General features: G+C 39.7%; 1 protein-coding gene across 2 annotated transcripts; it reads right to left on the bottom strand.

Annotated features, from left to right (window-relative positions):
* Window positions 1-1,557: 1,557 nt before the first annotated feature.
* On the bottom strand, window positions 1,558-104,120 carry SPTBN5 (spectrin beta, non-erythrocytic 5). 2 transcript variants are annotated; one of them, XM_048064958.2, is made up of 71 exons: window positions 103,973-104,120; window positions 101,937-101,982; window positions 100,184-100,360; window positions 99,107-99,187; window positions 97,991-98,107; window positions 94,850-95,017; window positions 93,645-93,761; window positions 92,656-92,813; window positions 91,297-91,525; window positions 87,796-88,427; window positions 87,034-87,172; window positions 85,396-85,628; window positions 84,783-84,936; window positions 83,779-83,979; window positions 82,501-82,707; window positions 81,456-81,647; window positions 80,705-80,857; window positions 80,008-80,138; window positions 78,071-78,322; window positions 77,081-77,368; window positions 76,192-76,438; window positions 75,282-75,421; window positions 73,876-73,975; window positions 72,440-72,610; window positions 72,172-72,336; window positions 71,161-71,387; window positions 70,131-70,317; window positions 69,110-69,310; window positions 67,683-67,799; window positions 66,841-67,004; window positions 65,082-65,214; window positions 64,103-64,248; window positions 63,020-63,134; window positions 60,910-61,020; window positions 59,609-59,788; window positions 55,854-56,057; window positions 54,519-54,668; window positions 42,324-42,428; window positions 41,116-41,301; window positions 36,710-36,865; window positions 35,926-36,117; window positions 35,186-35,281; window positions 32,816-32,934; window positions 31,907-32,021; window positions 31,148-31,261; window positions 29,517-29,638; window positions 28,726-28,888; window positions 26,642-26,830; window positions 25,562-25,639; window positions 23,940-24,112; window positions 22,736-22,826; window positions 21,964-22,110; window positions 20,473-20,610; window positions 19,671-19,927; window positions 19,318-19,504; window positions 16,191-16,403; window positions 15,616-15,812; window positions 14,807-15,011; window positions 13,871-14,065; window positions 12,637-12,792; window positions 11,844-12,061; window positions 10,405-10,594; window positions 9,725-9,901; window positions 8,738-8,842; window positions 6,793-7,410; window positions 5,523-5,594; window positions 4,053-4,139; window positions 3,576-3,667; window positions 3,294-3,379; window positions 2,655-2,790; window positions 1,558-1,878 (listed from the first exon to the last, which is right to left on the bottom strand). In XM_048064958.2, the coding sequence occupies exons 5-71, from the start codon at window positions 98,099-98,101 to the stop codon at window positions 1,725-1,727; spliced, it is 11,652 nt and encodes a 3,883-aa protein (XP_047920915.1). In that variant the 5' UTR covers window positions 98,102-98,107; window positions 99,107-99,187; window positions 100,184-100,360; window positions 101,937-101,982; window positions 103,973-104,120; the 3' UTR covers window positions 1,558-1,724. The 2 variants fall into 2 exon arrangements, with proteins under 2 accessions (XP_047920915.1, XP_047920914.1); XM_048064957.2 differs by lacking the exons at window positions 101,937-101,982; window positions 103,973-104,120 and adding an exon at window positions 100,977-101,049.
* Window positions 104,121-105,614: the final 1,494 nt, after the last annotated feature.

Genomic DNA, 105,614 nt, shown 5'->3' with positions numbered 1-105,614 from the left:
TGCTGAAGTACTTCATATCTATTTATTTATTTATGATGATGCCAGTCACCCTCAATCACCCTCACCACAGCCCCTGGTAAGATGCAGCAAGTCCTCCTGGACTTCATTCCAAGGACATGGAAGAGAAGAAGGCAATTGGACACACTCAGAGCAGCTTTCCTAAGGGGAGAGCTAGGTGTAATATATTCAACTTTTAGTAAGGCTTTTCCCCTGTCTCTTTGAGCATTCTCATTTGGAAACCTTGGAGTTCTTGTGATGATGGAGATCTTGTGATGAACAGACTGTTAGGTGGGTTGAAAAGTGGCTGAGCTGCCTTCTACAGTGTCAACAATTAATAGCTCAACTTCTAGACGTTTGATGATTACAAATGGAGTAGCCTGGGGCCAATACTGACTAACGTTCTACAAATTCATCAGTGATGGGCACAATGTAAGTGCACATCCTCAGTACACTTGTGGACAATATTAAAAGACCCAGGGAGTGGTGAATGTGACAAATGGCAGATCTTCAATCCAGAAGGACTTTCAGAAAACTTGAGGGCTGGACCAACAGAAATCTCATGTAGTTGAACGAAGAGAAGTGCAAAACAGGTGCAGAATGTGCCCCTGACCTGATCTAGTGTTCACATTGATCAGCATTGACTAAGACATTGCACTACGGACCTCCAGAGGTCCCGTCCCACTGACACTTCTTTTAGTCCAAGGAGCAGCGTCTTTCCAAAGCATTATACTACTTGCTAAAAAGAACAGACTTGCTGATGTGGTCACCTGACTTTATGACACTACTGCTGCAGCTGTGCTATGCTGGGACTTAACTGCATGCACAGTAGGGATAAACATTTGGTAATTTGCGTACATCTGACATACTGTTCACTTGCAAGAATTTAAGAAGAGTAAAAAAGGCCAATAATGTAATGAGAACAAGGTAAGACTTCATACAGATAATGTACTATAGCACAATTTTGTCCTTCACCCACATTTCCCCAAAAGACTACCTTATACACTTCCTACTCAATCCAGCTTCCCAGTGGTAAATGTAAAATTAACGTTGTTTTTCGTCTTTTTTGAGAGCAGTGGTTGGGGGCTCTAGACTTCCTCCTTGCTATCCCCCCTTTTCCTCTCCTTTCATAAGGAAAGGCTAATTGTTCATGCATGATTTTAGTTTGATGAGTAACTACAGAATTATTTTCTAATAATTTAATTCCCTAAATATTAAAAATATTTAGGGAATAGTTATGGTTGGTACTGGAAAATGAAAGATTGTGGAGACTACGAAACACTGTAAGAATTATATAAAAAAGCATTCCCTTTAAGACTTCAGCTTCTGTGATGTACAGACCATAAAAACAGCTTAAATCTTTTCCATTGGTATCTCCAAAGCTACCTGCAGGTGGCTGCTGTTCATGCACAGCATTGCCTTCTTGCAGAGTCACTTTGTGTGAGCTGTCTGACTTAAACCTCCCTCTGCTTTTCCGTTAGGTAGCTTGGAGAAGGTTTCACTTAGGTGACATGGTAAGTGACAGAGTTGTCGTATCCACAAAAGTATACCAGATGCGGCTGTGTTTAATTATGTTTAATGGCTTGACCAGATTTAATACATAATTAAAGTAAGTTCCAAGTGTAGTGATTAAATTAAAACTTATGAATACATTTCCAGAAGTTACGATATAATGGTGAAGGGTTTGGTATTCATTGAGGCAAATGTCATTTTTCTCTTCCAGGTTCTCATAAAGTTGGAGGCTGCTTTGTTTTATTACCACTTTGTTCTAGGCTCAGGGTGGTTGTGGAGGCTTGTGTCGCAGCAGTTCCATCTTCCTTCAAATCTCTGAAAAATTCTGCAGACTCTTTTTCCCGTTTGATTTTGAAAGAAGGCGTTCTCCTATGAACAACAAATATCACCAGAAAATCAGGGACAATCTGTATGAGTTTCAGTCTCTGTGAATATCTTAAGAACTTGTTAGGCACTTATCTCAGCAGCCAAAATCAACCTGGCAGAGGGACCTGGGTTTCATATTATAACCTGGAAGATTTTTACCGACTCCAAATGCAACAGAAACTGATTTATACCACAGGCCAAATTTCCTAATTTGGCTGTTACTGTGTTTTCAGTGCCTGTGTTTGGATTCTCAAAAAGGCCTCTGAGGAAAGTATTCAAACAGTGTAACTTTAGGCAACTGATTTGGTTCCTTAATGTAGGAGTCTGGGTTTCTTTCAGACCCTGCTGGAGAGAATATTCAGAGGAGAAAACCACGGCACCTCTTTCAGGTTCTTGCTCTGATTCCCTCATCTATTGGAACAAGTTTCTCTCCACGGAGCATATATGTAATGTAATCTTCAGATCAGACACTCCATTTCAGTAACTTTGGTGCCTTCAGTAAGTGATAAAAAAAATTCCTCTGGGTTTCCCAATTTTAAGTTGTCAATCACAGACAGGATACAGCTGACTTTACTGAAGCCCAGTTTTGAAAACTGGCTGTAGCACATCATAAATGACAAAAATGAATTGAGGCAGGGTCATACTCAAGAACACTTTATTCTACTGGGTTAATGACAGAGGAGCATGACTTTTTGAACACGGGGTACTCTCTCCTCTATGGGCTACCTAAGTACAAACAGCGATGATGTCTGTTCAGCCTTTCAGCACAGAGCCCCTACCTCAGGAGTGCACTTTTGCTGATTAGGCTTTCAGCAGAGTCTCTGTCTGGAAGGTTCCACAGTCTTGTCTGGGAGGTCTCTGTGCTTGGAGCAAAAGGCCTTACCATCACTGTGGAGTCTGGTCTGTTTCTGTGTCCTACACAGTCAAATAACAGAGATAAAAACATTTCAAAGTAGTGTTAGAGGCAGAGTTTTGGGTCCATAACTATTTCTGGGTCCATACCAGTTATCTCCAAAAACCATTCCAATTGTGGTGACCTGGCTTCCTTTACACTATGCCATTGCCTAGTGAGGTGTCCAGAAAAAGAGCTAGCTTCAGAGGAAAAGCTGTTGATCAAGATCCAAAGCATCCTTTGTTTAAAGGATGAATGGAGGTGTTGGGCAATACCCCGCTCCGGGAATAACCTGACGCTGGCTGCAGTACAGCTGACAGGCTGCTTTGCAAGACACCCTGGGCATTCTCCAAGTCATCCACCAAGTCATTGCATCGCAAGGTGGCAGTTGACTTGTGTCCTGCTGTCTAACAGAGGCAAAACGTAAGGCTCAAAATGCCCCACATTAAGGACACCTTCTCATTCTCTTTCTCTCAGAATCACTTGCTAAAAACATGGTTCAATCTTGAGGACAATGAGAACATACCTATATTATTCTGTAGTGACTGCAGCCAGTTTTCCATCAGCATCTGAGAAGGTGCTGCAATGTAATACTCTGCCCCATCTCTCAGCCTGTAAAAAAGGATAGGAGAAGGGATGTTCCAGTTAGTCCTGCCTTTTACCTTCTGTCCTTGTGACTGAGGCAAGCATTGTAAGATGCAGCATTGATGTCTTCTAGCAACATACAGTGTTAGGTGACTGTAGGCAGATGTAACCAGACAGGATAGCTGTGTAGATTTTTATTGGTGCACATCTCCATAAGACTTACCGTAACATGAAGGTGTTCTCTTTCCTGATGTAATTCGTCAGCCTCTCACATTTGGCACCAGCAATGCTGAGGGACTGGAGCGCTGATATATTCTGAAGGAGGATGAAATCATAACAAAATATGTTCTGTGTCTTTTCTCCTATGATTCAACTCTATACCAACTCGCATGCTGACTACAGACCCTACTATCTTTTCCTGCTTCTAACTTCATGGTCAGGCTTGCTGAATAGGAAGAACCACAGAGGAACAATGGACTATTGCTTTATATCTTGAAGGCAGATACTTGAATGAGATACTTCATTGAAAGAATTTTTGAAAACTTCTGAAAGCTTATTATTCAGTCTTGTTGTTGATATCCATTGAACAATTGTAGGATTTGACCCAACCGACATTTTAAAGAGAACCGGTTACCCCTAGTCTCAAAATGGAGCAAATGTAATGCACACTTTATTAGAAAGATTCAAAAAAATAAATTACCTTAGATGCTTCTTCTTCATCATTATAGAAATCAAGCTTTAGTCCATCAAGTTTTGCATAGAAGGATTTCCAAGACCTTGAGCCTGGCTACAAGAATAAAAATGATAAAACCCAATGATTAGCTATATATTGAATTGCAGTAGTGAAATCTTTTGTGTGAAACTTTCACAGTAGGCCAGGAGGTGCCCAGATTATGATCACAGAAGCTCTCTTAGTCACGATTATCTCCTAGAAAAATGAAGTCTGTTGTAGTTTCTGATGTGAGTGATTCAGTAAGGGGCTCTTTGTGAGTCAGGACTGAACAAATGATGTAACATGGTGCAAGCATGCTCTACACCATGCTGTGGCCAGCAATAACTTAGAGGAAGTGCTATCAAAGCTGTTTCTATTTCTGGCCACTGTCTAGTTTTGGTAAGTGTGTGGTTTCACTCTGACATGGTTGCCAAATTTTTCTTCATCTCCTAAACTATCCCCTGTGGAATGCTACTGAACACTGTGCAAAAGCAACTATTTCCTACCCCACCTGTGTACCAGTGTCACATCGGTCTAGTGTCTTGAGACCTTTTGGGATTAAAGATCTATTACTCATGTATATTCTTAGTTTGTTTTGCCAGTAAATCAAGTTGAATAATTTGGTGATTCAGAGGAAATGAAAGAAAACATGCTGAGGAAGATATGTCATAGTTTTTAGATAAGATGGAAGTTCAGTATCACAGCAGACTAAATTCAGTGCATCCAAAGGGTCAGAATAACAAAATTTCTCTTCCAGATGATGTAATCCATACCACCTTCAATTTTTCAAAAAGGCCTTTCAAGTTTAAGGCTTCCTAGGAAATATTCTACGGGACAAACAATCCAAGACAACCCGCTTACATATTATACTTCAGCAAACATTCAGATGTCTATAGGCTGGTGTTGAATATTAGAATTCCTGTCCTGTTATGACCATTTTCTTACTGACCTGGTATTTTTACTCCAGGATAAGAATTCAGATTTCAGTCTCACTCAACCCTGGGTTAAACAAAGCATGTCTTCCAAAGGTGAGCCTTAATTCTCTTCTAGTACAGTTAGAAGTTTCAACCACTGAAAGCATGGGAGTGGGGACTTCCTTTGCCAACAAACCTTCCTTTGCCAAGGGTCTTGGAACTTGTTGAAGGGGGACATAATTAACATGTTTGTACAGCCAAAGTTCTGGTTTATAAATCCATCACGTGTAGACAGACCCTGTTCTGTATGATTCCTATGACAGGCAAAAAATTCATTCTCTCTTTCTGTTAAGGACTTTGTCAGGTACTGCTGAAGTCACTGATCAGTCCACTGCTGAAGTGAACACTTCTTGAGTAGTAACTGAATTAAACCTGCAGTCCTGCTCTCCTCTTCAGCATGGGTTTATCCTGAAGAAGTCTGATCAGATCTGGACTGTAACTCAAGCAAAGGTGAATTAACCCAGAGTGAGGGCATTGTTTCTACCTGTTGTCTTCCTGGAAGAAGCTGGTCTCTCTTTTCTAGGAATCCCTCCATGTGCTGGAGACTTGTAGAAACCTGAGACACACAAGAACATTGCTGTTAAACATTTAAAAAGCCCTTAAACATGTTAACAATTTTTGAAGCTCTTTCTAGGTAAATTCCACACTGAGAAACTGAACTCTAATGCCTCTAGCCTTAATGTTTGTGGCCTCGCTAGAAATCCTCTCTAGTTTGCAGTCGCATCTCTGACTTAGTACCTAAATGAAGAGAATTCATATCCCTCTTAAACAATTTACTCTGCATATGGAATTTAGTCTATCACAGTGTATTAATTAAAGGTTCCTCTTGAAATCCAATCACTCACTTACCTTGAACACTATTCCATTTGGAGGTGTAAATTAGCATTGTTGTTATTCAGAATAAAGGGTATTTTCATATTGTTTACAAGGGACAGATACGACATTATTACAATACAACTGCTCTATTTGCCATCCAAATGTTATGTGATCAAGAGCCATTCAAGGGTTTGACTGTGATAGCATGATTTAAAAAAAGCCATTACAGAAAAGTAAATTTTCTTACCTTTGAATATTATTTGTATATTATTAAACACAATTTACAACTTAAATTGCCAAAGTATTCATTATACCCCTGCAATAATGCTGAGCTATCCCAATGCATAGTGTTGTACTGGTACACTCAGGTATGTGACAAACACATTTTTTTAAAGGGAAATTTTTACTTGTCTATGAGCTAACAGTGCATTTCCTGCCTGGATGAGCAAACAAATAGGAGCTACTGGTTCTAGACTTGCTCTAGGTGATCAGCTTTTCGCAAGGATGCCACTAAGTTCTACCTTTCTCTGACTTCTAAACTCAGTGGACACTAAGCACCACATGGAGAGGCAAGACGTCAGGGGTAAACCAGCAGTTTTGCCTCTTTGTGATGCAGCATCTCCTGCCTCTTTTTAAGTGTTCTGCTAAGTGTCCTCTAATTTGGGGAAGAAAACCAGAAACCATTACAGATGTCAGGTCCTAGGCTATAAAGCTGAGCAAATTAAAAATGCTTTTAAGCTGTATGTATCTGCTTAAGTCAACTATATTTTTGGAAAGAGTACTGACTGCAATGGCACATAAAATGTCTCTTTATGTTTGGATCCATGAGTGAATCCACTGAAATGCTCACTATATAGTGCGTTTTGTGACTTCCTTGCAGAACTTTCTGTATTTCTTTAACTAGCACAGGTTAGCAGTCAAGAATCACTAGGACTTACCGAAGATGCAGTCTCTGTCTCCCAGGAGGACCTAGACAGCAGTAAGTTTGGTGATTTGTCTAGTGACGTTTGGTCAGGTTTAGGTGGCGTTGCCACTAATTTTGTTTGCAGGCTGGAGAAGGAGGAGCCTTTAGCACTCTTTTCTTGAGGTGACAAAAGGCCTGTGGCATACGATTCTGACAGACTACTGCTGCGTTGCTGGCTTATGCGAGTAGGAGATAAAGGAGAGGTTAAAGAACTGTAACTTTCCCAAGATGTAGCTTGTGGGACCACCATCTTTGGTGTAGGTGGAGTGATAATCTCACTGAGTCTCCTCTCAGGTTTCACTTCTGTTTTGTTGCTGCTCAGCACATCAGGGACTCCCCCAGCAGTGAATTGTTGGAATGCCCCTGGAGGCTTTTCAACTGGGGAAAAAATAGTTTCAAGTGGAGCCCTCCAGGACTGGACTGGTAAGGGCACAGGTTGCAGTTGCTTTGTGCTCCTTATCTCTATCACTTTTGGTGGTGGATTCTTTTTGTCAGATGATTTCCTCTTCAGAGAGGGAACCCGTACAATTTTGCTTTTATCTTTCTGCTCACTCTCTTCTGTATCCGTTTGTTTCAGAAGATTCATCTCCCTCTGTAGGACACAAGTATTCCATTTTTGAAATTACCTGTATAAGTGCACTCATGGGTACTTACCTAAGAAGCTTTTATTTTAAGCAAGAATAGTTTTCAAATACACTCTCTCCCGGCACTAAATTTTAAGGACTGTCAATTGGCATTCTTAGCATGAGAACTGAATTTAATTGCTATGCCCTGAGCATTATTTTGTTCCCTAAACTGTGAATGCTTATGGTAGTTAATCTCAAAACCAGAGAATCCCTGTCCTTGCTAAGTTGTCTAGAGGTTATGACTTTAATAACATCTAGAGAAATCGTGACTCTCTTCTGTGCCACTGCTTTAAACTTACTGTAGAAGCAACAAGTATCCAGGGGTATTCTCATGGAAGATTTTAGAGAGGCAGACCATTCAGCCAATCTGCAAAAGTACTGAGCAAAAGGCAGACTCAGCTAAGCACATTTTTAGCCTAATGCCAAACATGAAAGCTGTGCTTTGCTGGTTATTTCAGGAAAATGATTTAAAAATCCACTGAGATAGAATCTGGAATGTTGACTGAATATTTTTGTTACCTAACACAATCCATTGTAGAACTCTAATGCCAGAAGGAAAAAGGCCTGTCTTTGCCTCTGTCTCCTTTTATTTTCAGCCCTTAGTTTTCCTCCACCACTGCCAGGTGATTGCAGCTCTCTACTGAAATTCTGAGTGAATCAAAATCTCCATCTTTGTTGTGTGAGAAACCCTATTTTTCATACAGAAACATGCTGTCACTGTCATGTCAGAAACATGACTCCAGTCACCACCTGGAGTACTGCATCCATGTCTGGGGCCTCCAGCACAAGAAAGGTGTGGAGCTGTGGCCCTAAGGAGGGCCATGAGGATGATCAGAGGGCTGGAGCACCTATCCTAGACAGAAAGGCTGAGACAGTTGAGGATATTCAGCCTGAAGAAGCAAAGGCTCTGGGGAGACTTTATTCTGGCCTTTCGGTAATTAAAGGGGGTTATAAAGAAAGGTGCAGAACAACTTCTTGTATGGGCAGACAGTGATAGTACAAGGGGGCACAGTTTTAAACTAAAAGAGGCGAGATTTAGGTTTGATGTTAGGAGGAAATTCTGGATGGTGAGGCACTGGAACAGGCTGCCCAGAGAGGTTGTGGATGCCCCTTCCAGGTTGGAAGGCACGTTGAGCAACCTGGTCTTGTGGAAGGTGTCCCTGCCCACAGCAAGGGGGATAGAACTAGATGATCTTTAACGTCTCTTCTAACCCAAGCCATTCTGTGATTCTAACATCTAAGGACCCAGATCATCCTGTCTCATATACAGCTCATCAGCCTTCGACTTCTCACCTTAGTTTTCCTGCTGAGCTGAGCAAATTTCTCCTCCTGAGCTGCAAGCATCTTCTCAAAATCATGGTGTTTCTTCAATAGTTCCTCTACTTCAGACACAGAATCCTGAGTGGAGAAAAATCAACAGATACAGAAGTTCAAAATCAAGTCCATCAGAAAGATTAAACCTGAGATTTTCAGATTTACCCATTCCATTTAGCCAAATGATAATTCTAAAATTATTTCAATTGAACATCTGAAGTCCTGATAGTGTGTGAAAAATCATAATTTACACAAAAAAAAGGCTTGTAGCTTGCAGTCTGCTGTACATGAAAAAAAGAATTCAAAAAGCAGCCCTCTTCTTTTTCCATTGAAGCCATGTTTACATGCAGATTAAGTACTTAGATTCCAGCTTGAACTAGACACACAGCTTATTCCTACCCTAACAACAACATGTGCCTTAAAACTCTGCCTTGCTCTGTCCTTGTGTTCCGATATCTGATTTTATGACAGTGTTTTCCTATCTTCAAAACCATCATAAGATAATCAATAGAAATAGAAAAAAAAGAAAACATATGGATGCTGGTCTGTAGAATTCTATATATTCTACAGAATAGAAACTTACAAGCTAACCGTCAAGCCGTCTGTGCAAAACATTCTACAGGAGGTTGGGGGAAAAAAAACCACACTATTTCCTTTCAAAGCAGATTCTCACACCACAACAGAGAAGGAGGAACCATCTGCAAGATCTCTTATTATGTGAAGAAATGGGATGGAATTCTCCTCAGTCTTCTACCAGTCCCTGGAAGCCACCACCTCCTTAAGCCTACCACCATGTAAACTGCAGCATCTGTCCAAGGCTCACTTCTGTAAAAGGACCAAGCTCCTGTCCCCCGTAATCTCAAGGCTGCATTACTGTTTAATTATGATTAATTTCAGACCTGAGATAACACATGCTCCAAACAGTCTGTAGGTCCATTTCAGTAGCGTTGTGCTGTCCTTACTCACCCCATAGCTAGGATCTGAAAGAAAGCTCTCCTTGGCAGTCAGCCATGCTTCTGCTTGTTCTAGCTCTCTGCGAAGCAATTGAATCTCCCAGTTTTCTTCATACAACTCTTTCCTCATGTTCCAGCTCTCCTTTACCTTCTTCATCAGCTCTGACAGCTCTAGCAGTTTTTCTTCAATCTAGAAAAATAACATTGGAAATTCCAGGAGGCAAAGGATCCAATCAGACTTTTGTTTGACAGTCAACTAGCGTGTAATCTGTCCTTGTGATTCAGAAGATAACCTCTAGATAACTTTGTACTCAGAGACCTCACTCCACGCTACAGTTGATGGCATTATGATGTATTTTATCCTAGTTTTTGCGTAGCTAGACACTAAAATCTTATTTATGTGGCTTATCTTTTCTGTGGAATAGCAATACCTCCCTACTCCCCCCACATAGTCAGTGATTATTGTTTTATGGTTAGCTTCAAAATCAGTTTTTGGAGGAACGAGGAAGAATTTTATAAGGTGCTTTACTTTTCCACATATCACATGAAGTCCACAACGTTTGTAAGAGAAATGCATATGATTGTCCCACTTAGTTTTTTTTTTTTTTTCCAAAACAAAGCTGCAAATCCTGCCTATTTAATATGCCTTCTTTGTTCACTCTCATTTGTAAAACATTTAACTCATCAACACACCTCCACAGACATGAAATGTCCATTCTTCATCAGGTCATCTCCTGCCCGCTGCATTTCTTCATATTTTAGCCACTGCTTCTCTATCTCACGCTTGTATTCCTCATGACGCTTGATAAGCAGTTCAGCTCCCAGGACATCATTTGCTAGTTCCTCAGATATTACTAATGCATGCATCTCATTGGCCCAAGCCCTACAAAACAGATTCAAAAGGGTAGAAATGGAAGAAATATGAGTCTGTTGGATACTCAGGAGTGCACACATCCCATGACTCTGGACACAAATACACAGACTTATTTGCTTAAGAAAGACATGAATATGTAAATGTATTGATGTAGGTTTGCTCACACATTTATGGATTTTTATAACCTTTTATAATAATTCCAGTACTGTTTCAATACATAGCCTGTTACACAGGCAGCTGCAGCATCTATACATACTGGAGTGCTGAACATTCAAACGCTTAGAAGGAACTCCTGCAACTGCAGATGCCTAGGCTGTACACATTCACAGTACTTCTATACGTGGTACAGGGACAGAGACTTTCGGATGCCCATGTATCCTTATTGCCATGCATGAAAGTACTTCATATGCATACAGAGTACTCATGCAAAGAAGCATATTGATAGGTATTTTTTTAAGGAAAAATTTCTGCTCTTGGAGATGAGCTTCAACTAGCATAAATAAATGCATCTTGATTTACCTAAGCGCTGGATCCATCCCTTATCACAGTAAATGGTCAATAGTTCACTGCCTTTGAATTTAAACACAGCGAGACATTTAACTCATTTTTTTTAAAGGTACTTTTTGTAGATGCTTTTAACATTTGGTGTTTCATTCTAATCCAGATTAAAAAAAAAAAAAGATCATGGAATTTCCCAGCAAATGAATTCTTGCAAAAAAACTGACACCTCACGAGAATGGGCAGGAGAGTATACATGTACGGGCAATAAGGTTAAATAAATGTGTACAAAACAATTCCAGCATCTGAGCAAGTGCTAACCTGTTTTAGAAGGTTACCTTTAATGTAGTTGCTTTGACTCTAAGAAAAGTGCTCACTGGTGTCTCTACAGGTGTATAAACTACTTGAATATCTAGCAGACTCCCCCATAGTCCTACAAAATCAAAAGTGTTTCTTTAATTGGAATTAAAACTATGCAGAGCAACTGAATTCTCCAAGACTGTCTAAGAAACGTACTACAGATGTGGGTTTGTCACACACACTGTGCTGAAGTGGAGTGGCACAGTCACCTCTGATGTGTGGTGAATTCCGTGAAGTGCTGTTGAGAAGATGCTATGTATTATTATTCCAAGAAATTTGCAAGCAAGCTGTAGAACACCTGGGACAGGAATCAAATAACCAAAAGGTGTAATTTAGAAAATCCCACAAAAGAAAGACCAGAAATAAGGCCCACAGCCAAACTCAAAGAGCCAACACATACATCAGCTCCCTGCAGTCACTGAAGTACAGCTGGACTTGTTCTGCCTGGCTCAGTCTTGCCTTTCTCTCCAGAAACTTCTTGTCCAGGTTTTCCCAGCACTCATCCACTTCTGTGAGTCTCTCCATAATGTTTTCCTTGAGTTGAGGGTACGTTCGGCTGAGGTGCCAAGCCTCTCCCCGAATCCGTTCCAGCTCTTTCATGATGGCTCCTAGATCTCTCTGGAACAGAGAAAGAATGAATTGTAAGACCAAGTCCCTAATTACATCTATCAAAAGCAGATTTTCAGGATAGTGCCTATCTTTTCTATCCACTGGCAACAGAGAGGCTGGAAGCATGCCTTCATCCAGATTTTTCCTCTCAGTATCCTCCTAGTACCTTTCAACATTCCTCATCAAACATCAAAAAAAGCTACTTTAGATGTGACAGACACACTGCTTATTTTGTTAAGTGTGGAGCTGAAGTGTCTTCTTGCAGTTCAAATGACACCTTTGCAATTATGATAACAATTTGGAATATGCTTTAAGAAAGAAGCTTATCCTGAGAAGCAAAAGTAGTAACATCACAATGGTAAAAACAGGAGGAAAAGGGCCCCTTCTTTGAAGCAAAAAGAATACTTCAAGATGGAATAAATTTATCTTTTGCTGGCTTGCCAACAAGATAGATGAGAAGATTTCAAATCAGGCATCAATCTCCTGGTTTTCCTTTTTTTTTCTTTTCTTCTCTTTTCTTTTTGTTTCATTTCTTGTAATTTATTTACACTTTTCTTCTACTGCTTCATAACACATCCCCTTACCTCGACTCCCTCAAGCTGGCTGAGAAGTGTTTGTACACCTGGAAGATCATATCCATAATCATCTATGTCCACCACTGCCTCCTTCTCCTGCATCCAGCCTTTTACTTCATCTACATCGTGATCATACTGGTGAACTTGCTGGGCTGCTCTTAGATGCTGAAATGAAGAAAAACTTTAATTGCAATAAAATATATCATGTCTGCAGTGCAAGAATAGGCAACCCTGATATCATGCCCTAATGCAGTACAGACTGAGCAGGAGCAGGAGTGAAACACCTTCCCGTTAAGTCATATAATTTCCCCAAGTTCTCTGTGTCAGTGAAAAGAAACAGAGGTATCCAAAGAGCAATTTATCCCCATGTAAGATGAATGACCAAGACAGAGAACACGAATTGCCCTCTAAAAGGTACCTTTCTCAACTATAGAAAGTGTCCTAGAAAACTGGATTTAAATAGAGACCCACACTCCAGTGAAATAAGGAGAGTTGGGTGAAAATTAGTTTTTCTGAAATGAGATTTATTCTAAAACTATTTTAAATTTAAACTTTATATTAACAATTGTCATGCATTAACTGCTGATAGCAGACAATAGTGGGCATGAACTATTTCATATTTGAAATAGGTACATAACAGTAGTGGAAAGACTTGAAGACATCTGACATTTATGTTCTCCTTGAACCAAATTAAAATGTTGAATTCAATTTCTGCTTTTCTACATACATCTGTGACTGCAGTTTCACAAGATGGAGTGAGCTGATTTAACAGCTATCTGCTGCCAAAAGGTAAGGGTTTTGGCTCTGGGTTCTCCATCACCTTCTCTCCCATTTCCATTCTTTGACTTTAATTCACTAACCCAGAAAAAATATATTGGCAGTTTTCCTCTCATTTAATGAGCTGAAGTAGTTCAAAAAAAAAAAAAGAGTCCAATGAGTGCCAGAGCTAGCTTCCTGTAAGTGGTGGTAAACCACTAGGCTGCCTTAGTTTTTAAGGAAACTGGAGCTAGTAGTGAATTTGGGAAAACGGAATGTCTCTAGGCTGATAAGTATCTTTCATGTATAAGCCTTGCCAGGAACAGTAGGGTAAGCAGTGGCTATAAATGGAAATGGATCAAGAAGGAAGCAAACAGGATACACCCATTACTCTTACCCTTGTGTTTCAACATTGGCAATGGAAACAGAAGAAGGACATGTGAAAATGGAGGGAAATCAATGCCCCAGCTTTTCATGCATTTCCTACCTCTGTCCTTGTCTGGATGGCATGGCATAGTTTCTCCCACATCTCATTGATTTGCTTTGTTCTCTTCTGTATGATGTCTGTCTTGCTGTGGCCATCCTTCTCTAATTTAGATGCTAAATCATTTAAGGAGAGAACTTTGGAATGTCCCAGAGGTTTCACCTCATTTACAAAATCTTTAAACTTCTTCTCCAGCACCTATAGGATAAATGGGGACAAAGATTTAGATACAAGAATTTCTTCCTACCTCTGTTAAAGAGGCAGAAGAAATCACTTTCTTTGTACTGTGTAACACAAACGCTATGCATTGCAGACTGTAAGTGCAAATCACTTGATAAACCCAGATGATTTGGAGTCAGAAGAAAGCACCATTTGTCTTGATCGTTTAACATCTTATGTGGCAGAGAAAAATCACCCTCATCCTGACAGATGTTCCCCAAATCAAAAAGCTAGGAAACAATCTCTTTAGCCTGTCCACATATGAAACAGCTGTTGAAAGCATTAATTCAGTGAACTCAGGAGAGGACACTATAAAGTATATCCCTCTGTACCATGTGCCCTGAGGAGAAATTCATCCTTGAAATCAGGAACTAGAGGTGTGAATGCTCCATCCCAGGATTTTCCACTGAAATTGTTGCAAGCTATGGCCAAATTATTAGGCCCTGACAAATTTAAAACAGGGCCAGAAGTGAAGTGTGCCATCTGCCCCTTATCCCACGAAAAAGCCAACTTTCTGATGCACCTATTTTTTCCATTGGAGGATGTTACCACCCTTCATAAGCAGACACAAACCAGTCTGAGTTCTTACTGCAGAGAACACTGGTTTGCTTAGTTTTTGTCACTGTAACATGTTTCATGTTCAGTAGCTACACAACAATTTTAGCAAATATATTCCTGCTTTGCCACACAACGCATACAACACCTTTTACTTTCTTTTACCTCAACACCATCTAAATCCTGCCCATAGTCATCGGACTCTGCTATAGTCTGTTTACTGGAAAGCCAGGCATCCACCAGCTGGAATTCTCTTTCAAACTGATACAGCTGGAATTGTTCTTGCAGGCATTTTCTCTGGGTCTCAGCCTTCTGTAGGAGAGACTGATAGTCTGCTAGGATCCTCTGGAGCTTTGAAAGTATGGCTGGACTGCAAAAAACAAGAATCAGAAGGTATGTCTTTGTTTTACTGCTCTTTTTGAACACTGTCTTTTCTGATAGGTTGGATTTGCAATACTTTCAAAATACAGAAGAGATCAGATACTGTCATGGAGTGAGTTACACCAACACATGAAAACCAACTAGTTAAGGAAATTAAAATATCTCACATGAATTGCTGCTCTTTTCCTTCTCCCCAGACACAAAAGCAAATTGGCAATGAAAAACAATGAACTGTCAAGAATGTTCATTTCCTTTCTCAAGTACAGTGCTTATTAAACCTTTATGGTTACACATAATCAGAGTTCAGCTGAGAACTGGATGACAGTTCCTCAGAATAGACAGTGGACAAAGATGGTGATCAGCACTAATTGGCCTGATGTTGAAAAAACAACAGTTACGAAAATATTAAAAGGATCATCAAGCTTTTTGGGGGGTTGACGGTATATGATGGTGGTGAAGGAGGGATTGATGTCCCCTTAAATTGTATTTCTGAATAAGCCAAACAGCTACTAAAGGCTGAACTTTTCCATATTGGTCTTCTGTGAGGAAATTTTTGTTAGACCTGGAGCAGAAGCCTGTGTTTGCATTCCTACCTCTCTGGGTTGTCTCTGTTTATTAAGCTAGCACCTGTCTCCTGCACTTTCTCAATCCGGGGCCTGAAACCCTCCATGTCTAGCTTGGTGGCTTCAAGTTTACGAAGTAAAGCTTGGGTGGATTCTTCATTCTTTCCATAATCAGAGGTCTCCAGAATGAAGCTCCTCTCTGCCAGCCAGGCCTCCACCTCCAGTAGCTGTAAAAAAAATACAGGGATGAGCTTATGCGCAACTGAAATTTATGTAAAGACAAAGAAAACTGGAAAGCATTGGTGCCCAAAGAGACACATCAGTCAAAACGGAAAGCAGCTTAGGTGCCTTCCAATCTAGCAGATGTTATTTCAAAAAATACGTAACCAGAACCCAGTACTTATGGTTACTTTTTTATTCATCATTGCAGTTACTTGGCAAAAGCAACTGTTAGTTTTCTATCGTACCCACATTTACCAGATATGAAAAATGAGAACAGTGTGAATTCTGCTCCTATCTCAGCACTTGCAGCCACTCAGCAATACAGGTATCTCTCTTTTTAAGCAAACAAAGACCAAAATAAGTTTCTCATGAACCATCCCTACCTCAGTCAGGAACCGATGAGCCTCATATGACTGCATGAGCCGTTGTCTCCTCTCTCGAGCCTCTGCCTTCAAGTTTTCTACAGAAGTCTCAAGCTCCTTCATATGCTCCATAATCTTGTGAGAGGCTGAGTGGCCTCCCCTCACCAGATTCTGCCCTGTACTGAGCACTGCTTTGGTCAAAGCATCCCGACTGCTTATCTCATTCTCTAAATTCTGGAAAGAGTAAAGAGTAAAATGACAGACCAAAAATGAGAGCCATGGAGATTTTTCTATCAGATAATGTAATTGTGTAATTCCATTATAAATCTTGTTTTCTACACACAAAGAAGGGTCAAAGGTGCAAAGTCTGAGTGAATACTCTGAGTGGGAGTGGAAGAGTTTTTTTGGGTGAAGGAGCAATAACAGAAAGCAAATTTAGCCACAAAATTTGGACCTTGTCATGTACCCACCTCAGAGTGGGAAGGGAAGTGATTCTAACTACAAACCTCTTACCTGTAGATTCCGCTGAAATATACCCACTTTCACTCACATTACACCACATTTCTTGAATTAAAACACGTCTAAAGAACAAACAATTTATGTGCTGAGCAGTATACATCATTTCCCAGGACCTTTCTAGAAGATGCAGCTTTACCTAACAGCCATTGTAAGCACTACTGAAATGCATACTAGCGGACAGCCAAGAAAGAGGACAAGGAAAGAAGAAGAAAAATTACCTGAACCAGCTCTCAAAGACTATTTGAAATTAATGTTTGAAGACTAGTAGATTTTCAAAACCATATGTATACTTCTGTATACCCCTTCATATGATCTTTGGTGGGCAAGGACCATGCCTTCAATTTGTCTGTGAAAGGACGTTCATTCTATGGCTAACAAAGCAAACCCCAGCATTTTATAATTGTTCTATTGATTTTCTCAGCTATAAAGCAGGTGGTTTCAGAGTTAGAGTGCAGTGTTGTGGTAATGTAGAAGAGATGTCCTTTGGGGAGAGGAGCTGCTCTTTCAACTTAAGTATCAGGCTTGGCTGCAAAGTAGCTCTGATTCTAATCTTGCCTTTAACTTCCCCCTATTAATTTCAAGACAGCCACTATGTTGTTGAAAAGTGACACCATATTTGACCCCAGCAGAACAGAATCCAGTGGCAAACATTATAAAACATCTTGTACTGTGTGTTAATAATAAGCTAGCAGTGTGAAGAACAACTTTGCAGTTGATCATTTAGGAATATGTATTCGCAGTACTTCATTTATATCAAAAGGAATTTTTAAGAAGGGGTGGTGGGGAAGTGAGTGGAAACTTTGTTCTTCCAAACCAAGCAGCTATGTTATGCATGTTATATTTGTGTGCAAATGCACACAGGACAGTAATTTTTTTTACATTGGTACATTTCATGCACTATCACTTTTTTGGTAACTAACCAACGACTGATGATACAAATCAAGCTCAATAAGACAAACAATAGAGGGTGGAACTAATAGCACATTCAATTTTTGACTAATATGTTATCTCTGACATTTGTTTGCCTGTAAACCAACGATAAAAAAAAATCTTTAGAGACTAACTACTAAAAGATTTAGATTTAAAGCTTAGATTTTAATCTTGCTTCCAGGAGAATACGAAGCAAAATGGACTTTTATTATACACTGGTATTATGATCTGTATCTCTCATTCTCAAGGTTTATTGAAATATTTTGAGACCTGGCTAATTAACAAAAAGAATTGCAGCCTGAAGCATAACCTCCACTGTTCCCTCAGTTATCCCCAGTATTTTCTCAGACTAATAAAGCTCAAACATTCCTTCCTTCCATAAACCTAGTCTACTTCCCTACCAGGTAAATCAGCCCATAATTTTCAGGAGTAATTACACACATAGCAACATGCATACTTGTAATCATGACGAAACAAGCCTTTGTTCTTACTGTCTTACTTACTGAATTGTAGAGTCACCAATTGCATCTCACTTAAATGCAAAATTTTTACAAATATGAAAACTTACATCGAATACTAGGAAGGTGCAAGCATTCAGAATATACCCATGGGTCTTAGTCAGGAATGTTCTGGCAGACACACTTAAAACATTTTACAGTTCTTCATTAAACTGTGAGTACACCTAAGATAAATCTACTTTTTAAGAGACTTCATCCTTGCCCTAGTATGCCACCTGTACCAGTCTTGACCTTTTACCCTGGGGACATTCCAATTATTTTTTTTTAAAGTTCAGAGTTTTATTTCTAGACATGCAGATTGCACCAAACGCCTGTGCCTTCAGTATTTATTTATACGTACAAGTACACTCCCTCCTTGTAAGATCTTCTGTCTTCCCCAGTGCTATTGCAGATTTTCCCCACAGGCACTTGACCTGGCACTTAAATGAGCTGTCATTTGCTAACATTAAATACCAATAACTGCTGGAAACTTTTAGCAGTTTTTTTTTCCTCCACCTCATGTTTGCAAGAGACAGTGCTCCTTACTCAAAAACGATTAGAAAGGCAGTTGCTGGTTTATCAGTATTTGAGATGACAGTGTTCCAGGCACTGCTGTCTCTGATGGCCCATCTAAACATTGTGAAATAACTCAGCAGCTATCTTGAAAGTTACCACTGGAATGAAGGTCAGCTAAGGATCTTAACATCCTGTTAACTCCCTCCCTCCACAGGAGAAGGAGTTGGGGGGTGGTGGTGGGGAGGAGATGTTTTTCTAAGAGCTCATCCTCAGACATCTGAGCAATGAGTTTGCCTGGATGTACTTAACAAGTTTCATAGCATATTTATTAGGACATCTGTTACTCAAAGAAGCTATGCCAGCATACACAACAGTTCACAAAATCTAGTTTACATGTAATGGCCAGGTTTTGAACTCAGTTTGCAGAAAGAGCCAATGTGTCCACAGAAAAGCATACGGTACGGTCCCTACAGCACTGCAATGATAAGCATGGAATCCCACATGCTGCTGTGTCGTAGACATATCCTTCAAAAAAATATTGCTATTACCAGCCAAGGATAGAAGTTATCCCTAGCATCATGAATCCTGCTAGTCAAAGCACAGCAGATGAAGTTTGTCAGAGGCAAACCAAATTCCACATTCTCTCTTTGCTTCTAAAGATTGAGCGTGGTTCTTTTTTATGTTACCTGGTGCTTTTCCTGTAGACTCTGAACAGTTGCTAGGGATTGGCCATAATCCTTGGAGGATGCCATGGGGAGTTTCTCATGAACCCAAGCTAACTCCTCATCAACATCTCGGAAGAACTGGTATTGTAGTCTGCTTGCCTCCAAATTGCCACGTCTCTCCTGCAGAGGATCACGTAGACTTTTGTATCTGCAGATTTTAAAGAGAACCTAATGAGGACTGCAGAGTAGTACAGGACGAATGCAAAAGGTTCTTTTCAGAATGATATAGACAAAGAAAAAAAAAGATGCACGGAAGAAGAAGGCTGAGAAAAATAGGTAAACGATAGCAGGAGACAGGCCAGGCACTAACACACCTCTGCACCAGCAAATCCACTCTATTTTCTAGCTCATCAGCAAGGAAATGCTTCTGCTGCTGGAACTCCTGAGCTGTGTCCACAAGTTCTTGCAGTCGGTCCCTATGGCCAGCAATGTCTTCCTCCAGTTCCTCTTGTTTCTTCAGATGACTGTTCAGAACCACCAGATCATTGCTACTATATGGTGCTTTCAACTCATTTTCCACATCTTCCAACCATTTTTCCACATCCTCTACACTCCGCTGAAAATGAAGGGCCTGGGGACAAGCAGGACAAAGTCCAATTTAACTGTTAGGATATATAATACAATATACAATTTCAACCCCTCTCGATAAGAATCACATATAAATGCAGAAAAACTTCCCAGTGCACAGTGACCTCTTCCCAGATATGATGGTAGTCCAAATAAAGAGGATTCAGTCAGAGTGAATACAAGAATGGAGGCAGAGAACACCAAGAGCTAATCTTACTTGTGTTGTGTTGCACAAATACAGATGATGGACACAGTACCTTAAAAGTGTGCCATTTCACAGAATCAGTGATCTAAATCCTGGTCTAAACTGGCAGCAGAAAGCAGAAAGCAACACAGCCTACAAATCCTTTCCCCTCACAAGAGATCCCCAATTCTTCCCCCGGTTCCATTCGTTCAGTCCACACTTGGTAGTTTCTTTGCTCTGATGGTCTTGATGAATCAAGTCTGATTATCTCAAGGGACACAGTCGTATGTAAGACTGTGCGGCAAGGCAGCCATGCTACTTCCAGAAATGACACAAAGACCCAACCAATGGCACCCCTGCATTACCTTGTATGTATCCTGCAGCTTGGCCCGTTTCTCTTGGCAGCTCGCTAGCAGTTCCTCCCATAGCTCTTCCATTTCTTGTAACCTAGACTGAATAGCCTCAGGGGCATAGTGCTTCTCACGGAGCATCTTCTCCCCTTCCTACAGCAGAGAGAACAAAGTTTTCTTCCTTTGCTGAATGCATCAGAATGTATCACCTTTGCCTCAATAAACAAAGTCTACTGGCACAGCTATGTAAAAGGACAGCTGCAGCCATTGCTTTCAGATATAAGGAGGCTGCAGAGATGAAGAAAAAGACATAAAGGCAAAATACTTACTGCAAGTAGGGCAGAAGCTGATTTTCTTGTCTTTTTAACCTCTAAAATGATTTGAAATGCTAGAAGAATATTAAAAGACATCTAAAGGGTAAAGAGAATTTTCATTATGCAACAGCTACGTTGCTTAAAAGCTGGCAGGGATCCTAGTTTGCAACCATGATGTTTTTTTTCTATGATGTGCCATATTCCATGACCATTGCTTGAGATTGCCCAGCCACCTAGCCCTTTCTTCTCCCTTTCTTGCAAGCTGAAAGAGTGAACCATCTCATACTAGTGAACATGAGGTAGTAAAATCTCTAGTTTAGAGGGATGCAGTTTCACCCTTTCGTCCCCCTGTCATGTCTGTGTTGTGTCTAAATATAAAGGGTTCTGCAATACTGGACACAGGTGAGTATGAAGAGAAACTCTACCTTTAATGCTTAGTTTTCTCTTGCAAAATACAGCTGGTAAGTACTGTGCTGAGAATAAGGTTAATAAACATGTAACAGTCTGTCCTTCCAAACTTATCATCTGATCGCAGCTTCTGCCAAGTATCTGACAAAGCTTGTCAGACTTCCCTCATATCTCTCCTACTAGCATGCCTCTGCAAAGGCAACACTTGAAAACTTGTCTTGATCTTTTCTGTTGGATACAACTTATCTGACTTGTTGAAGTTGTGCATCCAATCATCTAGGTTCCTTGCTGGAAAGAAACAGATATACCTCCAAAGTGTGATTCACACCAGAGAGAAGTGTCTAAAGTCAGTGGAATGAATCACTCTTGAGAGCACCTATCTCCTTCCGTTGCATGCACAGTGAATATAGATAACAAGCCCACGTTAAACACTAACAGATAAGTTGAAAGAACCCTGTGGGCACACAAATTTCTTGGCAGACCAAAAGAACAAGCTTCCCAATCTCCTCAAAGACAGAGTGAACAACATCAGTGAGAGGACAGTGATTTCCCCTTGCTTGTTCGAGGTCTCTGTAACTCAGTCTGCTTATAGTCTCTTACACCAGTTGCCCAGCCTTGCCATCAACCAGCTTCTGGAGGTCACCATCCCTGGAGGTCTTCAAGAAACGTGTAGATTTAGAACTTAGTAGCATGGTTTAGTGGTGGACTTTAGTACTAGGTTAAAGGTTGGACTAGATGATCTTAGAGGTCTTTTCCAACCTGCATGATTCTACGATTCACTCACAGATTTGATGGAGTCCAGGCGATTCCTATTGGCCATGATCTCTGCTTGGAAAGCCTGGTGCTTCTGAAGTTTGGTCTGTAGATTGCTTGGATCCTTCCAGCTATCATCCTGGGCAATGCTGTTCTTCTCATTGATCCAGGCAGCCACCTTTGGGGAGGAAAGTACAGAAATAGTAAAGAACTTCAGTATTTGTTCAATTCCAACCTGCCAGGCGCTCCTCTAGCATGTATAAAACATATGATTAGCGAGTGGGGACACAAATGAGTTGTCCTTTTGTGATTCTGCTTCCCTAAGCTCCTCACATCTTTCATGATGAGGTTACCCCTACACCTCTGTTTACCAGCACTGTCATCTGGAAATGGATCTGCCTCCATGAAATATTTCCTATAGAGTGAGGAAGAGTGTGGGCACAGGTGTGCATACACACACACGTGCATGCAGAAGAAAGGGCAATTACCTCCCTATTTCTACCCTACCATCCATATCTCACAAGAAAAGGACTAGTATGTCTCTTCCCATGAATTATGATGTGGTGGCACATTTCCTTTTAAGCACCTATTTCTTACAGATTTTGCTGTGGTCCAAACGGAGGGAAGCTGTGACTTGAAAAGTGAAAAATATTCCTTCACCCTTATCCTCATATTTTCCAATATAATCTAATTCCAGACTTGGTTCCTTGATTTTTCTCTCAGTAAATCCCTTCAGGGATTCAGACCTATGCAGCAGAGTATGTTTTAAGAAACAGAATACCGTGAATCCTGTGTAATTGTACCTCATAGGAATTCTTCAGCAACTTCTGCAGAAGCCTTGATTCCTCTAGCAGATGTCTGCGAGCAGCAGCATTCTCCAGCAATTTCTCTTTTCTGAAAGGAAGACAGATGTGTGAGGAAAAAGCCACGGAGTGATTTAGATAGTATACTGGCTTTTGATTTTCGTCTCTAAAAAACACATGACCTAACACTTGGTGTCTAAGAGAGTTCTGCATAATATGCAGCCTTCCATGATTCACACTGTCAGAGAAGATGCTCATGACACTATAGGAATTTGATTACTAGCAGATAAATATATTTAAAGTATGCACAAATTCTGTGTGTATGATACCTGCATCTAGGAATCACATTACTGCCTTTCAGGGGACAACTGAACATAAGGTCAGCTGGTTTTTATATATATATATATATATATATATATGTATATATAGTTTTTATATATACCTATGGGTATAATGGTATTTGTCACTGATAATATCTGACAAGCCAAAGCTACAACATCCTTTCATCTTTCTCCAAATGTGGACCTGCAGCACTTTATTCATGTTAAGACAGGCAGGCATGAAATAGTTTGATCATATTAATAATTTTGTATGTTTGCTTTCATTGTAAGGGATTTCTAATTTCTTTTTGTAAATTTTACATACATCTCTTCATCTACCATAGAAACGAACATAACCACTTCTAATGCTAGTATTTGTTTAAGATGAACACTACACAACATGCTAGGAAAAATAAAGCAATTCACACAAAAGGCCAAGATCTAATCAGAAAGAACTGCAAAATGCCCTAAAAGATAATTTGAGCAGGGCTTTAAGATCAACCCACTAGAGCAGTGAAAAAGCAGTTGTGTATGAAATGACCTTTCTTGATGGTATTTAATGACAATGAAATATTTAATGGCACAGCAGGCCTCTGTGTGTTGTCTGCAGCACTGTCCCTATGGCCAGGCCAGGGTACAGAATTACAGGAATAAGGCCTTTTTCTGAATCTCAACCCCCTCTGCTTAACTGTATTTTGGAATCCTCCTACTAAATATTAATTAGTCTCAAGCCAATTTTGCAAGATCACAGATTGCAGTGGAAAGTCAAGTAAATGCAAACCAGTTTATGGTTCTCTTACAACATTTGGATATATTAGAGTGACATTGGAAGAATCTCATTGCAAAAGAGAAGGGTGGCAGACATGAGGAGGGTTTGACTTCACCTCCTCAGAACGGCCTGGCATCTGTTGGTGATGTTGTCTGAGTCATAATGCTTGTTCTGAATTAGCTGCTGAGCAAACGAAGCCATCTCATCAATTTTCTCCATCTGAGCTTCCAGGGATTTTTCAAACTGCATGTGTTTCCGCTGTAGGCTCTCCACACTAGACAATGAGTCCTGGAAGGAATTCAACAAAGGGAAGCTGCTTTCAGTCAGAGTTATTCCATCTACCACACTGATAATCCAGAAGCTAAATGGCATTTACCCCACATTTGCAAGCTGTCAAGAAAATTTATTGGCCTTTGAAATTTGTTGGCATTGAATCTGAGACTTGGGGCCTAAATGTTCCATGCGTGGTCTGAGACCGATAATTCAGGGTCAAAACTGAACAAAATGCTGGATGCTTTGCTGCTTCTGCTTACTGCTGCGCTACATAGAGCATCTCACACTTCTCAGGAGATAAAGCTGATCACCTACTCATAAATCAATCTTGTGACGGATGCTATTTTTGACAGCAAATATGGGATGCCAAACTGACATCAAAGTTATGTGAACAAATATGTCACAGAAAGAGATTGAAATTAGAGCTTCGGTTTCAGCCCATGGAATTTGGAAGAGTTCGGATCCAGATTTGAATCTGAAGACTGGTGCCTGCCATTACAGTTAATCTAGAGAAAAACACATTCTAACTTCCAGTGAATTTGTGAATCCATTTGTGAATCCAAAGCTTTAAGAGCTCTCTTTTTAGCACCCCCTTGCACTTTTAATTTTAGAATCAGTGTCAAAATGTTGTTACTTTAATAAACTCTGCTTTCTCACTATTCTAGAGGAAGCTATAAAGCTCCTGAAGAAATGTATCGTCTCAAAAGGTCACATCAAATGGGTCAGAAAAACATCTAAACTTCTGGGTGCTTACATGAGTCATTGGAAGAGAAATTACTGAGTGCTTTCTTTGCATTGCTGAGCTAAATATGACCGGAAAATGGGTGGCTCCTTCTAAGTCTCTTATACTTCCATGGAGGGACTGTAAATACATACCTCCAGGCTGAAACTTACAGAGACAGACACCAGCCAATAGCATTACATGTTTTTCTTACCATTTGTACCCATTATGTCTACACTGAACTCTGAGATGTAATTGTAGCTTCTGCACAGACAGCTGATTTGGTACCTATAGAAGGTACTGAGTAAAGCATCATTGTTTATACCCAGCATCCTGCATGGTTTTTGTACGCCATGTCTTAGTCTGTAGTTCCAGTTACTGGAACTGCACTGTTACTGGTACCTGAAGAATCTAATTTAGAGCTACACTAGGTATGTCAGCAGTGACAGGGGTGACAACCTGCGCAATGCTAGTAAATTTATTTGGGCCAGATATATTCAGTAAGAGAAACGCAGTCTATTTTCCTGCCATAATAGGAGAAATCAGACTGTTTAATTAATCCTGGGGCTGAGCAACCCATCCTGTGTAAAGTATTGAGGAAGGAAATCTGATCCCAGATCATCAGCAAGACAAAACAGTAACTTCAGAAGAAGATGGAAGGTTCTGAGCACATCATCATACTTCACAGCTCCCAGTTCTCCAGACTGATACCTGAGAACGTTATCATTTCTTGGAGCACCTACCCCTAAGTCTTCATTGGCTAGGAAAGCCTCTTTGCTGCTGAGCCAGCTCTCAGTCTGTTCCACATAGCCATAGAATTTCTGTATAGGAAAAAAAAAAGCAGTCGTAAACATGGTGTAAAGTAGACTTGGGCCGAGTATACTGAAAAAAAACCCTAAACTGCTAGGGCAATTGCAAAAATTAATCACACAGCACTGGATGGCAATAAGCATTAGATGCTGCCAAAACCATGTGCGTAACAACTATTATTGTAGCCTTCTCTTTTATAATATGACTATTTGTCTAAGACATTGGATACAATACAAGTAATTGTAGCATGTTTGCTAATACTGTAGAGAAAGTGCTGTGTAAGGTAACTGACCAGTAAACAGGACTGTAACATGGCCTGAAGTAACTAGAAGGTAATACACAAAGAAGCTTAAAAGCAGCCCTTACCATATGGTTTGAGTTCTCATATATATGAAGCTTTTTAGATGGGACTAGTAGGACAAGCTGTTATTTAAGGTACTCAACATTACCCCTTGTAAGATCTCTGTTTCAGTTATTTCTAACTTTTGCCAACAAGTTATTTGGGCAGAAATTTTGTAAAGTGAGATGATTGTTTCAGGGATGTGTTTCTGGAAAACTGCAGCCAGGACAGTTCTTATATTAGAAAAAAAGCCAGGGAAAAATACATTATTTTGTTCATGCTATACTTTTCTTTGAATAATTCTTTAAAAATACATGCCTCCAGCCATGTTTTGGGGGAGGGTATTGAATTTAGTAGGGTAGTGACATTCTATTTTTAGTACATGCCTTTTGTCAACTACATAAATGTTTGACCTAATTTTGCCAAGTTTTATAACTTTTGAAAAGCAGATGAGCACATGTTCCATAGAAATTGCTTTGATTTGTAAAGATGGAATTTAAAAATACAATAAAAATCCAGTGCCCTCAGTAGCCTTCCAGAAACCAGTGTAAAACACTAGGTATTACCATTTCATCCCCAATAGGTGGTAATCCCATGTTATAAAATGTGTTGTTTATACCAAGGGAAGTTGTCACTGGGATGTGCATTCCCTGTAGAATGTCATTTTACTCACCTGTAAATCTTGTGCCTGAAACAGTTTTATATGTTGCTCCTGCCATGCTTTGATCAGTTCAGACCAGGCTTGCTGTAGTCTGGAAAGGGACTGGTGAATCTCAGGGGTTGCATAGTGATCAGAATTGGCAAGTTGTTGACCATAGTTACTGAGAGAGTTGAATCTTTCCACTCGTGCTTCAATCTCCTCCTAAAATATATTACTAAGGTTGACGTCAAGGGTTTATGGAAAGCCAACTATTCAGAATACAGGCCTTAAGGGGAAGAATATAGACTGTAACTTTCCAACACTAATATTTGTATGGAAAATCATTCATGTTTGAGCTATGTTACTGAAAGAGCACAGATTGCCTAAGAGAAAATAAATGTGGACAATAAATGACTTTATTGCTCTAGGAACAACTGGTCTCCTACAAATCAAAATTGGGATTAAATTTGAAACAGATTGGAAAATACTCATATAAATGAAAACAGTTTTGAACACCCATCATACTGTATACCCCACTGAGTCTTCCTATATAAAGGTGGTTCTGAGACAAACAGTACCTAGAATTTTTCCCCTCCTGCCAAATAAATTGGCATCAGATTATTACATTAAAGACACTGTTCTACTTCATTTCATGGTGTTAAAATGAAATACTTAACTTTTTCACCTGGTCTGAGGAATGAGTTATGCCTGTATACTGAATCCCCCAGGTGAAAGCATTAAAAGCAACTATGAGACCTTCAAATTGAGTGTGGAATTCCTGATGGAAACCATTTGAAAATAAAAATAACCATGTACTGAAATAATACTGTACATTAACTCGTAAGCCATCTTAAAAATTATGGCATGGACTACTAAATGCCTGAAATTAGAACAGTTCCTTTTAGGTATTTTTTCTGAGGGTGGTGATGGTGCCCAGTCTTTGATAACACAGCTGTAACATACCATTTTATTTATTTATTTTTAATTTAGATTAGTACATTGTGTTTAACTACAATCTCCCCTAAGGACTATAGTCTGAGCCACTAATCTGAATAAAAAATAAATCCATTTTTCTTGTCATGCCTATAATTTTAGTTTAGTCAACCCTGTGCAAAAGAATACATTCCCTGGATTCTGCCTTTTACTGTGTGGCTATCTCTTTAGAAACAAAGGGTTCCTTTACTAACAGATATTAAAGACCTAGATCTTGCTCCTACCTAAATTTAGAATACATTGCATCAGTGCTTTTTTTTTTTTTTTTCAAGTGTTTTCTATTGTTTCTAAAATTGCTGAGTCTGTGACATGAGAAACAATTGTTAATAAAAAGAAGACTGAAAGAAGAGGGGGCATCAAGTATTTGATACTAAATTCAGGTTTGAAAAATGAAATAGAATCTACAAACTAATTATGCTAGTGATGGGACCCACAAAGCACTGGATTTTCATCATTAATATTAGTCATGATTCTGGGAACATGCCTTTTAGAAAAGGTAACATAACTGCAAAGAAAAGATAACACAAAAACTGAAAGATAGCAATGATGCTTGTGAAAAAGTAAAGTAACATTTTTTCTAAGGTTAATTAACAATAGCACTCCCTTTAGAAAATCCACCAAAAATTTTAGCCAAATCAGTCTGCAAACGATTGTGTGGTAATTTGTACTGGGATATGAAGTGTTTCAGAACTGAAAATGTAGTACAATCCAATGGTAATTTACTGCCCCATGTGAGTCAATGCTGGTTTTATTTTCCTCTGAGGCAAACGGAGTTTGCATCACAAAATCTAGCTCAAAGCTAGATTGCAATTAACTTTTTAGTAACCTGAGTAAAGAGATCAGCACTGAGACTGAATCAGCTTTTAACCTGCAGGACTGGACAGCAGAAGAGGTGAGAGGGAATGTAGCTTTTTGGGACTTTTTGCAGAAACATGAGCTGTTAAATAGCTCACAGGATAGAGTTCTATTAGTTCTTAGGTGACTTTTGTCACTAACCTGTTACTGAAAACAGTCTTACGATATATTTGACAGACGCATGCAGTAGAATCCTGCTGTCTGCAGCCTGTAATTCCTGTAAGGAAGGATTCCCAGTATATTCAATTGAAAGCAAGGATGATACTCGCCTTTCTCTGCTGATGCTCCTCAATCATGCTTTCAACATCATTTAGACTTTTAGGGAGTCCCCCTGCTTCCATTAAACCTCTGATGTTTTGGACCCAATCTAGCATTTCCTTCATCTCAAAGTTAAACTTCTGCAGTTGATACGAGGCCGCCAGCTTCTCCTTCCTGCAATGCAATGTGCATTAGCCAACAGAGTTGTCTAGTTCCCATCCCCTCCCCATTTGCAGAGCAAGGTATCCTATGAGAAACCAACTCAAGTGAATTCAAGCCTTCTAGCTTTCCCTTGCAGCTCCTTTCTTCGTGCTAAACCAAAACTACAGGTGATGAATGCTGCGTTGGAGACAAGAAGTTTACCTTATTTTCTGCCTCAGTTCATTAGGACAAGAAAAGTGAAAACCTGCATAATTGTTGTTTCCAGAAAGAATTCCAACTCAGGCCTGAGCTTTTCTTGTTTTGGAAAGATTCAGGAAAAAAATCTTCTAGAATCATCCAAAAATAAGTCTTCCACAAAGGCTTCATGACAGATTTAATCTGATAGTCCGGAGGCATTTTAGTAACATTATTTTAGTGGAATAAGCTAGGAACTCATTGGACCAGCTTTCCCAAAGTCACATCTGTGGAACTTCTGTTGTACAAAGTCATCCTTGTTCCAATGCAGGTGTCTTAGCTGCCTGTATATGCTTTGTAATGGACCCTCAAAAACTTTTGGAAAAGTCCCTGGAAAGTAGAATTGTGAGCACAGGGAATAGTTTTGTTCCTGCTAAGAGATATTCGGACCCCTAGAAGTCTTTACCTTTGTCTGGCCTGTCCCTGGAGTCGCAGCCAGTTGTTTTTCATCTCCTGTTGCTTCATAGTCAGTTTGTCATTTATGGATGGATTCCTTGTAGAAAGGCGGAAAGATTCCAATTCCAATGGCTGGGAAGAGATTTATAGTGGGGTGAATTTATGCCAAAAAGCTTATGTTTGTTCCTGAGATTGCCTTTCAGGACAAGTAGTTCATTTTAAAATCCCAGTTTTCAAAAGTGGTACTTAGATTACAATAACAAAATATACGAAGAGACTTCTTATATGCAGAAAAAAAATACATACAAATTTCCAAGCAATCATCCAAGTAAGGAAAGGTAAGTGTATGTTGCTTCACACCCACTTTACAATTAAGAAAGCAGTTTTACAGAATGGTGATAAACATAGAGGAAAATGAAGTGCTAGTCATAACCTCTAGTAGCCTAATGTAAGATAGGTAACTGGAGCCATGAAGACAGAGTACACAGAAGCAACCAGATTTGCCTTTCAGCAGAGGACTCAAAAATCCCTTGTATCTATTTCAGCTAACAGCTGCATCAAAACACCACTTTCAGTGTGGACTTCTGGTTGATGCTGTTTTCATTAACACAGCCTGACAAACAGTATAGAACACTCACCGAACCAGGTTTAAAGTTATCTTTCTTCTTCATTTTCATCAATTTGATGGTGTTATAGAATTTTAATTAGGCAGAAAGGAGAATATGCCAGGCTGTTTTTAATCCACAAGAAAAGCACAGATATACTTTGTAAATCTGTAAATTTGTGGCAGCATTTAAAAACTTCCTCATCTTTCTGTGTTTCCATGCAGAACTCCCCCCTACAGCTTTAGTGATGCTATCTGTGGAATGCTGACTGGTAATCACGCACATTTCATATGAGAATTAGCTAAGAAAGTCACAATGTGTGAAGGTATCACACGTATTGTCACCACTTGCATACTATAGTGAAGGAAAGATTTAGTGAAATTTTGCAAAAATATGTTTCTTATGAAAAGCCTTACTACTCTAGCCAATAGTGAAAATGGTGAGGTGTTGTTATATTATTTCTGAAAACATTTTTTTTTTTAATATGTCATTATATAGGAACTCAGACCCGTATTTAATGCTCGGATTAGTCCTAAACCATGCAAAGTGGGTGCTTTTCAAAAGCAAGAGCTGATTATAGAGGGAATTATAGCCTAAGATGCTTGGGTTTGACAGCTATATCAGAAAACTGTGTGCACTGTAGTTTTGCATTTTAGTTTTAAACAAAACCAGAGTTAGGATTTTGGTTCAAGTCAGTCCAGAAACTGGGAGAAAGATGGAGAGCTAAATTTGGATTCCATGCTTTCCAAAAGACGATCCAATCTGGCTTGCAGAGGAGAGTTGGAGAATCAACTAATATGTTAAAAAGGGACTTCTCTTCTTAGATTTGGTCGATCAGAAAGAATGGCATCTCATACAATATAAAGTACAATTAATTGGCACAGTGTTTTACACTGAGAATAAATGTGTGCTCTGCCATATGTACTGTTTGCTCATACTGATGGATCTGAACAATCACATCGATGCTTGCACTCTATTCCCAAGAAGAAAAAGTGAACTTTTTTTGTAGTATCCTCTGTACTTTTCCACTTCTTACCTCCATTTTGGACTTAATAACGTTGATTTCCCTCTCCATCTCTTCATGTCTTCGAATAAGGTTTTCCACACTTTCTACATCTTTCCCATAATCCAGTGCTTGTATCAGTACACTCTGGAGGGGCAGGGGGATGTGTAAATGGTAAAGATGACACAAAGCAAAAGGGTCATATTTTAATTATTTCAAATTGTTTCCTTCTTCCCTTCTTTTTATTGTCATCTGAATGTTCTTATTGTCTTTTTAAATATTAACAGAGCACTTTATGTCTGCACTCATTAAAGAGATGGAACAAGAACTTTGAATAGTCTCAATCCTGCTACTGGGCATTCACATGTAAAACAAAGACAGGAATGCTTCCCTGTATTTCTTAATCGTTATTTTATTTTTTTTTCCCATAGATGAAAATAACCCAATAGTTCCCATTAAGTTGTGGCATACAAATTTGCATGACTGTGCATTTCATGAAATATGGAAAAAAATTAATTCTCAGAACCCTAGCAGAAATGAAATCCCAGACAATGAAGTAATATATTTGTAGAAGTTGTTATAAAAATTTCAAACCAATGGTCTTGTAACTTGAAGTGGTCATATTACATATTTGGCTACTGACTTACAGTTCAATAAACAGCTTTAGTTACATCCATGAAATCATTAGTTTTTATATAGCCATTTTCTTCTATTAATCTCAAAATTACAATCCAGACTAGGCATTTTTACCTCCATTTTCCCATGTCAATTAATGTAAATCTGAGAACTCACCTTCTCAGTAATTCTCTCTGTGATATCATCAATTTCTCTGATTAAGGCATGAATCTCTAGGGCTCCCTCTAACTTCTTCCTGTATGCATTCAGGTTACCACGGAAACTGTCCCACCTTTTATCGGAAAGAATATTTTAGGGGTGTATTTCACAGGTGAGAATTTGCACAACTGAGTTTCATGAAGCTCAGATCTAAGCAAAAAGACTAGATTTCTGAGCTACATTGTGACTGAACCCCAGGTTCTCACAATAGGGGACATAGCCTAGAGATAAAGCATTAGTCTGATCAAGCTATTTGGTTATATTTGTTCCAAGTTTTCAGGATGGGATGTAGGTTAAAAGCTAAAAAGTCCTGATACAGTTTCCTTAAACTCTCAATAATCTTACAGCCCCTACCTTCATGCTTTTGGTTCTTAGCTAGTGGACTGTGAAGTAGCAGAATCATAGAATGGTTTGGATTGGAAGGGACTTTACAGTTATCATCTAATTCTAAGCCTCTTGCCATGGCCTGTTTCCATATTCTAGTTCCATATTCCATATTTCTAGTGGAAGCCAACCTTCCACTAGATCAGGTTGCTCAAGAAGTAATATGCTTCTTCACCAGGGCAACATCTGTACGAACAGATGGAAGTGTTTTAGCTTCATGGACGTAGTCTGTAAAGTACTGTGAAATAGCACGTCTGTCTCCAAGGCTAGACACATGACTTTGGCTCTGCTGGATTAGAAATCCTTCTGGCTAACTGCTCCTAGAGTCTTGAAAGGCAGCTTCAGTGCCTGAAGTTTGGTAGTCACGACATTAAAGAAAATACATATTGCAATTCCTTCACTTATCTCAGCCCAGCCCGCCTAAGATACCTCATCTTCCCTTTCTGTTATTGCTTTACACAGAAGATTTAAAAGCATACTCACTTTTCATTGAGCTGCTTCCGGCGCTGATATATTGTCCTTGTCTCTTCCTTGTTTTGTCTCTCCAGTTTCATGGCCAGGGCATTGATAGCCTTGATGTGAGCATCATCTACTGTTGTCTCCTTCAAAGCGAGAAAAGGAACCAAGGTATGTGTTCAAAATGTTTGTGACTGAGTCTGACACATGTAAAACAACAATAACAGCAACAAGCAAGATTTATACCTTGCTACCAGAAATTTCAGACAGCTCTACTATCATGTTGCTGTTATCAGTCCCAAGTGAGCAGACAGTGCAGGCAAGAAAGAACGCTAATAATGATACACTGCGTAATGATGATACATAGAATCAGCAATGATCTAGGTCTAGATAAGAACTCTCAGAGCTTCATTTCTAAGCCAGGCATTCTAGCAGGGGCTCATCTGTTGAGGAAACACAGCTGCAGCTGCTAGTTACATAGGTGGCTGCCATGAAACAGCTGATGTGTGGCAGATTGTTCCTCTGTCAAAAAGGTAAGTGGCTTGTAGCTCTTCACTTTTTTTCTAGATAGGCTTCTTCAGAAGTTCCTTAAAATCTATACAGCCCTGAGAAACCCAGACGACCCATAAATTGTAAGTAAGGTGTGTCATTGCTTTTTATTCTAAAGCAACATCACTGTATTTTAAAAGGTATGTTAAACCTTTCAGGCAACTTGCTTCCCATGTAGCATATGCACGACAGAAAGGATAATATTTGCACAGATACTCTGTACTATAGTGGATAATTCTTCTGGTGCATGATGGATGGCCAACACTGAACACTGCTCCAGGATTCAGAAACATTCTTTATTTTTGTAAGACCAGTAAATCACAGGCTTAGTGGGGAGACATTAATCACTGGTGTAGTAGAAGCACAGCTGCCACATACCAGCAAATTTTTATTGAAGTATTTACTCCATTTGTATTTTATTTATGCTATATCCATACCAACATGCACATTTCCACATGTATTTCAGTATTATACACAGCCACAAAGTAAACAAGAGAAACCAGAGGACAGATATATATTACTTTTTCAGAAACCTTGCAGTCTCCTCTTCTGGGAGCTAGCAGCATAATATGTCGGAATATGAGTAGAAAATCTGGGAGCCATCAACACGGGATAGTTGATCCCCACCCTGCTCTCAGCCTTGTCTAGTTGGGAAACCTAGACTGGATGGATGTACACACTGTGCCAGGACCAGCCTGCTTCTCTTCGTGTCACCCTATAAAGCATGGTATAATCAAGCATCAGCTATGATGGTATCAGTCTCAGCCTTTTCCTGTAAGAATCACATTTAAAGTGGTACAGGAGCAGTGGCTACCAGCTGGCAGAAGCTCTGTCTTAATCAATGGAAAGATTTATTTTTTCAGTCTTATGCTGACTAGGGCACCATGCTGTTTCTGTCTCTTTCACCATCCTTCTTTTTGACTGGTACAACCTGTGGCACAACCCTTGCTCCCTCCCCTAGCTCACGGTTCAGCTGGTGAGGACTGAAGGGCCAATGAAGGTCCCTTTACTCCCCTGATTCTGCGGTACTGAATTTTGAGTATTTTGGCTTTCTGCCCAGATCTGGTACTGACTCACTGCCACAGGAAATCCTGTCAGGCTCTGGAGAGAGGAGCTCAAGGTTTTCTCCCAGGTGCCAGGCATATCTATGCTTTTATTTTGTGCAGAAGAGGATTGCCGTCTTCTGCTATTAGGCAACAGAAAGAGAAGATGGGAGCTGTCATTACATAACTGGCAACTAGGATAACAGGCAAATAGGATAAAGAGCATATTAAGAGAGAACATTAGAGTAAACCTCACTCATGAAGTCCTAACAGGCCTCTTTCCATACCTTCCTCAGAGTTTTCAGACTAGCAAGGAGGGGAAAGGAGAAATAAAGGAGGGAAATGGTGAAAGTGGTCAATTTACTTTAAAGGTCTCGTTCACAGAAGGCTTATGCCAGATTTCAGATTCAAACAAACATTGCTGAAACAACTATTTTTAATCCACCTTTGGGTGGAACTGACTATGGCTTGCAGACCACTTGAAGCAAACTGGAAATTTGCTCAAAACTTAATTCAGACTCACACAGACAGCTTTTCAGCAATGTAATGCAATCCAAAATTTTAGGTTGCATCACAAGCACCTGATGGCTCTGTTTAGACATCATCAAAGCAGAAGGCACAATGATGGAAACCAGTATCCATTTCAATAGCTTACAAAGTGGCAATGCTTCCTACCTCCCTGATCTTTCATCTCCTCAGGGTACTGGAACTGTATTTACTACCTGGATATGTTGCTGGGCTGAAAAACTAACTGTTGCTTTCAGCCGTACAAGGAATATGGAAACAGGCATGGAAAACCTCTTACCCCTGATGTCGCTCCACGGAACTCATTCAGCTTTTTCATGAGCTGAAGGCAGTGCTCATAGTCATTTCCCACATCACCTATGTTAATCATGACTTCCTGGGGAAAGAAGCAGTAGACAGGCAAACATTCAGGCTAAGAATACAAGAACACAATACATGCCAGTACTTATGCTGATGCAGTTAAGTTCTGTGATGTTCTCTACAAATCACTGACCTATAACTTCTGAAGTAGTCTCTTCTGATTTTTAGATAATCATGAGACTTATTCTCAACTTCTTTTCCAATCTATTACTGATTATTAAACAGCCTATGAATGAAAACTTAGTGGATAAAGTGACTTCCTTCACTGCTACAAAGAGGAACTTTCAGATTTGATACACAATGAAACTGAATGCCAGTTGCCAAATGCTTCAAGTCCCTTCTATTTTAAGTGTGCTTTTAGACCTCCATTTTGACAGAGACACACAAGACCACCACTGACAATATCAATTTCTTTGTGTGTACATTTTACATGAGAAGATGTGCTAATACTGTCCAACCAACTCTGGCACAGAAACACTCCAGAAAGTTTTTAGAAGCTTTTGGATTATTCCTTCCATATTGTCTGTAGAGCACATCACAATTCTCTCATGCAAAAGGCACTAAGAAAATGTCCTGGAAGATGAGACATTTATCACACGTTCGTTGCAAGATAGCAAGACTCTAGTGCACTGCTTGGGTTAAATACTGGAGTTCATTTACCTTCTCCCTGATCCAGGCTTCCACCTGGTTCACTTTCTGGAGAAATTCCAGGAAATCCCGGCTATCCTCCAGCATCTTTCCACGGGCAGCAACAGCTCTCTTTAACTTCTCCCAGCGCTCCTGAAGCATGCGGACTTGGTGACGGATCTCCCCTGATTTTGGGTGGCCTTTTGATACCAGGGCTTCTCCTTTCTTCACATTCAGGAGAGGGGATTAGAAATGATGGTTACTACTGGTTACTACTAATTTTTAATACAATTACCACATTACGTGTCTTTTCTAGAAGGACTCTCACTTTCCTAACCTGCACAATAAATTACTAATGTAATTTCTCAGGTCTCAAATAATAATGCTCAATAATGCCTTATGTCTAGAGGGAATCAAGAACAATAGATTTAAATATTTGCCTGCCAAAGAGAGCTATTACAGATGATTGTGCCCTTCAACTGTATGATTTCCCCAGTATCAATGAGTATGTTCAGCTACTGGGCATGAAATCCTATTTACCTTTTGTAGGAGTAATCACCCCAGGCAAGGAAGAAGTTGGTGATATCTTTCTATTCGGACCGTAAGGAAAGATGGAAGTCCCTAAGTCCCTTGGAGAGAAATTAAGAAACCCCTCTGTTGTAAATTAATGGCATTCTATTTCCATGGCATAGAAACTGGGTTCTTCTCACACATAGAAAAATTGATAACAAGCTGGTGAACAAGTTACCCTTCTTTCTCATTCCATCTTAGATAACCTGCAGTAATCTATAAAACACTAGCAGAGTGTGAGAGTTACCTTATTAACAGCTGTGATGATTTCTTCATTTGCTAGAATCTCTGCCTCAAAGACTTGATGTTTCTGCAGCAGCTTCATTTTGTCCTGCAGATTGCTGGGGTCTTGTATGGAAGGATCCTCTAGTTTCTGCATGCGCTCATTGATCCAGTTTTCTGCCTGCAGCAGTGTGAAACACCTGAGTTAGCATGACAACTACATGCCATCCTGGGGCCTCCTCCCAAGACATGTCATTATTCAATGCAACTGCCTGTGTCTGGGCTAGGTAGATTGAGCTGGGAGCTGACAGACATGATAGCTTTCTAGTTTCTGAACTATTCTACTTGACAGGAAATAAAAGCAGGTAGGAATGAAAATCATTTTTATCTGACCACAAGAATAATGAAAAAATTCCTTGCAAAATTTTATCACAAGCCATGAATATATTAGTCAATATTCTAGATTAGGCATAGAGGATCCTTGAGAAGATATGCAATCTTAACATGGTAGACATATTTAAAATGAGCTTGTGATAACTGGGTCTTGGATTTAGGGCTCTGAGTTTCATCTCCTATCTTTGTCATTGACCTACCTGTAAACTAGGTTAAGATTCTTGTAAATTCTGTGCCTTGCCTATAAAACAGTGCTAAAATTCCCTCGATTTCAGAGATGTTCTGAGACCTAAATGGAAAATGTGATGCAATAAAGCCTTACCGATGTGCCGAAGCACTAGTTAGTTTGTTTGAAAGCAAATACAAGTCTATTTGTTTTTACACTTCATAAAATTCAAAATATCCTAGTCAGGAACATCAGATTCAGACCATCATGTGAAGCACGAGGACTAATAATGCACAGGTTACATGCTTCTCTTAGGAATTCTTTCTTAGGGGATTTAAATGTATGCAGAATAAAATGGACAACAGGGTAGTGACCTTACTGCATTTTTTTTAAAGTTAGCTAAACTTCAGCACTTAGCACTGACAGAAATATTTTCTATCCATCAAAGCACACAGCTGAACACTTGACATACACTGTAACTGATCCCACTGTCCTCAGACCACTGAAGTACCCAAATGTTTTGACTACAGAAGAACAGCAAATTGAAGCCAGCTTCATCAGTTTCAAAGTGTCTTGGCTGTCCTTGTGGAACTGCTCTACACACACACGCAAGAACTGAAAACTGGAAGATTTTCTCAGTTAATTAATGATTTGAAGTGTTGTTTCAGCTGCTGAAATTCTATAAACAATAACAGAAATAGCTTTCACTAGCAGCACACTCTCCAGAAACTATTTCCCTCCAAAGTACGTTTAGAGATTCACACAGAAGCCCTACGCCTTATGTCAAGGTTGCCCGGGACAGCAAACTGTCATCTGCTGTTTTCATTTCTGACACCCTCCCCACAAGCTAGGGCCTTCTCCCATTACCCAGCCACACATTAACACTTTAAGGTCAATTTAACTGACTTCTCATTTAAATGGGAGAGGCTCATCCATGCAGTTAGGCTGAGAAACCAGTGGATCCCCTGTACATTGCCACTCAAAGGGAGATTTCTCTCCTACTTTTTTTTTTTTTTTTTTTTTGTAATAAGTAAGGGCTTAATGGCAGACCGAACAAAACTTTAAAAATCACATTTGCAATCTTAGTGACTTGATTTGTTCTCAGGCTTACTTAGGATGGCTCTAGAGAGTGAGAGATCTTTCTCCTAGCTCCATGTCCATATTCAGATATAAAGCAAGGCTGATCTGTTTTTCTAAGCTCTTTCTATGGAATGCCTTATGGTTGAATGGACAAACATTTTCACTTCATTGAAGACAAGGACAGTGAGACCAGTGTAATACTCAGTGTAGGTACATGGGAACAGTCTTATTTCTATGGGACTCAAAAAAGTGTGCCCACTATCAATTTAGAAACTTACATTTTCAGAGTATTAGTTAGTGTAATCTCAAAAGGACAAACTGCTTGTAAATTACACTGATTTTCAATAACAGAAATATTCAAAATATATACAGAGCTGTGCACATTCCAAGCATTTACAATTCTCTCTCACTCCTCTGAAACAAATAAGTAAATGTTATTTATTCTCTTGTATAGAGGGCAAAAGGGAAAGCAATTTAAGTGCCACTAATATGATGAGCAAGTTTCAGAGTCAGCATTAAAACTCAGAGATGACTTTAGAAGTCAAGACTTTCAACTTTATGATCTTTCCTCTGCAGCAACTTAAATAAATACATATATTTCTAAGTAGCAACCTGCTCATTTGCCTTCTACATTAAGACTGAGGTGTATAGGATTGACTGTCCTATTGTCTAGGACAGTCTAGGATAGTCTAGAAGTCTAACTTCTGTGGGACTAGAAGAGTGACAGTTTCTAGGAGAGCGTGTCCTACCCTGTGAGCTGCAAGCACATGATATCCTGAGCAAGTCATTGCAGGTTTTGTCTAGAAACGAAGTACTGTGTGCTGAAAGTGGTACAAACTGCAGCAGCTAGTTTAGCTTTCTAAGTAGACCGTATGACATCGGGCTCTATTCTGGCATCAACAATCATGGACTATGTTGTCCTGGTATTTGATGTGTGTAGCTGTCTGCGTAATTCCTTCTAGAAATTAACTAGGAGACTTTTAACCATGACAACGATCATTACTTTCTGCTGACAGAAAAAAAAATAAAAAATTGTTTGATCAATAGAAATTACTTACGATGACTGCAGGAGGGAGAATTTCCTGGGGAGTGGGATCTGAGCTATGGGACTTTTTCTCCCAAAAAGTAAGAGTAAGCAATGACCTCAATGATTTCACAACTAAATTCAAACTCTTTTCTGCAATTTAACTTTCCTTTGGGGACTATGCTCATAAATGAACCCATACACACCCAGAACATCATTACAATCAAGTTAAACATTCCATTCTACTCACCAAAGAGGAAGGGAGATATTACCACAAAAATTTTTTTAATTCCTTGGTGGCATTCACATTCTACAGTGGTAGGCAATGAATTTAGACTGGCGGACTAAACAAGTAGCTTGAGAGCAAAAAATCCCTACAGAACTCTTGGCTGAATTAATGTGGAGAAATTGGCTGAGAAAAGGGAAATATTCCTCACTATACAAGACAGACGCTGTGCTAGCATGTGATTCGAGAAAACTGAATGAAGGAGGACCCCAGCCCAAGCACTGCTGACAATTACAGAGAGATGGGAAGCAATGAAGAAGTATTCCTAGCCAAGGGGTTGATTGTATCTCTAGGAGGGCAGTCACAGTTTGCAGTTATGGGACCTTTCCTTCAGAGGTACATTGCTCTTTTAAAAATATTAGCATTCTGCAATGCACTGTCCAGTCCATCCTCTCCCCTCTGCTAATCCACAAGGTGGACCAGCTGTCATTGGTGGGCTGGTTCATGTGATAGGAAAGGTATGACCAAATAATACAGGTTAATATTTGACTGTGTAAATAATTCCTGATAAAGTTTGTTTTAAAAAGCGGAGTGCAACTCTGGCTCTTTAGTGTAGCCAAAGAAGAGGGTATTTAAATATTTTATTATTATGGTTGGAGTTCCAAATCTATTGTGCTATGAATGGAATTTAGCAGCCATTTATTCCTTAGATTACTTTTTTATTTGTTTGTTTTTAATTTGGTTGTCAGCAGCAACTGTGTTAAAAGCCTTTGGAAACAATCCTAATTTGAACTGTCAGGACATGTGCCTTTTTTGTGGGCTGGGAGGTGACAAGTACCTGCAGTTTTTCTTTAAAACATGCAGGATGTTCCAAAAGATACAGCAGCAGAAGGGGTGTTTACCAGACCATCAAGAGTGTTTGTAAGTGTCCCTCCGGGTCTGTGTGCTGTTGTTTATGCCAGCACACTGGATGCTAGCACATTTTTCAGTCACACACATTGTGCTGCCCTTTGAAAGACTGATCTGTTATGTTTTTCCAACAGTGGTGCCAGGAACTGAGCTACTTGGTTACAGCACTAAGGCCAGAACAGAAGACAGAGACTAACATGTTCTGCAGACTAGCCTACAGTAGCTGAAGAGCCATGTTCACTTACAGCACTGTTTTGAAGGCCTTCAGTGAGCATGCACTAATAAAGGTTGGTGCCCTTGCCATGTTGGTTTCTACTTTGTATTTACTCTGACATCCCTTTTTTTCCCACCAAAGGAAACATAAGCTGGCAGTTACCTTTCCATGAGCTTTATTTCAGCAAAGCTCCTGATGTGTAAAGTAGCTCTAACGGGCACAATGCCACGATAATGGTATAATAGCAGCAATGTTATTGGCTCACCTACCCCTTTGCGTGAAAGCACGGCAGTACAGGAGTTGCCATACCAGAGCAGATTATCAATTCATCTAATCTCTGGCAAGAACAAACACTTCATTCAACAGAGGTAGGCAGTTCCCCTCCCTTCCATCCTCATACCAGTCTAAATCCCTCTCACCTCTGCCAAGTTCTGGTAGAAAAGTGCTAGAAGAAGAGCAGTCTGCAGCTTGTCTCTCCTGCTCTGGGAGAGATCCTTGATCTGCTGCTTCCTCACAAGAATGGTGTTTAGTTTGTGCCGTATCTGTAGCCCATCCAGTCCACCATCCTTTTCTAGCCTGCTTGCCTGTTCTTGAAGAGACATAATCTGAGAAAGCAACAAATCTGAAGTCACATTTATGCTTTCACATGGTTTGAAACAAACAAACAAACAGAACAAAAAAACAGGCTCCTTTCCATACCTAAGACTGTCTTTTTTGCTGGAAAGATCCAAGAATGTTAGGGACAGGCTTACCAGCATTCCCCTCAACCTCCCCCAGTACTATGACACATCTACAACCTCCTTGTTATTAGTCTCTGTAACACATCATGGCTACTTAGACGAAAAAAAGCTGTTGCTACAGGAGTCCTTATCCCATTAATCATATGGTGCAAGGAGTGATGGAGCAAGCCTGACCCTCATGGATGCTCAGGTTTTATTACTTTGTGGAAATCAGGTGTTGGGAGATAGCTCTCAACATGAACAATCAGCCTAGCAGGGAGCTGGCACAGGGCTGGGAGCTCATTCCATCTGGGGAAGCCAGGCATAGCCCCAGGTTTGAGAGTTTAGCCTTAGCATGGATGAATTACAGCTGCTGGCCAACTGCCATGCAGATTCTTTTATATATGGGTGAACGATTCAGCATCTTTTCCATAGATGCAAAGAGGGTAGACAATTTGGTACAGACATTATATAAAAAATATATATGTGAATAATGAGTCAAACCATCCAGTTTGAAATACTGTATTTTACTTGCTTTAAAAGCCACTGTTTTTCTGTGAAAAAATGCAGAAACTTCTGGTATCCACAACACGCAGTATGGTCTGCTTAAAATATCTGCTCTGGTACATCCCAGTATTTGATTTACTAAGTGGTTTTCCTGTCTACTTCAAGACAATATAGAGAGGATTTGGGCATGGATAGTTTAATACTTTTTTCCACTCCTCTGCCTCTCATTTCAGTAAGATCCCACATTTTTTCTCTGGCTCGAGTATATCAGGCATATCACACCTGTTCAGCGATTTAACCTGTTGCCATACTAAAAAAAACCACCACCACCACCACCAAAAAAACCTACACAATTATTTCAGCTCTTTGATTGGTAGAATATTCATGTTTGGTTACCATACCTTCTCATCCTGTGATGCCAGTAGCTTCTCGAAAGCCTCATGTTTTCTAATCAGTTGCTCTACTTCATCTACAGAGCTTCCAAGGTCACTGCTTTTCAGATAAACCTACAAAAAACATTTAATATTTTTCTCAGTGGATTAAATATCACACTCAGTTCACAAATGTGAGAGGAGATATTAGCTCTACAGTTGATAATTGGAAATGAAGTAGTAGAGCTCCATGATCTTGAGCAAGAAATACAATAGCAAGCCGAACTAAGTAAAGCTACCAGTCACTGCTTACCATGATCACTAAACCACAAGGCTGGCAGTGAATTCAAGATGTCTAAGCCATTCTTGTAATCCAAAGCATGTCTGATAGATGTCTGTATGGTTTCTTCTTAGGAGACATCCAACAGCAGAGACTTTGCAGTCTCCCTTGGCAATTTATTCCACTGCTTCACTATATTTCCTCTTAACAAGATTTTCCAAATATCTAACCTGAAAATTCACTGCTAACACTTCACCTCATTACATGCTGCCCTCTTCATCACAGAAAGGAAATGAGTCCTTTTACATTTGCTTCAGTCTTGCACATACTTGTAGGCTCTTTGAATACTTGGATTTCTATCTTCTGTAGTATAAAGCTACCCTGATCAGATCAGTCGTTCCACAGAGGCTGTGTCTTCTTGACTTCTGATTATTCTCATTGTTCTCCTCTGGGTTTTCTCCATTTCCACTTATTCTGAAATGTTGTTCCTACAACTTTATGCAATACTTGGCTGAGGCTGCCATAGTGAAGGCAGAAGAGAACTGCTGGTGCCTTTCAAGCTGTAATCATCCTCATGCATCTGTGTATGGTGCTTATCCTTTACTCAATACCTTGAACTCAAGTTCACCCTGTAATCTATTATAAGTTTCCAGAACCTTTTCAGAAGAACTGCTATCAGACCAGCTTGTCTCCATCCTGTATTTATTCAGCTGGTTATTCATGAAAAATATCATAACTTGCACCTCTACCAAGTGCATTACATTCGTTATTTTTTCAGGACTTTTTTCCAACTTGCCTGCACTAATTTTATTTGCTGTCTATCCTGTCACATTCTAACCTAAGAAGACCTAAGTATAAAATATGAAAGGCAGCTTTAAAGAAACTGACCTCTGCTCTATTCACTTTTAACACTATTAGGACATTTTATATTAATCCATGTACATCTCTAATGCACCACGGTGTTTGTTAACTCCTTCTTGGTGCTAAGAAAATTGATTACACAATTGCTACCATGCATTCTGTCACTAGTTAATGTTTTCTCAGATGCAAAAGAAAAAACAACGTAGTTATGTATTGGCAACAAAAAAGAAGATATTCTGCAGGTTAGTAAGCATTTATGCTTTTCCTGTGGATTTAATTGCCCACAATCACTTCCCTTATTTAGTTGTGAGATAATGGCAAGAAAAATCAAACAAACAAACAAACAAAAAACCACAACTGTATGCTCTGATAAGACATAAAAATTACTTGTGGACAAGATTTACAGTGTAGTGAACACAAATGAACAGAATTTTGAAATTCAGTCTCCTACAAGGGACTGCATTTTTCAGCTTGGACATGGCACTATGTGATCAATTCTGTGAGCTAATGGAATTATAAATGTTTGGAAAAGGATGAGAAATTCCAACCAAAAACTACCTGGGTAAAGTGCAGAGATGGAAGAAAGATTTGAGATCAGTGATGTAGTGTGAAAAAATTAAGCTGCACGGAAAGAAACAGAACAGAATGAGCAAAACAACACAACAGCTAATATTTTCAAAAGCGGACTGTTAAAGAACTCAGGCAAATCTGTGACTCAAAGCACAGAGGAACCCTCTGGATGTCCCCCTGCTCCCACCTGAGGGCCCCACTGAAGCTCAGCCCTGGCCCCAGCCCTGCCAGAGCTGCACTGAAGGGAGGCCTGAGCCTGGCCCTCGTGGATGGCCCAGACTGCTCTCGTTACCTTGCTTTGTCACTGTGATCTCCAGCTGGTTGATGGACCTTGTTATCGTCACCACCACTTCACTCTCCTTGGCAACTGTGGCTTAGAGAACTGACAGCTAGACTTGGCCTGACTTCCTGGTTCATTTTTGGGACTTAATGAGAGGCATATTTTGCACATACAGAAAAATGTGCAGAAGGATATCACGCCTGACCAGATGTTCAAACTACTCTGTACTAGTCCACTTGAAGTATCAGAAGACAGGTGAGCAAATCCCATAACAGTAATCACGGCCGGGAAGAGTGGAAGGCCACTTAAAACTGGCCTACATTTTTAATAAGTCTGGTCCATAAATCACCAGGATGCATAAAGAAATACATTATCAATAATACTTCTTCTCTATTACATACAAATCCCACCAGAAGACAGATATTTTGTTATTCAAACTTTAATCCTTTGATCTATCCTACTCATCAAGTGTAGGAAATTGTGACAGATTTTTTTAGAGTGTTTTTAAGGTTTGTTTTGCTCTTGTGGAAGAAAAACCCCACACATGCAGGCTCTAGGTAAGTTTGTTCTACTGCTGTATTAAGCCACTTATAATTAACATCCATTTTTCACATATAATTAACATCCACTTTTACACTAAGAAAAAAAAAAGCTATCTGTGGAATCTACTTATTCCTGTTTTCTGTATATAAGCATAGAGGCACATACTACATCTCTACATTTGTGTTTTAAAAGCTAAAGGCACTGTAGTCTCCCTATCAGATTTTGTGAATTATCAATCATTTTTTGTCAAAAAAAAAGATTTACCTGAAGAAAAAGAAAATTCTCTTAATTTTCCACATATCACTTCAGGACCTTTATTTAGTAACTGTTAGCAGAAACTGCAAACTTTGTGATACATGAAGAAACAGTCATTAGTTTTCCTGCTTTTATAATCTGTGGTGGGAAAAAAAGACAAGGGACATCTACTGATAAAGATGGTTACTTTCCTTGGAAAGGAGAATGGAGGCATTTGAGATCAGGGGTGTGGGACAGTGAGTCATAATCAGCTGCCACTGGAGTGCTCAGTGCCTTGCTCCTACCGCAAATCACTGTACACAAATAATACTGAGCATTCAAAGCCCCATTCCCTGAGCTGTTTCAACAGTGGAAAAAATGCTTCTGTCTTCTGAAAACTTCATAACAGGCCCCTACAGTAGAAGCTCATGCAAATGATCCCGAGAGCCCAGGTTTTAATACTGAAAAACACTGCGAAAGAAACGTGGCTGTGCGCATTGCAGGAGAGGCTACGGCAATGTGCTTAGAGGAAACCAACCCCAGCAGCACAAGCACTGCTACCTGGAGAGCTCATGAGATAAAATGCTTCCATTTGTCCTTTAAACAGAAATCTTACTCTAGCAATTGCTGGAATCAGAACTGCAATACTTTTCATTTAAGCATTTGTTATACCAATCTGAAAGCAGCATGAAAACTGGCTCCCACACCATGATGTTGGCTCTTGGCCAATTACATCACTTTTTGGCACAGGGAATAGCCTGAGACAGGTCCCCAAACTCCTGCTTTGAAGGTGATGTGTTAATTTCAAACACAAAAACACCGCATAGTTCTCCTCAGGTAACCTATCAGGGTCTCCCACAGTACACAGCAGGTATAAACTTTCTTTCAAGTTTGTTTCCATTATGAATCATAGCCCATCATCGGGAATTTAACTGTCAGCCACAAAAAGCACCAAAGACTTGTCCACTTGCTATATAATGGACTCATTTTTAAGTGAAGACTTGCAAAGACACTTAAAACCACAAAACGGACTTGGCTGTTTCTGAGATTTGAAACAGAACATACAACAAGTAGCCAAGTTATTAACAGTGTGAAGGACAGAAATGGAGGTTTTAACTCTATTTCAAATGGAGTTTTTCACTATTTCTGAGCTAACTGCAGAGATTCAGCCATGCTGTCACAATAAGACCTCTTCTGCATAAGTTAACACAGAACTAAATGCAAAGTGCATCTCAAAACAGATGTTCCTTTTAAATAAAATAGCATTATGTACACACTTATGTGACAGCACAGGTCTGCTCTACCTTTTGGAGAAATACTAAATGAAACATTTTAGTCATTAGGACAACTCTGCACTCTGGATGGCACAACTTCACATTCATACAGACACACTGGAAGCTGACACGGTCCTGTAAGATATCTGTCTTCCAAGAAATGTCATTTTTACATCTCTAGAAGAAAAAACTATTTTAAGTATTTGCGTGAATCCACTCCCTTCTCCTGCTTCTGCTCTTCACAGTATAACAAGCTTAACATATTTTGCTCCCCACTGCCTGCCCTGGGCTTGCTGCTGAGGTTGCTGGAACTCCACTGAAAATTTTTCATCTCTAAGCATGCACTAAAGGCCAGAATTACTCCCAGACATAAATGCCTTCACTTCAAGTGTGTAATCAAGTCCAAACTCTCTGCCCAGACACATGACAACAACAAGGTTTGATTTGATCTTCTTCTGATAAAAGTAAATACAAAACAAAAAGAAAAAAATAATTACATTTGTTTTAGCAAAGTAAATATATGTACTTAATACCGAGATAACATATAGCTCATGACTAAGTTATGCTATGCTTTGTTCCAGGAAAAGTTATGGTTATAGTATGATACTTTGCTATAAGTGAAACAAAACACACCAAGTTGTTTATAAAAAATACATGCACCTTTTCTATCATACTGACATCACTGTTTTGTTGGCCTCTCATTTCACAGTACAAATGCAAAATTCTAATTTTAAATGTATTAAAATTTGTCTTCCCCCCTTCCCACCACATGCTATCTATTCAGCATAAGAATATGATTATCTGGTATTGGAAAAGTATACGGGAGAAATACAGAGACTAATCAGTGTTTGTTTTCCCTTAAGTGTTACAGTTACATCCTCTGACCTATCCCATGCATCAAAATTCCCAAGCTCTGCCCCTATCCTGTAAGTGGTAGGTGTTAGACCAGAATCCTATGCCCTTACAACATTGTCATTAAAATATTTACTTACAATACATTTATCCAAAGGCAGATTAAATTCCTCTTAAAATCCCCTTAGTTTCACCACTAGAGACTTTGCTGGGACGTCCAAATTTGACAAGCAATGGAAATTAAATTCCCCTCTTTTCCCTCAGGAAAGGGCGGTATCTCTCTTTTTCAAAGGGAAAAATTGATTTCTTCCTGCACACTTAAATATACTGGCTTTTAAAAACAAGGATTACATTAAAAGTTTACAAACCCAGGAATTAACCATTTAGAAATACAGCACAATATGACAAATGAGAAAATAAAAACAGTGTAACAGAATAATGTAAGCAAAACTATACTGAGGATTTGTCCCAGGTCCTAGACTGACCAGCAGAGAGGAAAACCAGTTCTTGGCTCTAAAGTCTTGAACCTTCAAAGTGTTGGGCACTACAGCCCAATTATGCAAAACCTGTAAGTACATGCACAGCATTGTGCATGTCAACTTGACAGCAGTACACAAATGGTTAAAAGGGAACACTTGTTAAGTGCTGGATCTGATCAGAGCACTCAGCTTCATTTAGGATGGACCAAGCAGCAACTGCAGCCTCGGTGACAGCAGAACAGGAGTAGCTTTCTGATTGCCCCTTAAGTCATCTTATAGGTAGTAGGAACAGGGCAGGAAGCATACAAGAAGGAATCCAAACGGCTTGATTAAAAGGCTTGATGTTTGCAAATGTTCCTAGAATGGAATGGAAATCTTCACCACTCTCCTCCCAGATCCAAAGGACGCAATGTTGACAGCGATAGATGGACACCATGAACCCTCTGTGTGTCTGTGAGCTGAGGACGCTGTGTGAGTTGGTATGTTTGTCAAAAGGTCATCAGGGCATACACTTTTTAGGGTGCACGTTTCCTGGGAAGGCCTCAAACCAGATCTTGCCCAGTGCTGATGAGTGGAAAGCAATCCTGAACAGCAAACTGGATTCACTGATAGAGAGAGGTCAGCTCCAATCCCCACAGGGTGAAGAGGTGGACCAGCTATATCGGAATCATGTGTTCTGATGAAGATTGTTGGACTCGGGCTTCTTCTAAATTCTCTTACCACCTGGATAGGCACTGCAGTCCAAGGGGTGGCAAGTATCAGGGTGATTTTGGAAACCTTGTGGTGAGCAGGTGTTAGCCCATCACATGGCGTCTTCCCAAACTCTGGCCTTGATGAAGGGTGGTTCTGAAAGACAATCAGCTCTGGATCTAAATCGTTGCTTGTGACCTCATTCCCATGAGCTGGATTTTCTCTTCCAGTCAGCGCAGCAGGGGACAGCCAGATATCTCTGGAGACAGACTCCTGGGGAAAGCCAGGATACTTAGAGGAAGTCACATGAAACCTCGTGATTTGAAGGGCTGGAGACCCACCTGAAGGGAAGCCTGGTTTTGGTTTCTGGGATCCTGTTGGGAGACCAGCCGGTGTTTCAGGCACCTTCTCTAACTGTGGCATGAGAAGACTTGAATGAACATGATTGCTTCCACGGGAATCTGCTCGAAAAGGCTTTACCGTCAAGCTGCAAGTTGAAATGTAAAGCTTCATTGAAGCATGGAGGTCTGGCATTTGGACATTACACTGACTACAGCCTTGTTGAAGTGGGAGAGAATCACAAGGTTCCAAGGATGCATGCCGATTTTTGCTGTGGACTGTTGAAACAGCTGGAATAGCAGACAGATCAACATCTAGGCGTGATGTCCAGCTGGGTGGAGCTTTGCAGGAAAGAACATCAGAGGGCAAAGATACAGCAAGCTTCAAGGGATTGTTTTTTTCGGGAGAAACATGATGAACGCTTCTATCTCTTTCTGAATATTGCTTGTAAGATGCAGGTGTTGACCAAGTGCCAGAACCCCCATATCCACAGCCCTGAGGGTCTCTGGGAGGACTGGAAAACCTGGATATCTTATCAGAAGGATCAACACCGTGAGTGGTGTTCCCAAAACCTTTCCTCCGGTCTGCGTGTGCCAGGACGACATCTAGCCTTGAACAATAAGCTCCAGAAGATGCACTGCTTGGTGATGACGCACTGCTTGGTGATGAGCTGGCACTTCCTGGAGCCATCTCTGCAACTGATTGACCAGTGGGAGGATGCCAAGCTGATGCTGGCATCTTTTGGAAAGGCCTGTCCCGCACAGCAGATTCAAAAGGAGGAGGTGGGGTCATTTTGCTGGAAGACAGAATCACTTCTGCAGTGGAGACATAGACGTGTGCAGATGAAAGTTTGCAGTCCCTGCATGACATTCTGCAGCTTAGTCCTAAATGATGCAAAACCAAAGCCACAAAAGCTTGCTTTTTCCCCTGTTTTTAAAAGAAACTCCTAATCCTTTTTCCTTTGGTACTGGAAATTTCCATTCTTCGTCTGAAGCAAAGGAATGAGAGCTTAATAAACATTCTCCAGGAAAAAAATGATTAAAAAAAATCCACATTCAAAATAAAACCACATAGCTCTTCTAGTACTGCTACCACCACCTATCACGTCTGCAAAGTGATATGAGAGTGGGATGGGCAGAAAGATAAATTACGGAGCATGAGGCTCTGCTCCCTGAGTGTTCTGACAGTGAGACTGCAGACAGAGTAGGAGGGAGCCAAAAATGCTTGCCAGAGACAGCCTGTGAATTTGCTGTTATTTCATCCATGAAAAAAAGGAAAGCAGCTAACCTGAGCAATGCATCTGCTGCTGTGAAAAGATTAGAAAGGCACAGAACGTACAGGACGCTGCTTCTGCTCAAAGCAAAAATGATTTTTTTCTTCCTTCTCTTTTTCAGCTGTTGCTTGTCTGAACTCCGAATGGCAAGATCTCAGTTTGCAGGTCTTAGGAGAGTTTCCTACAACAGTTCCATGCAATGGCACAACTGAATTAATAATAAAAATAAATAAAAAAAGATAGATGTTTGCCTAATTTTCTCCACATGTGCTCTATTTTCTTTAGCATAGAACAATCTTAGACTAAATTCTGCCGAAATCCTTCGAAGGTTTAAGTAACTTGGATGTAATATAAGATGCTGGCATGAAGTCAAACCTGTCACACTGGCACAGACAGCGAATGAGAGAGCAGTTCTCGGTAGCAGTTCTTAAACACTCCTCTGTTGCCTTCTTTCTTCCCCTGTTCCTTGCTGCTGGGAGAGACTTGGTCTAAGGCACATGAAGTTCTGGGAAAACAGGATCCAATAATTATGGGATGACAGGAGCTGCTCTATACACACATTTTGCAGATGTCCAACAGCAAAATGCATGTGACTTGACATGAGCGTTGCCTTGAACACAGAAGTCAGAAGAAACACAAGGGGTGGAGAGATTACTTACATTTCTTTGCCTGATGGGAATTCTTTTTGAATGCATGTTTGCTTCTGTCCATTCTCAAAGCAGCAAATGACAAAATTCCCATTGGGAAAGTGGTTTGGGAGTTTTCAATTGATGTCTTGGCTGAATGCTTTTTGAAACCACATTTGAAAGGGCTCCTTTCCTACCCTCCTGCCTATCTCCCTAGGGAGCAAGTCTGCGTCACTATGCAGCCATAATTTAACTCCATATAGTAGTAACAGAGCTCCATCCAAACATAATAGATTCCCCTTTCAATTGTTTTTCAAATGCAGAGAAGTAAAATACAAAAAGTGAACTGAGAAACCTCAGTTCACTGTCCGATTGTATTTATTGATCCATAAGGCAGATGGCAGCACCTGCAAAAGCTTTGTAGTTCTTGATATTCCTCCCTCATTCAGATGGGAGTTTGGCAGCTCGGGAATAACCTGTTTGAAGAATTATGACACAGAGAGACAAGAGAACAAAAGAAATACAGGAATTCCAGCTGTAGATGAATCAAAATAGCATTGGCATTTCATTTCAGGGCCAGGCTAATGCACTGCATATTAAGGTAGGAGTAGAAGGAGTAGAATCCAGAAGGCAATTCCTTTCTGTTCCTCCATGAATAACAGAAAATGGTCCTCTTCTTGCAATAATTTTCTTTACTGGTTCCATTCCATAAATTCTTCAAAAGATACAGTTTAATTTGTATGCAAACTAGTAGTCTCTGGCTTTTCATCAGTGCAATAGCCTATGCTTGCATCCCTCTGTATTTACACTCAATGTGGACTGACACTACCCTGGACTTTGAGGTGATCACCAACATTTCCAGGTCTCAAAGCAGTAAAAGTGACTTAAAGTCAGCAAAATGTGGTTCAAAATGAACAGGGAGCAGTGGAATTTGTGAAGTATGGTTTAGATGTGCTTTCACTAATACTCCCTGGTTTGGAGGCAAGCTGATGTTCCTGGGCAGCTGCCTAAAAAAACCAAGATGGCAAGAATGGACATGAGAGGAATGAGTCATCATGATGGAAGAAAATAATTCCTGAAAGGAAAGCTGTTCACAATATTGGCCTAATTAGTGCATCCAGGAGTAGTGTGTGTTGAAACTCATCCTGAATGCTCACAGCTCATTGAGGATCTCTTCGTTTGAATCTCTGGAGATGAACAAATCCACCTAAGAGCACTTACACATTTTCTGGGCTAAATCTAAACACCAAACCGTAAGTCTCTTCTAGACATTGCGATAGCTTGGTGATAGTAGGGACAGTGTCAGTGAAGGAGACATATGGCTGACTATGATACCCAGATTACCAATTTAGAAATCCACAGTGTTCTGAAATTCCCCTGGTAGACTTCAGGTAGATATTTGGCCACTAATTTCAATTTCAGAGACATTTGTCTATATGGTGCATGCCACTGTGACTTACTTTTCTATTTTAAACCAGTAACTCTGTCAGCATAAAACTGTAATTCTTGTCATGCACATACCTCTCACAAAAGCAATAGTTCTTCAATCTCCAGAGGATTAGATATAAACAGAAATGAGAAACAAAAACGTTTATGAGACTTCTTTCCATAGCTGGCGTGTTCTTTCCAACCTCAGCATTCTTTTTTAATTTTTGTTATTATTTTTTAAATTGGTTGCAGAGAGCAGTGAAAGGAACATAAGGAGCACACAAGGATTGTGGCTCCCTTATTCTCTACACCTGCACAGACGAGACCAGTTTGTCATCATGCCTCTCTGTTTATTTTCTTGTCATTCTCCATGACCATAAAATGCTGTCTGTGCAAAGGGATGCTGGGAGGGACAGCGCATCCACACCTTACTGCTCTACTTTTTGAGCATTTACCCACAATGAGAACAACTGAGTACCCAGATCCTTGGAATTTCTTAGAGAAAATGCTACTAGAGAAAGATTCTGAGAACAGAGCTGCCCATTATGTTTCTCAAAGTCACAGTCTTCATTCTCAAGCTTTGCTTTGGCTGAAGAAACTTGTGGTAGAGGCAGACACTGTGGCTGACCCCACCATGAGAATTTACCCAGTCTATGATGAAAACCCTTTTTTTTGTCAGTCTACCTCACAGCATGCAGCAACAGTAAATTCACCTGAACAAAAAAGTAATGTGAACTGCAGTTTACCTGTACAGAATATGCTGGGAGCATACTGAAATTGCCAGGTGCAACCCTTTTCATGTAAGTGTAATATAGTCTTTCACAATCAGGACTCTTGACTGAGGGCGAGAAGAAACACTAGCCCATAGCAGCTATTGTATATATTTACCTCTGAGGTATGTACAGAAAAGCAGATGCCATAGTCACAGTGCCTCTGCATGCTGGCTGATCATGTTTCACGATAAGAGAAAGAATGCAGTTGCCAAAATTTTGTGGAGTTTACATTTTCCCTGAGGATGCTGCCCATGTAGGAGTTTAGCAATGTCATGTCACTGCTTGGAAGGGAATTGAGAGAGATATAATACAAATAGTGCCATTTGTTAATTAAGTAACAACTAAACATTTTTAATTGGTAGAACTATGTATTATTTTATTTCAGGAACTTGAAGCTAGATTAAATTCTCTTGGTTTCATGTCTCAGCACAAACTCAGAATGCAGAATGTATTTGCCAAATATACCCCTTGTAGGAAATCACAAAGATACGCAGTTCGTACAAGCAAGAAGAAACAGAAGAAGGCTCAAAGCTCACATGCCCCAAAGGGTTAAAAATGGGCATGGCACAGTTCAGTGCCACTTTTCCAAAAGGTTTAGTGTCAGTGGCAAAGCACTGGTGGGAATCAGAGAAAATTCAGCACAAACAGAAAAACACTATTTTATGCTGCCAGTGGTCTTGGAGAACTAAGAATGATTTGTCCTGAATAAGAAATGACGTTGAGATTCAAACTCCTTCAGCTTTGCTTCAACCCTTCAGTTTGGCAACCTTCATCACATCAATATGATTTGTAAGCCAAGTTTCAGCACAGTTACAGCAATCTATCAACTCATGAATTTGCACAGAGTGACTGGAAAGGACACTTGATTTCTGCGCTCCCAGTTTTGTAACAACGAATGTCAGAACTCTAGCTGAAACTATTTAGATAGTTCCCATGAAGCCAGGGAAGTTCAAGAAAGAGGAAAGACACTTTAATATTGGTGAGAAATATACTTCACTTCAAGAGCTGCAAAATGATCATACAAAGAACACCTTGCTGGCTTTGCATTAACTATATCAACCCTCTCTTTTCGAGGGAGGCCTTTTCCCACTAGTTCATCTTTCTCTACTACATCAAACAAACTACTATTCCTCATGGTCAAATTCTTTCACAGTTGTTCTCCTCACTGTTATCAACTCCTTTGCAGACTGAGAAGTCAGTTCCTTCCTGTTCCTGGATTAACTCTGACTGTCAACATCCATTTTGCATTAGTTACATTTCCCCAGCACTTTCAGCCTGAGAGGAGGTTTCCAGCAACACCTGCAAAGCAATCTTTTTGTCCATTTTCAGACCCTCTTTACAATTCCCCTTTTTTTTCTGCAGCCTACAAAACAATCTGCCAGTGATTAAGCAGTTGGTACGCTAAGATCTCTCCAAAGCTGACTAATACTGGACTGTTGTCTCCCTCTTCTGTCTTATATGTTAGCTCTGACATTTATTTGCAATTAGTTAGCTTTGTGGCAAGGACTATCTTTTTGTTTCTATTCCCCACCCCATAAGAAAGGGAGTTCTTGGTAAATTGCTAGTCTCCAGATACCATAATGCAAGTAAAAATAAAGAGTGTCTTGTCTATACACAGACCCATGAATTTTAAGTGGTAGCTGCACAGTAATGTCCCTTTTAGTATGGAAGAGTTTGAAAGCCAAGAGTCTAACTTCTTGTTTCAAGTTTGTAATTCACATACCTCTTGTGAGTTCAGAAGCTTGTCCAGGTGATTCCAATCCTTGTAGAACATTTGTTCTTGATGTACTTTCTCCAGCCACTTCTTCTTCTGTTTCCACTCACTGTATACATTCTCCTTCTCTTCCAACAGAGACTGTAGTTTCTGCTGAATCTGAAAACAATTTCCAAAGAAAGACTCATGTTGGTCTTTATACCCCATGGACGAGGGTAAAATGGTAGGAAAAGGATCAAGTGGAGCGTTGGATAAACTCCTAAAATTGCACCAAAATTATCAAACAAAGAAAAGTTGAACAAGTTCCAGCACTTGTATTTGGGCAGAGAGATAATCAGAGAGGTGCCTCATCTCAGGAACAGAGGAATGACTGTTACAGCATACATAGTAGTACAAGCCAAGAACAAATAAAGGTAACTGTTTCTCCAGTGTACCTTCTGGAATCAAATCCTACTTCTCCATTATCTTTAGTCATAACAGTGCAATTATAGCACTTCAGATTGGGATAGGACAGATACTTAAATAAATTGTTAATGTAGCATACTATGCTATATTCTGCTAATATATATCTTAATCTTAGATTTTTCAGCTTTCAAAGTCTGTATATCCACAGATCTTCTATAAATGATTATCTCTGCATTTTGTCTACAGGCAAACTAGATTCCTAGTTACTAGTTATACATTGCAGCATTCGATGAATTTTCAGGATTAGTCAGATGGAAGAATAATTTGCATGAACTCCACAGTCTTCTGAAGATATTCAAGTGATGTTATTGAATTGCTGGAGAGAAGTAATCTAGTAGAAACAATACTATGAAAATTTTAGAAGCTGTCTGTAATGAGTAAACAAGCATTTTCATTTCCATCTTTCATGTCTTGGGAGTTAATACACCAGCATAAATGCTACTACAGAAAATATTCCAACTGTTTTAAACTCTCTGATGTGCTTGTTTTCATTTTTTGGTTGATAGGTCTTTGTCTAGTCTGTCTGGTATGGTTTTAGAACTGTGATATGAAACAGTATTTGTGTGAAAACCCAGTTTGGGAAGCGTGTAGATTTATCTCCACTGCTCGGAACATACCAAGCTTCTCCAATAAGCCCAGCTTTGCTGTGATGGGCCCTCAGGAGATGTTAGCACTCATCTACTGGTAAGGTAGGAAATGGAACAGGTGTTTCTTTGCCCAACCTAATTAACACACTATGGCAAATGTAGGTCATGCATATTAATATGAGTGCATATATGCATTTGTTTGCTTACAGTACTGTATAGTACAGAATGATAGTTACAATTGTGTTGAGCAGCTGAATGTGTTTGACTTTGAACTCAAAGGAGTTTCAATTACCTCTTTTGATCCTATTTCCTCATCCTGCAAGAGTGACTGTCCTAGCTGTACAACATGATTATACTTCTCTTCTCGTGCTTCAATCTCTGACAGTAGCTGTTGATGCTGGGTGAGTCTCAGGCTGCTAGTAGATAGGTCCCGAATAGTCTCCTTGGCTCTCATTTCCCTTATTATTTCTGCTGTCCATGAGAAATAGTCCCACACCTGGAATCCAAGAAAATGTGAAAGTTGAGGTTAGATCCCAAGCTTGGGTTATCAGACAGGAAAATCATAGACTGATGTTCAACTTTAAGTGAATAAAATGTAATAAAATTACAGAAATGAAAGAAAATATTTAATTAGGACTTCTAGCACTGCTATGAACTTCAGCAAGGGAGGATAAAATGACTACAGTAATTTCTATGTACCATATTAAAAGAAATCATACATGATTTGTAATGTCATAATCATACTGTGTCGTATCACATCAGTGACATTATAACATTTATTGCCCTTTAGTCCATCATTCCTTAAGCATTTCTCGCAGTTACTCCTTCACATATGATTAAACAATATATCACCCTACATTTCTGTGCATTAGTTTTGGCTAAACTGAGTCCACTCAAAACTCAGATAGTAAACATATTCAAAAATAAAAGAGAGAAATAGAATTTTCAGGTGAAAAACAAACGGAGCACACTAATAAAGGTGGAAAAAAAGTTCAGAAAAAAATGTTTAAGCGTATCAGGTATGCAGATTTAGCTCCTGGCTTGTGGAACTATGACAGATTCACATAGAAACACAATTCTGGAAGGAAAAAGGATGTAGTGCTAGCTTACATTCAAAATCTGACGAACCAATAAACACATTTACAGTATCTTAAAATATCTGAACTATTCAGCTGAAGCAATTATGACCAAGAAAATTCTTTAACAAACCTCTGAGAACTATATTTGGATTGCAACTGACAAAACTTGTGCAAGTAAAAATAATTGGCCATTTTTGGTGAGCTTTTTTTCTGTACTTGATTTATAGCACCTTCATCAGCCCATTTTCTTTTGGTATCCCATTTGACTCTGCAACAGGTGCTGTGCCTTTATGTATCACTTCATTAAAAAAAAAAACAGGAATGCAAGGAGCTGTACGGTAGATTGTATGGAATGATTAAGTTTAATTAAGTTTCATTCTAGTTTGTGTTTGGATTAGTTGATTTGATTCTTAGGTGGTGAATGGTCTTTTAGTTTCTTAGTGTATTTTAGAAGACTGTTACAGAAGACTGTAAGTGCTGAAGGCAAACGCTCTTTTAGTGCAGAGAGAGAAAAATTTCTCCTGTGAATAGTTGCTGGCTTTTCCACTGAAGTAAAATACATAATGGAAATAGCTTCTTGCCTATTCCATTTTACCAATGGATTCTATCTCTATCATTAAAATCTGGTACAGCTCAAAGCTGGTGGGGAACCAGCCAGACAGGAAGGAAATAGTTTCAGAAAAGGACCACAAAATTGAACTTGGCCAATTTGGAGATTCTGAGAGTTTAGGCTTTAAGCCAAGATACTTCTTTTCCTATAGCCAGGGAACATCAATACTCAATGACTTCCTGGTGACTACCTTTCGTTCAAAGGGGCCCACATAGTGCACATGTTGGTGTCATTTTGACTTACAGAACTGTAATTCATGCACAGCTCAGTGTCACTGAACACACTGACAGTGCACTTGGCACAGTGCAAATGTCTAAGACTCATTGAGATTTAAGCTAAGCATTTTGAAAAAAAAATCCATACATCTCAGAATACTTAATGCAAATGAACTAGTCAAGAGCCAACAAGACATTATTGGACTGGCAATGCCAATGATAGACTCAGCGTCATTCAGAAACACTTCAAGTCTACAACTGAATTCCAATTCCTTGACAGAGTTTCATGTAAGATTTGGTGCCCTCCTGCTGTTACTGTGTGCTGTCAGTTAGGGCCAGCTTTGCTCTTTAATCAGAGCAAGATCATACTTGATGGGATGCAAGGAGGTACACTAGATGATTATGCAGAATTCTTACTTCATGGAAAAACTTGATTTATTATCTGCTTTTTAATCTATGTACAACTTCATAAAGAAAAAAGTCCCATGGACTGTGTGTGAAATATATCAATGAAAAAAAAAAATCAATGAAAAAAACTGGCCAGCTGTCCCTAACATTATCAAAGCTTGTGGACCTCTTGGCACAGCTGGAAGAGGAAAGGGACCAAAGATGCCTCTGTGTGCTCAGTGATTTGGGGAACTGTTCTACAGTAAAGCTGCACTAACCTACCCTTATTGCTGCTGTGATTCTTAGAGCTATTAGAAATGGCTACATGATCCTGCCTTGTCACATCTAGACAGAAGGATGAGACCATCAAATTTGCCAAACCAGCTCTTCACTTCTTCAGGAATTATTGCTGGGAAAGGTGAAAATTGAGAGCATCAGGAGTACTTCTACCAGCAGACTGACAACAAAGAGACAGGGAGATACGTGAGGCATAACTCTATCTAGGCATGTCACTAGGAGTGCAGTCACCTGTTTTTTTCATTTTGTAGCCTTTCCTGTTAAACACTGATGGATTTGTGTATTTTTTTTAATGTACTCACTGATAAAAGGTTAACAATGCATGATGAAAGGACCCACTTTGCCAGAGTAAGAAATGGGTTATAGGTTTGCCATTCAGATAGGATTCATGGCAGATTTCTGACAAAATTCATATCAAAGGTGTTTGTATTTTGTGTGGTTCCAGCAAAAAAGAGCATCCCTAACAACAGAACTTTGTATTGGAAGTCAATAACTAAATTTATGGCATCAATTATGAAAGAAATCAATACCAAAGTGAACTCTGAGTAACTCTATTTTAATGAATAAATCCATCAAGGTCCATCTCCTGATCAGGAGATGCATATTATATTCTGCATATCTCAGAATGCATATTAGAAGCTTGCCTTGTTCTTACTATCTTCCCTAGGTCACTGTCAGAAAAAGGATGCTGGACAAATAAGCCTTTCACCTACACCTGTAGAGCTACTGTAATTTTTCTTAAGTCATATTCTTACTCATTTTATCTCCTCCTTGACAGTTCTGCACAGGAAAATGAAGTCTTAACAGTTAAAAAAAAAAAACAAGAAAACAAACCGTTAAAAAAAAAAAGAGTTCCAAAAAGAGCATCCTTTACCTCTAAGCCTCTAACCACACAACGTATCTGTGGATGAAATAAGACACATAATGCTGATTTTCAATGCTTTTAAGAGATTTAAAGTGGATTAGCCTTGTGTACAGAAACCTCTTGTGCTAACACAAAAGCATCATGTCCAATCTTATAGTGGTCTTAATTTCAGCTCACAATCTTAAAATGAATTTATGTGAAGTGTTATCAAGGTGAACTTATCCAGGTTATTCTCTGCTTTCCAGCAAACATGGAAACAGGATACAAACTACCAGAGGCAGCTTTAATTGACATCAATGTTACACCTGGAATGGTTCAAGAATATGGGGAAAGCAAAAGTATTCTAGAAATCCACATCAGCAATTACTTCACCTCCATATGAAGCACAGGAAAAGAATAGCCAGCATTAATATGAAAAAGGATTGGCTTTCTTCCCCATATCATATATGGTATTTAATAAAAGAGGACACCCTTGCTGTTTTGGTACTTGGCACTGTAGTACTTGTACCAACAACTTACTAGTATACCCATGATTGACACGCATTGAGGGCAGCCTTCCCCGTGTACGAAGTGACAAAAGGTAGAAGTGCTTACTAGTGCCTGAAATTGGTAAAGCTTGTGTGCTTTTTCCAGAAGTTTCTTACGCAGTTCCACTTTAGATTTCAGAGCCTTCCAGTTGGTCACTATTGCCTGCTGCTTTGCCTTCAGGTCTGCTACCTGCTTCTTTGAGCAACGGGTCAGCACATGATCTGCAGAATGGATCAGCTCCTGCAGCTATACAGAGAGAAGAAAGAAGAGGGTAGGAAAGAGAGTTATAGAGATTCAGCTAATATTAGGAAAATTGTGATAAGGGCTTTGTTAATTATACATCAAATTACAATTCAAGCCACATTCTCTGACCTAAATTTTCTCATGTTGAACAGAAGTATCCCTAGTTTCAGTTCTATGGAACAACAGTGACATCCAGTGTTTGCTATGGCTCATCACAACTGTGATTTTTCAATTAGACAGATACATTTACTCTTTTTTTTTTTCAAATCATAGTTAATATATAAGCAATGCAAATAATAGGTACCTATACCTTGTTTTCCCGAATGACAGTATAGATTAACTGTAACTACATTCTGTTCATGCTCATCTCATCCTCTTTTACCTTTAAAAGAAAGAAGCAGCTGGTGGTATCAATTTTAGCATTATCTGCAGTAAGGCCAAGAGATGTGGCCACTGATAAGTGATGCTGGGATAGCTACTTCAATAATCTCAGTATAACACACATTGTGTTAACTATAGCACTACATTTGCAAAACAAAGGGATAAAAAGTCTCCTAGACATGAGGAAGCTTTCTAAGCAACAGCTGTTTTCATGAGCTGAAACTTCATAAATTTGTGTAACAAGCTTTATCCTTCTTTTCTTTCTCACATTCCAATTCCCAACCCACTAAACTTGGTGAAATTTCCAGACTGTTGCCCCATCCTTCTTTCTGTAATCCTCTATAGTCAATTAACACGTTTTGTGTTCAATCAGTCTCTCTACTTATTAAACAGATTCTGGATTTTTCCTTGTAATCACCTGGAATGCTTTGAACAAGGTGGTACACATCATAAAGCTTGGCATAATCATACATTTCAAATAGCATCAAAAACATCCTTGTGAATCACTTCAATAATCAGCACTCACTATAATTTGTCCCTTATTTGTAAGGTTTTAAATGACCTACTTTATCGTTGCCCACAGACCTTGAACACATTAAAATAGCAGGAGGCTCTGAGAAAGAGCCTTAAGGTTTACCAGGCTTTTATAGATAAGTTCATAAATGTAAGTAATTGTCATGTTATGATTGTCTTGGAAACCTTGATTTTGGGTACACATTAAAGACCACAAATCACTTTCTTACCTGCTGTTCATTCCCAAGGAGCTCATGCTCCAGTGCCACATGGTTCCGAAGCTGGGTTTGCACACCCCTCATGTCCTTTGCAATACCATCTGGAATACTTTTGGACTTCTCCTAGCAAGGGTTAAAATCAAAGCAAGCTTTGTTAGTTACTACTTATAAGTAAAACACATTAGAGGTCTACTTCAGTCACTCTGTGTATGCACACTGCATGGATAAGGACTACCATTCTGGGTTATCCAACGAGAACTGTAAAAGGAAGCCATTAGGGTTCTGTCCTAGCATATCTGTCCTAGTAACTCGCTGGTAAGCATCTCAGTGATTATGCTACTCAGCTTCACTGTGAGAGATGAAGGTTCAAGTGTTTCCTTGGTCAAACAATACAAGAGAATGTCTTATAGGCTTGGGGCTGTGAATCAATCTTCAATAGCCACTGCAGAGACATATAGTGAATTCTTAAAGTAGCACTGACAGATGGTAGTTTCAGGCCATTCTTTGGGACACAGGTGGTCTATCTGTGAATCATCTTCAGATAAAAATTTAGTTATACTCATCCAGGAAAGATAAGTTAAAAATGGAATACATGCAAAGAAGGATTATTGTAAAGATGAAACTGAGTGATCATCACACAAGAGGAGACTTAAGCATCTCTTTAGCTTAACAAAGGTTCTCGGGGAAGATTTAGTTGTTACACAGACGTGCACTGGAAATGCTTCAAGCAAAGAAAAAAAAGCATTTCAGCTGCAGGACAACGCTGTCACTAGACTGAAATGGTTGGAAACTTGCTCCAGGTACATTTAGATGAAAATTAGAAGAACATTTCAAACCACTGGAGAAGTGCATTTCTGTAACAAAATCACAGGCTTGTTTGGGGTACCAGCAATGTGTCTTGGTGCTGTAAAAGGAGATGCATATTGTAGTTGCCTATTTACAGCACGGCAGTTGGTCACCTAAGAGAGATCTACTACTATATTCCTACAAGAAAAGGCATTCCCTGCTAGACATCTGAGCAGGGAACATAGGAATGGATGGGCATAATGACTGAATTTTTCTCCCACTCAGCAATGAAGTTTATTAACAGGATATGATGCAAGAAGTGCACACTGTTTACCTGGGCCAAATCCAGCATAGGCATAAACCAGGAGTTGGTTTGTGGAGTGTTTCTGAACTGTCACTTGTCACAGCTACAGAATTAATTACTTCATTATTACAGTTAAATATGTGCCAGGTTCTGAAAACCTCAGCTGGTATATAGCGGAATACATTATATTTGATTTTCCATTCATAACAGGGAAAGAAAACAGGAATAACATTATTGAATAGGGTAGCCTTTGCCAGTACAAGCAAGTGGAAAATCTACTGCACTTCACCCAGCAAAGCTCTGTTGCCTTGCAAACAGTGGAAGCTCTGTTGGATTGCCCCCTCCTACACACACCCACATTAGGGAAACCATACCTCTCAGTACAGCAAGGATGTGGTTTCTCTCCAGAAATTCAGATAAAACAGAGAGAAGTCTGAAGATTTTCACTGGGACTTTGCCCGCCCCCCCCCACCCCCTCCTGGGAGTCCCCCTACTGGGAGTCTAAAATTATTACCAATACTGGCCACTGGAACAAGAATAAAAGAACTCATTTTTGGCCTATCTTTGCGTTGTCACATGACTGCCTGACACCCTTCCAAGTTAATGGTTGCTGTAAACCAGACCAATGCCTTTTCCACTGGAGAGTTCTTTCTTCAGCACATAAAGCTACAATGGTGTACAAAGAGGAACAGTGAGGCAGTAAACAGTTTCTTAGTCAGGCTTGATGACTGAAAACAATATTACTATATGCATTGCAATGTGAGACAACTTAGTTCAAGCCCTGGTCTTCTTGGCTTCTCCCACAGATCTGCAACTCTAGCTGTACTCAATTTCACCAGTGTTTCTCCTGAGGTGACCAGTCAGGTGTTTAAAAATTACCCAAGAATTATTTTTGAGCACTTTGAGTAATCAGTTTTCTTACAGAGATTTTTTAGAAGGCAGCAGTAAGCACGCTGAGAATCTTAAGAATACTCCACAAACTAAGCTGAAATGTATGTTCTCATTATGAGAGACTTTCCCAATATTTTTTACCTCAATATGGGCCAGAGCATCTGTCAGATCTTGGTAACACTTGTGAATCACCTCGGCATCTTTCAGCCGCTCACCTCGTAATCTGGTAATTTCCAACAGCTCCTCCCAGGAGTTCCTAGGAAGGAATGAGGGGAAAAAGAACACATGTAAGACATGCAAACTAGAAATAAAGGAGATTAATGGTCTGAAGAAAGACTAAGAACAAGTTCTCCTCTTATTTTTTCAGTCCTGCTATTAAATTCTGTTGAAGTGATTCTCTGAGGGGCAGCACATCTCTCATCCTACTCTGCCCATGTCCTCTTGTCTGCTCCAGGCACTTAAATTGATGCCTACATAAGGGCACCCCTCTCCAATATGCTCTTCGGGTTTTATATGCTACAGCCTTTGGCAGCTATATGGGAGAAAGGGAGGAAGATAGTGGGAAGAAAAACTCCTGAATGAAGCACATGCATGAAGCTCTAAAGATGCATACAACAGCTCCTCAACTACATGAAGCTGTCCCCCTAAAACTTCCGCACCAACATGGACACCAAATGGATGACCGAATCAGGTTCTCTTCTGATTGGGCTCAGTACTGCCAGGGCTCAGTACCATGCTTAGTTCTACAACTGACACAGCAGGATTTGGAGGACTGAATCAGACCCAACTACTTGTTCATCTTTTTCTTTTGGGCCAGCTTGGACCAATGTCAAACATAAGGGGTTCAGAACATCTTAGCAGCTGCAGAGCAGTTATGGGATTCAAGCTCAAAAGTTAAAAGCAATAAAGATTCAACTGAACACCCAGCCCTACAGTTAGGTGATTCTGTTTCAAAAGGCAAAGGAAGTTCACTCACCCCTTGTTTGCAAAGCACCTCCAGTGCAGTTTGCAAGAAGGCAAATCAGCAAATAGATAATGTCTGCATTATAGTAGCTTATTTTTAAATGAGGCCTGGCAACTGCCCTCTGTCAAGTGAGCAAACTACGTATTTTACAATTAGAGAACTGGGTGGATGTACCTTACCTTTTTCTTATTTCTTCCCACTTCCTTTTCAAGAGTGAACTGAAAGGACAAAGCATGATAGAGCCAACACAAGTCTCCTACCTTAGTTCTTTCTGCTTCTGACGGATTTCACGGGACTCAGAATGCCCAGAGTTTAGCAAGCTTTCTGCCAGCTGCTGGCAAGTCACAACTCTTTTCCCAGCTGCTTCCAATTGGTGTTGGAATGTGTTATATTTGGCACAAAGTTGCTTTTGAAGAAAACAACAACAAAGGTATTTTGAGAGTTGCTTTTTCCAAAACATATCTGCTCAGCTGTCAGAGAAACAAGTAGCAAGCTGACCATATTCAGAGATAGAGAAACTACAGAGGAGGGTATCAATGACTGGATTTTACCTCCAAAGACCATGAGGAGCTACAGATTGTTAGCAAAACATGAAGTCTGTGATGCAGATAGAAGGCAGAAACATGATTACCAGGGATAGCAACAAATGTTTATTTTCAATGTACAATGAATTTTAATAAATAATACATTTTTACTTCATGAATGCAAAAGCTTATTTAATACTTTAAGTGAATACTATAGTCCAAGTTTAAGATTTAGGACACAACATATTTTGAAATAAATGTTAAAAATGAGGATTCCAAATGGCTATCAACTTCTAATGGGCTGACTTTATACTAGTTTCTGTGCCATATAAAAAGGTATAGCTGTAGATATATCTGTTCATTAGTATTTGTGATGAAAAAATCCTTAATGTACACCACATTTAAATATCTGGCTATTAAAAATAGGTTTCTCTTTGAATCTCTGAAGGCTTAGGCATTTTACTGTGCAGTTGTTTCATGCAGTTCAGGTCCCACAGTAACAAGATGCAAGTATCTAGCAGTGCTGCCTGCCTGTCATAACCAGTCAGTCTTTCCCGCTCACCCTTCAACCTTTTCTTTTCCTTTCCTGTCTCCTAGTGATTTATACTTAATTCTTTCTTTATCTTTTGAGTTTTAAAGGACAGCCTTAGAATCTTTTTACAGTCTGACTGCATATAGTTTGCTTGTTTTTAAGATTGTTGCTCAAAAAACTCACCAAGACATGCTCATAATCATTTCCATAGTCTTCAGAGCTTGCTGCTTGTTTCTGCTGAGTGATCCAGTCCTGCAGATCTTCGTATTCCCGTAGGAACTCATGCAAGGCAAGAGTCTCATCCAGCTTCTTCCCTCTGTTGGGGGAACGAGACAAGGACAAGACAACACAATTAGATGGTGGGAATAAAAGTGCAGGGCAATGAATAACTTTCTTCCCACTGATCCCCAAAGCGTCTCATCATCAAAATTCACTGTCTCTAATAAAAGAGCTGACTTTGTTTCTCACTGGAAAGGACAGTTGTAGGATGACAGCTGTCAGCCAGGTCAGACTCACTGGCTGAGGTTTCCAGAAGAGCACAGTACCTTGCTGAGCTCTCTCCCTGTTCAGTTTTATTTGTTTTTAAATGAGAATACCTTTTCTTTTGAACCCGTCTTTCTAAAGATGATTGTGGTACTTATGAAAATGAGAAGGAAATCTAACTAAAGTTGGTGCACCAGGAAGGCAAGTGCTATGAAAGACATTCTATGTAATTCAGCTCACATTACACATGCAGCAAAACTGCTGCAACTTGCTGCATATTTATGATTGCCTAGAGTATCTTATAATACAGCCTGACACACTACAGACCGTACACAGTAAACAAAATTCTAACTTTCCATCTGTTAACACTGCCTTTCATTGTGCAAATATTCAAGCAAAGGTGAACCTTGTCTGAATCACAAATGTTCATCACAAGACACGGAGCCTGCTCAGAGTGTCCATCCCACCAAGGGGAATGCAGACAGGAGGTACAAAGCAGAGCACCAATAAGGCACCAGGAGACCCAGATTAATGTTAAGCATGAAAGAACACAGAACATTTCTGCATTCAACATACTCAAATATTTTATTATTTCTAGATCATTTATTTCTCTGAACTTCTAATTCACGGGAATTTCTATTCATGCTTCTACTTTTTAAATTGTAAACAAAATAGAAACAACAGGTAAAACATCAGCATTACTGTGGACTTAAGTATTCCAATTTTCAGACTCGTTTATTTATTATGCTACTTGCAGAGCCCTATTCCTTTTCTGAGTGATTTTTTTTTTTTTTGTGGAGCAAAATCCTAAAATGTCCAAACAGACATTTGTTCATTCCCAACAAGCTAAAAGTATTTTAAAACCCTGGGTACAAGAAAACTGCCTTGCTATAAGTTTTTATTGTAATAATAGCAGAAAGGAAGTGAAATAAAAAGTAAATGACTCATTCATGAACAAAAGCCTTCCTATACTAACACTGCCACTGGGCATAAAAATAAGTGTAACTATAATTGCCTCTCTTATGCTATGTAATGAATCAAGTCATTTTAAAGCAACACTAAGGAAACCTTTTAAAAACAAATCTTCCCCCACCATTTGATAGCAGATTCCAAATAAAAGGAAAATCAGAATCTGGCATCTCAGGTCACTTTAAGGAGGACGATGAAGTGTGAAGAGGAAATTTGGAGGCTTCAAATCCTTAATATGCAGTGAAAGTCCTTAAACAAAATGTAGAGCTTTTGCTTAGTAATAATAAAAAGCTCATAGGTGCACTGAATTCAAATACAGAAACAAGCAATTTCTTGCATACAGTTAGAAAAAGTAGAGTTGATAGATATGATAAAAATTCTAGTGAAGTAACTAGAAATATTCTTTATTGACTTCAACAGGCTTTGAATCAAACCTAGGATCCAGGGGGCAATTTAGATTAGAGTCAGTTATGTATTTTCTAGTTCATACCTTGCTGCTGCTAGTTCCTGCAACTCCTGCAGTCTTGCGTGAACTTGTTGCTTTGGTGCATCAACCTCAACATACTGAATAGAGCCCGCAAGAGGAAGATTTTGGGCACTTTCACTTAGTTCTTTCAGCAGGTTTTGGTAAACAGCAATCTCATGCTGCAGTGCCTGGCAGAGAGAAGAGTGGAATGAGAGCAACTTGTTCAAGAGTTCCACTGTTTGAAATTTTGCACCAGCCTATGGTGTAATCGATGAGACATTAAAAGAGAAGAACATGACTTGAACAATTTCAGATAATTTTCTATCAATATTTTTTGGAAAAAAAGAAAAGGTACATAAAATCAAACAAATTGGATGAATGAAGACGATTAGAAATTCCTGATACATTTTTAGGCAAAGTATTCCTGGAATAATAATACTCAAACTGTATCTTTGATTCTAGGAAAAAAAAAAAAAAGCTTCTCCATGCATATGTCGAGACTGAAAAGCAGGTATCAGATCACAGTTAGTTTGGCCTCAGAAAAATAAGATGAGAATATTTATCATTCTCTTTTTTTGCCAAACTACTGTTCATTCAGCACTAAAGTGTGTTTCTTGCATACCATAACATCTGTATACTACACACATGAGACTCTCAGACTCTCTTATTCTAGAGTATGCAATGCAAAGGAGATCCTAGCTCTGTTAAAAAACCTGTTTGGCAATGGATGCATAAATTCAAATCTTATAGTGGAAATTCCTTCTCAAAGCAACATAGGAACTCAGTTCTTTCACTTATCCACAATCACAAACTTGGAACATTTCTTATTTAATTCTTCAAGAATTACTAAAAAACTTTTGAAATACCTTATTTTTCTTGAGGAGTTTCAGTGTTCCATCTTCATCCTTACCATAGTCCTTGCTGGTCACAAGCGGACGTTTTTCTGCTATCCAAGTCTCCAGGTCTGAAGTATTCATTAGAAACTATCAGTTAAAGAGAAAGCAAATTAACGTCTACTTCAACTTCTGTAATACTCATATCATTCTTTTGATCTAGTAAATTTGAAATGGAGACCTTACTACAGTAAGGTCTACTGCAATGTGATATTGAATAACAAATAAAGACTATTTAATCCCAAGAACTACTATTTCACATGAACCAGACTAAGTTGCAGGATTCTTGGAAGAAGCTGGGTCTTATTTCTACTAAGCAGTGAAGCCAAGGAAGACTATGTTAACTTTGCAAACTCCCTGAAAAAATGCTTTCTAAATTGCAAATGGAACTTGGTTCTAAAAATGGTTCTAAATGGAACCTCTTATAAGGATTTTATATGTACTGCCAGAGCAACAATTTATATATGTTGCTCTGTCAAATCATATGAAGGAGGCACAGATGGAAGATTTCCATGCAAGATAACTGAGATCTTTTCCAGACATCAAAGCTCTGGCAATAAGTTTCTAGTTGTCTTACTTTTTTTTCTTCACATTGACATTCTTATTTGATTTGTCTTTTACTAATGGTAGGTGCTAACAATGGGATATTTCTCCTTCCACTTTCTGAGAAGTTCAAATCACCTATAAAAATCAGGCTTTGTTAAGCCTACAGTATTGATAGCTGTTTTCACAGGTGGAGGAAATAAGATGATCAGATTCTCCAGGGAGCATACTTCAGGTGAGCGTGTGAGCTCTGTGCAAATGCTGTTTATGTCTACAAAACTACCTGTGTCATCTAAGTAACTGTACTTCCAATGATCCACTGATGACAGAACATTTGGATTATCCAGATAAATATTTGCATGCAATCTTTTTTTTTTTTTTTAAGCAGACTAAACTTATGGTCCAATATCCTGTTGAAACAATATGGTCAAAAGTCCTAACTTGTTCTGAGAGGAAGAGCTTTATCAGTTTTTCAATATCATTTTGTTGCTTTCAACAGACACAGGTTAGATCACTTCTTTTCTGATTTCCTTTGCATTACTTAAGTCAAAGCCTGATGCTGTATAAAGATACTGAGAAAGGAGGTACTATTAGGAAAAATGGGTGTCTTACACTCAACCATAAGGGATGGGTACAGAGTCCAAGCTAAACCTTTAGAGCACCAACTCTGGACTGGAGGCTGCACTCAGCTGTGCAGCCCAGCCCTCCATTCCCTTGAGTCTCACCCCAAGTAGCTTAAGTGAATTCCAGGCCTATTAAAGGGAGAGACTAAAGCTGTTTTGTAATTCAGTTCAAAACTTTAGTCCTCTTGTTTCTCTGCAAAAGCTACTCTGTGAGTACTCTGCTGTAATTTATACCTCCTGGAAGCCAACTGAGTGCTGCAGCTGCTTCATCCTTTCCTCACAGGCCTTCTCCAGGCCCTGCCAGGCAGTCACAAGTTCCTGGCATTTCTCATTTATTTTCTGAGCTGATGGATGCTGGCCCACAATCATTGTCCTTCCTTTATCCAGGACCCGCTGGACTTGCTGCTTGTGAGCATTCACTTCTGCCTGCAATTCCTGGGAATAAGAAAAAAGAAAAACGAGGAAGAAAGGAAGGGCATGTGATGATACAGACATTTCTATGTTCTCCTAGTCATAAACAAAACTGGCAGCTGGTGATGGTCAGCACAGCGTAGCAATTATCTATGCCAGTGAGCACAAGGACTGTTGGTTTCCACAACAGCTGCAGCCTGAGCTGCCAGTCTTATTCCCATTTGTATAATATTCTGCTGTTAGTACTACTGTTGAGGGAAGAGATAGGATCTGCAAGGTGACAGCAGGCATCTTTAACTTCCCTCCAACCTCAGCATTACTCACCAAAGTCCTTGGCCCAGTGCTCTGGCCTGATTCTACCCTTTCTCCTTCCCATGTTTTAGGCTCTCCTACGGGATACCACACTTACCTCAAGATGACATTGCACGTACAATGAGTGCAGTTAAGTATAGAACTAAAATAGTATGAGCATATGAGAGTTAAAATATTCTACTAAGACCACTGCACAAAGCAAAAAACTCACTCCTTCTATTTAGTGTGAGGTATACCAGCTTTTTTTCCACTTTTAATGGGAAGAGTTATAAAGTTTCTCAGAATTGGAATACTGTAAAACATGACAAATTTTGTAGATCCTACAGGAATTCCTTGTTTGTTCTGGAAATCATCACCACATTGCTGATTTGTCTCAATGTGCTGGAATCATACTTCAGCAAGAGTATGCCACTACATTTTGCTTGCAACAGCCTTTCTGGAAGTAAAGGAGAACACTGCAGGTGCTGGTTTGCAGACCAAGGTGAAGTCCAATGTGCCAACATGCTATAATACACTTGATTAAAGGAGTTACCTTGTGTTTTTGCAACAGGCTTTGAGCAACATCCAAAGATTTCCCACAGTTGGTAGAATGGGCAATAGGCAAACGCTCATTAATCCAATTCATCTCCATGTCATGGTAATGGTAGAACTCGTAAAGATCCACTGCAGCTTCCAGCAACTTACGTCTCTCATCAAGAGGTGCTTGTAAAGACTCAAACCTAGGGGTCATCCATTAAAATATATGTTAAACAAAGCTTTACCCCAGTCCTGCAAAGGGAATTGGCCTATTATACCACAGGAATGATAAGAGAACACTGGACACTTACCTCTGCAATTAAACTTCAATGGATAGTACTGGCTGTACATACAAGAACCCTTTCTCCAGAAGGCTACTTCTGGCAAGTATGGAAGGGATTTGACATGAGGGCAGAGGAAACGGGACCAGAGCTGTATGAAGTCGTGAAGCTGTTGATAAGGCTTTGCAGTAATATAGCCATGCATGGATCATGCAGCTGCAATATATAGTGCTAGTGGAGAGTTAACACTCATCTTCTGTTTAGCAAGCCTACATCTAAAGGGGAATACAGTTAACGCACTATCCATGCCTCAATTTCCAGCCATTATAGTAGTGTTCTTTGGAAGAAAGAGAATTTCAGTCCACTTTTTAGTTTAGACTTATATGATAACAACAAACTCCAGTAGAGGGAAAAAAGATTTACATTTTTGAAGCCATAGGCTTGTCCTGTGATGTTTTAAGGAAGCTAGTCACTACTGAATACTGGATCACTGCTCCTCTTAGCAAGCAGCTGGATGACCTATAGGTAACCGATGGACCAGAGTAGGAGGGCAGCAGACAAGAAGTAAGTTCCAGCAATAAAGATTGAGGTGGGTCAACAGGCAGCTGTGCAGGTACAGACCAAAGCACTATTGTGGCAGAAACAGTAGGAAAAATAATTCCTGAGCATGGGTTAAACCTAATCAACAGAAAGACATCTTCTAGAATGTGGAACAAAAAATGCTATGTCACAAGGGGTGGAAACACAAAGAGAGTGGTACCTCACCTTTTCAGGTATTTCTGTGTTTCCTCCAGAATCCTCTGGGAGTCAAAGTGATTGGTGGCCATTTTCCTCGCATGAGACACAATGGAGTTCATTTTCTCTGCCAGCTCACGTGTCTCATTTTCTAGCTGCCTGTGCTGCTTGAGTAGATCACGGCTGGAGCGCAGATCATGGCCTGTCTCTGATTCCTGAAGAACCTTCTCAATTTTCTCTATCTTCTTTTTGGCATCCTACCGGGAAAAGGTTACTGCACACTCATAATGACCTTGCAACATCATTTTCTTTCACTCAGCTATTCCCATGACAGCTTCCTGGATACAATTTTTAAATTTGTATGTTCTTTCTTGGTAACACGATGCCAGGTGTCTATAAGAGGCATCTCCTGGGAATACTTCGCTTTGTTTTCTATTTTGGTGTACTTTTCTTTCCCAGCCACTAAAGTACACGATTACAAAATCATCTCTTTGAACTGTCTTCAGTGACATTATATAAAACAAACTTCAAAGGCTTCAAATTTTAGCTTTTAATTTCAATACAACAGCAGTTTCATTAAATATTAGTATCTGGAAACAGCTTCACAGCATATTGTTCCTCTCATACAATTTGCGTGGATTACTTATTTAATGTAATGCCATGACTCCAACCCTCAAACCGACTCCAAGCAAGCTGGCATGTTTGCATAGTGTTTAATCTTGCAGATACTTTTGATTTGTTTCTCAGTATTCGATAGTCACATAGATGCAGTGCTGAGCCAGAGTTCATCAGCTTTGCGTCTTGGTGCCATGCTGGCACTGTTGTCCTGCTCATAGCTTTAGTGTGCTAAACTGGCCTTATATTGGGGTTTCTCTCCTGAGACTGTAGGCAAAGTCCAGTGATCTGTCTGATATCCAAACATCTTAAAATATACTTTTATCTGCAGGGTATTCTGCTCTTTTTTGTGAGGATCACTCCATATCAACAGTGTAACCAGATTCCTAGGCCACCCCTCCCCTCTGCAGCCCACCACCTCCTGACCTGGAGCAGTTCCATGAGCTGTTCTTGCTGCCCAGCTTGTCTCAGCTTGTCGCCTCGCTCTATCATCTTGCCATATAGTTCCTTCCACTTCTTTTGTAGCTCTGACATCTTGTTCTGTATAGAAACTGCAGCATAATGGCCATCTTGAACCATCTGATTTCCTTTCTGGAGAAACACAGCACAATTTTATTTTATTTTTTTTTTGAGCAGATCAGCTTCTATGAAGTTTGGTACAAGATGGAAGACTGAGTTCCAAAACCGCCTTCACCTTTATTAGTGTTGCAAAATGCTTCTCATTAGCCATCATTTCCTTCTCAGCAGCCTCATGCCACTTCAGTTTGCGTAAAACATTTGTTGGATCACGATACGATTCGTCTGATGCAATCTTGTACTTCTCTTCCATCCATATCAAAAGCTCAGCAGCATCACGATTAAACTCCTTACAGAAACAAATAGGATTAAATAGATTTAATTTATGTTTTTGTGTGGGTTTGCCATCCTTGCCATTAGGATCAAGCCCTGATTTTTCCAAGAGTTAGAAAATATGTTATATTTTCATATGAAAGTTGTTCTATATAACCAGCACTCTTAATTAAGGAGTTATGACATTGAACTATTGACTTCTTAAGCCCTCGGAGTAATATCTCTTAGTCCCTTTTTACAATACATACTAATCTGTTGAATTCTATTGTCAGCAAAGGTATGCACTTTTTACACACTATTTGAATGATATGTGGTCTAACCTTCCCATATCACTTTGTGTCTCAGCACTGGAAGATAAGTTCTTTCCAAAAGTACTGTTAATGTAAGTATCATATATAACCAGCATAAAGTGGTGTGTCCCAATTATGTATTGTGTACTTTGGTAGGTATTTTCATGTAGGGCACCTTATAGGAAGAATAATAATCATACTTATTGTTTATTCATTTCTTTATAAACCCTTTGAGTGAAAAAGTTTTGTGAACAGAGTCTAAGGGACATAGAGGGAACTTGCCAAATTTGCATCTACAACAGAAAGCCACGATAAAGTGTCCCGGAAAAATCAAATCCCTGAGGTAAAGTCCTTCTTTGTATGTATAGCAAATAAAAGCAATAAACAATAATGATGAAGACCTGATTAAAATGAAATTAAAATGCAAAAAAAAGTTAATCTTGTTCTAATTGATGCTTTTCGAACTGTAACACTTGACTGATTGCTTTAAGCACAAGAGAACAAGCACAGGTAACACTGCAGTAGCAGAACCTGATCTCATCGCTCTGAAGAAAAACTGTCACTAGGAATTCAGAATGTGAGCCAGAAGTCATCCGTTTATAGTTATGAGTAACACTTTCTTTAAATATTCTCCATAATTACTTTAATCTAGAGTAAAATGTTAATTTTTGCCAAATGATTAAGGCTCAGAAAAATATTAAGTAACGAGTAGAATAAACTTATCCAGTAGGTAAAACATTCTGGTGATATTTTTCATTTGATGTCTCAATATTTGCTTTTGTATTTTGCTCTGGTTATAGCTTTGGAAGATCTATCACCAGTGCATCACTTCCTCTCTGGATAGTGATGTTCTCTGTCTCATAACCAAAGAGAAAGTGGAAAGTGAGCTGCAGTAGGAATGCTCAGCAGTTTGAGATATGTCTCTTACTAAGCCAAGGGGTGAAATTACTTCACGCATGCCTGACTAAATCTGCAGATTCAGTCATTTTACCTGCAGTTGCAGGGAATCCAACAGCCTCTGTTTTCTCTCAGCATTGCTTTGTATCAACCGTTCCCATCTTTGCCGGAGTGTAGCCATTCTCTCTTCGATACTACCAAGATAAATAACAAGTCCAATGTAGTAGTAGTAGTCATATAGATGCCCATGGTTATACTGTATTCATTAGTGTGATATCACTGGAATCTAGTTCAACACATCTATTGACAGGAGGAAGTGATATATGGCCCTGTCCTACGACCATGCACAACTCATCTGGAAAGCAGCTAATGCTTGCCAGCTGCTCTGGATTTTCCTTTTGTATAGCTGTGTTACATTCATGAATTGCAGTCATGCATGTTTGACTACAACACCTAGACCCAACTATTCCACCTTAACTAATAATTTTACCTGTGATACAAGTGCAATGATGCTCTGGAATGGCCTTCTAATGGTAGTAGATTTGGCAAGAAATCTGGTTTTAAGAGCAGTTTTATGAATTTGTGGAAGGAATTTTCAAGAAATTATCACTTGTTATCACAAAACCACAGTCTGTTTGACCTAAGAGGTCCATTATGACCCTCAATTTCTAATTCTTTTTTTATGCAGAGTTCCCTTTTCTAGCTTCTAGTGGGTCTATCACAGTAAAGGAATTACAGATGACACTTGAGCTTCCAGAACAACACAAAGGAGCTGTTCCTGATGATTTATTTCCTTGTGAAGTCATTTGTAAATTTTTAACAGCAAACATACTGTATACATTACAAACATATATGATACTGATAAGTGAAAGAAAAAATGAATTATGCAAGCATTTAATGTGCTTATGTTAAAGCAGTTTTAACACTATACATAGTTTACGATAAAAGGAGAATTACTCTAGTGTTCTGTAAAATGCCATTTTTAACCTAGAACATTTCACTTATTTGTTCTGAGAGAACAGGAAGCTTATATCTTTCTAAAATACTCTCCTTTCCCTGCCCTCATCCAGCAAATCACAGTCTGGAAAAAGAATCATAGAATGGCTTGGGTTGGAAGGACCTAAAACACCACCAAGTTCCAACCCCATTGCCATGGGCTGGGTCACCTCCCACTAGACCAGGCTGCTCAAAGCCCCATCCAACCCGGCCTCGATGTCCCATCCAGGGATGGAACATCCATAGCTTCTCTGGGCAACCTGTGCCAGTGTCTCACCACCCTCATAGTAAAGAATTTCCTCCTAACATCTAACCTAAATCTAACCTCTTTTAGTTTAAAGCCATTGCCCTTTGTCCTTGGAGTCTGAATCCTGTCTTAGAGAAAGATTTTCATTTCACTCTAATCATACTGGATCATTTATTAAAACTAAATGCTTCCTGTGGAATCCCTGTTCTTTCTAGACCCCACCTTGGAACAAAAAGAGGGAAGGAGTCTGGACTCACGCGTGAGACGCAAAGTGCCTGCTTTCTATTAGGTTCACCCCATTTTCATTAAGTGCTTCAACTCGTCTCTTCAGCACCATTAGCACTTGTTCAAATTCACGATGTTGTTTCAGCAGGCTTCGAACAGCATCTACATGGTCCTGCATTTAAGAAAGAAAAATTGAACAATTTTTTTCTAGGTCATATGTTGTTTCTGTAGCAAAAAAAAAAAAAAAGGACCTTACTATCCCCCTTCTCTTTCAGACAGATGGACACTGTACATTTAGCACATGCATAATACATTCAGGGCTTTAAACAAGCAGCAGATGTGTTTAGGCTTGTATCATATCTGTTTCCCCATCTTATTTTTGTTCCTAAATTATGTTTTTTTTTCACCTTTTAAGAAAATCTGTATTCTGCATCTATATGCCAGCATGGCCTTAATTAATAAAATCTCCAGTGAAGGAGAATAAAATTCTCCTTCACTGATCTTGTGAATATGATCTGCATTTGGTTTTTCCCTTCATTTGGTTTAACATTTTAAACATAATTACTGAAAAGAAAAAACGTATTTTTTTAAACTGAGGTTTTTATTTCAATGAAAAAAACCTAATTATGTTCAAGCTCAAAATCTTTTTTTAGCATTAGACACCAAACTGGTCACTGAACTGTTTTTAAATCATCTGACATGCAAACACAGCAACAGATCACAACTCTAGCTATTTTTAAAAATGTTTTTGAGACAATGTGTCTCCTTTTCATTATGATGAATAAGAACATAAGAACATGAATAAGAACCTGAAAGTCGAGTTTCAAAGTATGAAATGCCATAACTATAAGAATGAGGAAGCTGATTTAATTAAGAAAATTGTTGTGACTCCCTGGATGGGGAGAGGAATTAGGAAGAAACAAAATCAGCTGCTGTACGTACCCCAAGGTCATCTCCCCGGAGAAAGGCCTCATGGCTAGAGAGGGCAGCATTGATACGGTCTCCTTCCCTGTTGAACTTCTGCAATTCCAGGCCATCCTGCAGCTTTTTCTGTCGCTGTTCCCACATCTTTTCCAGCTCTTTGTTCTCCTGGGCAAGCCTCTCCATGTACTGTAGGACATCTTTGGTCCTGCTGTTACTGGGTTGTTCATGGATTACTTTGCGCCCAAGCTCTTCTAGCTGCACAAATCTTCCAGAGAGAAAGAAAAGTGATACCTCACTGCATGAGAGCATATGAATTCTCTTCTACCACAGCTAATTTTTCTCTAAGCAGTACCTAGACACTAAGCTTTCCTCCCTCCCACTTGCTCTTTCCCTGCTAGCCATTATTGTACACTACAAAGTGCATGTAGTTGTTTGCTCAGAGATACAGGCTAGAGGTGGTAGGAAAGATTTCCCTATTTGGTTTGAAAACCCATATTAATAGGCTTTCCCATTAAATGGACAAGAGGATTCAACTCTGTATCTGGAACTTGATAATGATACAGAGGAACAGAACTGAAGATGATAGCAACTGGAAACATAAGGCCTAGGAAGAGAAGAACTAGGTGAAATGAAATAAAGTGCAGGTGGCATTATTCCAGTGTCAGGAGAGCTTGTGAAACACTCCTCCAAATAGACATTTCCCCCTTCTTGCCATCAGTATAAAAATGCAAAAAATAACTGGATTTTGTGTTCAGCCATCTCCTTCTGACATAAAGTTTCATGAGCGTTTAAATAAACACTCAGTGTAATTTTCATGCACAATTTATGTACACGACAGACAAGTTTCATCTTCACAGTACTGTTGTAATATCACTCCACTCTGCCCAGCCTGATAGAATCTCTTTACCTTTCCTTCTGAGACCTAATTTCTTTCAGAAGGTCCTGATGTTCCCTCAGCAATTGCTCTGCAGAAGCCACATCCACACCCATTTCTTCACTGCTCAGTTTCTCCCTGATGCCTTCTCCCCACAGCAGAAGCCTGCGGCTCTCTTGCAGGAAGGACTGTTGATTTTGAGCCTGCTGCAGAACGTCCCGCTTCTTTTGGGTCTCCAACTTGAGCTTTGTCAAAAGCCTCTCCATGTTCTCCACCTGCTCCGTGATGGCCTTGCTCTCCGCAGGGTTGGTGTCTTTAATGCTGCAGCAAGAAATCAAATACATTCAATTGGATGAACGGCTTCAGGCATTTAAAGCTTGAGACAAGGCTCTTTAAAAGTAATAGATTTGAATATTTACATTTCTGTTAAAAAGAATGTCAGCTAAGGCACCAAATACTCTAAACTAGAAAGAAATATTGGTGTGAAAATGGTGTACTGAATAAAATGCAGCCTCTTGAAAGACTCTGGTAACATTCTTGTGGGTCAATTAACTCATTCCCATTGTGAATGTAAAGAAGACTCAAAGAAGTAAAAATCTTTAAATTCCTGTTTCAAATTCAAACCCTACTGCACAATTCTCTGTTATCTTTCTTCTTTCATCTTTGCTTCCCCTGATTACTGTCTTTCAGGACCTAAATGATAACAAATACAAAACGTGGAATTAACTCCCATTAGTAGAGACAATTTGACAGAGCCACAAACAATCCTGTGGTTTTTACAGATTCCTTCTACAACAGCAAAGCCTGGAAACAAACACTTCATCAATCACATAGGCATACTAAAGAAACATATACTATATTATAATACTATAGAAACAATATATATAAAATAATATAGAAATAATACTATAAAGAATTTCCAAGGGAAACTTCACAGGCTGCTCATTCTCTTCATAGCCATTATTTACAACGTGATCTTAGAAAATTAACAAAGAATACAGAAACAAAGAGCAGATTCCTTACGATTTTGCAACACTCCTCAAGTACTCAATTTTCCTCTCCATCACCAGGACCTCTCTCTCAACTGCAGACAGTTTGCGCTTGTTTGACTCCAGCCCAGCAGGTGAGTTCCCTGGTTCCAGATCCCTGAGCTGTACCATCTTGTTTTGTAGTAGTACTCCAATGCCCTGACAGTCCTGAAGAAAGGTCTTCACATCAGCCACTCCAATCAGTTCTGATCCCTTCTCCTCCTTCAGCGATTCCATGCGTTCCCACCTTGGAGAGAGAGAGAACCCGATTACCTGCATGTAGCCTCAGCCACTACCTCAGAACATGCCACCACCTAAAAAACAGATTCAGTGTGTAGCCTTTGTTACACAAAGTTTTAGCCAGAGTGAGATTTGTTTCTGAGTTGAATTCAGAAAACAAGAAGGGAAGCATATATCCTTTTTCTACTCATTGAAGTCTTATGTAACAGACTTCATCAGAACTTAAGTGGGCTGAGTATGTGAACAACAGTGCTCCCCAGCAACCTCAAGAGTTCATCACAGTGACATCTCAAACAAGGGAATCCTGTTCAGGTGACCAGAAATACTGAACATGATGCAAATAAACAGCACTGGTTAAAACTAGGACCTGGCTGTGCCTCACAGTTTCAGTTGGGTGGAATGTACAGGGACATGTATACAACAGGTACCAAAGATACTTGGTGAAGACAAACAGGATTTACTGTTCCTTTCAATATTTGCTAAGGGCACCCTCACCCCAACCAATTAACCAAATCAGTTGCTGCAGTACAATATAAATAGAACTATTTGAATTCACTGCTGTTACCTGAGGATGGATTCACATTGTCCTTTCCTTATGCTGCAGTTTAAATATCTGAGTGTCAGGGGCCTGAGGGAACCCACTAGTCCTGGATGTATGACATCGGGCTCAGGACCAGCCTAGAGCTAGTGCAGCCGAGGCCTTCCCTCTTCCTGCTAGTGACAGTGGGGACAGCTGGGACTCACACCTGACCCTGGCTACCGTCCTGGGCCTGCCCTGTTTGCCTTCCTGTGGGACTGACCCTGCCTGCCAAGGCCCCTCTCCCATCCCCATCCCCTTGGCTCCCAGCTCCCCATCCTATACAGAGCAGCCAGCCCTTGCTGTACGCTGTCAGCTCAGGCTGTTTCAGCCATAAGCTGTTGCTGTGGGACCTGGTCCATGGAGCAATGTGTCCCCCTGACACATCCCTGGGGGGACTCTGATCTGGCCTGGGACCCACATGCCCTGGCCGTGACCAGGGCAGTCCTGAGCAGGCTCCCCCAGCGAAGGCTTGTGCAAGGCACAGCGACAGCCATGCTGTGAGGGGAGGCCAGCATGCAGGCCCAAGTGCCTCTTCTTCCCCCATGGGGGTTCGGCTGCCAGGCTCAAGGGCCCTGTTCTGCTGGTGGTTGCCGGGACAGACTTGGCAGGGAAGGGAGAGGTGCCAGGGCTGACCCCAGCCCTTGGTTGCTGCTCTCCTCAGAGGCTGTGCTGCAGGGTTTGGCCCAAGCTACAGCCTGGCTGCATCACAGCCCTGCTCCAGCCCAGGCATGGCCCTGCTGACTGAGGCCCTCAGACTTCACCAAAGATGGATTTCCCGTCCTGACTGCAGCCTCTCCTGTCATCATTAGGGCTACAAGCTTCCCCTGTGCCTGATGGGCCCTGGCTGTGAGGCCCAGCTCCTCTTGGGAGCCCCAGACTGCTGGCCCCAGGAAGCAGCACCTTAACCTTTTGCTCCATTCCCATGCCGTTGGTGACAGCTGGAACCGAACTCAGCAAACTTCAGCTACATACGAAACCCACCCTCAGGCCAGTTCTGGGAGTTAAAAATCTATCAGGCTGGAAATCTCAGTGCAGTTTAGATCAGGCATAAAAAGGTCAGCTCTCCAATTGCCACCAGGTGACATTCTCCATTTTCCCAGTAGCACCTTTACCTGTTATTGATCTCTTCCAACCAAATCTGGATTTCAGCACATTTGCCAGGACTGCTCTTTCCATATTTAACAGCTAAATTTTCAATTTCTCCCAGTTGACCTTTCCCTGCAGCCAGTTCTGTTAAGAAACTCTAAAACAGAAAAGGTACAAAAAGAAGAACTTGAGGTTTGTTTTTTTTTCTTTTCAATTCTACGGACACAGTTCTCAATCATTTTTTGTAGGCACTCATCTTCTACTTTGACAGGTGACATCTCCACCTTGCTGTTCATTTACCTGCCTACTGACACAATACAGACCCGCACATGCAGTTCCCCTATAGACCTTCTGACTCCTCCTGGTGTGCACACTATGTCTATGCACCTATGTCCCACTCCATAGGGATGCAAGTGCACAATAGGATTTTTTCTTCACATGGCATTTTTCTTTAAGTGCCGTAACAGAAACCACAGAAAGAAACCTTTTACACGATGATATTTTTACCATGATATCATGTCCACAGGAGAAGTTAAACAGACATAATTGCATCAGCTTCAATAAGCTTGACCTAATTTATACCAAAGAAATATCTGATCTATGCACAACACTGTAAGTTGCAACAAAAGAAGGACTCTCAAAACTTCCCTTCCGATATCTATCCATTCTCCCAAGGTCAGTCTGATTTAAAAGGGGTCATCTGCAAGCAGAGAAAAGGGATACCTGATATTTCTGTTGCATGACTTCCACATTGTCTGCTTGAGGCTGAAGAGTCCGAAAAATGTTCTCTTTTTCTTTCATCCATGACTGAAATGCTTCGCAGGAGCTACAGAAGCGGTAATATCCGATCATCTCCTCCAGAGCCTTTTTCCTGTCCTGTAAAACAGATGAAAGATTAAGTGTTGCTGTAACAACTACTTTGTCTTTTGAAGGAAAAAGTTCCTTGCATTTAAATAAACTACAATACACAGGTGGTAGCTTGGTAGTTTTGATTTTTAGTGACAGATACTGCTGACAGAGAACAGAATGTGTTACCTTAAACTCACAATACTTCTTCCCAGAGCAAGTGATTTATAAAGTTTAAGAGAAGCAGTTAGTGTGCTCAGCCCTGGACAGGCAGCAAGGCCACTGTGCCTCTTGCTGCTGACTGAAGATTTACCGAAGATTTACCCCATACAACATGTTTTTGCTGGTTTGTTAGGCAGGACTGTAGCAGGTAGGAGTGAAAGTTAATAAATGGAGAATATGGAGAATGCATATTACATTTGTTTACATTTTCCAGCATTGATTTAGGACACTTCAGTGATAATCTCAACCCTGCAAGTTCCACCCTGAATAGCAGCTGCATTGTTCCTGACTGAGGCATAGTATTGGAACTGAAAAGCAGAAGCTGGCACAGCACCTAACCTCACTTTGCATTGCTTTGGACTTGGCTATTTTTGTGAATCACATAACATTAATGGGAATGCTGTACCTCAGCCATGCTCTGTAGATTTTCATAAAGTGAGTCTATTTCATCTTGGGTCTTCCAGATGTTCTCTGGAACAAAATGAACATCTGTACTGGAGCTTCCAGGAAATGCTGTTTCAGATGTAGCCCAGGTTCGGCTGAATGGTAGCTTAGTTGTCTTTTGATTCAAGTCACTTGGGGCTTCCGTCTTAACCATCTGTGAAGGAAAATTTAACAGAATCAAGTGGATGAATATTTATGATTTGGATAAAAAATTCACATAGAAGGAGAATTCGGACTTGCTAGTTCAGACCATAACATTCTGACCTTCTAAATAAAATATTTCCAGGATTTGTTTGAATCTGTTTCCTTTTTTATTTATTATTTGAAAGAATTAACCAAATAACCGAAAGACATTCAAATTTTATTTAAAGAAGTTTTATTTAGCTCAGTTTAAAATATTTTGACTAAAAATTCTCATTTTGTGCCCACATCAACAATGGGTTTTCTTAACTTTAAAAATTGCTAACAAAACAAAGAATCTGCATCCTAATGCTTTTTTTTTTTTTTTAATACTTTTTGAAGCTAGTTGAAATGAATACTATTATGAGAATAAAGGGTGAGATGGGATCTGTGAAGACCAGTGGAGGGAAATAATACAGATGAGCATATCTCTAGCATTTCACAGAACACTAATGAGGTAGGCTAAGACTGGTCAATGAACTTCGTCATCTAAAAATTTGCTTCAGTTCCAATTCAATATTTCTACCAAATTAAAAAAAATAATTCTCATATAATTTCCATAATATAAAATTATAAAAGTATCAGAGGCAAGGTAATTTTAAAACATAACCCATTCCATCCTGAAATGCAACAATTCAAACTTAACAAAACGTTTTATTCTCTTTGTTTAGAAAAGAAAATTCTGTTGAAATTGATGCCTTACTGAAAAAAATAGATAACATTCGAACAGTATTTTTCAATTGAAAAATATTGTGTGACATTTCTAGCCAGCTTTAATAATTATAAAACAAATGAACAAAATATGACATGACCACTCATCTACTTACAGCAGCTGGTGCTTGCTTTGCTGCGATACCAGCCTGCTCTTTCAGACGTCTCATCTCTGTGGAATAGGCTGTAATCTCCTTTTCCAGGCGCAAGTGACGATGCAGCAGGGCTTCAGCACTCGATTCATCTTTTCCATAGTCCTTGCTGGCCAGAAGGGGTTGCCTTTCTCGCAACCATGAATTTGCTTCATCAATGTCAGCAAAGTACTGAAGGGAACACAGAATTAGAAAGCACGTGGTTTCATCCTGAAGGTATCATAACCAACTCCTTTCTCTTTTGAAAATAATAAACAAGGCAGAAGTGACATTAGGTCTATAGCTATAGGGTTACCTCCAGGTGTTGTGACAGCTATAAATAAGGTGGCTCTAAAGCTTTAAGTCCTTGATGTTCTTCATTATTATACCGTACAGATAATTCAGAGAATCACAGTGAGTAAATAGATTCAAACATTGCCTTCTATAACTCTTTAAAGAAACCTAACTAAAGGTTTATGCTGTTTAATGGTAGTGTTGAAAGAAAGCTGGAATGTACGACATTGGTAGACACTTCATAATTCCAAAATATTTGTTTCTGAAGGCTCTAAAAATTAACCAGCAATGAACAATGAACTCAGCCTACAACAAAATCTTTTTTTCCCCCAGAAGTTGGCCAAACAACAAAATAAAAACCGTAGTAGTGAAGGGAAAAGAAAGAAGTAAAACACAATAATGATGTTAAATTTACTAGATAGAGGAGAGAATTTAGACTTTGTCAAGAACAGAGCTGTTAAGCTTTGTTCAAGCAACAGACTGAGGAAAAAATGCGGGAAAGGGACAATAATAATACCTGAAACTCTGTAATGTGATCTGTAAATGCTAATTTTATAAGAGCTACCTATCTGCAGATATGTGAATGTTTGTATATGTAAAAGGTCTGTGTAGATCAGAAAGGCACAGTAAGATGTTTCCCAGGCTTTGAAAAAAATCATGGTTGATCCAAGCCTTATGGCATGCATGTTCTGTTTAGATTTTCTGTGTGGGTTGATTTTTTTTCTCATTCTAGAAAAAATGTCACACAGCTACCCCCAGTCACAGTACTCCGCTAGGCACAAACCACTCAAATCCCCTGCCTAGCTGGCTTGCAGGAGAGACAAGACTGAACAGCTGGAGATCTCTTTCTCATGACTGAGTGACACCTGAAGACTTCCTTGCACTGTTGCCCTTTATGCAGTGACACGGGGCAGAACCAAACCACATCTGTGTCCCCCGTACCATACGCCACAGCAAAGACCTGCTTACCTGTTTGATGAGAGCTGCTGCCTGCAGGCGACTTTTGCGATTAGCCACCTCATCCTGGAGCTGCTGCCACAACTTTTGGAGGTTGTCTGTCTGTCTCAGGATGTCGTCCTCACGTGCAGGATTCTTCTGGCCCAGCTCCCAGCCTCTCCTCATCACATCTGCGCAAATGGCCCTGTGGGAGTTGCATTCCGCTTCGAGAGCCTAGCAGTGGGTTAGGAGACACGTGAGCTCAACTCATTCACTCACCACCAGCTAAGAACAAAAAAGGGCGTTCCTATTCTCAGCTACTATAATAAATACATTTGCAAGAGCCCTGCGTCTTATCTGTGCCTATGACTTTTCCCTGAACCCTAGGATGATTGATCCCTGTTCCCCACACACAAGTAACCGTCCTACTTTTTGCAAAGGCAAGTTTATTATACAGTCTTCTCTGAAGGAGATATTTGCTTGTGGTCCACCAATTCAGGTGTCTCATGCCTTTCAGAAGCAGCAAGTACATAAACAAATGCACACACACATTAAAACTACTAAAGAGGCTCCTGTTTCAGTTTTGTCACTCTAGTCCAACTTGAGTGACAAACAAGGTCTCTACACTCGTTTATAATGATTCTTTGCGAGAAAAAGGCAGTAGCTCATATAGCTAAACTTGCGACATTAGTCCACAGCAAGCTTTTAGGAAAAGTGGTTATTTCTACACAGTTTAAACAATGCTATCCATGGGGCTCCCACCCTAACTGCTGTTATTAGTGATCAGTTGTTTTTTTTTTTTTTTTTTTTTTTTTTTTTTACCATCTCTTTGTTTCCTCATATCTCTTCTGGCTAGGAAAAGTGATTGGGAAAAACAAAAAAATTTTTTTTTTTTTAAATTCCAAACACTGGTCATGACACTTGAGATAACAAGTGATTTGACAGTTTTCTTATAACTGCTGCACTGACTGAGGAACATAGATGTTCTAAAATTGTGCTATACACAAAGAAAAGACACTACCAGCGTGATAAGATACCTTGTGCTTCTGAATAGAAGCTGTAATCTGGCTGACATCTTTCCCTAATGTTGTTGTTCTTGCTAGCTTCCATTTCTCAGAGATCCATGATTCTTCCTCTTTGCAGTCACGGAAGAATTCAAATAGCTTCAAAGCCTCTTCTAGCTGAGATTTTCTGAAACAAAGAAACAAACAGTATATCTAAGTCAGAATTAGGATCCTAAGGAGAAAATGGTACAGAATAGCATAATCAAAGAGCTTCAGAACTTTGAAAACAGAAAATTCCAATGTCTCTAACTCCTTTTTGTCACAGCTTAATCTATTCATGCAAGAAAACATGGGAAACAAAGTAAAATTTCCCTCTACCTCTAGGAAATAAGGAGATAAGCATGCGATATTCAAACTACACATAAAGCAAGTCAAAAGAAATGCTGAGAATCAATCTATTCTTTATTTATAATAGCGAGTCATCTCTTTCAGTCAGCTGTAATAAAAAACACTTAAGTTGCTTGTGTTATGTCTTTATAAATGGAGAAATGAAAAAATTCAAATGTGAGGAAGCTGTGTCTTCTGATTAAGAGGGACTGATTGACTACCCTAATCAGGAAGAGGAGAGCCATAAGCAGAGTCCTACCGTGTTTTGCTCAGAACTATAAGGTTCTGATACAGCTGACGAAGCATCTGAACTTTTGCATAAAGCACTTCTGGTTTAACTGTGCTGTCCTTGCTGATTTCTGCTGTCCTTTGAGTGATGTGTGTCAGTCTGTCATCATAGGAAGAGATCTGCGAGTCAACCAAATTGTGCTTTTGCAGCAAATCTACTACTTCTAGAAGTTGCTTCCCACAGTCCTGGGAATTCACCAGTGCCTGCAAACAAAGCAAGAAACAAAAGGCATTGGCAGAGAATGCATCCAAGGGCTCAGTACAAAAAGAAATCAGTTCAAAGTTTCCTGTTAACTTTGATAGCTTCTAAATGTAAAAGAACAACGTCAGTTATGAAAAGCTGCCTAATTAGAGGAATCATACTTTTCTTTCAATTTCACAAGATAATGGCAAGAATCCAGAGTTTCTATCATCTAGTTTCTATCATCTACTTTAGCAATGGTCTCTTCAAATAAGTATCTGTTTTTACATCTAAATTATTTCTGTTGAGTAAGCACTTAAGGTCTCAGAAATCTTGTGCACAAGAATAGCCATTTCCTATACACCCATCCCTATGCAGATTGATGCACAATCTGTATTTGGGGAATTCTGCAATACCCCATTTAATGGGGTATTTTGAATGCAGGGCTTTTTTGTTTTAGAAACTTACTTGACTTTGCTATCTAAATAATGAAAATAGTAATTATTTCATTGTATTTTATTTGGGTCTGGTGAAGGAATTGCGTGCTTTAAATTCTGTTCTCTTCCTAATTGCATCAATTAGTCCAACGTAGGGTGTTATATTTCTTTACCAATCTTTCATTTCATATCCTCAGGCTAGCATGGTTCCAACAACATGATTATCAATAGATGTTCTTTGCTGACTAACACTAGGACAGACAGATTCATAACTTATGGATAGTTCTTATCTTTAATTTGAAATTCACAACTTTATATAACCTGTTGACTCCTTCAATTTAGGTATAATACATCCTTCAGTTCTAGGAATTTTTCTGTGTTTAAGTAAAACAAGGCAAGACCAAAGAATGTATATATGCTGTCTGCCGTTACAAAATCAATGTGAAAGCAGTTATTTCCTATGCTAAAGAGAAGACTTTGGGCTCTGACGCCCTAGTAACACTTGGAAATTCTTGCTAACAGCAACCACTGTGCATTTGCAGTAGAATTTTTCTCTCTTAGAAGTTTAGATACCTAAAACCCAGACATATGCCTGAGCTATGGAATTACCTGAGATGGAAACAGAAGGCTGTTTTTTTCCCCACTTTTGCCTTCAGACTTCTAAATTTAGGTGAGAGATGTACTGTCTTTATTTTACTACATAATTTGAACCTGTAGTGCACACCTAGCAATACCGTATCTGGCTTTATGATTAGAGAGAGTCCCTGTAACAAAGACTGTTTTTTCTCATGTAGGTACCAGCAATGACGACATTCACAGTTAGGCACCCATGTAAAAACGGTGTATTTGTTCTATAAATGACTGACTTATTTTATGTTGGTACCAGAAAGTGAGTACTGTAGTCCACAGCAGCCCCTGGAATACGGGGGCTTGTTCAGGGACACACACACGTAACAGGGTCAGCTGTGTGCTGTTGGAGAGGGATCAGTACCTGCAGCTCCTTCAGCTCTTCTGTAATAGCATCGATGTCCCTCAGAAGGCCCAGAATCTCCTGCATTGTATTCAGAGAGTGTTGTCGTTTTTGCAGCTGATCCAGAAGATCCTGCCATTGCTTTGAAATGCTGCTTTGCCTATAAGGGAAGGAGAGAAATGACTGACCAGCTTGGATCAAACATTTTGGGCAGCATGGGAAAAAAATCCCAGTGCTTGCAGCTTTAGAAGAGCTAAATGAACACACAAAGGTGTTGCTACTAGTGGAGGAGGATGGGCCACAATCGCAAAATAGGTCAAAGCAACTTTGTTATCTAATTAGTGTGGCCATGAGGAGAAATTTTGTCTAGCATATCAATTGTCATTGACTTTTTAAATTTAGAAATTGATGTTTATGGATTCTCACACCTGACATCCCATACTGCTTTTATCTGATACAATGGAGAGGGAGGCATGGAACAAAAAAAAAAGTACTTTTTAAATGGCTACCTAAAGTAAAAAAATAATCTAAACCATGTCATAGGTCACAAACTGCTCTCATAAAGAGTTCGGTTTACTCTTGTATAACTGGGAGGGGAGGGGAGGGGAGGAGAAACCATTTATCTTATCTGCTGAAACTGTTCACAGGTAGAAGTTCCTGCCAGTTCTACCCATGGGGAGCAGAGCTATGATCCATAGCTACAATTCATCTTTTTCCTTCACACCACAAAAATTCAACTAATTTCAACCTTCGCCATTACATGGTCTTATGACCATCACTCACTTCTTCACGATCTGATCTTTGCTGTGATAGTTCTCCTGGCTGATGACCCTGGCCATTTCGGCCAAAGCTGTGAAGCGTTCCTTCCTGGGGAGTACATCTGCCACAATGGCTTCCAGCTTCTTACTGGCAGCTTCCATCCTGTCTGCACTCTCCGGCCAGAAGTCCTGCTTCCCAATCACTTTCCTCATGTCTTCCAAGTAGGACTCACGTAGGGCTGCTTTCTTCAGGAACCTCTGGGCTAACTGTTCTAGCTTCTCTAGCCTCAGCATCTCCTTCTGCAGTGCTTTTCCGCGGCTGTGCTCTGCCTTTTCCAGGATAATCCAGTGCTTTTCCACATCCTGCAGTGTCCTCCCCTCTGGGGGCAGGTATGGTCGTTGGTTGTTGGCTCTCTGCTTGGTCCTGATGTTGAAGAGATGAGCTTCAATCATGCCCTTCTCTTGATATTTGGGGGGTTTCTCCACAGTGCGGAAGGTCTTGAAGTTGGACATGAGCAGCCACATTTCCTGAAGAGAGTTGGGGAAACGACGGTCATCCAGCTCAATCACCTTCTGTTTAATCCATTTCAGGAGGTCAGAGACCATCTGCTCATACAGAAGCTTCAAGTCATCTATTTCCTTCAGGAGGAACACGATCTGTAATGGGAATATAAAGTTACAAGACACATAAGAAGCAGAATAAAACAAGATGGGTAAACAGAATGCAGCATCTTCTTAAACTAAGCTTAGGAACCAAATACTGCAATATGTGTCAGGAAGGTAACATTTAACAAGCAGATTGCCACAGTCGTTGCATTTTTATAACAATCATAGAATGGTTTGGGTTGGAAGGGACCTTAAAGATAATCTACTTCCCATCCCCTGCCATGGGCAGGGATGCCTTCCACTGGGAATAGGTATATCACCAAGGTGGTAATAGCTGTCATACCCGAGGGCAGGTGAAATCCTAGAATGACCTTCCAATTTATCCAATGACACAGATAAATAAATATTCTTTAACATCTCATTTCAGTTTTTATTTGAGAAAAGGATAATTTTGGAATTAAGAACATGCGCATGGAGACTGTCAGCAGTTCCTACGTGTGCTGACCAGAAAGCAAGAATCCCAAACTGAAGGTTCAGATTTTTTGTTTCACAATGGAACAAAATTAAGATCTTTTATAAAATTCTCTTTCATAAAAATAAACGATCTTATTCTATCTGTTAATATGCAATCACCTCCTCTTCGGCTCAACCACCTTGTGTGGGGAAGACCATCTGACAAGATCTTGGTTCTCTCACATGTCAACAAGCAGCCTGTGGTCAAACAGGTCCTTCTCAATCTCTTCTGTTGGAGCTATTTCACTTTATATAAATTATCAGAGAAACAGAATTCATCATAGCCGCACAGGGGTTGGTAAAAATGTTAACTCTGATTCAATAGTAATTTTTCAAGTTCATGACATTTCTCTCTTTCATCTGTGGTCTGGTTTGCATTTATCTCAACTTCAGGTAAATGCTATCCATGTAGCAAACATGAAATCCATAGTGAAATAAAAAGTGTTAGGAATAATTCATCCTTTCTTTCCATTTTATATATTTTTCCATCTTTGTATTTTTACTTTATATTTTTTTCCCTCACTCTAACTCAGTAGCCTCTCTGCAGACATCAGGGTTAATGCTGAACAATGTCATCTGCTTCTGTCGTCTGCCTGAGCCTGCCTGCCCCAAGCAGGCAGATTAGTAAGAGAGATGGCGCTGAGCAAAGACCCACGCCTTGCAACTGGTAATCTGCTTTTCCCTAGCAGAAAATGCACTTGGCAATGAATAAACATCACAGTGCTGGAAAAGGAGTAAAACAGCACCAACCTTGAGCGAAGGAAAAGTAGCCCATGGTGTCAGGGCTCCATTCTGTATTTTCTGCCATCGTACCCAGTTCTTGCTGAAAGATCCCAGTAAGTGCATGGTCACCTCATGTGGGTGGGAGAAAGCAGATTCACCTCCCCAGGGTGATTCTCACTGCCATCCTGGTCACCCACTTAGTCTCAGCTCAAAGGCTTCCTTGACACATTCAGGCTTCCCTCCCCAATCCTATTAGTAAATTCAGAGCTGCCTATTTGAGGGGACTAAGGACATGAGGAGATTAACATCTGCTTTGCTATGCTTCTCTATGCTTGTGTATGTAAGAAATGCAGGAAGACAGGAGAACAATATTAGAGACAGTGTAAAAATACTGAAAGAGACAGAGAAAAAGTATATAAGCGGAAAGAGAGAAAAGAATGAATATACAAAGTGAAAAAAAAATGGAGCACAACAAAAACTAAAAAACAACAGAGTAAAAAACATTATTGCTGTGTTTCCCCTTAATACAGAGACATAGTCTGTTAATTCTAGCCAAAAAGCAGAGTTTCAGGTGGAGTCCAGTCTAATCCCACTCTCCTCACTTACACCCAATCTTTGTTTAATAAAATTCGAAGTCTGGCTCTCATCTGAAACTTCTCTAGAGAACATCACTGTTACTGATACACATTTCAGGATCATCTTATTCTTGTTCCACACTGCTTAGCTGAGCAAGCTCTGCTTCACAAAAGGTTTCTGCCTTGTCACCACCAGGGATGTCCCAGTTTTGTGCCTCCCATTGAGCAAGATATTCCCCCTTAACTGTACAGGCAGTTAGTTACGTCCAGTTATACGTGTAGGCCCCAATCTGAGTGTACAGGTTTTCTGTGGGCTGTTTTGTATATTTGAAAAAAAAAAAAAAACACAAAAAAAACAAACAATAAACAAACAAACAAACAAACAAAAGAATGAATTATTCTGAAGGTAGAAAAGAAATTCTCTCCTAGGGAACTGATCTTCAATGAACAATCACAATATTTTGGCCAAGATCTACTCAAACTTCCTTCAGTTTTCCATTAGCAGGATGCAAGTAGTTTTAATGTGACTCATAGTCTTATGTAAGACTAAATGTACAACGAAACTGATTAAAATATATATACGTATTTTAGCTGTGGTTTGCTTTTTTTTTTTCTAGATTTCTCCCTTCTTTTGCGCGTGCTCATTTTTCACCTCTTTCTTTGCACTTTGGACCTGACCAAGGAGTTAGGAAGAAAGAATGAAGATTTTCATAGGAAACAGAAGTTCAAAGTAGTCTCACAGAATAAGGAATCATCTTTCCTATTAAATTAGAAAATTCTTGACTGTCTCTGCTTTTGCCTAGCTGTAATTCTCCCAAGATTAATGAGATCTATATGGCTTCAAGTGCATTAGAGGCACAATAGCTCTCAAACAAACTGTGAGGTCAAAAATGGATCGATTTCCAGTGAGGTAATTTCAATTCCTTTAGAAATCAGAGCCTACAGACGCTTCTCATGATTCAAGTGACAATACAAGGTCTTTGAAATGGCTATGCAATTTGATTCAGTTCAAATTATCCTGAAGCTGAGCTTGCAGTAAAAAACATTTCCAACACAAATACAACTCTATGTATGAAACTTTTAATTTCTGAAGATAGGAATGCACTTACTTTGGCAAGTCGCTTTTGGATTGTCTGGCCTTGTTTCATTCTGGAGAAGTAGTGGTAATAGAGTGACACATAAGTCATGATGGATCTCTCATCTGGATAAGGTACTGCCACGTCCTCAGCATCAAGCAGTTTGCTGATCCCTAGCACTTTCTCAGCAACATTGAAGGCATTGTTCAGGTTTTTGATGGGTTGGTCCTGCCGCAGCGAGCTATACTGGATAAGATCAGGCCTGGGGAAGGAGAAGAACAGAGAGAAAAGAGAAGATAGATTTCTGTTTGCTTTAAGTTCTTTCAGACAATAAGCCATAAACTGTTTATTAGACTAAGGAATGTGATTGATAGAAATGCTGAAATTAATCTGTCTGACCCTACGTTTTATTAAAGAGAATCATATCTCATCTACACAGCAGGAAGGAAATTCTCCTTTATGAAACTGAAATACCACTCCCAGCAAATCTCTGACCTTCACTTATTTCTCATTTTCACTGATGGGTGAAAAACAACGCCCATTAGACTAGCAATTCTGAACAGGGAGATGACTCCCAGCTGGGTAAGTTTCATGGTCACAACACGGTATTCTGCTAGAAGATGCAGCAGAACTGTTAGTGAAAAGCGGTTTTAAACTAAAATAAAAAAAAAAAGAGATTTAGATTAGATATTAGGAAGAAATTCTTTACTATGAGGGTGGTGAGGCACTGGAACAGGTTGTCCAGAGAAGCTGTGGATGCCCCATTCCTGGAAGTGTTTAAGGCCAGGTTGGATGGGGCCTTGGGCAACCTGGTCTAGTGGGAGGTGTGGCAGGGTGGTTGCCACATGGCAGGGTGGTTGGAATTAGACAATCTTTAAAGTCCCTTCCAATCCAGACTATTCTACGATTCTATGAACTGTTCAAGTTTGTCCCAGGTGGTTTTTCTTTCCTGCTTGGGTTGTTTTCTTCACACCTTTTACAAGGACCAGAGAATGAAGAAAGAGACCGAGAAGCTTGCTTTGTTACAATTAAATCAGAAGGTATAAATGCTCACAGAAGTTATACAATAAAAACAGTCTCTAAAATAATAACTTTTGAAAATGAGCAACGTGAGTGGGCAACATTATTCAGATGTGTGGTATTCCCTTAGAAATTCCATTTTACTTTCATCAAAATAAGCAGCCAATCAGGAGCTTTTGTTCCTTCCTTCCTTCCTCCCTCCCTCAGAGGCAGTGTATTTGTTTAAAAAAAAGAGTTTTCAGTGAGTAAGGGCAAGGAGAGAATTTTACAGTTTCTTGACAAATACATATAATACAGACAGTTGTCCCTTCAGACAACTTGTGCCAGAACAAGAAACAGCAAAGAACAAATCGTCTTGAACTCGGATTTTACCTGTGGGCATGAATGAGTGCATTGAAGGCCAATCCATCACTCCAGCTTTTAGAGAAGTCCTTCACATTTACATTGGGATAGCTGGCAGTTTTATGCTGACACCAGATTAGTAAGGCTTCATTGGCAAATAGGTGATCAGCTCTGCCTCCAAATTCTTCCTGTGAAGACATCAGGGAAAAGAAAATCAGTTTGAACAATATATGGAAGTGGCATCAGTGGTTTTACTCTTACATTTCCAACAAAGGTCACTTTGTATTATTTCTGTCCTACTTGGAAATCCCCTCTAACAGTCATGACTTCCAGACTGTAACTGCCATGAGGGCAGAATGATTTAAAATGAAAGTAGGAGTTTTCTATCAAAGTAAAAGTTAATTGAATGAACTCCTAAATAATAATGTGAAATGAAGGTGTTAAGTTTTATTTTTTTATTCTTCCGTAAGGTTTGTAAAAGTCAAATAAAAAGCAAGACAGAGTTTATTTTCTCTCTTAGCTTTGATCTGGAATTCAGAAAAAAATAATGTATTCAGATCTATTAGAAATCATTAACTTTGATTTCACAATGACTTCATAGAATTTTATCTCTCATGTACTTAAGAGTACATGTTAAATATCTACTTTTTCTTAAAAAGAAAAAAAAAGAATAATTTTCTTGAGATAAAGAGAAAAGGACCAGCCCGTAGGTCATATCTAAAGGTAACTGTCATCAGATAAATTCTTTCTGGAGTCAAAGCCAGTGAAAGGTTTTCAGAAGTGAGTGATGAACATGAATATCCCATATATCTCCAAGTCAGTGTTTTCTGCCTCTTTGAGAAACTGTGAAATAGATTCAATTCTTTTTACAAATTGCTGGCAAGTAACTGGGTAATATTATAAGATCTGCATGATCAAAATAAATGGGAAACATCACCAAAACAGTCCTTTCTGGCCTGAAGCTCTACAAAATTTCCGCGTTACCCTAACCAGGCAAAAAGATGAAGACCTTGTTTTACCTTATCAAGTCTGATAGATGAAATCTGAAATCGAAGTATAATGATCCAGATGAGTCCCAGGATTAAGGTTCTGTCACCATCTACAATATTCTCAGGACCGATTACTTTCACTTGTACCTGATAATAAACCAATATCTGTTCAGCATTAAACTAAACACAACTGGAATATGTAAAACTACCAAAATGACTTGCTGAAGCTGTTCAAATCAGAGCTCTGAATTCCCAATTTTTACACCAGGTAGCTTTGTGTTTAATGATGTTTGCTCTGCCCCAACATCTGGGAAAACATAACATGTACTTTAAAAAGTAAATAATGAAATATTTTAAGTTGGCTGAGAAGAAAAATGCTGCTGAGAAATATTTTAAATTCATTCAGAAATTGTGGACAGGTAACCAAGAATTACCCAAGCTTAAGAGAACATTTATCTGAGTTCAGTCATGCAGGGACTGTTTCGAGAAGCTGCCCAAATATGAGACCAGTCACTGTCTTTGCTAGAGGAACAAAAAATGTTCATAGGTTGCCTTGTTCCACTCTTTATAGCCCACAACTCTCCTTCACTTACCAGGGAAATAAGGTTTGGATTTTCGGAATAAAACAGCTTCTATTTCTAAAACTCCAATAAATAATAATAATAGAAGAAGAGTGATATAATTATATGAGTAAAACAAATAGTTTCACTGGCACAGTAAACTTCTCCTTGTCCCATATGGCTTTGTGTTTCCTATGACTTTTTCTCCCAGCAGCTCTGGTCTCCGTCTTAGAGTCACATATTCTTATTTACCAGTCCCTTTTTTTTTTTCTTATAGCTTTCCTCTATTCAATATTAAAACTGGTCAACATTCTTTTCATGTGGCTAATACTTCCAACAGAAAATGTGAGTCTGAGAAAAATAGATATTTTCTATTGTGAAAATGAATATTTGTATGTATTTTTCCCAGTTTTCTTATGAGAAATGTAACATCAGCATTTCAAAATGTAATACATTTCCATTTAGAAGTGACTTGTTTTGGAGGAACTCTAGATATTTCTCAGTCACGTTATTCATACAACTAAAAATCTGATGACATTTTTTTCTTTTAATAAAACCTGGCCTGTATTCAAAGAACATTCTGTATTAGAGAAGAAGATAAATATGAACATTAGACTAATTAGTAACATATGTAAACTTTTGTCATCTGTAATATCAATATCAGTATTAACGTACCTTAGATTTCAGAAATGTAATGGCTTTGCTGTTGTTCTCTAGAAAATGTACTCTCATCTTTCCCCGGTTTGGTCTGGGCAAAGATTCTCCAGAAAGCAACTCAAGGAGTTGCATGAGATAGATGCCATCCTTGAGGTCTGTGTAAATATTTTCTATCTCAACATTTACCTGCAAAGACCAGTCACACAATATCAACTCTGGCTGCACATTTGGCCCACAGAATCTCAACTTTTAATACTAAACAAACAACATCTTGTTGCTGTTTCACTGAGTCTGCTGTGTGTCACTGCATATATGTGAAGGATAGATAAGTGATGACTCTTAATTCACAAAACAATGGATTTGCATAAGGACTGACATTATTTCTGAAAGGAGGCGGAAGTAAAAAAAACAACAAAACAAACCAAAACCAACAAACCAAACCAAAACACAATTGAGCAAATAAGAAAAAAAAAAATTGAAAATTATTAAAAAGTTCATCATTTTCAAAATCAAACATTTTGAAGTGTTGACATTTTTTGTTTCAATTGAAATGAATACTTTCAGCTTTTTATTCTGAGCAATGCATTTCATTTCAAATTTGAGTTAATAATCTCCAAATTAAGTGAAGCAGAATAGAGGAAATGAGAAGATATAACAGGTTTGCTTCATTCCACAACTAATTTTACAATCCACAATCTTAACGATCTGTTAATACCTGCTTAAATCTGCACCACCAACTCAAGTCTCTATATTTAGCATCTCACACTTGGCACAATTACTAAGCAAAACAATAAGATCTTGTATAAAAATGTATTTCATTGCTGCCATTAGTAAGGTCACCCAATGCTTAGGTGATACAACATGACATCACATGTACTCTGATCTAACAAGAGCTTGCCTTGGGCGTTTCCTTTTGGCTTCATGCCACTAGCCATCAAGAAGTGACATTAAAACCATACCACACACCCAGCAATAACTTACTGTGATTCTGAAATCACGGTAAATAATCTCTTCATCTCCCAAAAAAAGAGAGAGAGAGAAAATATTTCTGAAGTTTAGTAATTTATTTATTTATTTATTTATTTTTAATTCAGAGCATAGTTAGATGTAAGGAAAATAAGAGATGAGTAACATAGAGATGTATATCACTCCTGGCCAATTACTAATCAGTTTAACAGACTTTTTTTTTTTTTTTTTCCAGAAATCACTGCGAGCATAAAAGCAACTTAGAGAGACTTCAAGTCTATACTTTGTGCGGAACAAGAACTGACAACTTTCTCTGACTATCTCCGTAAATAACTCCCTGTTTAGCTGCCATCTTTACTTCTTTTTCTATATTAAATAATCTTAAAATTCTGCCTGCGGTATATTACCATAACAAAAGTTAAAGCTGTTATATTCTGCGGCACTTCTATTCATGAAGAATAGTTCCATTTTAATTTATTTGTCTTCCTATATCTGCTTTATGCCTCACTCAGCAACAGTTGGAATAGCTTTGTTGCATGTCTCCACATAAACATAAATCACAGACTGCTTAACAAATTCAGTCCAGTAGTATCCTTAACACTAGACTTGAAGTAGTCAACAGTGCAACTGAGAATACTGCAGTGTCCTGTAGTATGATCCTATCAAGTTAAAGTGTGTGTTGACAAGGTTACTACATTGCTGAGAAGACCTTGATAAGCTCTCAGTCTCTGCACCACTTCTTACCGTATATGGTTTGCAAAGCTCTCACAGGATTTTCTTTGCATGCTTTCATGATACACAGTCAAGTAGTGTGCAGGAAGTTATGACTGACATTTTAATCTTTGAACTTGAATGCATTTTTAAAATGACTAAGTATATACATTGATTTTTAGCTATATAGAAATAATTTCCTACATCATAAAAGCTTAATTTTCTGCAGGTAGCAAAACAAGAATGTGTTTTGCAGTTCCTCTCTCAGAATAATAAAAAAATAATTTAGAAGTTTGTTGTGCTCTGAGGCTGCCTTTGCACAAATCAGCAAATTAAAACGTTACACTGAAAAAAATGCATCTAATAATACTGAAACATTGTACAATAGTCATGAGCTAGAATGGCAAAAAGAAGCCTGGTCCTGCTTGGTGTCTCCAATGTCCATTTTCATTAATATCAACAATGGACTCTAGAAAAGTGTATTGTTCTTGGATGATATGATTCCATACTGTGACATAGCTATATTATTTGTGCCTGAAATTAGTTAATCTGCAGCAAGTCTGGTGACCTTTGGAATATGTTGGACTACCTCACACACACACAAGTCAACTATATGCTACCTCTGATGCTTTCTGGAAGTCTGTGATGTACTGAAAGCACAGATCTGTAATTGCACAATCCTATTTCTGAAGCTGCTAGACCTAAGGCAACTTTTTCAGAACTGAGCAGCAGCTCAGGCTGGACTGACCTCTATCCAGAAGTCTTGAGCAGAGCAGAAACTCCTTAAAATTTGCTCAGTCAATTAAAAATAGGGTATTGTTTAGGGAAATCCTAACATTTGTAGATACTTAACTTTTCAGAAGAACAAGAACAAATAAAGATCTTCCTCTGGGAAGATCAGCCAGATAAACTGGGTGTCACAAAAGTGACAGGATTCATAGAATCATAGAATGGCTCAGGTTGGAAGGGACCTTAAAAATCATCTTGTTACAACCCCCCTGCCATACGTAGGGATGCCACCCACTAGATCAGGTTAGCCAAGGCCCCATCCAACCTGGTCTTGAAAACCTCCAGGGATGGGGCATTCACAACTTCTCTTGTCAACATGTTCCAGTGCCTCACCATCCTTACAGTGAAGAATTTCTTCCTAATGTCTAATCTAAATCTATCCTCTTTTAGTTTAAGACCATTATGGGTCTTAATAGGTCATTATAAGGTTATCAGTATACAGTCTACAAAAGTAAACTCCAATTTCAGGGAAGACAGGTAGCGTGGACAACGGAGATAGATGTGAGGTAGAAGATACAGGCTGAAGCACTCTGGTTAGTCAAAGCCTTTCTTGCTTGCATACATGTGTAATGGTGACACTTAGGAAGGATTTGCAAAAATAACAGAAAACTACAGTGGGTGAAATAATTAAAAACAAGCAAACACACACACACACAAACAGGAAAAAAGCACAGAGGCATAGTAGCTACTTACGTTATTCCTGAAGAAGACATTGTTCATCCAGTTGGTGAAGGTTTTCTTTTGCATGAACATACGCTGCTCCTGCAGCTTCTTGATGTGATCCTTTTCATATTCACTATCCATGGTGGCCTAGGAAGTCAGAAACTCCAGTGAGGTGGTCAGTACTGAAGAGATCTGCCTGGCCAGCTACAAAAAACAATAATGTGCCCAACACATATATAGGGAACCCAGCCCTGACAGGTACAAGATTCAATACCACACCCAGTATAATACCTTAATTTCCTCTTGCTTGTACTTTGCACTTTATTTTCACTCAACTTTATTTTTACTTACTAGGGTTCTCCCTTTTAGAATGCATCTCTGCTTTCTGGATGAAAATGAGATGTGTTTACACAGCTTTACCTTTTTTCTTTCAGTCTCTCCCCAGCCACTTGATCCCATAAGAAGAACCATGATCTGAAAGTCATCAGTACCTTCCGGGAGTGTGCAGAAAGCACATGACTGAGAACTGATCTTAGACCCGGTTAGAAAAGAGGGATCTGCAAATCACCTAAAGCACTGCTTGAAAGCATGTTACGCTCTTGGAGGACTGGTTGGCATGCTGTTGGCTTTCAGATCACAGTATTCTAGAAGAAATCAAGTAGTTGTTCAGAAAGGAAATAGAACCAACTTGTTTTTTTCCTCTTACAAGTTCAATTTTTGCATATCTTTCACTGAAAGGATAGTGACACAGTTCTGTAATCACACTGACAAGGCCCTGGGTCAGGAGTCAGGGATTGTTATTGCTCTTCCCCAGGCTGTCACAGACTTGTCTGCCACATCCATATCACTGAAAAAAATCAGGCTTATTATTCACCACAGCACCCAAGCTGAATATTCAGGAAGATTAGAAAGTGGAGGAGTTTTCTCCTTTAGAGTCTGTAATGCAGTAAACTAGATTTCACCTTAACTGAACAACTCTGTCAGAGTTGTTTTGTTTACGGGGTGAATCTGTAACAGTGGCAACCTCACTGTTACGAAGGCAAGAGAATCATTGAAAAAAATCAGTCAAAGACCCATAGCTACAGACATCTTCAGTGACCAAATGTCACTAATCTCCTTGGACTAATGGCATAATTATAATATTACCTGGATATCAATCTAGCTGCAAAACCAAGAAACCTGCTGTAATGGTGGAAGAGGAGAGAGGTGTCTTCTGCTGTCACCCCACTGCAAAGAGAGAAGGGAATGAAAAATTAAAACCTGTGACAAACTGCGGAGAGTGACCTGCTTCCCAGATGTTCTGTATATGCTTTGCAGAGGCCCAGTTCTGAGCTGCTCTGTGTCCTTTTAATTCATAAAATATAAAATACTGAAAAAACATCATTTGCCCTACTGTAAGTAGACCTCAACAGGGAAATAACAGCACCACAGCAAATGGGAAAGCTGCTTGCATGATAGTTTTCCATGCTCAAATAAATGTGACAAAATTAGCCATTTTACAAGATGGAAAGGTGTGGGAAGTGCAGACACAATTACTTTTTCTTTCCTTTTCTTTCATTTTCTTTCCTTTTCTTTCCTCTCTCCTCTCCTCTCTTAACCCTCATTGCTTGACTTCTCAGAACAGGGACTGCACTGAAGCCTGACAGTTCAGCAGCAACACCATATGACCATAGAGGAAAGCCTTATGAAAGGAAGAACTTTGCAAAAAGTTTGAAATGGAACTATAAAGAAGATCCTCACAATACTTTCTGATCCTTTGGGCTAGTTCCGCAGAGCCCACCTTCTCCAATGGGAGAGCACATATGCAAAGAATTGCCTTTCCCTGTCCGCAGGGTGATATTAACCCACCCCCACATAATAAACCTACATAATAATGCCATTTCTGAATTTCCCAAATGGTTCTCAAAGTCTTTATGAGCTCCTTTTTTTAAAAAGGATTGTTACCCAGGCTTTGCAGTTACCCTGGACAATGACTGAACAGATTTCATTTAGGTGGAAAGGAAACTTACTTTTTGAGCTACTGACCTACAAGATAGTTCACCTGTTTTATTAAATTCTGTTATAAATGCTCCCAACATCGGCAAATGTTTACATGAAAACAGATCTATAAGAGAATATCTGTATTTGCCAGATATAAAGGCAGTGCTAAAAACTAAATCTAACTGTAATGATACATTATAAGAAAAAAAGATCAAAGAACATAAAAAAAAAATCTGGACTTACTGAGGTTTGGAGGAACTCCTTTCTCACATTCAGCAGCTGGTCATTCTAGAGAATGACTTTCAGTTCTAGATCCACTTGTACTCTTACATTCAGCTTAATGTTGTCATGCAAAGCGACCTTTGCATTCAGGAACGGAGACCAAGTATTTATGATCTCCTTACGAACCTTTCACCTGATCTGAAGGAAATAACCTGTTAGAACCCAATGAGTAAAGCTTGTCACAGGCTTTAAATTATTTTTGAGCACAAGAATCAGATATGAACAGAACCAAAATTGCTATAACATAGTGAAAATAGTCATCCACCATGCTGATGCTTTGGTAAAGACCATCTATTCTATCACAGTTTCATTGAAAGCTCTGATCACAAGTTGCTTTTCGAAATGAATTCTTGCCTGGGAAATTGAACCTGACAACGGAGTCTGAAAATGAAAGCACAGATGAAGGTACAAAGAACAGAGCAATTCCCAAGTGGTTTATTTGGGCTAAAGCAAACAAGAAGGTGAAATTGTGAAGAGTTATGAATTTGCCAGTCACCCCTTTGAGGAAGTTCATGTGCACAGTTACCTGTTGCTGGCAGGGCAAACTGGGAGCAAGCTAGCTGCACAAAGGCATGCTTGTAAAGTTTCCTATTGATGGACTTTACCACAAGCAACAACAGGGAAAATGATTCCAGTAAATGAGTCCTTGCTGTCACTGACAAGGTTGCACAAGCACAGGACACATTAACCTGACATTATTGCTGGGAACTGAAGGGTTGCTGTTGGGGATCACAGCTAGAAAATGGGCAGGCACCTGAAATCAGAAGTTGTAAGCGAAGATGTCCAGCTGAGATGAGGTACGGGAATATCAGCCTTTTCCCTTCTGGCAAGTGTAATTTTGTTAGCATCCAAAGCAAGGGCAGGAAACACGTAAGAATTAACGAACAGGCCCCCCCAAAACTCAGTACAGATAAAATTTGATCAACAAAAGCTCTATCTTCATACATAGCCTAGAGAAATGGTGTACACAGTGTCACTTAAATCAGCTAAAAATAAAAATGGAATGCATATATTATAGGTATCATTCAAAATATTCCTTACAAATTTCTCGACTTCTCTTTACCAGCCAGTTAATACAATGTCACTCTTATTAACCATTGAATGGGAATAGGATCACAGGAGAAAGAGGATATAAAGTTAACAGCTGTTTCCATCTCTTCTGTAAGCTCATTGCCTGGTTATAATTCTGCTTTTCTCTTTTCCGTCTTGCTTTTAGTTATACCTATGTTCTTGTAAATGTTAGGCTACTAGCTTAAGCTTGGTAGAGGCTGGCCATGTTCTCTGTGATGAGAAAATGCCTGGTCCTTGCTCTTGTCAAACAGAGTGCAGAGAACCCATAGGTGAATGTTTAGATGCAAACGTTTCTCGCCGTTGCAAGTTAATTATTACCTAATGATTAAACGTGTGAAACACTGGCTTTGCTATTTATGACAAGACAATCAAAGATCTGTTATAAAATTTCACTAACTCCTGACTATCTCCATTCTCTCCCTCTCCCTCCCTCTCTCTCCACACACAGTTCAGAGTTAAAATGGTGGATATTTATATAACAATGATAAATAAAGCCTTTTCCTCAGTTATTTATATCCTAACAAGGTAAGAGAAAGGGTACAAAGATATTTGCGTGCAGTTCCTGGAGGGACAGACGAAGAGGGACAGGCCAAGGGCTGCTCAGTGCAGGCCACGTTTGAGGTGGTGGTGTGGGAGCACTCACTGTTGGAACATGTGGCATTTTCTTCATTACTCAAACAGGCTCGTTCCTAAAAGGAAACAAACAAAAAATCAACCCTTCAGACTAATTATGAGCCTCTCTTGCTGCCTTTGCAGCGGAGCGGAGCCTTGCTACTGAACTCAGGAAGAGGACAGGGGCCCAAAGAGCCTCCTCTGCCTTGCCCTATTTTCAATCTGTTTTCCATGTTGGCAGAAGCATTTCCTTGTTTCTTAAAAGGAAGGACCCTGATGTGGGATTCCCTTCTGGAAAGCAGCAGCCACATAAGACGTTAGTTTTTTTCAGCACCCTTTGTTATCTGTCCATGATCTTGTTCTGCTTAAGACAGAAGAGGAGACCATGAAGATCAAACAGACCTCACACCGAAGCTGCATGGCTTGCAGCCCCAAGGCTCCTCAGTCCGCAGCCCTACCCCACTGCTCTTCCACTCCTGGCACCACTGTCTAAAACACAGAGGAATGAGAAACTTCCTTTTGACCTACCTGAAAGATCATTCGCTTTTTGAAATATAGTCTTCCTCCATGCCCCACAAGCCATCTGTCAATCCTCAGTCCCTCTCCAAGACAGGGACAAATGTTTAAACCCCCCACTGCAAAAGTGACTGTCACAGGGTTGCACACATGGAGTTCACTGCTTCCACTCCCACCCCTGACCCAAGGCTGTTTGCTATGAGGACAGACATATGGACAGCAGAGCCCCAAGCCTGCAGATGCCTCCTGAGCTCTGTTTCCCAGGTGGCAGCTTTGGCTTCCCAGCACCATTGTCCTTGTCCACTGGGATGAAGGATTCTGCTGGGGTCTGGGCTGCAGGGAAATACATTGGCATAGGTGAATGGAGATACCTTTGTGTGCTCATGTGTCCCTACATAAGGTCATTCACAGCTGAGTCCTGTGACCAAATAAGCCTGTCAGTGTACCAGGCTCTCAGCTGTCACTGGGCAAAGCCACTTTGAATTTAAAAGCCATATGGCCATACTTGTGCCACAGAGGACTTGAGCTTGTTCACTTGGCTGAGATGAAAGGTATGGCTCAGCCCGTCACCCTCCATCAGGTATGCTTTGAGTACACACGTCCCTGAGGGTATGTAAAAAATCCCATTTGAGATCCACTGAGGAGAAGGTTCCCTAAATCTCAAAGAAAATAAATACAAACATGTGGAGGACCATGACAGCTTGGCCCTCTGCCCCCCCCCCCCCCCCCCCCCCCCAGCGTCCCAAGCAATGTTGCTTCCACATGTAAAAATCTCCACTCAACAAACATCTGGGCCTTGACTGTGGAGCAGGAAGGGAGCCCTCAGGCCAGCCTAGCAGACCACAGTGTGGTAAGTGCAAGCAGGAGCCAGCAACCCGCTGCCCCCAGGCAGCCTTCCCCTCACCAAGGCACATGTGGAAACAGGGATGGTTTCTTACCACTGCCCCCACACAGTTGCATTGTCTCTTCTAAAGACAAATACACAATACACTGTTTTCATATATTCCATCTCTTTCTGAAGAACCACCAGAAGCATGTATTTGCAGCATAGGTGGAAACAGAAGCACAGTCCCCACCCTCCTCATGTCTACCATGAGAGCCTTGCCTGCTGCCTGGCATGACTTGAACACGCGGCCACCCAAGCAGCTTGGAGATGGCCCAGCAATGCTCCAGCCCGCAGCTGAAATTCAGCCATGTCGAGGCAGTGTAGACACTAGTGGTATGCACTGTGAACCCAGAGTATTTCCTGACTACGTCTTGAATTACCACAAAGAGCTACTTTTTGGACACCAAGAACACTAGAGGAAGCAATTATTGCACGAAGCTGCTCGCTCATTTGCGATATCAAGGCTGAGGAAAAGATATAGAGTTAGTCAAAAGCAGTATAGGAGAGGCGTGAGTCCATACAGCTTCTCTGTTTTTACAGGCCTCTCAGCTGAACTTATAGGCCTCTCGACTGAACCTAAATATCCAAATATTTCTCCCAGCTCCTCTCTCCACGGGGCACCAGCTCACCGGTGCCTGGAGTGCCCCCCTGCCGTCCCCACCTACCTGCCTTCCTGTGTTGCTGCCACCGGCTGCCCCGCGTGGCGCCCACCTGCGGGCAGGGCCCCCGCGGATGGAGCCCCAGCTCCTCCGAAAGCTGAGCTCCGCCTGCAAGGATCTAAACTGACATCCCGGGATGCAGGCTTATTATAAGCCTCAGCCTCCCCATGCTCTAGTCTAAACTAGAAGTGGCTTTTCTTTTTTGAATAGTTGGCTAGAGGCTACATGACATCAACGGGGAGCAGAACTCAAGCAGAACAGTCGAATTACATCATCCGTAGGAACCGGAGCCCCTTGCTGCATTTGAAAAAGAGGACAGCTTAAAGCAAAATCAGATGGATTTATTTTTCCTGGCATGAAGAAATTCAGTCATCTTTTTGAAAGAGAGAAAATATACATTTGCTTGTTTAGTCATGAATTAAAGGCATTTTCTCCTTGGAGCTGTTTATATTATCTTGAAATTTTCCTTCTGTTTCTGAACCTCAAACAGTTAACATAAGAGCTTCAAAGGCTTTGTGGGATGTGCACATGGGACAGACGACTTTAATTCTCTTTCCATTTCACACGAACATAGATAAAGGGTTTCAAGTGACAGAATAACCTTAACTTTTTGAACATACTGAAAATGATCTTAGAAATCTCTGTGTTGGTAATCCCATATCTGAGTAGTACATTTTTATCCTTGTGGTTCAGATTTTTCCATTGTTACTCATTGCTACTATGGAAGACCACTGCAGGAAGAATGGCAAAAATTCTTCCCCTTTACAGCTCTATTTTAGGGGCCTATTTATACATTGGAGTGGTAAAGCGTTTAGCCCTATTTAGCAATGAAACAAAATTGTGAGATGTATGTGCAGATTGGTGCTTACCAACTTAGTGCCAGAGTACTGCGTCCTACCCCCAGGAATGGATTATGTCATGGTGTGCTCTCAGGTTTTGGTCCCCCATCACCCTAAGCAGCCGATTACAATCACAGCTCCCTCCCAGCCCACGTGTCCCGGTTTCATTGTGAAGGCCACCAAGTCAGGTTGAATAACTGAACACAGCTGGCAAAGATGTAGAATTATATAAACAGTTAAAATTTTTAAGAGTGAAAATCTTACCAGACAAGATGTAAGGCAGGGTAGTGGAAAATTAAGAAAAATTGCAATTACTGTCCATTTTAGGTTGAAATTGCCAAGTCTAGAACTTACTGGTTATAGTTACACTGCTGGTTATTTCCCCCCTCCCCCTCCAGACCAGACAAAAAATGAATGTATTTTCAAACAAAATACAGAGTGATCAGAACTTGGAAATCAGTAAGCATCAGGAGCATCTTTCAACAGTTCTTTGGTTAAAATGTTTAAAAGAAATGATGATCAGACAAAGAATCTCACAGTGCATCTGAAATGCATTATCTGTTGGATAAATGATAGACAGGTAATATCCAATGCCTCTGTACAATAGCAATAGGTGTAGCTAATTCTTTCAATTCTAGTGACTGCAGAATGAGCTAGAAATCTGCAGAGCTCCAGGCTGAAGTGGAATATGAGATGCTGAGCTAGCAACACCTTGGAAAGAACATGGACAAGCTCTATCAAGGAAAACAGAATAGACAGGATAACAAATCAGACCTAGCGTTAAGGCGTTTCTAGTGTTCACGGGACCA

The sequence above is a fragment of the Anser cygnoides genome, chromosome 5 (genome assembly GCF_040182565.1).
Source record: "Anser cygnoides isolate HZ-2024a breed goose chromosome 5, Taihu_goose_T2T_genome, whole genome shotgun sequence".
In the NCBI taxonomy this organism is placed as follows: Eukaryota; Metazoa; Chordata; class Aves; order Anseriformes; family Anatidae; genus Anser; species Anser cygnoides.
The sequence above is the reverse complement of the archived record's forward strand: the minus strand, read 5'-3'. Positions and strand labels throughout refer to the sequence as shown.

Excerpts from the sequence above, each read along its gene's own strand:
- SPTBN5 (XM_048064958.2), bottom strand. The coding sequence starts at position 98,101 with ATGGATAGTGAATATGAAAAGGATCACATCAAGAAGCTGCAGGAGCAG. Across the intron at positions 19,505-19,670 it reads GTGGATTTGCTGGTGCAGAG|ATACAAAAGTCTACGTGATC; the intron begins GTGTGTTAGTGC and ends TAAAATCTGCAG. Across the intron at positions 2,791-3,293 it reads GTCACTACAGAATAATATAG|GACACAGAAACAGACCAGAC; the intron begins GTATGTTCTCAT and ends TTGACTGTGTAG.